Here is a 103,291-nt window from a genome sequence, read left to right on the forward strand (position 1 = left end):
CAAACCATAACAAACCCAAATAGGGAAAAACCCAAAATGACATAAAATAAAAATAAATAAATAAAATATTAAGAAAAACAAATAATGTAGAGATAAATAAATAAATAAATAAAGGGCTTACTTGTGTTTCTTGAAGCCTAGGACGAAAAGATCAAGTGACAGAGAGGTTGTAATGGGCAGTGAGTCACACTGGATTGGTGGAAGAGCTGACTGTGGTGCATCAGTGGCAATCACATTGTGAGGCTACATAGTGTGGATGACAAAAGGCGCTGTCATGGCTGTGCAGATGTGGGAAGGCAGCCAACAGAGGTGAGAAAAATAAGAAAATGGGAGAGAGAGAAAGCACCGTAGAGGGAGGTGGTATGGGTGTTGAGAGAGAGAAGGGTCCTATGGAAGGGGTACTGAAATGGAGAGAATAAGAAAGAAAAGGAAAAAAGTAAAATAGAAATGAAAAAACCAAGAAGGAGAAAAGGAAAATGAGAGATAAGATGGACGGGGGTGAGGGAAGGTCTGGTCGTTGGGTTTTTATTAGATGAATGGTGGGGATTGAAACAAAAAAAAAAAAAAAAAAAAAAAGGAAGGGCATGATTTAATCCCACACATGATATGAAAATTTTGACCAAAATTTAAAAAGGAATGAGATGAATTTGGAGTCTACAAAGAAATTAAATAAATGATATTTTTAATTTGATATAAAAATATTTTTATTAGTTTTATTAAAAATATTAGCATTATAAATTATTAAGGATTTACATAAAATAAAAATAATATAATAAATTCATGAAATTAAATTAATTTTGAAAAATAAACTAAAATATTTCAAATGAAACAATATGAACTTTACATGTATATAAAAAAAATTAAATTAAGTTCAAACCCGTAATCATTAACTATAGCTTTCAACTTAAATTTAAAATCGTAATTTGCTATTATGATTTTGACCATTTTAAAAATAAAATTCAAACTGTAATCACTAATTATGTTTTTATAATGGATACTTATATGAGAAAATGCATTACACCACGAATTATTTTTCAACAAAATTTAGTTTATAAATTATTTTTCTATCAAAAATCAAATTTTTCTAAGAAGAAAAAAAAAAGACATTGTCATGATTTATCAACATTTTTTTTAGTTTTTTCTATGTTTTGACTTTCAAATGAAACTCAAAATTATTTTAATATCTTAATAAATTTGATTTATATGCATGGAGTAAAATATCAACGTCCATCATTTGTTTTTTATTTGAAAATGTGAAAATATGATTGAAAAACTAACAAAATAATGGAATTAAAAATTTTGTCAAAAGAATAAATATATTTAGTTTTATAATTATGCAATTAAAACAAATACATACGACGAGCTTGTAACATTAAAGGAACAATATCATGGGTCATTAATTAAAAAAAAAAAAAACTATTTTTATATTTGCATTAAGAAGGGGGAGTTAGTAACTCAAAAAGGGGAAAGAAAATCCTCTTGAATTTGTATTAAGACGTGGGGTGTTGGCAACTGAAAAACATCACCCCTTGTACTTGTGTTTAAGATTTAAGAGGTGGGGTGTTGCTATCTCCAAAAAGGAAATGAAAACTTGTTGTACTTGTACGTAAGAGGTGGGGTGTTCATTACTAAAAAAATGACAAGGAAAACCTCTTGTATTTGTTTGTATGCATCGAGACGTGGGGTGTTGCCACCTCTGTTGCATGGTTTTTTTAAGTCTCATCTTATCTCAGTGAATGACTTCACAAGTGAGCATCACTCCCTACCATAATTATGTGTTCTTCTCCCGACAATGGTAAGGTATTGAATTGATATCCACCCAAAAAGAGATTTGAGTTGTTGAAATATATATTAAGAGATTTAAATAGTTATATATGATATCATCTTATTGATGATATATTATAAGGTTTAAATCTCTTAATATATATTTCAACTGCTAAATTATGGTATAAATAAATAAAGTCAAGGTAGACCAATACAAATAAATAGAATCGGGTATAAATAATGAGAACATAAAGTATATATATGATACCATCTGATTGATGGTGTCTTTTTTATAAGTATCAAAAAAACATTATTTGATATTGTAACCAGACTCTTTTCTTCATCAATGATTTATGACAGTATTTAAAATTTGGTTCTCTCGATATCATATTTAAAAAATATCCTTTTTAATTATAAAATATTACAAATATTCATTTTTAAGGAAATGTTTAGATTCCCTTTGAGATCCTGATCTTCATAATCAAATTATTAATTATTTAAAAAAAATTATTAAAGACATTATTCATACTTCCCATACATGAATCCAATTTTTTTTCTCAAAAGAAAAACCACATGTTTTATTACCATACATTAGAAAGTGCAAAATAATCTTCAAAAAATTTAGGTTATGTTTGATCTTTAGGAAACAAACAAAATATTAAGGAAAATGAATTATTTTATTTTATTTTATTGTGAAAAATAGGAAATAAAATGAGATATTTTTAATAAAGTTAAATAAATAAAATGAGTTTGATATAATATATAAAAATAATTTATTGATCTTAATTAAATTTACTTTTTACTTTTCTTCATTTTTTTCTCTTCTACTTTATCTCTCAATTTTTTTTTCTCGTACCAAACATAGCCTTATAGTACAAGTTTTATTTTTATTTTTTTTTAATTTCTCAATGATAGATTTCTTCATGAGATCAATTCAGATTCCCTCCAATTATTTACTAATTATTATTTTTTAAAATATGATTTAAGGAAATATATATGGTGCAATTAGTCCTCGTACTTTGATACCTTCAACTCTAGATGTAACTACTTATAATTTTATTTATTTATGTTTAAATATGATTGATAGAATTGTATGTGGTGCAATTCGACTGCTCACAATTTAATATCTTCATCTCTACATACAACTACTTTCAATATATTTTTTTGACATAAATTGATGACGATATCTTCAACCCTAGATATAACTAGCTATATATGTATATATTTGATTCATACAGATAATCTTAAACTTGGATCCACCTAATCCACGTTAGTATCCAGGTCATGGTGGTCATGGTATAAAATTGATCCATGATTAGAAGAAGACGATAATCCTAAGTTTTGATCCACCTAATCCATTTAGCTAAAATAGGTCACGGTGTTCATCGTACCAAATTGAGTATAGACAAGAACAATAAGAAATCAATCTCGACAATCTTAAGTAATTAAACATCTTTTCGGGGATATTTTTAAAATATTTGTTAAAAACTAAGTATTGAAAGCAGATTTTAAAAATCATTTTTTAAAATTTTTATTACTAAAATGTTTTTAGAAATTTGAAATGTTTTTAATTTATTTCATATTGTTAAATATTTCTTAAAAATAACTTGTATACATACTATTTTATTTTTAATTATTTTTTAAAATAAATAAAAATAATCAAAATATATCTTTAAAAAACATAAATTTTGATTATAAAAACTAATGATAATTGTGAAAAGAATTATAAAAGGAATAAAATTCTATTAAACACACGATAAAAATGATTTTGGAAAAATTATCTGTCTTAGTAATTGTCGCTTTAAATTATTTTCTCAACTTTTCAAAAACACATCATTTTTATGAGAAAACATTTTCAAATTTGGAAACACATTTTTCAAAATTATTTCTAAACAAGTTCTTATATTGGAAGAAAATTTGTAAAGATTTTATTAGATTTTCGATGAATCCAAATTTATTTATAAAATAATATAAATCAAAATTGAATATAAAATATAAATACGTAAACTTGTTTGAAATGGAAATGAGAAAAATATGTTTTTAGTTCAAATAAAAATTATATAATATTATAAGAAAATATTTTTTATTTTAAAATTAAAAATAATATTAGTGATATAAATATTATCTTTAATTCAAATAAAAATAAATTAAAAAACTGTTCCGTGTGAAAACCGCGTAAAACATAAGTATTCAAAATGAGTAGGTGACGTAGCATATATTTTAATTCCTTGTTTGGACGTTGGTACGTAAAATTATTATGGAAATGAATCATTAAATAACACAAGTTGTTTGGCTGCGATGGAAAGGAAAAGAAAATACATGGAAGCTTTAAGAATTTTCACCTTATCCTTCCACAAACAAACAACGACTTCAAACTTCTTTATTTTAAGATATTTTTAAGTATTTTTCTGTCTCGGTTCAACTTCCCAAATCATTTAATTTTTTCTTACTAATCAACCAATCATAATTAATAATTTAAAAATTAAATGTTTTATTTTATTTTATTTTATTTTTTAAAGTGGAAAAAAATTATTTTAATTTGGTTGTTTATTTTAATTTAAATGTGAGAAAATAACATTTATTTTGGAAAATATTTTTGAGAGTGAAGACGTACTCGCTGGTGACGTGGAGGATACTCTATCGACCCCACTGCCAGGTGTGACGAGGAGGGGGATCTGGTACACTTTGCCATGAGGAGGAGCGAGTGGAGGGTAGTTGTATACGCGAGGAGGTGAGGGAAGAACAAGAGAGTGTGTGTATATCTAAGTGGGTGTTCATAAATAGTGCGGTGCATATAGAGAATATTTGCAGTGACAAGCGTTTTATCTGGGACAGCTCTCTTCACGTTCGTCACCTTCGACTTTCTAGAGAGAGATAGAGAGAGAGGGACAGAGGTTTTTTTGGAGAGAGAAACGGCGGTTTTTATAGGGAGAAACTGCGATGTTTTAGGGACAGAAAAGTGTGGTGTTGGGGGAGAGATACGGGGTGTCTAGACAATGCTGGTTTTGTCCATTTCATCGGCGGGAATTCTCCGATATGGGTTCGAGTGCGGTGGTAGGCGGTACTAGTATCACCACCGGTGGCACCACTTCTTGCTGCCACATGGCTAGGTGGAGATGGGACCACCACTGCTTTCTCTCATCAACCTTTGTCTTCTTTATTGCTTCCTTCGTCGTTTACGGATTCATTGCGGGTGTCTATGCTTGGCTTTTCGTCAACCCTCATGCGCCTCTGGAACTGGCCTCGCTGGGCTGTCGCCCGGACAGTGAGGGCTCCTGGGCGATTGGTGTTTTCTATGGTGACTCCCCGTTTTCTCTCAGACCCATTGAGGCGGTATGCCTGGATTTTGCGTCTTCCTTTTTTTTTCCATTTTTTCTTTTTAAGGTTTCTTTGATATGGTTTTGGCTGATAAGTTGATTTTAGGATCTGGGTATTTGTGGGTGTTTGTTGGTCTTTTTTGGAATTTTGATTTTTCTGAAATGTGGATCCGAAATGGGCGCAGATGAATGTGTGGAGAAATGAAAGTGCAGCGTGGCCTGTGGCCAACCCTGTTGTCACATGTGCGTCGGCTTCGGATGCTGTTTTCCCTAGTAATTTTGTTGCTGACCCTTTTCTCTATGTTCAGGTGAATGAACTTTTCGTTTGATTTTGTGAACTCTCATCTTTTTTGTTCAACCAATTGTTTGGAATCCATACAGTTTTAGGGCTGTGTGGGGTTTTTGGTCTGGGTTTTTCATGAAGAGTGCTAATGCCATGAAGAAAATCAAATCATGATGAGCTTGTCGCTTTTTCTAAATTAAGTGCGCACACATCTGATATTTTATCAATGTACTGCCTTGGTGTGAAGGAGATTATGCTGTGTTTAATGGTGATTTTATGAAAAAAAATTTAGGTTTTTTTATACTTAAAATTTTTATATTTCAATTAGAAAGATTAAAGGGAATTCCTAGAATTACTACCAATAAACACTCTTTCTAGAATCGCCACCGATAAACACTCTAAGATGGTGTTTGTTTTTTTATTTAATTCTAAATAGAATCTTAATACTTAATAGTATTAAATATTAGGTTATTTGTTTTTATAGTATTTTATTTCTATTAAGTATTAAAAAGTAAAAAAAATCATTGTGTTATTTTTTCTATTTAGAAAAAGCCATATATTTTGATTTTTTCTATTTAGTAAAAAGTTTATAATAAGTCATGAAAAAGTAAAAAAACAAACAACCTAAATTCTAAAATTAAATGGTTTTCAGTAAAAAGCCAAAAAAATAAATACCACCTAAGTTAATTTAAAGATGTATTTCTATTTTTTATATATTTAGTTTAGTTTTTACTTAGAGTGCAAATGTTAAACTTTATTATAATTAGTTTAATAACTCATTTGATAGCAATTTTAGAAAACATTTTTAATATTTCTAATACTTAAAAATTTTTATCTTTTGAACGTTAAAAAAACTAAAAACGTTTCCTAGAATTAGTCTCAAACACATTTTAAGATTATGTTTACTACGTGATCTTTCTAATATTTTGAAAGATAATCATTTTTAAATATTAACAAAAAGGATAAAACACTCCTAAAATCATTATTAATGATTTTTAAATATTTATAAAAAATAAAAACACTTCCTAAAATTACTATTACCCGAAATTGATATGATAGGATGTGCGGGTTTGCTGAATCCGTAGGACAGAGAGGAGAACTCTCTGTGGAATGTTTCTTGTCCTAGACGTACACGATAAAAAATTTCAGACGTTTTTGCAACAGGGGACCACCCGATTCAACTCTAAAGAACCACTGGAAAGAGTTTTGGGAATAGACACAGTGCATTGGAGTGGACTTTCCTGGTTGAGGCCAAAGTTGATGGACTGTTAGTTCCGCTAAAAATGATCCTGTGATTTTGACAGAGAGCCAACACTATTCATAATCGTCATTCCACTAAAATGATACTCTTTTTACTCTCTACCAAATCCGAATAAACTAGTTATAAATCATATTGTACAAAATATAGTACTTGTGTACTCCAGTCTCAAACCTCTCTACGCATTTTATTTATTTATATTGATGATGTTTGCCTAAAATCATCTGATCATTGGTATTCCTTTCAGTTTCTTAAGGGTTCCACTGTCTCATGTCTTCTGCTTAAACTGGCATTTGAGGACAGCATAATTTCATAGTCATGAAGATAGGTTTTGCTTGGTTTTATGAACAGCATCTTCTAAGCTCATTTGTAGATGTTCTGTTGTGTTTTATAACTGTTGAATTGCCATTTTTTGGTTTGTTCAATGTGCTTTTCAGATGCTCTGAAGATGACTCAGTTTTAAACAAATGCATCTTTGGAATTCAAGAAGCTGTTAGCTTGGATTTGTTTGTTATAATTGTGTCCTTTTATGAGAAGTAGTTTAATATTATTTTAAGGTGTGGAGTGGTTATAATGATGTGTTCAAATATCAACTGCCCAGGCGAAGCTTCCTGTTGAATGGAAACAAATATTGTTCTTTTGGGTGTGTAAGGCCTGATCTCTATTTTGAAAGTCAATTTTCTTCAAAACCACCTTCAGCACATCAAGAGGGAACTGGCTTCTCATGCGATCAATCATTTTGGTGAGGGGAGGTGTTTATTTGTTTGTTATATTGGCTGATAATGGGGTGTCTTTAGGATTTCTTCTGGTCTTCCCTCTAAAAGAGATTCCCATGGTTTATATTGCATATGGGTTTGTGGATCCTAGCATTTTGGGTTTGGAGGTAGGAGGTCGGGTGGGTGGTTGCTTTGGGTTTCAAGGGTTGGATATCTTCTGCTTAGAGAGAATAGATTGTGGTGGGGGCTCTTTCATTGGGTTGTCCTTTTTTCTTTCTGGTCAAATGTTGAGAGAATTGAGCAACTTAGTGTAAGTGCCCCTGCAAAATATTGGGATACCGACAATTCGATGTTTTATCTTGATAATTATTTCTTGCTTTTGGGATGAACAGTCATCGTGTCATTTGTTTTCTTCAGTCATTCAACGATCCGAGAACTTGTAGATTTTTCTCTGTATTAGTTGATAATGTGTCTCAGGGTAAGTATAGGGCTTGTATTCCCTTGTTTTTGCCTGCAAGGTTTTGATTGTAAGTAGGAATAGTCATAATTTGGTTTGAAAAATGGATTTAGCGATTTATTTTCTTTTCTTGTATTTATTTTTTGTTCATTCCGATGGTGACTGTATGGAATTTTATTGATTTATTTTCTTTCATTGCATTTAGAGCCCGTTTGGTGAAGTGTTTTAACATTTCTAATATTTGAAAATTGTTATCATTTGAGTGTTAAAAGGATTAGAAACGTTTCCTAAATCATTACCAAATACACTCTTAACCATCCTCAAGTTATGTGATCCAAAGATTCTGCGCAAGTTGATGGATATGGTTAGTTCATGAGAGACTAGAAGCAAACGGGAGAGACTTGTTCTTTTCATTTGGGAATCATGGGGAACCTAGAAGAAAATGAAGGGACTGATGAAGTATCATTCTTTGAATCTTTTCATTTGGGAATTATACTATTGAACATATTCGATTGATTTTCTTAATTTCTCAAACAGTATAGAGGACATTGACAGAGAGAATAACTGGAAAAATAAATTTAGGACTTGCTTCCATTCTCTCACACCATAATACAAATGAAACATTTGTGCTGCTTGAGGCTTAGCTCAAGTGGTGAGGGGTGGGGTGGAGAGGTGGGAGGTTAGGTTGGTTCCCAGTGGGACTAAAACAAAAATGTTACCTTTCACAATACCTTTAGTTAAGAATTGATTAGTGTCTAGTCTTCACATAGGGAATAAAAAATAGACTCTGAGTTCAGCTTCTGGCTTATAATGTAAATTTAACTTTAATTTGTTCAATAATAGCAGTAATGGAAAACTGAAGTCTTGTCTGATTGGGATTGGGCTTTGGCTTGGGCTTGTAGTAATAGTAAAGAAAACCTATGCAAGCTCATCCATTGGCCCTTTAAAAAGAGCATGAAGATTCATGTTGAAGAAAGTAAAACTTAAAAGCATGAATAGAAGTATTCAAGCTCCTATGAAATGTTCTCTCTTATGTTCACTAGATAAAATAATTTTCTAGATTTTGGATTTTCATTTTCTAGTTCTTCTCAACATTTTTTGAAGATGGAATGCTGTTCTTGTCACCCTGTCTCATTTTGCTTACCATTGTCTTGAACCACGAAATAAGTTCTGTTGCTTTGATCTGCAAAGGTTGACACCAGATGGTTTATCATATTTGACTGATCTAGGATATAATTTTAGGAAGCATTCTAGTTATACTCTTTGATTTCTCTTTACTTGCAATATTACCAACCAGTAGAATTGTGCTTAGCATGTGGCCATTTATCATCAGATCGATCCTTTGCATGATTTTATTGGTCACTGGGTCACATGGGATAGGGATAGGGATGCAGTGCAGAGGAACCAATCCAAATATGAATATAAGGTTTGGGTTTAGATGGAGCGTGCCTTAGAGGAGTTTAATAAGGAGAATGTCAGTTCAGCAGTGGGTCTATGACATCTTTTAATATTTGCAGTTGGCTGTCTAGTTCAAATGCAACAGGAAGTCTTTTAATCCTAAATTAAATACTGAGTTTGCAGACACTTTTGACATAGAAGAAACTGCCCCTCTGAAGTAACAATTGGTAGTAATGATGCTGTAATTGTAATGTGGCTGTAAAGATGTGGCAAGGAGTTAGGGTCCATCAGTGATTGAAGATGCAGCCTAATGGTCCCAGGGTGATATTGACCTTTTTTTTGCTTAAGAACTTTTCAGATACCATAAATGAGACAGCTGGTTGTAGTTGTCAGGTCTGTAGATATATTCAACCTAAATGTAAAGAGTGCTATTATTAGTCACTGATAGAAATATGCATTGCACTTGAGCCCAACTTGCATTTACATCAGTATGTGACCTCCTATCATTCTTTTCAACAAGAGCATGAATTTCAACCCTTCTTTTCAACCTAGGAATGTTTCTCCATGTTGACTTGAGGAGTGCAGAGAGAATCTCTCTTCTTTTCAACCTTTGCATGAATTTTCTCCCTGTTGAGTCAAGTAGTGCTAAGAGAATCTCTCTCTCTCTCTCTCCCTCTCCCTCTCTCTGCTTTTTTCTCTCTGTATGTGCATCTGTTTTGTGTTATGTTACTTTCTCTTGTACATTAACTTTATCCTTGCATGTCATCCTACTTTCTCTTGTACATTAACCTAATTGTTGCATTCAACTTTATGGGCATCATGATACAGGGAGACACACTTTTCCTATTCTATGAAACAAAGAATTCGATCACAATGCAAGGAGATATTGGGGTCTCAAAAAGTGACGATAAGGGTGCAACATGGCAACATTTGGGTGTTGCCTTGGATGAGGAATGGCATCTTTCGTATCCATATGTCTTTGAGTACCTTGGCAAAGTAAGATTTCAATTTCATAGAAACACATTATGTTCTATAAACATCCGTTGAACCTAGCATTTGCATGTAAATGCAACTTACATGATATCAATGCGGCAAAAGTCAGGAATATCAGATGGTTTTGATCAACTGGATGTACCCCATAGCATTAGATGGTGGAAGTACTTTGAAAACTTTGTAAATCAATTGCTCAAAATTCTTCTGCTTTATTAATTTTTGGTCAGGAATCTTACATTTTGCCACACAGACGAGAGCTCAATATGAAATTTTCTGGTTAATCTCATTTCTTTTCATTACTTCACTTTCTATTGTTTCTTACAGATATACATGATGCCTGAGTGCAGTGGTAAAGGGGAGCTCCGCATCTATCGAGCACTTAACTTTCCCTTGCAATGGACACTCGAGAAAATTATTATTAAAAAACACCTAGTTGATTCTGTTATTATTAATCATGATGGGAAATATTGGATTTTTGGTTCTGATCACACTGGTTTTGGTGCCAAGAAGAACGGACAGATGGAAATCTGGTATAGTAGCTCGCCATTTGGTCCCTGGAAGCCACACAAGAAGAACCCTATTTTTAACACTGACAAGAGATTTGGTGCTCGGAATGGAGGCAGGCCATTTGTGTACAATGGAAACCTTTATCGCATGGGTCAAGACTCCGGTGAAACATATGGACGGCGAGTCCGTGCTTTCAAAGTGGAAGTCCTTACCCAGGATGAGTTCAAAGAAGTTGAAGTTTCCCTGGGCATAGACGAGTCAAATAAGGGTCGAAACGCTTGGAACGGTGCTCGCTACCATCACCTTGATGTGCAACAACTAAGTTATGGCAAGTGGATTGGTGTCATGGATGGAGATCGGGTACCTTCAGGAGACCCAGCTCATCGTTTTATTCTTGGCTGTGCTTCAGTTGTGGTTGTTGTCGCAGTTGTTATACTGTTGGGGTCGCTGGTTGGAGCCGTGAAATGTATTATCCCCCTCAACTGGTGCCCACACAATTCAGGAAAGAGAAGCGATGTTTTCCTGACATGGGAACGGTCCAATTTGATGTCTTCTAAGCTTCGACAGCTCTGCAGTCGCTTGAATAGAGCACCTTTATTCCTCCGAGGCATGATAAAACCCAACTCCATCATCGGAAGATTGGTAATCTCTTTCATATTTGCAGTTGGAGCTGTACTAGTCTGCATTGCCGTGAAGTACATCTATGGAGGCAATGGTGCTGAAGAAGCATATCCATTGAAAGGACACTACTCTCAGTTCACACTATTGACGATGACCTACGAAGCCCGGCTCTGGAATTTGAAAATGTACGTGAAGCATTACTCAAGATGCTCTTCAGTAGAGGAGATTGTAGTGGTGTGGAACAAAGGGGCGCCTCCAGAACCGAGTGAATTGGACTCGGCAGTGCCGGTGAGGATCAGAGTGGAGGAAAAGAACTCACTCAACAACCGCTTCAAGATCGATCCTCTGATAAAGAACCGAGCTGTTCTAGAGCTTGACGATGATATCATGATGAGCTGCGGTGATATAGAACGGGGATTCCGGGTATGGCGAGAGCACCCAGATAGGATTGTGGGATTCTACCCACGTCTTGTAGAAGGAAACGTGTTAAAGTACGACGGGGAGAAGTATGCCCGAAAGCTGAAAGGGTATAACATGATCCTGACAGGAGCAGCCTTCATTGATGCCCAACTCGCCTTTGAGAGGTATTGGAGCGAGGAAGCCAAGGCAGGAAGGAAGGTTGTGGACAAGTATTTCAACTGCGAAGACTTGCTTTTGAACTACCTCTATGCAAATGCCAGCTCTTCAAGGACGGTAGAGTATGTGAGACCCACTTGGGTCATCGACACATCCAAGTTCTCAGGCGTTGCCATCAGCCGAAACACTCAACTCCATTACAGAATACGAAGCGAGTGCCTCTTGAAATTTTCAGAGATGTATGGTGGTTTGGGGAAGCAGAAATGGGAATTCAACGGCCGGGAGAACAGACGGGATTTTTGAACAGGAATCCAATCGATTATTCACCATAGCCACAGGTAGATTGTAATAGAAGGTGACAAAAATTCTTGTAACTTCCAACTTTGTTGGTTCTTTCTCTTGTGAATTAATCACTCAAAATCTCTTAGAGATGGGAGTACTCTTTAGGATCCCCATAGGTTTACATGTACATTGGGTTTTCTCATTTCTGTTAAGTTATTAAACCTTGCTGAAAGGTGAGATTGGTTTTGAAAACTATGCTTCTTTTACCTTCTTCTGTTGGGAGTCTTCTACCCATCTTTTTCCTGGGGTTTTGGGGGAGAATGAAATGATATAGATTTGCAGATACATGGATGGGGGCGTAGAGGTGGGGAAGTTGGAAGAATGGGTATGTTCCCTGTCCACAGATATGAGCATGTGGAGAGATGGAGAGATGTGGATGTAGTTGGCTTTGGGAGTCCCCAAAACAATGGATGGGGACAGGATGTGGTACCATTCTTTTAAGGCCCCATTAACATACCATACTCATACTCTTTTAGTCAAAATGGGTCCCCATTTAAGGATAAGGATAAACAAATTAGAAGAGCAAGGTGGTTGGCTGATGCATTGGATAAGCTAGAAGCTTTTTTCTTTTTTCCTCTTGAAGGAGAATTCTTTGTTGTACCATAATTTCAGTTTTCTGATTACCAAGACAAAGTGACTATGTTGTTGTGGATGGTGGGTTGTTTGGATAAATAATTTTCTTCCATTACTGGTGAAGCCTACCAACTATCTAAGTGGGTGATGGGTTGCTTGGGATGCAATCCCACCAACAAAGGTAAACCAACCAAATATGCATAATTAGTACGAGGAAAAATAAAATTATTTGTAAGAAGTTAAATAAGAGTAAGAAATATTGGAAAAACCATGTTGAACTTCATATATGTTTTCACATGCTACTCTTATTTTTCTATCAATTTTCTTTTATGTATAGAATGAAAAAGATAATTTAGATTATTTTTTATATTATATTTTTATTTATAAGAAATAAATAATAACCTGAATTATTCATAGTATTATTTTACTTCATAAAGCCTCAAAAATAAAATTAATTAATTTACTGGACAACTAAAATTAGGTGAATTGTATATTTCTCTGAGAGAGTCGCCAAAGGCGGACACCCCATTGACTGGCCCTATTTTTAGAATAAAAATATTCAAAAACAACAAAGCCCTTGTCTGCTCACTCGCTCAAGTACGGACTTCAACCAACTCGCCTCATCAAGCCCGCACTTGTCCATCTCCGATGCATTTCCACAAAAGCTCTACCCCAGATCTGTCTTTGCTCGTCTAAGCCGCCAAGGCCGACACGTGTTGAACGGGAAAAGCGAAAATACAAGTTTGTGTAATCTCGAGAAGAGGGCACTCTCTCTCCCCTGGTTTGAAGGGCTGGCCAATCATGGGCAGCATCACCATGGCCTTTATAGAGAGAGAAAAGAAAAAGAAACGAAAGGAAAAGAAAAGAAAAAGAAAATTAAAAAAATAAAAGAGAGAATAGAGAGTGATGTTCATGATTCAATGTCATGTGCTGATCCCTTCTTATTCATCCCCATCTCCACATTGATCACACTCGGTTCCATTCGATTGTTCGTTCATTCATTTTTTTTTTCTAGGGTTTTGAAATGGAGGAAAGATAAAGCTGGTGGTAGCTTCAGATTCATGGAATCATTCACTTTTATCAGATTGAAAAAGGGGGAAAAGGGGGAGAATATTAAGAGAGAGTCGTCGTTGGGGGCCGTGACATTGCTCTTGCTTCAAGGGTTTTGTAGACAGAGAAAGTGGGCATTGAATTTGGGGAATTTTTAGACGGAAAGAAGGGGAGAGAGATGTTGGCAGTGGCTGGGGGAGAAGGAGCGCAGATGGAGAAAGATTTCGATTCCAAGCTTAGGATTCAGAGCAATTCCTCTAATGGTGGCACTGCTGGTGGCGGCGGCGGCGGTGGCGGTGGAGGTGGAGGGGGTGGGGGTGCGGGTGCGGTTCAGAGATCTAAGAGCTTTGCGTTTAGGGCTCCCCAGGAGAATTTTACTATTCAGGATTTCGAATTGGGGAAGATCTACGGCGTCGGGTCCTATTCCAAGGTCCAAACTTTGCGCCCCGTTTTAATTTTCTTCTTTTTCTCCTAATCTCTTTTTGGGCGTTTTGATTATGTGTTTTTTTCCCTTTTCATTTGTTACCCTAATCGATTAACGGGAAGTGATGGTTTAATGCTGATTATGATTGAGTACCTCCTTCAATCCTTGAATTTATTTGGGGTCTTTTTAGTCTCATTGTAAGATTATAAGATAGCTTATACATATTTATATATTTCCTTGTAGATCAACGGTTGATAATTGTACAGCAAGGATGATGATGATGGTATTGATAATTAATAATAATTCTGGTGTTTGCTTCAGTTTTTTTCGAATGATATGATCATATAAATATATTTATGTATTATTGACATGTAGATGTTTTTTTTTCATAAAAAAATTATAATTATTGTTGTTATTATTATTATTATTATTTAAATATTAAACTTGTTTGGTTCTGAATAATAATGAACTAGATTTTGGTTCCATCCGGGAATACAATTTGTTTTTGTTTTTGTTTTTGTTTTTGTTTTTTTAGTGTTAGATGGTTTTGGTAATTTTGAAAGCAACACTAGGCTAAGAAGAAATATGGGATTCCATTATAGTACTTTTAGGCCAAAATTTTAACCATCTAGGCATGGTGGTAAAAGGTATCTGGAGTGATAAGTTGAGCACAAGCAATCATATATACACTCATTGGAATCTGGGGGCCTTGTTAGAAGTATTAGTTTCAATTGTTATTACACCGTAATGTGTTCAGTTGTTAAGCCATTTGAGCTCTTGCATATCTGAAGTTTATGTCTGGTTTTATTGGCATGCGGGTTTAACTCTGTACTAAAATAAAGAAAATGAGACATTCTTCAGAATTTTGAGGCCATGTTAGAGGTATTAGTTTGGTTTGTTGATGTCCCATAAATAAGTCAGGTTGTTGTACTGTTTGGGCACTTACGCATCTGGAATTGATGTCTGGTTTTAATTGTTAGCATTTGGGTATGTGGTTATTTATTTGTTTCTTTATTTTATATCAATTGACTCCAGGTTGTGAGGGCAAGGAAGAAGGACACTGGAATTGTGTACGCTTTGAAAATCATGGACAAAAAGTTCATCACAAAAGAAAATAAAACAGCTTATGTGAAGTTAGAACGCATTGTGCTTGATCAATTGGATCACCCTGGCATTGTGCGATTATTTTTTACATTTCAAGATACCTTTTCTCTGTGTAGGTATTCTTGGTTAAAATCTGGTCAGAAGTTTAATATTCTCCATTCTTTCTGTCTCCAATTTTCCTCTTGCACCATGCTCTCTCCCATGCTTGTTTTCCTTTATCATATTTGGTTATTTTTTTACAATTTGCTTTATCATTTGACATGGGTCCCTTCTGTGGATTTTGAAGATATGGCACTTGAATCATGTGAAGGTGGAGAACTGTTTGATCAAATAACCAGGGTAAGTAGCAAGACTGTAGAGCACATATTCATCCTCTTTTTGGGGAAATGGAAACTTCCTCATCAAGTGTCTTCTTGTTTGTTCTCAAAAATTTAAAATATCTAAGCATTCTTAAAATGCCTAGCCCTTGAAAATGGACTTTTAGGGTCCATAGTGTTAAAATGATGTGATCTAGTGAAGGAAAGACAATGAAGGAAGAGGGGCATAGCAATTTAGTCATGTTCCTTTTTTGGTTATTCATGTTAAAAATTGCTTTTGAATTAAAGCAATTTCATTTGCAAAGACCATAATTCTTCTTATAAACAAGAGAAAGAATCCTGCATTATAACCAAAAAAACATGTAAAACTATGAAAATTATTTGTGAGAAAATGTAAAGTTGTTACTCCTGTTTCTCAAACCAAGACAATTCAAGATCTTCACTAGGAAAAATTGATTGATGACCATGCCACTGTGTATGAAAAATGCAGTTTATATGCTATAACCAGATCCTATGATTGTCCTGACTGATCCAGATTTTCCTGATTTGAGATTTAGGTTCATGTATATGAAGTTGACCCCAGATGCTAGCTATTGGGATGGGGATTGACTGACGGTTGTGGTTGTATTGGTGCATAGATATTGGCAGTAGCGACAAGTGCGGTGAGGTAGTAAAAAGAACCTGCAAAGCCGTCGGTTCTTTTTGGTTTATCTGCAGGCTGGTTCGAATCAGCTTGTTTTAGTATGCATCTTTATGAAATCTGGAAAAGAACTTTGTGGTTGATTCAACAATCACCATGCTTGTCACCATTGGCAATACTTGCCCTACCACTGCTATGACACCAGTACCATATTGTTGCTGTAACTGTTGCTGTTGTCAACAGTTATCATATACATGAGCCTAACTGCACTAAAAAATGTGGTTATCTGGTATAGTCTGCACACTGCTATTTCTCATTTTAGATAAGTTTATGTGGCTTAGGAGTCATGGTATTGTTTGTCAGTCAAGGTTTGTTATTGAGTATTTTAACTTGATCTGGTTTGAGAGGTGTGCGATGCTTTTACATTTTAAAAAAAAAAAATTAATTCATGGTTTTATACTTATTTTGTTGGTGATGAAATTGAATTTGTTCTCCTGTATAAAATGAATTGCAGTCATTGTAAAAGGAATTACTTGTCTTGCCATGAAATTACCAAAAAAACCATGTTTGTGTTTTACTGTCCCCATTTTGAACATTGGGATGGCAGATATCTTCCAACTGATACCTCAAAGAGAGCCTTACTGATCCTGAAGATATGTACCACACCATTATTTTCCCTTTCACTTGACCTCTATTTTGACCATAGTGGATGACCGAAAAATCATTTTTTGGGGGTTAGGTATTTTAGGGGCAACTAGAAAAACTTTTCCTACTCAATGAATTTTGAAAACTATGATTAATATTGCATGGTATCCCTGAATTATTCATGAAATTCTCAATTATTCAGAATAAGTCTAGAGTAGAAATAGCTTTCTTTACCTACCTGGCAACTCTACCTGAATCTGAATAATTTTTTGGGGTGTTCCAAATATTTTATGAATTAGACCAAAAAATTTTCTTGATCTTAAATTTGTCTCTGCTTCTTGTATGTGGTGCATCATGCCTACAACTGCAAGTTTGCTATTGTAACATCCAGTGAATTTGTGTGAGTGCAGAAAGGTCGTTTGTCAGAGAATGAAGCTCGCTTCTATGCAGCTGAAGTTGTAGATGCTCTTGAATATATTCATAGTCTAGGATTGATACACCGGGATATTAAGGTATTTTAATTGCCTATACAATATTTCCTTTGCATGTGAAAATTATTAACTTTTCATGAATTGCAGCCGGAGAACTTGCTACTTACTGCAGATGGACATATCAAAATTGCTGATTTTGGGAGTGTAAAGCCTATGCAGGATAGTCTAATTACCGTCCTTCCCAATGCAGCATCAGGTAAGACTATCATCCTGTCATTTTTTGATAGGTAAATTTTTCTCCCCATTGGGACTTGAACTTCCCTCCCACAAACCCTCCCCATCCCTTTACCACTTGAGGCAGGCCTCAAGAACGGCTATCATCCTGTCATGATGATGCTATTTTATCAATGACTAATTAACCAAAAACCATATATTTCCTGTCCAGATGATAAGGCTTGTACATTTGTGGGAACTGCTGCTTATGTCCCTCCAGAAGTTCTCAATTCTTCTCCTGCAACGTTTGGGTAAGTCATTTCTTCTGAAAGATTTGGGCATAAATTTTAGATCTCAAATTGCCTTTTAAAAAGAAAATCTTAAATTACTGCCAGTTTTTGTGGATTCATTTGAGGCATGCTTAGATAGCAAGGGATTGGGATGGTGACGTGAGAGGTTCTAGGTCCAAATACCAGTAGGGGCAAAAACTCTCAAAAGAGGAAAAAAGGGAAAAGAAAAAAAAAGAAGAAAAGTGTTGGTTTCAATGGTTCTGTCAGATCATGTACTTTCTTTGGTGGATAACATATTTACTGTTGTTAACTTCATACATACAGAAACGATCTTTGGGCACTTGGCTGCACTTTGTACCAGATGCTTTCTGGAACTTCTCCTTTTAAAGATGCAAGTGAATGGCTTATTTTCCAAAGAATTATAGCGAGAGATATCCGATTTCCAAATTACTTTTCCGATGAAGCTCGAGATCTCATTGACCGGCTATTGGTAAGCACAACTTAACTGCTGGTTAGCTTCAGTTAAGAAGTGGTATAACTTCAGCTGATTTTTTTTTTTCCATATTTCTTTTTTCTTACTTATTTTGAAACAATAGTTCATTTCATCTTTTTCTTTGGCTATAATACTGAAAAGGCTTAAAATAGAATTTAATTGATTGGGTCCTCTTAACTTCAATCTCTCAAGCAGTAAAGGGAGAAGAAGCTGGAAGTGTGGTCTGGATTTGGTTTCTTAGTGCCCAGGCTAGGGTTAAGGTGTGGGGACGGTAGGTGGAGGGGGATAGGTTGTTTACAGTCTCATCTATTTGTGTTAGTATCTCACAGTTGTTGGCTTCCTTGTTTTTTCCTGGGATAGGTTCTTGTTACTTGTTTTTGTTCTCTTAGCATTGTAGGGCTTGGTTATGTCACCCTCTGCTTCGCTGTTTCTTTGTTTCTTAGGCCGGTGTCTTTGGCTTGGGTAGTGGTTTGTTGTTTTCTCCTTTTGCCTACTTTACGGCGCTCTTTGTATACTCTGTGTGTACTTGGTGCACCTTTTCTTTGGGATTTTAATATATTTGCTTATTTACCTATAAAAAAAATGGATTTAATTGGTGGGTCCTGAGCTATGATTAACTTGTAAAAAATATTGCATTTGTATAGCCTTGCTCTGTCATCAAATTGAGAATGCATTTTTTTTCTTTGAAAAACCTTTGTCTTTCTATATGGTGTTCTTTTTTATCCCAAAAAGAATGTTACGATAGAGACAAGTTCAATGGTATACTTTTTCAAGTTCTTTTAGTAGAACCACTTCATGTATATATGCATATGTATATGTATATTTAAGTTTATATATTGCCTAATGTTCTTAAGATATAATATTATGGGTTTTGGGCATAAAAATTTATCAAATATACATAGGCACATCTGTATGTATGTATAAAAGACATGTTCAATGGATCACTAACTGGTGTGGCGAATAATAGAGGAGAAGCAAATGAATTTCCAGGACAATTAGGCCTACATTAATGATCCGCATTTTTTTTTTTGATAAGAGTATTGTATTACGAAAAAGCGCTAAAATAGCAGCTTAAGATGTACAAGAAAGAGACTCACCCCCTTGCAACTGAAACAAAAAACCTATTCAACAAGATGTACAAAAAACAACCTTCCCTCAATGGGAACCCATCCAATCAATGAAATCAATTAGCATTGAAGGACCATCTTTTATAAACAATTTAGACTCCGACCAAAGTAAATATACAAAAAACGCTTTCAGCTTTTAGGATCCACATTGAGCCACTATCTTTTGATATCTGTGTTGATGATTGTACTGTACTGGACTGGACGTGTGTAAGAAGTAGTCCCATGGTGGATATTACTTTTCTAATAATGTAGGTAGTTCTAGAAACTAGAGGATGGATTAATTTCCAGTTAGAACAATGTATGTTATAAAACCCCCCCTTTTCTTTAAAATAAAATGTTTTTGACCCCCTTGTTATCATTAACATACTGGGTTTTGTTCAAGGCATGAATCAATTCATCTCTTGGGGGATTGATTTTGAATTTTTTGGATATGTATGATATGTGTCTGGAACCTGTTTAGGCTTTTTCCCATTTGTATCCATGTCCAACAAGTGTGCATGTTTCCATGTCTACTTTTAAGGAGTGACTGCTTTAGGGGAACATATAACTTGCCTGGATGAGTTCACAAATCTTCATGCTTGATCCTGCTCAGTTGGTGGTTTTTGCTAAAGATTTCATATGGCATGTGAAAGTTTTTTAAAACTGCTGTTGTGTGATCATCTTGAAATGTATATGCTTGACCCTGTATTCAAGGGCCTGTTATTAGCATCCAATTCTGGCTGCCTGGTCTAATTGAGGGAATTTTGGTCTTTGGATTGGCATTCCAATCTTAGGCTACCAAATGCTATTTCTCTGGACTTTATTCAGTGATCCAGGAATACTTTAGAGGAGAGATTTGGTCTTTTTTCTTGTTCTTTTTCATTTTTTTTTTCACGATGTCTTCTGTTTAGTGGGTTTTTTTTAATACATTTTTTCTTCACCTTTTGTTGGGTGTTCCCTATATACCCATTGTGTACTAAGGCTTTGGCCCCTCTTTGTACTTCTACGTTTATTTGCTTATAAAGAATGCTATTTAAAAGGAAAAATGGCAGGATGTGATGTTTGCCCCTCATTTTGCACAAAACATAGTTGAAAATGGTAATGAAAAAAAATCAATGCATGTAGAATTTTTAAATGGCTCAAAGCATTTTGTTTATGAACTAAAATTTATGAAGCATCACATTCTTGATGTGAAGTAAAAACCTTCCTTTCATACTTCAAAATGTACATGCTCATAAAGGAAGGCTTGTAGTTAGAAAATTTAACAGAAAAAAAAAAGGGATGGAAATGAATGAATAATTAAGATTTCAAAATAAAATTTTATTCCTAGATTTAAAAAAAAAAAAAAAAAAAAACTCTAAAGCATTTTATTTACAATACTTAAAAATTGGACTTTTGAATAATTTTATCACGTGATTTGGACCTTTTTGTCTAATGTGTGATGTACATACTTTTGGAGAAAAGTAGTTGCATGTCACAAGGTTGTATCTTGTACAAGCCCTGCACCTTGAGACGCTAGCTTCAATGGATTTAAAGCCCTAAGGCCAAAACAGTAGTAGATGTTTTACCTTCATTTTTCACATGGAGCAGTCCTCAAGACATTGGTATCAAGTAACTTCTAAAACTGCAGATTTTATACTGAATTTCTGAATAGAATAATAAGTGATAATTTTGTTTCTGCTTCAACTCCCTCAATTAGATGTGATATAATTTTATAATCTGCAACTATGATGCAGGATACAGAACCCAGCAGAAGACCAGGTGCTGGACGTGATGGTTATGCTTCACTCAAGATGCATCCTTTCTTCAATGGAGTTGACTGGAAGAATTTACGCTCACAAACCCCTCCTAAACTTGCAATGGAAGCGATGGTGTGACTTCAATTGTGCTTTAACTCTCTGTCTCTGTCTCTGTCTTTCTTTGTCCCTCTTTTCTCGTCTAAATCCAACTTCTGTTGCAGTTTTGCAGAATTTGGTAAAAAAAGGACTCCTCCAAAGTAATTTATATTTGTCTTAACTTTTTCAGGCTCATTCAAGTGAAGGAGATGATGGTCAGGATTCATGGAACCCTGCACACATTGGGGATGGCTCGGCAAGACAAAATGATGGGAATAGTGGTGCCACGTCATCTTCTGAAGCACCTGGTTCTGTAACTAGGCTTGCTTCAATAGATTCCTTTGATTCAAAATGGTATTGGTTTGACATCTTTAACTTGGTGCCTGGCATTGACCTTCTTACTGTTTGAAAACAACAATATCTTTCTTCAACATTGAGTTCTCTCTGCTGTGAACTTAGGGAGAGATCAATATTATATTGTTGTTTTTTGTTGTTGGTTGGTGAAATAAGAGTCAGAAGGTGAAAAATTCCTGGAAGAGATGGATTGGCATCGATTCTAAGTAGGTCATGTTTTGAGAACCCATTTTTTGTGGGTTTAGGACAAATCCATATTTGTGCAAAGCAAAAATTTTGGCCTTGGAGACACTGTTTTGAATAATCTTCTGGTGTGGTTGTTTAATTTCTCTACTTGTATGGCTGTTGATTTAATTCTGATTTAGAACTCTGCAGCTCCAGCAAGCTGCATCAGCATTTGAGGAAATTCTAACACTGTGTTAGCATATTCACAGGCAACAATTTTTAGAGCAGGGGGAATCAGTTCTTATGATTTCCATGGTGAAGAAAATACAAAAACTAACAAACAAGAAGGTGCAGCTTATACTCACCAACAAGCCAAAACTGATCTATGTTGACCCTGCGAAGCTGATGGTAAAGGGAAATATAATCTGGTCTGACAACCCTAATGACCTCAGCATCCAAGTCACAAGTCCTTCACATTTCAAGATTTGCACGGTATGTCCCTTCTTTCCCAATCTTCTGTTTTGGGGCACATTTCCTTGGTCATTTTTTTACCTCTTCTAAAGACATTGCAATTGCTGACCACATGGACCTAATATTGGACCATTCAGCACTTTCTGAGATGTAGGGATATATTAGAACTAAAAGTTTACTCTGATTAAAATGAAGAAAGAAAGCAATAAGAAAAAACAAAACAAACGTTTAGTGCCAAGATGGAACTAAGAAGCTTGTTCTTCTACTTAGTTTGCTGGTTGCGTTGTGTGATTTGTTGCTTCAAAGCTTGTGGGAAAAAATAAAATAACGTGAAGTAATAATGGCAGATGATTTGTGCCCCCAACCTATCACCTTTACATCTCACATCTTTCAATTTTCTGTATTCTTGCAGCCAAAGAAGGTTATGTCATTTGAGGATTCAAAACAAAGAGCATGGCAGTGGAAAAAGGCAATAGAGGGGCTTCAAAATCGATGAAATCTGTTTCTGGTTTCAACAACAAATTCTTTGGATATTTGACATTCTAGAGGAACAAGGGGATCCTTAACAGTCGGATGCTCCTGAGAAATATTTATTTACTGAAAAAGAGAGATTCAAGTTGCAGAACCGGCTTTTCAAGGTGCAAACCATACCCCCTCCAACCACCCCTTCCCTTGTGGCTTTGGAACTCAGTTTGTTACAAGGGGATATTGTGCCCATTCTGCATTTGTATGGTATGACATGCACACAACGGCAAATGCAAAATGTGGGGTTTGTTGGGGATGTGTTCATTACTTGTTGATTGTAGAAAAGGTACAAGCCATTAATGAAAATTTATTATGTGAAATCAGTACTGTGGCAATAGAGATTCCAACCACTTAGGGTTTGTTTTAAAACAACCTGATACTTTTCAAGTATTCCATTTTGTTCTTGTAGAGATGGATGAATTTTGCTCTGAATGGTATCAGATGAGCTGAAGCTTTCCACACTGTTCAATTGTAGCATACAGTGCTTGTTTTGCAATTTGATGAACTTTCCCTTTTGGTTAGTCTACTTCACTTATTAATGGAATGATATCAAAATGAATGATTTTGTTGTCCAGCTTCCATTTGTCGGCTCATTTCATTTCACCCTTTAGTCTATTCCTTTAGGCTTATGTCAATTTCACTCTCTTGGATTGGCAATGGAAATACCCATGCTATAGCAAAATCTGGGTTCTCACAGAAGATTAAAAAATCTGAAGAAAAGAAAAAGGAATAGACTAAAGGGTGCTTTCTAAATGACCCTTAGGCATTGACTGCTTTCCTTTTAGGGCACGTGTGGCACTTGGAAATCTATTTTAATTTCCCTGTTTGGATTACTTGTTAAAAATGAAAAATGTAGGAATAAAAGTTCCATTTCGATAGAAATCAAGACTTGATTTTATCATGATTTTGATTCATGTTTTTTAGCACATGCCATGATTTAACTTAGGCCTTATTGGGTAATTATTTTTTAAAACAGTTATAAAAAAATAATTTTTAAAAACTATTCTTTGATGCTTTGTATAACCAAAGTTTATTTGAAAACTTAAAATTATTTTTAACATGTCTTTAATATTTTTAAATGTGTTTTAAAAATAATTTTTATGTCCATAACTTTATTTTTAATTATTATATATGTTTGTATAATTATTATTTAAAACAGTTCTCGAAAAACAATTAAAAACAACTAAAAGAAGTTTTCTGAAAGCAGTATATTTTCTATTTTATGATAATAATAATAAATAAAAAAAGTTTATGATTGTCAAACATATTTTTCAAATTTTTTGTTTTAAACAATAGAAAACTGTTCTTGAAAATAATTGTCAAATAAGCCCTTAATTGTTATTTCTATTTTCAAGTATGAGAAAAATTATAAATAAATAAAAAAATTTGTAAGTTTTTTCTCTTATTTGCGCATTAAAAAAATATTAAATAGAGGAAGAATGCACTTTCTCCAAATTTTACTCATTTTTATCTTATGAAATGAAGGAAAAAATGCAGGAGCATTTCTCTTTTCTTTCTTTCTTCTTCTCCTTCTTCTATAACATTTAAATACGAGAAAATGGTTTTCTTGAAGTTTTTTTTCCTCTACTCTCTATAACCAAACATGGTGTAAGCATATTCCATGTGATGTGCATTGAGTGAAAGAGAGGTTTTGTAGAAATCATACAATAAGACAAGCAATAATGCTGAACAACTTTAACAGATGGTTTTCTCTTCTTCTGCTGCTTTTTATATTCACGTGGGCCGCTTCATTTACAGCCAGAATAAACAAGGATAGAGATATGGTTAGAAGCATAAATAATTGCCCATACTGGCCGCCAGTTCTGACCAAGTTTGCTTTAAATATAGGATTTTCTTTAGCCCAATAGCCAGACCATGGCTTCAGAGCAAGCTGCAAAATGTTTAGTAATAATACTACTATCAATCACCTTACTGGTTATTTCTGTGTCAGCTACACCATCAAACAAGAGAAAATCCTTGAACACCATCAAGGAAGTGAACCGTAAGGGGCCATACATTGGTCTCATCACGGTCTTTCCACCTGAAGAGGATGCTTTTTTCACGACAGGGGCTTTTGAGATTAACCCACATCACCCTTTTGTGGATCTTTCAGGTGGGTACCCTCCATAGACTTCTGTTGATTCTAAAAGGTTTGATTGAGTCAGGTAAAATGACAGTTGGGTGTTACAGGGAGGCGATTCAGAATTGGAAAAGTCCATGGGAGGAAAGTCATCTATGTGAGATGTGGAGTTGGGATGGTATATACTAACTTGTATTCACTTTTTTAGTTCTTTGCGGGGAAGTTAGAAATCATTCCTCCTTGAAGTTCTTCTGTGAACAGGCTTTAAACTGATTTGAAATGTGTCATTGCCTCAATTAGGTGAATGCTGCTGCAGCAACACAACAAATGCTGGATCTGTTTGACATAAGGGGAATTGTCCATTTTGGTATTGCTGGGAATGCTAACAACTCCATGTCTATAGGAGATGTCACTATCCCCAAACAATTTGCTCATACTGGCATCTGGGATTGGCTGGTATGAGTAATTCTTTTCTATCTACAGTTGCTCTAGATCTTTTATGTTTTTACTTTGTCATGGCAGCTTACATGTATCATATTGCATCGCTGATAGAAACCCAATGGAATATTGCCCTCCGACGATGTTGCTCACTTAGACATTGGGAGTTATAATGTTCCTAAAGGAGGAGTGAATCTCTTGGGACGTATTGGATATAGTTATGAGCAGTTCTTTTCTGAGACGGGAAAGCCTGACGCTGCTCAACCGTTGGTTTGGGCCAAGATAAGCCAGCATTGGCTACGACTCGCTGCTAAATTGGAGGTCAGATAGTAGATACTTATTTCTTTTTATGTCAAGATTGTCATGGAAACAAGGGAAAGGTTGTCATAGAATTTGACCATTATCAAGCAAACCACTCAGCCATATCATGACAAACACTATAAGAGAAAGAAGCCACCCTTTTTGTGGAAAAAAGAAAGGAAAATGATTTTCAAACACTTCATTTTTTTATTACTTTTTGATCAATGTCTTCTCAGTGAACAGATGTAAAATGGGAACATATGTGGCATTAATAAATAGGACTTCGCCAAAGCCTTTTATGATTGTCAAAAATCAGTCAAATGTAGTTTCCCATTGATTTTGATCTTTTTGTCTTACAACTTCAGGGCATGGAACTGCAACAGTGTGTAAACTCAAGCAACTGCCTCCCACAAAAACCTAAACTAGTAGTTGGTCTTAGGGGGTCAACATCCAACATTTTTGTGGACAATGCAGCTTACAGAGACTTCCTGTTTCAAACTTTTCATGTTTCATCGGTGGATATGGAGAGTGCAGCTGTAGCAATGGCAAGTTTCCTCACTTCTCATTCTGGTTTTCCACAAAACTATTATAGCAGAGTTATAAATAGTTTCAGTTTACATTGGGCATGACTCTGTTGGCCTGGGTTTAGGCTAATAGCTTGTGTCACTATCACTCTTAGCTAAACCTTGAGAATGATTCAAGTCCCTTACTCCTAAGATCATACTTGGGCTGCAAAAGTTGTGGGAATTTGCATTCATCCCTCTTTGGCATTGAATTATGCATGCAGACATTTCATCATTCTTATCAGTGGGGATGCAGTATGATGCATTTTGCGTTTCTTATTGTTCTTCTGAGGAATTTATATATCAGCCAAGATACTAACTGGCATTGATGGTTTTTCAGACAACCTTGTCAAATGGCTTCCCTGTGATTGTGATCCGAGGACTATCAGACTTGGCTGGGGGACAAGCAGGGCAGAACTCAATCCGGATATTTGGGCCCCTTGCAGCTCTCAATGCAGCCAAAGTTGTCGTTCAATTTATTAGGACACTCTCAGATGATCCTTCTCAACACTAATTTTTCCTTCCAACATTGTGGTTCACCTATTAAAGCTAGCATTAGAATAATAAGAAGGAAAAATGGTTGGTAAATATATGATTACTTGTATTTCCTTATTATCACTGTCAATTCCTACTAGTGAAGGCACTTTGAGTGTAGTAGGAGCTAAGATAATGGGCATATAAACTAGCATGACATCTATAGTTCTTGTACCATGGACTGATCATTGAGAGGAAAGTGTTGTGAAGCCGGCCTCAAGGGCACTAGAAATATGACATCTCCATTAGCTTTATCTCCTCCTCTCAGAACCTCTGGGGTGGAATCTAATAAAAAATCTCAGTTGCCTCAGCCTGAGAATGAAAATACCAAGGAATGAATTTGGCTATCAATTGCAGTATTGGTACACATGAAATCCCGTTAAATTAAGAACTATCAAGCAGATCATGAATAAACAAAAAGGAAAATTAAAAGATATTTATATTCTTACAATCCCAATTTGTTTTACATCTCCCAGTACATATAAAAAGGCCCTTTTGCAAAGTCCATGTGATTCAATCAATAAATTCGTATGTCTACTTTGTGATATATGAGCATTTTTCCTTGAATTGTGCTGTTTTTTTATGATCACATATAGACGGTAACCATTGATTTGGGCCCAGATAAGCCAGCATTGTGTCACAAGATGCTTCAAATGACCCTCCCCATGGGCTTATATAGGAGGAGAGAAGCTTCTAGAGACCCTTGGAGACATCCACACTTAGCCACTAGTGGGAAGAGTGTGGAAGGTTCTAGAAATGCCTAGAGAAGTCCACACAACTCTACACTATGGAAGAAGGCATGAGAAGGGTCCAAAGCTTTCTAGAGAAATCTAGAAGTCTCTTGAATATTCTAGAATAGTGTAGGACATTCTAGAAGTCTCTTGAATATTCTAGAATAGTGTAGGACATTCTAGAATATTCATGAATTGTAAGGAACCCTCCAAGGTTCTAGATAGTTCCATTGGTGCCTATAAATAGGTGAGGGCCTCATTTGGCCAAGGCACCAAGCAAGTGAGCATCCAAGCACTTGTAAAGGCTTTCTTGAGATAATAAAGCTTCCATTCTTTAAGGAGTTGCCTACTAAGCTCTTAAGCTTTCGAGTCGCGAGTGTCTTAGCCGAGCAAGCTAAGCATTGGGGATCAAGGCTAACTTAGCAAGATCAAGCGTCTTGACTTGCCTAAGTGCCGCACGAGCTTAGTGAACGACTAAGTCCGTGACAAGTGGTATCAGAGCGCGGTTACGAGGTGGGCATAGCAAAGGAAGCATGTCGGGTTCCAACATGGAGGAGACTAGTGAGCAAACCCGTGGGAGGGAGACCGAGCCTACTGCACGGGGCAGGAGCAGGAATGATAAATCTCGTGATGCCGTTGCCAACATGGAGGCAAGGTTAGCCAAGGTGGAGCTAGCCATGGCGGACACTCGGGAGGGGTTGGACTTGATCGAGCAAGGCATGGAGAAGGGCTTAGAGGATCTAAGGGAGCAGATCCAAGACCTTCGTGAGAGGGTGCTAGTCTCACAAGTTCAGCCAGTGTCGCACGAGGAGTTTGTGTCCTTCCAAGGAAAGGTCTTGAGCATGCTTGCTAGCATGGAGTCAAGGATAGAGGCCTTGGCCACTCGAATGGAGTCCCGAGACCAGGAAGTTAGGCAGGAGTTGGCCATCTACAAGGCTGCTGTGTCGGCACAGGTCATGGCCACACAGGAGGCATCTAGGGTGGAGGTGCCGAAGCCACACAGGTTTAGTGGCAAGCGGGATGCCAAGGAGTTGGATAACTTCTTATGGCATATGGAGCGATACTTCGAAGCTATCGCATTGACGGATGAGGCGACTAAGGTAAGAACTGCGACCCTCTACCTTACTGACACAGCTACTCTATGGTGGCGTCGAAGGTTTGCCGATATGGAGAAAGGCATTTGCACCATAGAGACGTGGGAGGACTTCAGGAGGGAGATCAAGAGGCAGTTCTACCCGGAGGACGTGGCTTACCTGGCTAGGAAAAACATGCGGCGTCTTAAGCACACAGGCTCAATACGCGACTATGTCAAGGAATTCTCTTCGCTCATGCTTGAGATTCCTAACATGACTCAGGAGGAGTTGCTATTCAACTTCATGGATAACCTGCAAGGGTGGGCCGAGCAGGAATTAAGGCGTCTAGGTGTTCAAGACTTAGCCACTGCTATGGCAATAGCAGAATCCTTAGCGGATTATAAGAGGGGAGACTCCTCCAAGATTGAGTCTTTGGAGGATAGCCACGCCATGGGTGGGGGAGACGAGGTTCCAAGGGACCACAATGCTCCTAAAAAGGGATCAGGCAAGACGTCTAACGTCCGAGAAGGAAGGGATAAGGCGGAAAGGAAAGAGTTTACGCCTAAAATCAAATGCTTCCTGTGTGACGGTCCACATTGGGCACGGGATTGTCCAAAGAGGAAGGCGCTCAGTGCCATGATCGAGGAGAGGGAGCAGGAGGACGAAGCACATATGGGCTCAATGCAGCTACTAGGTGCCCTCCAATTCAACCCGAAGCCTAGTACGCCTGAGACCTCCTTACTAGCAGGGGTGCAAGTAAAGGAGGAAAAAGGGGAGCGAGCTGAGGTAGCCCGCACACACATGGAAGAGGTCACCAAGGGAAAGGTGAACTCAATGGGTAAGAGGAAGCAGCACTCTAAGCATTGGAAGCGCACGGGTCTGCATCCATCTGAAGCCTCACGGGAGAAGGAGGTGAAGAATATCCTGGCTGAACGGGTCACCAGGAGACAAGGGGTCCTTCCTGTGATAGAATATCTAGTCCAATGGAAAGGACTACCTAAGAGGCAGGCAAGCTGGGAACATGCGGATGCCTTGAGAAAATTCTGGAAACACATCGAGAGGTTTCAGAATGAGGCAACGACGAGGACGTCGACGGCATTGGTGGGGGAGAGTGTCACAAGATGCTTCAAATGACCCTCCCCATGGGCTTATATAGGAGGAGAGAAGCTTCTAGAGACCCTTGGAGACATCCACACTTAGCCACTAGTGGGAAGAGTGTGGAAGGTTCTAGAAATGCCTAGAGAAGTCCACACAACTCTATACTATGGAAGAAGGCATGAGAAGGGTCCAAAGCTTTCTAGAGAAATCTAGAAGTCTCTTGAATATTCTAGAATAGTGTAAGACATTCTAGAAGTCTCTTGAATATTCTAGAATAGTGTAGGACATTCTAGAAGTCTCTTGAATATTCTAGAATAGTGTAGGATATTCTAGAATATTCATGAATTGTAAGGAACCCTCCAAGGTTTTAGAGAGTTCCATTGGTGCCTATAAATAGGTGAGGGCCTCATTTGGCCAAGGCACCAAGCAAGTGAGCATCCAAGCACTTGTAAAGGCTTTCTTGAAATAATAAAGCTTCCATTCTTTAAGGAGTTGCCTACTAAGCTCTTAAGCTTTCGAGTCGCGAGTGTCTTAGCCGAGCAAGCTAAGCATTGGGGATCAAGGCTGACTTAGCAAGATCAAGCGTCTTGACTTGCCTAAGTGTCGCACGAGCTTAGTGAACGACTAAGTCCGTGACAATTGGCTACACCTCCTACCAAATTGGAGGTCAGACAGCAGAACTCTACTCATATGGATTCTATTTTAATTCAAGGCAAAATGGAAAAATATGATGAACTCTTGGTGACATTGGAATCCTGATAGTCTGGTTCTTTAGTCTTTACTTCCACTTCTGGATCCATCCTTAATTGGCTTGGCCCGTGGCTTGGCTTAGGGGCTTTAACTTGATGCAACTCCCACCTGTCCTGACTTGTTGACCAGTCCGATTTCTTCCCAGCCCGTTTGAGATGCTTCTAAGAGCTTTTCATAATTGCATGGACATCATTTTCCCATACTTCAGAAACAGTGCCCAAAGTCACCTAACTTCCCATGGCCATGCTCTTACCTTTTTTAACATTTTGGTGGCAGGGTGCGGCCCCCACCTGCACAAGAATCCAATGTGGTTGACCCTCAAATTCTTTCCCACTCTTACGTCTTCTCCCTCATCATCTACTTCCCTCTCTGATCTCTCTCTCTCCCTAGAGATTAATCATGGATGCAGTTGGAGGAGCTGTTCTTTCTGCTTTATTTGGGGTGTTGTTTGACAAGTTGACCTCGGCAGATCTCACGTTTGCACGTCGAGAGCAAATCCACTCAGAGCTCAAGAAATGGGAGAAGACACTGATGAAAATCAATGCAGTGCTGGATGATGCTGAGGAAAAGCAGATGTCAAACCGCTTCGTCAAGATCTGGCTAAGCGAGCTCCGAGATTTGGCTTATGATGCGGATGATATACTGGACGAGTTTGCCACCCAAGCAGCTTTGCGACCCAACTTGATTTCAGAATCTCAAGGCAGCCCAAGCAAGGTATGGAGCCTCATCCCTACCTGCTGTACTACTCTCATCTCTCCAACTGATTTTATGTTCAATGTCGAGATGGGGTCCAAGATTAAGGACATCACAGCCCGGTTAATGGATATTTCTACCCGAAGGATAGAGCTTGGTTTGGAGAAGGTTGGTGGACCAGTTTCTACTTGGCAAAGACCACCCACTACATGTTTGGTGAATGAGCCTTGTGTTTATGGGAGGGACAAAGATGAAAAAATGATTGTTGATTTGCTCTTAAGGGATGGGGGGAGTGAAAGTAAAGTTGGTGTAGTCCCCATTGTTGGCATGGGTGGAGTGGGCAAGACCACACTTGCTCGCCTTGTGTTCAATGATGAGACCATCAAACAATACTTCACCTTAAGATCATGGGTTTGTGTGTCTGATGAGTTTGATATAATCAGGATCACAAAGGCTATTCTTGATTCCATTACTTCCCAAACCACTGCCCTGAGCGACCTAAATCAACTTCAAGTTAAATTGAGCGATGCCTTAGCTGGAAAAAGGTTTTTGCTAGTTCTTGATGATGTGTGGAACAAGAACTATGGCGATTGGGTTCTTCTACGGTCTCCTTTTAGTACAGGGGCAGCAGGGAGCAAAATCATAGTCACGACCCGCGATGCAGAGGTTGCAAGAATGATGGCCGGATCTGATAACTATCACTATGTGAAGGCTCTGTCCTATGATGATTGTTGGTCAGTGTTTGTGCAGCATGCATTTGAAAATAGAAATATTTGTGCACATCCCAGTTTGGAGGTGATTGGAAAGAAGATTGTGCAGAAGTGTGGAGGCTTGCCATTGGCAGCAAAGACACTTGGTGGCCTGCTCCGCTCCAAATCAAAGGATGATGAGTGGGAAGATGTATTGTATAGCAAGATATGGAATTTCCCAGACAAGGAAAGTGACATTCTCCCAGCATTGAGATTGAGCTACCACTATCTTCCTTCACATTTGAAGAGATGTTTTGCATACTGTTCTATATTCCCAAAGGACTATGAATTTGATAAGAAAGAGCTGGTTTTATTATGGATGGCAGAAGGTCTAATTCAACAGTCGCCTAAAGGGAAAAAACAAATGGAGGACATGGGTAGTGACTATTTTTGTGAATTACTCTCAAGGTCATTTTTCCAGTTATCTAGCTGCAACGGATCGCGATTTGTGATGCATGACCTTATCAATGATCTAGCTCAATATGTTTCTGAAGAGATATGCTTTCACTTGGAGGATAGTTTGGATAGTAACCAAAAACATACTTTTTCTGGAAGCGTTCGGCATTCATCATTTGCTCGTTGCAAATATGAGGTGTTTAGAAAATTTGAAGACTTCTATAAAGCAAAGAATCTACGAACATTCCTAGCACTGCCAATTCATATGCAATATTATGACTTTTTCCACTTAACCGATAAGGTATCTCATGACTTGTTGCCAAAATTAAGATACTTAAGGGTGCTATCTTTAAGCCATTATGAGATAAGAGAATTACCAAACTCAATTGGTGATTTGAAACATCTGCGGTATCTTAATTTGTCATGCACTATAATTCAAGAGTTGCCTGATTCGCTGAGTGATCTTCACAATTTACAGACGTTGGTATTATTCAGGTGCAGGAGGCTTAATAGATTGCCCAGAGGCTTCAAGAACCTAATTAACCTTCGACATCTTGATATTGCTCATACACATCAGTTAGAAGTAATGCCTCCACAAATGGGGAAGTTGAAAAGCTTGCAGACACTGTCAAAGTTTATTGTGGGCAAAAGCAAAGAGCTGGGAATAAAGGAGTTGGGAGACCTATTACATCTTAGAGGGAAACTTTCCATTTTAGATTTGCAAAATGTGGTTGATATTCAAGATGCAAGAGATGCCAATCTAAAAGATAAGCACCATCTTGAAGAGTTACTAATGGAATGGAGCAGCAACATGTTCGATGATTCACAAAATGAAACAATTGAATTGAATGTTCTCCACTTTCTTCAACCTAATACAAATCTGAAGAAACTCACAATCCAATCCTATGGTGGTCTGACATTCCCATATTGGATAGGAGATCCCTCTTTCTCTAAAATGGTGTGCCTGGAACTCAATTATTGCAGGAAATGCACATTACTACCATCGCTTGGGCGACTTTCATCACTCAAGAAGTTGTGCGTTAAGGGCATGCAGGGAGTGAAAAGTGTGGGCATTGAGTTTTATGGTGAGCCTTCTCTATGTGTAAAGCCTTTTCCATCTTTAGAGTTTCTAAGATTTGAAGATATGCCAGAATGGGAGGAGTGGTGTTCATCAGAGTCATACCCTCGTCTCCGTGAACTTGAGATACACCACTGTCCTAAATTGATTCAGAAACTACCCAGTCACCTACCTTCCCTTGTAAAGCTTGATATCATTGACTGCCCAAAATTGGTGGCTCCACTTCCAAGTCTTCCCTTCCTTCGTGACCTGATTGTAGCAGAATGTAATGAGGCAATGCTGAGAAGTGGGGGTGATCTCACCTCACTCATCACCTTAAGACTGGAAAATATTTCAAATCTTACCTTTCTAAATGAAGGGCTTGTACGTTTCTTAGGAGCACTTGAGGTTCTGGAAATTTGCAATTGCAGTGAGCTGAAATTTCTGTTGCAGAGTGGGGTTGGATTTGAAAATCTTTCCTGTATTCGACATTTAGTAATTGTAATGTGTCCCAAACTAGTACTGTTGGCAGAAGATCAACCACTGCCTTGCAATCTTGAGTACTTGGAGATAAATAAGTGTGCTAGCCTGGAGAAGCTGCCAATTGGACTGCAAAGCCTCACATCTCTTAGAGAGTTGAGTATCCAGAAATGCCCGAAACTCTGTTCCTTGGCAGAGATGGACTTCCCTCCTATGCTAATAAGTCTTGAGCTTTATGATTGTGAGGGGCTTGAGTCACTACCTGATGGGATGATGATAAATGGCGAAAACAGAAACTTTTGTCTCCTTGAATGCTTGAAGATAGTGCATTGCCCATCTCTCATTTGCTTTCCAAGAGGGGAGCTACCCTCCAAGCTCAAGGAACTGGAGATTATAGATTGTGCAAAGTTACAGTCTCTTCCAGAGGGACTAATTCTTGGTGACCACACTTGTCATCTCGAGTTCTTAAGGATCCATAGATGTCCATTGCTCTCATCCTTCCCAAGAGGTTTGTTACCCTCCACCATGAAGAGATTAGAGATTCGGAATTGTAAACAGTTGGAGTCAATTTCATTGTTGTCCCACAGCACAACACTCGAATATCTGCGGATTGACAGATTGAAGATTAATTTTTCAGGGTGCCTCCACAGCCTTAAGCATCTCATTGAACTACACATATATAGTTGTTCAGGATTGGAGTCATTTCCAGAAAGGGGCTTCTCCTCCCCTAACCTGAAAATGCTTCATATTGATGATTGCAAGAATCTCAAATCCCTACCTCTTCAGATGCAAAGCTTCACATCTCTTCGAGACTTGAGGATATATGATTGTCCAAATTTAGTTTCCTTTGCAGAAGAGGGTTTGTCCCTGAACTTAACATCATTTTGGATTCGAAATTGCAAGAACCTGAAGATGCCCCTATATCAATGGGGCCTCCATGGACTCACTTCTCTTCAGACTTTTGTCATAAATAATGTGGCTCCATTTTGTGATCATGACTCTCTGCCTCTTCTGCCTAGAACTCTAACCTATCTTTCCATCAGCAAATTCCACAATTTGGAATCCTTGTCCTCCATGGGACTCCAAAATCTCACCTCTCTTGAAATACTAGAGATCTACAGCTGCCCAAAGCTCCAGACCTTTTTGCCAAAGGAAGGCCTGTCTGCCACACTTTCAAATCTTCGTATCAAATTCTGTCCCATTATTGAAGCAAGGTGCCGAAAGAACAAAGGAGAAGATTGGCCCATGATTTCTCACATCCCCCGCATAGATATGGATTGAACTGCATTCTAAGGTATCCCATACTTATGGTTCCATCAGTGCTCATTCACAACATACTGTTCTTGTATACCATTTTGTTTATACTAAGCAATCTTTTTACTAAAATGAAAAAAATTGCTAGGAGGTGGCTTTTGACAGCATTTACAGGGCTTGGGGCTTTCTCTCCATATTCTTCCTCTTATTGGCCCCTACATATCCATGTTCAGCCATTCATTTTGGTGAATCCCCTATGAAATGCATGGCACGAGATGGAATTGGATCATGCAGCAGACAACAACAAAAAAAAGGTAAGATCTATATATTGACAAACAGTGGCTTCTGAAGAAACTATTGGTTAACATTTTCTCTTAAATCTGTGTTCCTCGTATCGGTCTCTTCATCAGTTTCCTGTGAGCAACTTCAGCTATACAACAATGTGTAAAAGATGAAAAGGATCTCAAGCATACACATCTCTCATTTGTTATACCATTGTTTTGGTCCTCAATCACTCCTAGTCCACTCTGAAGTTCTCTTTTCCAGTTTTGTAGTAAACAACTTCCTCACTTATTTTGCCCATTAAATGAAATTATCGCTTTGGTTATTACAGTACAGCCTTTATGTTTGAAGTTGAAATATTACTTGTGCTAAGTGATGGCATACTGGATATGTTATCTTGAATACAGACTCTCTTATGTCTTACCATCTATGCTCACTAAATATTTCCTTTCTTCCATTCTACACTTTTCTTTCTTTCTTGCTCTACTTATTTTTTCTAAACGGCTTGGAAGAAGTATCAAAGCACTTTGTCCAAGACAAGATGTATCACTTCCCTCTATTAACTATTTATCTTCATAACTTGTGGTATATTTTTCAGGCATTTTCTGCATAGAGCCCCTTGACATCAAGAGTAGCATCTAGCGGTTCTCTGTTTCTTCCATGTAAATATGACCTCTCTTAGTCGTAATAACATGGAGAAGCAGCCAAAATGCTGTATTTCCCACCTCTATTGGAGAATGGAGAATCATAAGAGTGCCAAAACTTGTGTTCTTCTCAGGGACTGGTTTCCCGTCTATGCTTAGAAGCATTTTGCTTGGCAATTGGGGAAGTGTCCAAAGGTGGCACCCAACTGTAGGATGATGCTGAACAATGACAAACTAGTTACTACCAAAATTTCATATGAATGGACTTCAGCCAGTTGATGTGGATGTGGTCTCTTGGCTCATGATTTATTTTTCCTTCAGGCATTTTCTATGCGTGCATTGAAAGAAATTTAATGTTGTCTTGATGTAATGGAACTATCTAAAGGGGGATGAATTGGTAGTCCCTTAATTAATTCCCAAATTTTATTCTTACGATCATTTGTCTATATTCATTTTCCAAGTCATTTCCAAGTATGGTATTCCATTTGAACCAAATGTGGTACTCCATTTCCAGTCATTCCCAAATGTAGAATCCTATTCCAAGTGTAAGCTACAAGTGTTTGTTGTTTAATACGTTAATCTTAAAATAAGATAATAAAAAAACATGATGAATGATGGAAATTTAATCTTTTTCAACTTATGATTTATTGTAATGTGAATAGTAGAGGGGCAAATGTAGCCAGGTGGATCAAGGCAATAGATCGTGAATCCACCATACACAGGTCCAATTCTCGTCGTTCGCCCATAACTAAACTAAATCGTTTGCTATAAAAATGATTTTTTTTATTTCCTTATATTCAAAGCATCGAAGCTTTTATAGAGAGTACAAAACATAATTTATTTCATAATATCTTACGACTTGAAATGCTACTATCACAAATTGAGTATTGTGTTATAGGAGATGATTATTATTAAATCGTAAACATCTAGGTGGGGGTAAATTCGATTTAAGGACATAAAATCAAACTCTAATCTTAATCAACCTTATTTGTGACTTAAATTTTTATCTGATTTATTTATTTTACATATTTATTAGTCCATATGTTTTTAATAAATTGGACAAAAATCTTAAGACAAATTTCATTTTATTGTTTGATTATTAAGATTACCATAAAATAAAATGGTAATCCGAACCTACGGATTATATACATATCACTAGCATCATAAAACTATATTTTGAACCATATTTTATGACTCAATCCCCCATCTCGGATAAGAATACTATAAGGGTAAGAATTAATATTTGGTTCTTTTTAGACAAATATAATTTAAAAAGTCTTTTGAATCTTAGATAGTTGTCACCAGTCATTCATAAAAAAATTACTATTTTTAATTTAATATATAATCAAATGATTTATTTTATTTTAAAAATTTATTATATCATCATTGAGGTTTATTTATTAATCTATTTTTCAAAATTTTCTTGTAATTATAAAATCATTATTTTTTTGCCTTTTTAAAAATTTAATTTATTAATATTAAAAATATAAAAATCTATTTTTCAAAATTTTTTATAATTATAAAAATGATTAATTTTAGTTTTTTAAAAAAGTTAATTTATTAATATTAAAAATATAAAAATATATTTTTCAAAATTTTCTTGTAATTATAAAAATGATTATTTTTAGTTTTTAAAAAAAGTTAATTTATTAATATTAAAAGCATTTTTATATTTTTATATTTATGTGACATATGGGGAAAAACATTATTAGAACCACTTTTTCAAATTGTCGTAAAAATGTTTTATGGAGGCGCAACAAAGGAAAACACTTCCGCTAAAACCATTTCAACCAAAACCACGGGGGCTATTTTTGTAATTCAAATCGATAAAATTTCCATCAAAATTCTTTTTGGTCAACCCGCACAAAGCAATTGATACCCGATCACCCAGAGATTTGATCAAGCTAGGTGGCATTTGCGTAATTATAAAGAATACTAGGGCTGTTTCTTGCTAACCTTAGGACTATTTATGGTTTTACCTGTCTAGGGTTTTCAGCAGAACCAAAGGAGCAGAGCAACGATATCGGTCGTCGGAAGCCATGGTTCTCAAGTACGTTAGTTTCCTGTTTGTTTAGTGAGAAAGTGAGGGAAGACCAATGAAGATTAGGGTTTTGAATATTAGATTTTACATTATCTGAGGCTCTTACTTTTTCTCTTTTGTATTGGAACTGTATGAAACACGAGATTCAAAATTTTCGTTCGTTTTCTGATCTTTTCTTTTACGCAATTTTCTCAGTAACGAAATGGAGGGCAATGTGTGCCCGTTCGTTCATTATCTGCTTCTTTTTGCGTGCCTTTTTTTTTTCTTCCCTACTTTTGGAATGCGTCATAGTTTGCGATTGCTGTGAGCTGTTCTCTCCCATCAAACCCTAGTTCTAGTGATATATGCATTTTTTTTTTTAATTTGAGATCATCCTGGATTTGGTATTGGGATTTCTTATGTAGCCTGGGAGGCATTTTATATTTGATAAACTGCAAGCAAATCGTTGAAAGGAGGGTTTGTTAGATTTTTTGGGTGAAAGGGTGTTGGGGATGAAGCTTCTCAAGGGGATCAACGAGCACTGCGTATCCACCAATTTAGGTTTAAAAAAGATATAAAACTGACACCCTTTATCAGAGACATTTCTCCTGATATTCTCAGATTGATAATCATAAATTGTCTTTCCTACCCATAGTGGTTGGGTTTTTGGAATGTGCATTGTCATCAACACTTTGATCAATAAGATCTCTGGAGATTGTTTATTTAGCTTCTCTTCTTAACTTGTGCCATAGTCATTTATTTTCATTTAGCTAAACTGAATAGAGCTTCGACCTAATTTTGGTTCATTTATGCAAATCATATCTCCTGTGCCACTTCTGCAGCTGATCCTATTTCCTAGTAGTCAGTTACTCAAGGAACTTGCTAATGGGTATGACCTATCTGGCCAGTCTTAGATTCTAGAATGCCAACTTCTCTATGGATATTCATATTTTTTAAGTGTACTAATTTAAAGATGTAAAAGACTATTGCATACCATTTGTGCAAACTATAGTAAAATATTTTATATAAGTTCCACTTCATGATCAGTTTCTTTTTCTTAATTTTAAGAAGCCATATTGGTTCAATATTTTCTAAATCATCTGTGGAATATTATTACTACATGAAATATGTCGCTAATTATTCATGACTTGAGCAAATCGTTATGAACTCTTCTAGAATAGATGTATATGTTTCAATGCTTCCTCCTGGCTATAACTAGTATGCAGGCACCTCTACTACCCACCTTCCACCACATTTGCACACATGAACAAAGGAAACGAACAAAAAGAGCCTTTGACTTGGACAGCTAAAATCTGGCTGAAGGAGATGCATGTGCTTGGGTTAGGAGGTGGTGTTGAAAAACCATTTGTTAGATCTCTGTGAGCATGTGTCCTATAAGGCAAAAAGGTATTCATATTTTGATAGAGCTGATCCCAAGCATTTGGGTATAGGGCCTTGTTTTGTTGAGTTGGAATTGATTCTAGGAATTCTTGTGGAATCTCTCGGATGTATTCATAATTTGTTAATTAATTCTGAGATCCTGGGCAGTTCTTGCTGCAGAATGATGTACTGTATCACATCTTTGACATTATGGTTAAGGAACAGAATGACAAATGAAAAATAGAAGTTAGTTTATAGGATGTGCATGGGACTTTTCTATGGGCCTATAAATGTAATTATAATATATTTGAAATAACAAACATGTGATTGGTAGCCCTTGAGGCCTGGTTCAAGGAGGTTGGGATGGGCATGTGGGAGTTCTGGGTTTGAGTCTTAGCAGAGAAAATAATAATAAGAAGTTTTACTTTAAAAAAATCTGTATTTTCTTAATTACCAGTAGTCTGAATGAAAATGGTGTACTTTGGTTTCTTTTTGGATAGAATAAGTAATTAACTCATGCATTCTAATATGCATAGTTCTGCCACATATTCTATTATCCTTGATCTTTATGTCCCTTGTTGATACCGTTTTTTATTTGGCTCTGATTTTTGAGGGACTTTAATGATTGGGAGATGGAGATGATAGGGAACTTGTTGCATGTGTTGAGGGATTTCAAGCCTTCTATGGAGGAAGACTCAGTCCGTTGGAAGGGAGGAAGGAATGGTAAATTTAGGGTGAAAGAAGCCTATAGATTGGTGACCAGACCGAATGATATTGGTTTTCCTGCTAGATGCATTTGGGTGGATTCAGTTCCAACCAAGGTTGCATTCTACGCTTGGGAGGCTACTTGGGGGAGGGTGCTCACTCTTGATAGACTTCAGAAAAGAGGATGGCAGCTTCCTAACTGCTGTTTTCTATGTGGTTGTGAAGAAGAAACTGTAAATCACATTCTTATTCATTGTATAGTAGTCAGAGTTTTGTGGGATATTGTTCTTGGGTTATCAGGTGTGCAGTGGGTTTTTCCAGAAACTGTAAAGGAGGTTCTAACTAGCTGGAGGGGCCCTTTCGTGGGAAAGAAAAGGAAAAAGATATGGAAATCCATTCCGTTGTGTATTTTTTGGACGGTTTGGAAGGAAAGAAATAGGTTAGCTTTTAGGGGAGGAGAGCTTAATATCCAAAAGCTTAAGAATTCTTTTGTGTGTAGTTTGTGGAGTTGGGCTAGATTGTATATTGGTAAGGAGCGTATGTCCCTTATAGGGTTCCTAGAATGGTTGGCGTCCAACTAAGGGATGGTGAGGCTCGTTGTTTTTTTGGCTTTTTGAGGGGTTTGTTGCTTTGTATACCCCCTGTATACTTGTAACTCTTTGCCCTTCATTAATATATCTTGTTTTACTTATCAAAAAAAAAAATATATGTCTGCAATCTCATTACTTAATATTGGTCTTTCAGGACTGAACTCTGTCGCTTCAGTGGTGCAAAGATATACCCTGGTAAAGGTATCAGATTTGTTAGATCTGATTCACAGGTAAAAATGTGGATTTAATTACATATTTTCAAGTCTCATATGAATATTTAATTTGCTTGATTGCCTATCAAAAAATATTTAATTTCCTTGATTTATTTAGAGAGCAGTGTTGGGGTTGTTATTGTGCTTTTTATATTCTGAATGTCCATTAATATTTATATAATCTCGTAATTGATCAATTGTTAGGTATTTCTATTTGCCAATTCAAAATGCAAGAGATACTTTCACAACCGACTTAAGCCTTCAAAGCTTACCTGGACGGCTATGTATAGAAAGCAACATAAGAAGGTGGAATGTCTTTTAATGATACTTCATTCATTGAAAAGTTTGCTATATGCAGCTGTATCATGTGGTTGGACATTACAAATTTTCTTCTTTCATCTATATGCAACTCACAGGACATAGCTGCGGAGGCTGTGAAGAAGAGGCGTCGTGCCACCAAGAAGCCATTCTCCAGATCCATAGTTGGTACTACCTTGGAGGCGATACAGAAGAGGAGAACTGAAAAACCAGAAGTTCGAGATGCTGCTAGGGAGGCTGCTCTTCGGTATGATTTCTTTCTGCTTATTAGTTTCCCTTGCACCCACCCTTCACCAATTCATGCACTCTATACCATGCCCATTAGCACACTCTCACAGGGACATAATCAGAGCTCACATTCATATATAAGTGGCAATCTGCTGGATGGTAACTGACATTTTCTGGGACCAGATCCACCAGGACTCAGATCCATGTATAAGGAATCTGGATCTAGAAGCTCTGTTACTGCAACAAGAACCAACCGCTTAGCCCCCTGTTTGAGTGGTAATAGGTTTCTTTTAATTCTATCTTCTGAAGAGCCTTATAATGTGCAGTGAAATTAAGGAGAGGGTCAAGAAAACCAAGGATGAGAAGAAAGCAAAGAAAGCAGAAGTGATGGCCAAAACTCAGAAGTCTCAGAGCAAGGGTAATGCAGGCAGGGCTGCTGCACCAAAGGGCCCGAAACTAGGAGGTGGTGGTGGAAAACGCTGAGCTACCAGCTCTGGACAGGTAAAAGCTAGGAAGTTGTCCTTTTGGAAGATACTGTAGTGAATTTTAATCATTTTTTTTTTCCAAATTTTGTGTTGGATATAGTTCCATCTACTTAATTTTTGAAGTGAACTTGAGGAGTTTTAAACTTTTTACGTTTCATTTATGGTCTTTTTTCCTCCTAACCATTGGTTGAGTGATAGCATATTTCATTACCTAGTATTGGGCCCCTGTGAAAACCTAATTCATTATCGAAACATATGAATCCAAGATTTATGTGGTCTAATTTGACAGACTACATACATTCTAAGGTGAATGAAAGAGGTCAAACTCAAAATGTCATTCAGGTCTGGAATTATATGCATGATAAATGAATTATTTTTATGGAAAGTAAATGGCATTGAAGGCTCCAACACTGAGCATTTGATTCTGTCTTGACACTTCTGTATTTATTTAAAATGATGGGAAATGGTTCTCATATTATTGTTCTTGGGTAAGCACCGCTATGGGAGAAAAAAAAACCTCGACAGGATCTTGAGTATTTCACACTGCAAGAATTTCTGTGATTCCATTTGTCTCCTTGATATGGTTTTCCATGAGTCAGAACAGCCGAGTAGCTGGGTTTTCTGCTGTATGACAATATGCAGGAAATCTCCCTAGTCTGATTAGGATTTTGAGACTGACAATTTGATTGCAGTGTCTTATAGCTTATATGCCATCATGTCCACTCAATCTTTTTGGAAGTCCATACCCAAACATCTTATGAAGGAAACATTCGGATCCAAATTTGTGAAATGTCAACCCAACCCAACCCAACAAGACAACGAATTTACTCGAGTCTACCAACAACATTGTAGCTTCTCATAGGCTATTTATCAAATTCCGATTTTTCCTTTTTTTTATTCTCTTATTCCTTCCAAGTATAAAATAAAAAATGGAGACCTACCTAATCCCACACCCCATCCCATATTAGTTTTTAAGGCCAAAGAGCCATTTTTTAAGGTGGATGATACCCTCAAAAACTTCAGAAAGTTTAGAATAATGGTTGTCATGAGTGGTGTACCGTTTCTATATTCCATCATCTTTTCACGGTATTTGTTTTTTCCCATTCTTTCTAGCACTTTTTTCAGCTTTCTTATAATGTTAAAAACAAATGATGACAAATTTTCAGGAAACGTGTGGGGAGTGGTGGGAGGTAAAGCCTTACTACTACCACTTCAACGTGTGTTTGCAACTTTGAATAAGAAAGAGATAGGTTGAGCAATAATGAAGATTATGGAAAGAGAAATTATAAAGGTAATTAAGGTAAATGATGATAAAAATGTAAAATAAAGATGTAAGAAGTTAATTATTTTTACTTATTACTTGTTATTTTTTATTTTAAATCATATCATTCAATTATTTTACTAAATATGTTTAATTTATTTAATTATTTAAATTAATTATTAAGTCACTTTATCAAACATCCATTTTATTTTCTTCACATGTTTTTAACATTGTCTTTTTTTTTAATTAAAGTTCATAAAATTAGAATATCCTTTTCTGTTTGGGATGATAACAAAATTTACAAATAGATTGACATTTTAGCTCAAATCTAATAAGGAACCAAATCGAAAAGGGTTATTTGATTAAAAGGGTGAATGAAAACCCAATTTTCATTTGGATAAAAATACCCTTATTATTTTTTTATAAAAACAAAAAAAGTCTAAGTATAAATACTTAAAATGGTAAATAACATTTATGTCAAAAATATGTTACTTGTAAAAAATGGTTAAATTCACAATTTGTGATTATTTCATCTCTTTTAATCAAATATTTCAATCCAAAACCAATTACTCTTTTTCACATTTTTTGTTTTGAAAAATGTTCCTCTAAAAACAAGGGCAATTCAAAATACACCTCACTATTTCCTGTTTCTCATACACAAGCTCAATTCAAATCACACCTCACTTTCAAGCAACCGCTAAGTTTTCACATGGACAGATAGACTGATAGCCACAGCAACAAAAACATTGCCAAAATTCATCAACACACTAATACTTAAGTTGAATGACTCAAGTTACTACTTAATCACTTAATCTTAAATTAAGTTATATTTAAGTTCTTAATTTAAAACTTATTATTTATTATTACTTTTAAGTATTAAGATTGATAAAATTAATTTAAAATTTATTATAAATCATTAAATTGATATATTTATTCTTATAAATTATAATTATGATAAAAGAAATCCAGTAATAATAAAAATCATGAAATAATAAAAAAAACGCTGAAAATAATTAGGGGAAACGAGATAAAAAGATAAAATAAAAATAAAAATAAATTATTTTTATTTAAAATTATTTTAAACTTTAAATGGTATCATTAAGTTATTTTAAAAATATATTTAATTTATTTTAAAATTTAAATTAAATTATTAATTCATTTTAAGTGATTTAAGTGAGTTAATCGTACACCCCCTAGAACCAAAAACACAAAAAAAGGGAGTGGAATTGGGTGGGTGCCTCCCCTGATAACTTGACGAACCGTAGGGAAGTGAGCAGCTCGCCATTTGCATTCAGTTGAGTCAAAGGACGCATGCTTTTCCTCCTACTACAACAACCAAAAACTCTTCATTTCTCTCTCTGGACATTTTCTCTCTCTAAAATGGCGCTCTCTCGGCTCCGCCACCCTATAGTCTCTCGCGCCCCTTCCCTCTTCAGAGCTCGCATCCTCTCCTCCACCGCCTCCAGATCGCTCCCTCAGTACTCTCCCTCTCTTTCTATTTGTTTTCTGTTTTATTTGATTTGGCTGCATTTTTGGTTTCCTTGTAATCTAATGGACTGATTCATTTTAGTTTCTTGATTCATGTTGAAAATTTTTATTTGGTGGTTAACAGGTTTTTGTGATACCATGTAGAATATTGTAGTTTTGGGTGTTTATTTCGTTGTGTTTTTTCTTCTTTTTTTTTTTTTTTTTTTTTTTAATTCGGTGTGCAATTTTTCTTTTCTTTCCTTTTCTTTTCTTTTTTGGATGGATTTGGGGATCGTAGAATTGTGAATTGGTTTTGGTGTGTGAAGTAGATGGACCGTGGGATTGGAATTAGGATGGGATTTGTTGCGACTAAATGCAGAGCAATAATTGGGGTGTTCGGGATTGTTGGATTTGTGTCAAAATCGCTTGATATATTCTAAAGTTTGAAAATTTGACGTTGAAAGACAGCTTGAGAAATGATGTTGCAACTACCTCTCGAAGTTGTGATGTGATCATGTGGATCATCTGACATATTATATTGGTTGTGCAATTCTCTGAACACAAGGATAGTAGGTGTTGGTAATTCCACTATTTTTTGTGCTTAGAGACAGGTTATAACTTAGTTATGTGTGGCTTCTGAGAAATGTAGGAAAGAAGAGAGTTCGAACGTTGGGTCTTTTCTTATTTAGGAACAAAAAAAAGAACAAAAGCTTCTGATCGATTGATCCTAATGCAAAATTTTGTTTTATTTTTCTTTCCTTAGTTTTCTCAGCAATCAAATGGAAGGTTAGATAAAAACTTGAGGTAATACTGTTTTCTGCTTAATGCAAGTAATCATTGCCACTTGGGTTGTACTAATGGTTTATGATGCAGTTAAGGACTTTAAGTTATGAATTAGTTGCTGCATGGATTAAGGTATACTCAGATTAGTGTTAAGAATTGTTCAATTAGACATAAGTCATATGACTCATATATGCTTATGTATGGATGCATGTGTCATGCACATGTGCTCAAGGTTGGATATGTTTAATGTATTATGACAAACCCTTGTGGTAGGCTACCTTGATACTTGGATGGATTGGAATGACCCCCCAGCTTCAACAACTTCACAAATTTACCATTGGAGTTATTTTCTTTTTCCATTGGTCCTTGGCTTTTGACTTTTTTCTTTTCTTTTCTTTTCTTTTCTTTTCTTTTCTTTCAGTTGATTCATTTGCTCTGCCACTTTTCTACAGAGGAGAGTGGTTGGTGTTACAATTACAGTATGCATTGAAGATAATGATTGAAAATTTACGAGAAGATAAACGTCATGGTGCATATCATTTTTTCATATGCTACTAAAAATATGAAATAAGGGAAATAATAATGCCAAAAAATAAACTAAATTATGCGCTTTTACTTTAAATTTTGCATCTTTTTTCAATGAGAATTTGAAAAGTTAAAATATGTATTTAGTCATAGTATTATTTAATCCATATGGAAGGCTGGAGCCTTTATGTAGCTTGTGGCTAATAGGAGGGACAATGCCAATAATTTGCTTCAACAAAGCCTTCAGTCATGAGTGATTGATGTCTTATGTGTTCAGACAATGGGGAGATGGTAGATCTCCTTTTCCTTAATTGTTCAACAAGAAGGAAGCTTAGACTCTTCACATTTTCCATGGAATGGATACCCCATAAAACAGCAATTAGTCTGATGGTAATGACTTTTAATAGGTTTGGAGGCAACCATAAGAGTAGGATACTTAGGCGCATATCTACAAATGTTTTTTTAGGTGATCTAGTTGGAGAGGAATGCCAAGACTTTTTAGGATAAATGGAGACCTATTGAATCAATTTGGGATGTGGTGTTTTGCTTCTCTTCTGTTTGGTTTAGTTTCCCCAAATTTTTTGCACATCTTTGTTAAGTGACTCATCCTAGAGTGGAAAGTTGCTTGTTGTTTGAGGAGTAGGCCTACAATAGTGTTTTTTGACCAGATTTTTTCCTTTGGTGGGTCAATTCAAACTCAACTTTAATAGTAGTTTTGTATGTTATCTAGAATAATTAAGCATTTGCTGAGTTTTCCAAGATCATAAGAAAGGGGTGGTTAGAGATTTTTCCATTCTTGTTGGAGGGTTTGGTGATAGAGGCCCAGGTACTACCCTTGTGGGAATGCTTGATCCAAGTCAATACTTTAGGCTTCAGTAATTTCTTAGTGGAGAATGATTCATTGACAATTATATCTTGGATATCCTAAAGAAATAGGCCCTTGGATGTAGGGTTCTTTACTACCTAGGACTTTAGATTTGTCTTTGGAGTCAAGGTGTTTCTTCGATGCGTTTCTTGCTTAGTCAACCATTTGCTAGGTTCTTTGCATTAGCATGGTGCAATTAGCATGGAGGAGTTTTTTGTGGTGAATCACATGCCTCCATTATTTGTTATTTATTTGTGTCTTTGTTTTTCTTTTATCATGAATGACAATGAGTGAATAATAGAAATTTATTTATTGTATATTTTGGGGACCTAAGCTATTTCTTAAATTGCCAATAGATACAAAATATAAGGTACAAAGTTTAATGAAAGGTCTGTGTACCTCAACTAAATGCAAATTCAAAGCCCAAAATGTATCTTCAAGTGTTTATGGGATTGCCCTAGTTCTTCTCCTCAACTTTGGATACAATTAGGCATCTCCTACATCTTCAACCTTTTTTAGGTGGAGTTTGGTGAATAAGTGAAAAGAAAATTGAAATAAAAATTGGGAAATTGAATTTTGCTTGGATTGACATGCTTTGGTAGACTACTAGTGAAAGTCCTAACTAACAAGCTTAAAAAAGTGGTAGGTAAAGTGGTCTCAGCTTTCCAACCATTTGGAAAGGGAAAGCAGATTTTGGATGCGATCCTCATTGCTAATGAAGCCATTGGCCCTAGGATGAAAAGTGTCGAGAAGGGAGTCCTTTGTGAGCTGGATATTGAGAAGGCTTTTAATCATGTCACCTAGAACTTCCTAATAGTAGTTTTGGATAAAAAATGGGATTTGTTCTTGAGTGGACAAGTTGGATCAAGTGGTGCATCTCTGTGGCTTGTTTCTTCGGTTTGGTACATGGAACCCTTTGACTACTTTCAAAGTTCTAGAAGATTGAGGTAGAGAGAACTTCTACCGCCATATCTCTTTATCCTAGCTATAGGCTCTCTTGTCTATCCTATATAGGGCAAAGGAAGGGGGTTTTATCTTAGGCTTCTCAGTTAGTGGAAGAGGAGAGGGAATGGAAGTGTCCCATTCGCTTTTCACTGATGATACTCCTATCTTTTGTGATACCTCAAAAGAGAAAATAAAACACTAGAGTTGGACTTTCATGTGGTTTGAGGCAATCATAGTCCTTAAGATCAATATGGAGACAAGTGAATTAAGCCCTTGGGGAGGTTGCCTATGTGGAAGAGCTTGCTAGAGTCTTTGGTTGCAGTGTAGGGTATCTTGACCTTCCACTAGGAACTCATTTCAAATTAACTCGGATTTGGGCTGTGAAGGAGGAGAGATTTCAAGAATGACTTGTTATGTGGAAAAGATGGTACTTATTAAAGGTAGGAAAAATGACCCTATTTAAGAGTGTCCTTTCTAGTTTGTCAATTTACTTCATGTCCTTGTTCATTATTTCGAGAAAGGTGAGTTTAAGGTTGGAAAGAATCCAAAGAGACTTCGTTTGGGGGAAAGGGGCTCTTGAGAGCAAGCCGCACTTGGTGAGTTGGTCTTTAATTTGCTAGGACAAGAGAAGTGAGGGGAATACTACCCATCCTTAACAAGCCACTGCTTAGCAAGTCGTTGTGGAGAATTTCTTGTGAGAGTGGCTCCCTTTGGAAGCGGGTAATTTGGGGAGGTACTGGGAGGGGTGAGAGTGTGGAAGGCTATCAAAAGCGGATGGGAAGACTTTAAAAGTAGAATGGTCTTTAGGGTAGGAAATGGTCAAAGGGTTAAGCTCTGAACGGATAGATGTTGTGAGAATGAGCCCTTAGAGGAGTCCTTTCCCACATTTTTTTTTCCACCCTCCCTAATCTACTCCCATGTCTTGACTACCCATGCATCTTTAATGGATGCTATTGAGAATAATGTGGGAACCCTAAGTTCACGAGACAGATTCATGATTGGGAACTAGACGAGGTGGAGGCCTTTTTTAGGTAATTATAGGCATAATCAATTTGCAATGGTTTAAAAGGTAAGATGATTTGGCATAACACAAATTATGGCATTTTCTTTGTTAAGTCTCTTTATCCCTCCTTTTTCATTGATAGTTTAGATGTGTTCCCTTCACGATTTTAGAATCCTTGGGTCCCTATGAGGGTGGGTTTTTCATGTGAGAAGCTACATGGGGGAGGATTTTGGCTATGGATCAACTTAAAAGAAGGGGATGGAGAATACCAAACAGATGCTATTTGTGCAAAGGAGGCAAAGAAACAATTGCTCATATCCTCCTTCACTGTTCAAAAGCAGTCATGTTGAGGCATCTTGTTTAGGCTCTTTTTGGGATAGAATGGGTGATGCACTTTAGTATGAGAGAGGTCCTCTTTAGTTGGTATAGATCTTTTGTCATGAAGAAGAAAGAAAGTTTGGAGAGCTGCTCCCTTTGTGTGTTTTGGGCTATTTGGAAAGAAAGAAAGAAATAAGAGAGCTTTAGAAAACATTGAAAAGGGGGACTAAACAATCAAATAAGCTTTCATGCATATTTTTTAGGAGTGAGTTAGAATCTACATAAGTGATAGTTCTTTGACCATGTTAGACTTCATTGATTGGCTGAGCTCTAGTTGAGGTGAGGAAGTTGTTTTTTATGTTATCCCTTAGCTTTGTTTGGCCTTTTGGGGCCTTTGTATACAGTGTGTATACCTTGTGCACCCCTTTTATTAGGCATATTCTATCTTTGCCTATCAAAAGGAAAAAAAAAAAAAAGACATGCTCTGGTAAAATGCTGGATAGGTAGTATAGGAAAAAGAAAGAGTTAGAATTGGGTTGGAGAATAAATGGAAGTAAAATAAGAAGAAAAGTAGGAAATAATGTAAGAGGAAAAATAGGCAGCAATCAATGAATCTTCAAATCTGCTTTATTATTCACCAAGAGTGACCTTTATATATATTTTTTTTTTGATAAGTAAGCACATATATTAACAGAAGGCAAAAAAGCCGCAAAGCATACAGGGAGTATACGAGACAACTATGGCCTCCCAACCAAAAAGAACAAAACACCCCAACCCCTAATTGGAGGCTAACCACTCCAAGAAGCCTTTATATACACAGTCTACAACACATCTAGCAAAAACAAACAGCTAAAATTTTAAGTTGATACTAACAACATGGTAAATTTGAAACATGATAAACTAAAAAAAATAAATCCTCATAATTGTTAAATGAAAACATAAGTATAAAATCCTAATTAAAAGATACATCCCTTATACCTATGCTTGTGATAAGTTTGAAAAGGTGTAATTGGCATGTATGCTCTGCATCACCCCTCCTTTAGTTTTTGTGCAGCTACTCCACCAATTATGCGATCCCTTTTTCCTTCTCAAAAACTGACCATAAGAAGTCATTTTGAATTCTCTCACATCATGACAAGCTTAATAGGAATCTCGAAAATGGTGAAGGCAATGTGTGGGGATTTAAGCAATAGGTGATGAAATAGGAGACTGTCCCTCTTAAAGATAGAAAAGTCTTCTTTCATCTATCAAGTCTCCTCAAAATTTGTTCTATAATTGGGTCTCAGAAGTAAGGTGCCTTGGGGCTTCTAAGTAAGGTTAACCACTAAACCTACACTCAATGGAGGAGGTGAGCCTCCAAATATGCTTGTGTTATGACACCAGAAGGATGCTTTCTCAAGAATCTTCCAAGTAATGCTAGCATCTCATTTTGATAAAGATGGATGTGAATATGCATGTATAATTGGTGTGAAAGTGTACCTAATTGTAAACCTAAGGTAATCACCCAAGTGGAGGATGAATTGATTGAAAGATACTTTTTCAAATTTTATCAAAATTACAAGCCTATATGCAATAATAATGATATAAAGCAATAATCAATGATGTGAGCAAACAAATAATAAAGAGATTAGGGAAGAAGAAACAAACTTTGATGTACGTGATTTGACAGCACCTTAGCTACATCCACTGTCCTAAAGCTTTAATCCAAGCCTTTAGGTTGCTCCATTATGCAAGGATCCTTCAAACCAAGGGCTACAATATACAATTGGTTTCTAGGTACCAACAAGTCTTCACAATTTCTTTCAAATGATCTTCCCTCACTAAGAACCACTCTCTTAGGGGAAAAATAATCCTTTGATCAAAAGGAGTATAAAGAGCTAGCTAGGCAAGTGAGAATATAGTGTGGAAATTAGCTAGACTTAATTGTGCAATCAATGGGGTTGCAAGTTAGGAATAATTGTATTAAGGATGTATTGGAAGCTCAAATTCAATCTATAGAATGTTTTGCAAGTGGTAGGTTGTTTCTAAATGAAGTTTGGGGGCTTTAAATATGAGATTTTTGGAAAAATTGGTTTTTAGATGTAGTCTTCCCCTCTACTAGTTGACTATGCAGTCAATCACTTGACTACCCATTAGCATTTAACGCATATCAGGTGACCTTGCACAACCTATTAACCAGTTACTGAACCAGTTGCATGACCTATTGATTAGTTGCTTAGTCTGTAGACACTTCTAACATGCTACAAAACAAGGGTTCTACCCAAATGGAACCAGATGACAAGCTGGTCAACTGCCTGAGCTAGAGAACCATAGTTTTGTGCACTTTTGCAAGCTTCTGAGTTGATTTAAACTGCGGCTAAGTCATTCAAATTTGAAAAATCCTTCTTAACTTTTGAGAATACACTGGAAAAGTTTAGTCCTGAATGAGTGTAGCTCATTTTAAGAAAATATTTTTCCATTTTCGCACTTTTGAGCTTTATTTTGAAAACCTTAGAATGATCGATTTGTTTAAGCCCAGAAGTTTGATCTCAATAGGTCAAATTTTTATGGAGTGTGGTTCTCACGCAATTGCACCTTGATCTAACTTTAGATAAGATCCTAAGTACTAGAGTTCTTGAGGACTTCTCTTGATTGAATTTTGGACGTTCCATGCATGTCTTCTCCTTGAAGCTCCCAATTTATATTAGAAATTTATAACCTGGTCAAAAAACTTCAAGAAAAGATTAGGTGTTAATCCTTTGTTTTGTTATCATCAAAATCAGTCTTGAGAAATTCAATTTGGACTTGTGTTTCTTTTAAGTATCTTAAGATGAGATCATTAGCATCTTATGGCTTATGTTTCCTCTTTCCATATTTCTTTGGTTGTAGAAATGATGCTTTCACATTGCCCAATATCATTTTTAATGACTCTGTGATTCTGACCTATTAACTTATGTGAAGACATCATTGCTTATAATGCTTATTGAATTCAATCCCATTCCCATTTATGTAAGGATCACTGTAGTATCCTTGCTTACTTTTTACTCGCTGGTGCAGCACTTCCACTGTGCAAAAGTCTTCTGTGGATGGTGATGGCACTCTGTTAAGGTTTGCATCTATTGCCCTTCCATCTGTGGTCCCTTGTGAACCATGTTTTGATTTCTTATGTGGTTGCATTACTCCTATATTTCCAGCTTGTTTGAATTAGTTTTTTTATTTAGTGCCTGTTGTAAACTTCTTGTTCTCTAATTTCAGGACTAAAGAGAAGGTGTTTCTTTCTATTAGTTAGAAATGTTTTGGCTTTTTATTACCTTATTTTGGTCACTACAATGGTGAAAATGTGATTGGAGTTAATGCTGATGTTAAAACTAAACTGAGCCTGGTTATGGAGCATCAACTAACCTCAAGATTGAACCAATACATTCAACCCTAACCTAACCCGTTGTTGAATGTTTTGGATGCTTGTGGTGGGGTTTCATTAAACCAGGTCAAGCAGTTCTTATTCTGATTTTACCTTGATATGTACATGATGTATGAATTCACAAAAAACATGTATATATTTATAATTTATGGATATAAGATGACCTTAAACCAGTTATTTGACCTAAAACAAAACACGTCAGAAAACCAAATCTGAAAATCAAATCAAGGTCAAGCTAGGTAGTTGATCTAATTGAGCACCGGCATGAAGCCAGAAAACTGATCTAAATCCAATCAGGGTCTGCGCATCAGGTTGGGTTCATATTATTCAGTTATTATTTGGACCAACCCAGCTTGCAGCCCAAGTTACTTTAATTTCAAATTTTCTTTTCCTATGTAATTCACTGATGATGAAGCTTATCAGGCCTGCATCTTTACTGATGGTCCCCAGAGTTCAAGATGGTTCTTCTAAGCTCAAGGTCAGTTTTTGAAATATATTAGTAAATACCTCTTCATATCAAAGCTGTGTTTTGACTTTGATTGCCATTTTGCAGTTGCAAGTCGGTGTCCGTAATTTCTCATCTGCAGGTATAGATCTTAGCTAATCGGAGTTTATGTATCATGTCTTTGTATCTCTTAGATTCTTACAGTTTTGGTCATAAGAAGCCCTGTAGTGATCTCTTGTGTGGGTTATGCATTCAGTAGCTGTCTACTAAGCTGCAGGCTTGATGAACACAACCATACAACCTTCTATAAGAAAACAAGAGATTAACTTTCCAATTTTATTTGTATTTACCAGTACCCTACCTGACACTCTTCAGGGATCATTATCAGGTCAATTAATCATAACATATTAGGACCCTTGCCTGTTTCTAATAGACTGGCAGGGTAAAAGAATGTCAATAACTGAAATAAATTTATGAATTGCTAGTTATGTTATCTGTAAGTTGTTCCTTCCTTTTATGTATTAATAAGAGTGCACATTGGGCAAGGATCAACATAACCCAAATCCTACTCATGATAGGGCTTAGGTTCTAGGCAGTCACCAACCCAGAAGAAACTATAGAAGTTTAATTTCATTGTATACCTTCCTGTTGTGGTTGTGGTGGTGGTTCCTTGATTAGATAAAATGTACCCTCTTTAAAATCCTTAAGCTATATTTGTGCCATGCCAATTAAGAGACTGTTTCGGTGTGGGAAGAAATGTCCTTGGTGGTTTTTTCTAGAGAGTAATTATTAAAAATTTTATGTTAAAACTAGGAGAAAATAAAAGTTATTATAGCAAGTTATTGTAGCAGTTCTTTTCAGCCAACTCGAATGGGTTAGTATCACCACTACTGTAACAGTGAATGATTAGGGTTTCTTTTTAGTCTTTTTGAGTTCCTTTCTAAGGTTTAACTCAGTTAGGATTGGTTGTTATTTGTTTTTCTGGTCTATAGAAAGGGCTGCAGTCATCTGATTGAATTAATACTTACCGAAATGAGAATTTACAGTTCCTAAGGACTTGTTTTGAAGGCAAGAGATCCTGGATCTCTCTCTCTCTCTCTCTCTCTCACTAAATTCTTTTTTTTTCCTCCTTTTTTTTCTGGTTTTCTTTTAATTTCCTTCCTATTATATACATTATTGTTGTGTTTCTATGTGCTTTTCATGTTTTGAGTTTCAACTAGAGTTAGTGATAAATGCATTTTTCATGTATACTTTGTGATGCATGTCAGGGTATCCGTGTTCTGGCTCTTATCGTTGAACTTTTGTGTTACTGCAGAGCTTCCTTCGCATATGGTCCTTGGAATGCCAGCTTTATCACCTACAATGGTAAGATATATGGGGAAGGAATTAATTTTGAAACATTTGTTGTTTTTTTTGTGGTTGGATCTTCTCTTTTTTGCACAAAAGCTAGGTTGCATTCTTGTGTGCTCTCTTGTGCAGACTCAAGGTAACATTGCAAAATGGAGGAAGAAAGAAGGAGATAAGGTCAGTTATATTCAAAAAGTTGATATGATGTGAGAGTTTAAAGCTTCTTAAGTTCCAATTTGATATAATTATAAATAATGACAATAAGAAATTTTCACTTGATGAGACCATTTGTTGATTTCATCTATGAATTTGGTGATTTAATCTAACAGATTGAGCCAGGTGACGTTCTATGCGAAATAGAGACAGACAAAGCTACCCTTGAGTTTGAAAGTCTTGAAGAGGGGTAATTCTGTTTTCTTTTCCTAAAAACAAGCTGATTTTATATATTTTGTGTAGTAATAGAATGTAATATTGAGATTAGCTATTATAGTGATATATTGTCTTCTACTCTTCATTCCCACAAATCTTTTGATTGGCATAAAAAAGAATGTTTCCATAGGCATTCTCTTTCTCTCTATATTTTATTTTCAGCACGTGGAAATTAAAATGTTATGAACTTCATTTTTTTTGTTACATTTAGAATCTGATTTCTCTTTCTATCTTTTTGTTTTCACATGTCAGCACTTGTAGTTTCATGGCTTTCACATTGAATATGATATTCAGTTTTCTAAACAAAATCTGTATTTCATCACCTGCATCATGGCTGGATAGTGCATATAAATAGTTGAGTGAAAATTTAAACATGTGCTTCAATCCTTTGGCCCTGGTGTTTTGCAAACATTTTATGCAGGTTTCTGGCTAAGATACTAGTAGCTGAAGGTTCAAAGGATGTGCCTGTGGGACAACCTATTGCAATAACGGTAAATTGAGATAATCCTCAAACGTTTATTGATTTTTTGTACTTAAATAGAATACCATGTGCATCCAGCCAGACAAAGAAGGAATACAATAAGCATTTACTTTTGTTTCGGGTTTTCTAAGAACAAAAGCTATTCTATGATGTTCAGAGAATTCAGCATCTTGTTTAAGTATGCCCTTTTAGTGAAGTTCTTTGCCTTTTTTTCCCATTCCGTTATTAGTATATTAGGCTTTGTAAGTAATTTCTGTTAGAGTAATAGCTTGTCAATATATAGCTTTTGAACATTGACTTCAGTTGTGTCGTAAGCATAACTGTTGATATGTTATACAGTTTTTTTATGCTTGCTCGGTCTTTGCTATCAAGTATTAATCATTCTGAGTATCTATTGTTGTGAAAAATATATTCAACCATTCACAAGGTGGAGGATGAAGAGGATATCCAAAAAGTCCCTGCTAGTGTTGCTGGAGGATCAGGGGTTGAAGAGAAAAAATCAAAACATGAAAATGCTGGAAATGAAGACAAGCAACAGGAAATGAGTTCTACAATTAACACAGCAGAACTTCCTCCTCATATTGTTCTTGGAATGCCAGCATTGTCCCCAACTATGGTAAGAAAGTTTGAATACGGATTGTAATACTTCTGGCTGACCTTGTCATGCTAAATTTAGAAGCTTAAAGTTTTATTTATTTGTGTATTCATTTTCAGAACCAGGGTAACATTGCTAAGTGGAGGAAAAAGGAAGGAGATAAGGTTTGTTATGCTTAATTAAAGGTTATTGAATTTCAAGTAATATTTTTTTTCCTGTTTGGAAAATACTTGTTTATCTATTCAGCCTTTCCTGTTCTCTTGATCATTTACTTGATCTAACAGATAGAAGTGGGTGATGTGATATGTGAGATAGAGACAGACAAAGCCACCCTTGAATTTGAAAGTCTTGAAGAGGGGTAATGTTCTATGACAATGCCTTATAATACTCTATTGCTTTACACATAAATAAATAAATAAATAAATAAATAAATAATTCTTTGAAAATGCCATAGAACTCCTTTTCCTCTATATAATTTGTCTTGAACTTCAATTATGGAACTAATCATAAAATCTTGATGCAAGTTTGTTTAGGAACTTAAAAAAACATTTTAATCGTTATTTTGGAACATAAGTGAATAAAATTTTAACCAATGATGCATTTTTAAGCCCTTCTTGAGATACTTGTCTTTATTTTGTGTTGGAATGTTGGCTGCAGGTACTTGGCTAAGATAGTAGCACCTGAAGGTTCTAAGGATGTGGCTGTGGGACAACCCATTGCAATAACAGTGAGTTGGAATAATGCTAGTCACTTGTTTGTGTATGACTTATTTTCACCTTAGCTGCAACTTATTGCCAATCAATTTTACAGTAAGCACTAGATACTTGTTATCAGTTCTTCCAACACGATTTTGATTAATGCAAATCTTATGCATCATACTAGTCCGTAATTTCTAGTGCAGCTATAGCCACTCGAGGCAGCATATGGAGCACTAATATCTGCTTTTTTGCAAGGTTGAGGATCCAGATGACATTGAAATTGTAAAGGCCAGTGTTAGTAGTGGTTCAGATATCAAGAAGGAAAAGCCACAACAGCAAGAATCTAGAAATGAAGTTAGAGCAGAGAAATCCAGTTTTACTAGGATTAGTCCGTCTGCAAAGTTGCTAATTACAGAATTTGGATTGGATGCATCAACACTGAAGGCATCAGGTCCTCGAGGTACTCTGCTGAAAGGGGATGTTTTAGCTGCAATAAAGGCAGGAATAGGATCTTCAAGTTCTTCCTCAAAGGATAAGATGCCTCCACCTCCAGTTCACTCTCAAGCTTCTCCCTCAGCATCACCAGAAAGGTCTCATTTACAGCAATCAGAATCATTTGAAGATATGCCCAATAGCCAAATACGCAAGGTAAGTTTCATTTAACTTGGAAACAGCATTTGGCCAATATTTGTAATGTGCATGACTTCTGTCTATATTTGTTTTGTGGATTCTTAAATAGGTTATGACATCACTGACATGTTAATAGGATTTTAAGCCTTTTTAGATTATGCCCCTCATATCTACCTATTCAAATTAAGTCAAATAAGGCATTTGAGGAAGAATAGTAATTGCACCAGTAACAGTTATTTATATTATAGCCTCTACAAGGACAGGAAGGCTTTGAGGATGTGAGGGTGAATCTGGTGCTCTGCATTGACAAAAGTTATGACCCTGGATTTATAATAGAATTATGGGAGGTTTTATGTGTCCATTTCAAGTAACTGGGACAGCATTTTCTCCACGTGGGTGGAAGATCTAGATTAGATCCCTTTTTGTCTATTATATAAAATATTTGTCATGCCTCTCTTTTATAAATAAGGGCTTTAATATAGAGCTCCTTTTTACTGAAGTTGCATTTAAATTGAGCCATCAGATGTTGTTTTGCAGGTGATAGCAACAAGGTTGTTGGAATCAAAACAAAATACTCCACATTTATATTTATCCTCAGGTTTAAGAATACTATACACTTTTCTATATTTGTTACTATTAACTAAGCTATAGTCTGAAAGATTTGATTGTTTCTACAGATGTTATACTGGATCCCCTTCTTTCCTTTAGAAAGGAGCTTAAAGGTATAAAATATAATCTTTTATCTTGTTACTTTGGTTTCTTATGCATTCTTGTAATTTGAAGGATTATTCATCCTTCTGTCTTTTCTCAATTACAGAGAAGCATGATGTTAAAGTCTCAGTGAATGATATTGTTATCAAAGCTGTAGCAATGGCACTTAAAAATGTACCAGAAGCAAATGGTAATACATTTCTCAAGTATTTATGCACTGTTCCAATGGAGCTGTCTTGAATAGATAATTCAGAGGCATGAAATTGCATGTTTGTGGTTGGAGTTAATTATAATTAGAGATGAATTTGTTTTTATTTTTTTTTCCTAGTTCACAGTCTCTTTCAATTAGTTGATGTTTGATGCTGCATTAAGACATATTTTCATATTAAACACAAAAATGGATATTAGTTGAACTTGTTTACTGTTGTAGGTTTGTTGCACATACTCTGTTCTGCCAGAACCTACATAGACCTAAGTTTTGTTTAACTGTTGAGCATTGTGAGAACCCTAGGTTTTCTAACCAGCAAAGAATAGAGGTTGTCGAAACTTGCATGAATTTTTTTTTTTCCACTAATTCCCAATCTTCAACTGAAGAAATCAGGAAGACATACATTGTGTTTTAACTACTAATACTAGTTGTAATGCTATTGCACATGTTATTTCTAATTTGCTAGCTTGTTTGCTTGGTATTAACATCTTTTGTAACAACTTCTGACTTCCTAAGACCTTATTGAACTTTTCTAATCATTTAGTGAATAAATTTATCCTATTTTTTCTACATAGAAATAAATTTGATTTTATATATAAGAATTGATGTTAAACCCAGAAAGGGTTTTTGTAAACCAATAATTGAGATGATGTTCGTGATTGGTGCTGATGGTAATCACCAAATATTGATGTTTAACAGCAGAAGTCTAAAAGTCATCAATCAAGATTACATTGGTGGTTGCTGCTGATGATAACCACCAGGTATTGATGTTCAACAGAAAAAGTTTTTGAAATACATCAATATAGATTACATCAATAGTTGTTCTATTGATTGGCTTGTTTTTTCTACAAGTCCTCTTCTGAACAATGTTTGAATTCTTTCAATCTGAAGTACTTTGATTTGTCAACTTTTTCCTGCACTCAAGTTCTGTGATGGGCTTCATATGCATATTATTTGTGTTTCAATATTGTGTTGAACTGATGAAATGAAGGAAAGTGGTATTACTAACTGCTATATTGGAATACTTTATATTCTTACTGCCAACTGATTTTTGGAGTGTATGGATACTTGCATCAATCCTTCTACAACATGTCATTTTGATTTTTTACTCCAACTAAGTTCTGATATCTATATATCTGATGCCAAATTTTGTTGTGGCAATACATTGCAGCTTACTGGAATGCCGAGAAAGGAGAAGTCATTTTATCTGATTCTGTTGACATATCAATTGCAGTTGCTACAGAGAAGGTATTCTGCCACTAGCTTGTTCCTTAGCCTTCATTTGGATCTCAGGAAACAATAGGGAAAGGGGAAAAAAAAAAGGGAGAAATCTCAAATTCTCTTGTTTCCTAATATTATCTGAGTTACAGGGCTTGATGACTCCAATTGTGAGGAATGCTGATCAGAAGACCATATCATCAATCTCTATAGAGGTATTTCATAAGTTGATTAAAATTTAGTTCAGTGTTCTGAATCTCCTCCTATTCTATGGCCAGTGAAGATTTTGAGCTTACACTTTCACATTCTCTTTTTTTAGCTTGAAAAATAATGAATAAATCCTGGAAATTTGCTTGCAGTAGAAACCTGAATCTACAATTTTTTTTGCTTGAAGAGTGTTATTTTTTAAAAAAATATTCATTCATTAAATGGTAAATACAAAGAAGGATGAACAATGCTTCCAAGATGTACAGTTGTTGATAAAAAGTAAACATGTATGCTGCTCCATAAAAAGTAAAACCATCTACACGGGCGGAAGGCTGAAAAAGCAATATACACACACTGTCAAAGCTTAATACATGCAGGGGGAAAGTCTCAACAAAGGAAACCGAGTGCTTTGCTGCTTTGTTGGCTAACTGTTCTGCAACTTGATTTACTGAACAAGGCACCTGAGAGAAGGAGCAAATCCCACGTAACTAGCAACATCTAGAATTTTGTGGATTCAGTTGCCAAACCTCTATGAGACTATCTCCCTATTAGATGCCCAAGATATTACAATAATAGAATCTCCCTCTACTATTAGATTAAATAGGCACAAAAGTTTTACCCTGCGGCAAGCCCTCCAATAATGCTAGGAGTTCTGAAGTTACTCTTTTTAGACTAAACAACAGTACATTCATCAAAATCGTATCTATGTTAGAACATATGCAGTAGTGGTCAGCAGTATTAATCTCAAATCCTTAATTTTTGTGCATTCATTAATGCTATGAGTTTTGTTGAACTGAGTGAGAATGAAATCTGCAACAACCTAAATGAAAGTCCATCAATCTAGCTCCAATATCCTTTCAATTACTTATCAATTCTCAATTAATTCTTTGGGGAATAATTTCCCTTGTTTCATGGATTTCTAGTTAATTAATTTTTGTACCTCAGGTCAAAGAATTAGCTGAAAAGGCACGAGCAGGGAAGCTTAAGCCCAATGAATTTCAAGGAGGAACTTTCAGGTGAATGTGTCTTATAATTCCAGTATGATACTATTACTTGTGTCTTTTGTTAAAAGCAGCCATCATAATTTTTTTTTTTTTTAATCTTATACAGCATTTCAAACCTGGGAATGTTTCCTGTTGATCACTTCTGTGCAATTATAAACCCTCCACAGGTACTTTCTCTCTCTTTTCCTAATTAAGGACTCGAACGAAACTAAGATTACACTAAGTTGTCATTATTGAGCTTTTGTATCTCTCTGGTTTAATGCTGTTATCTTGCAGTCTGGTATTCTTGCTGTTGGTAGAGGCAACAAGGTTGTTGAACCAGTGGTTGGAGGCGATGGTTAGATATTGTTGCTTATATCCTATTCTACCATACACTTGATGCATTTTTAGTTAGTTGTATGATTTGGATTTACTTGCTTCTCAGGACTTGAGAAGCCTGCAGTTGTCACAAAAATGAACTTAACATTATCCGCTGATCATCGTGTTTTTGATGGCAAAGTTGGAGGTATGTAATGGTGTAAAATTTGTTTATTTTCTAAATGAGGAGGTTTCCTAGCTATGCTGGATACTGCATAACCATTTTCTATTCAAATCATGCTTCATGCTCTATAATTTAGTAGGATATTTATGCATGATCAGTGTGCCATTAATGTTGTACAAAATACAAACAATCATGGAGGGGTCCGACTCCTCCCAGGTTCAATCTTCCTTGGTTTTCGAAGGTCATGAGTGTAACCAACTCCAAAATCCCAAATCTTGCATGGGGGTTATGACTGAAAGGCAAAAGAGATGGGCACTAAAATGCCCACATCTTTGATGAAAAAGACAGATGTTGTCTCCCTGCATTAATTCTGTGTCAAAAGAGAGAGCATGAGCTAGGGTTCCTTTTTTCTGTTTCCTTTAGTACATGCACCTGCATCTACAGAGTCATCAGTTATCCAAGTTTCTGCTATTTAAGCAGCCCGGAGTCTTGGACTATAGCATTGAAGGATGTGAATAACAGAAGTTTTAACCTTACTCATACTTTTTTGGTTCCTTTCATTTTGATGTTAATCCTGTCTTATTTCACAGGTGCATTCCTTTCAGCTTTGCGCTCAAACTTCAGTGATATTCGAAGACTTCTGTTGTAAACATGAGCACTTAAATGTTGTTATTAAAGACTTGTTCTGTAATAACACGAGGAAAGCCCTCGGAATTAATAGATGGAGTTTCCTAGAGAGCAATCATAGCAGGTGATTGTCTTCCAAATTGTATTTGGAAATTTTCCTAGCATCCAGCAATTTTGTTCCTGGGATACATGGCTTTAACATATTGCATTTCTAGTACCATCTCAAGTTATTGATTCATTGGATTCAACTTGTTTGAAGAGAGTCAAATTGTCTGTTTAGGTATCAATTGATATGAGATTTGGTATGGTGTACTTAGGTTTATGTGTTCCAAAGTTGTGCTGCTGTTGTCCTTTATCATACTAATAATGTACAAGGAAAGCTTTGGGTAAATACCCATTAATTTACTAATAAATTGCTTCCTGGCTTAATGGTATTACAGTTTTAATTTGCTCCTTACCCTCTGCTTCTAATTAGCTGGTATAATTTAAATACAGATCAAACACCTTTTGGTTTTGTTTGGTTCCCGGAGATTACTAAGAAAAATATGGAGCAAAATTATCTTCTCATGTTTTGTTTTATTATTAAAAATATTTTTTTAAAATAATTAAAAGTAATATATCTATATATCTATATATATATAAATTATTATTTTTATATAAAATTAAATAAATTTGAAGTGATATATAAAAATAATTTATTAATTTTATTATTTTTTTAATATTTTAATTTTTTTTATCTTATATTTTGAATTTTCTTTCAAATTTTCTACAAATCAAATATAAACTATAAGATTATAATAAAAGGGTGTTGCTATCATGAAGAGACTAGGATGTCTCGACAACGGGTGTGACCTGTTCAACGATTTGCAGCTCGTGCTGGAAGTCCATGCCCACCTCGACTATAGGTGGAGGGAGAAGCGGTACTCCTTTTGGTGCTTGGACAAGCCATGGCTGTGAACTTGAGATAAGCTTTTCACATGTAAATGTAATATAATGTAAGAAATTAACAATGTCCATTGGAAAAGTCCATATTTCAAGCTCAAGAAGAATATGTGTTATGTTTTTCTTTCTTACTTATATTTAAATATATTTTAATTTAATTCTGAATACAACTTAATAATATTAAGTAGTTTGTTTTTTTATTATTTTATTTATGTTAAGCATTAACTATTAATAGGGTGAGATGGTGTTGAGATTTTTTTTTAATTGTTTCAAAAAGTTATTTTTAGCATTCAATAAAAAAACTAAATATTTTTATTTTTTCTATTTAATTAAAAAAAATAGGTAGAAAAAATAAATTAAAAACAAATCATCAAAATTTGAAAGCAAATTAGATTCAATATTAGGTTAAAAAAATAAAAATAAATAAACACCACCATGGTATAAGAATCAATGACACATTTTTAAGATATCAACTTAGTCGGAGTTTGGTAAATCAACCTAATAGCTTAATATTACTTAATGACAATTTAAGTTATTAAGTAGATTAAACATATTTGATAAAATAACTTAGTATTATAACTTAAAGTAAAATAACTTTAAGTGGAAGTCAAAATGGTTAACCTATATATTCTTAATTTCAAATCTATTTTACCCTATTTGATTGAAAAGTCAGTGGTACGAAACTATTGTACGTTAGAATATGAGTGAATGGTAGATCTTAATTTGATTAATAAAAGCATAACTAAAAATCCTAATCAAAAGATAAGATTTTGTCTTTGGGATACATGGTCTTCAACATTTTGCCTTTCTAGTACCATCTCAAGTTGCTTGAGTTATTTTTATTGATTCATTGGATTCAACTTATTTGAAGATGAAATTTTTATCCTGTTCTTAGGTTTATCTGTTGTTTTTATCGTACTAATGATATAAAAGGAAAGCTTTGGGGTAAATACTCACAAATTTATCAATAAATTGCTTCTTGGGGTAATGTTATTACATATTTTGATTTGTTTCTAGTTAGTTGCTAAACTTTGGTGTAGATCAAACACCCCATAGGAAGATTCTATAAACAAAAGAAACTCTCCTCAATATAGAGGTGACAATTCATGTTTGTAGCTCTAGTTCATGTCATATCAACATGACATGGAGCAGCCCAACGTAGTGATCCCCAATTAGTAGCCTTGATCGAGGTTGCCCATCATGGAGGTGGCACCGACTTTAGTATGAATGACAAGGGCATCTTTTGATATAGACCACACTTTTGTGTGCCTGATGTAGAGGATTTGAGAAAAGAGCTTCTTGAGGATGCTTACTATTCTTGATACATTGTTCACCAAAGAGGAGCAAAGATGTATCATGACTTGAGAAAACATTTTTGGTATATAAGAATGAAGCAGTCACCTCAAGAGATTAATTATCAAGTCTATTCTTGATAGATGCTATTTCTTAAGTTAAGGTGATCACACCTTACCCATAAAACTATCCTCAATTGGTCTCTTACTACTCTAATTATGTGTGTAGATGATATTATTGTGACATGTGATGACAATAAAGAGATTTTAGGATTGAAGGTCTATTTAGCAAAAAAATTTGAAATCAAAGACCTTGGAAGTCTAAGTTACTTTTTGGGAATTAAAGTGGCTAGATTTCGATAGGGAATTTTTATCTTTTAACAGAAATACACTCAAGATCTTCAAGAAATGGGTATAACATGCAGCAAACCCATTAACACTCCAATAGAGGTCAATCATCAGTTAGGAGAAAAACAAGAGAAGGAAGACCAAGTCGATTGAGGTATTTATTAGAGAATGATTGGAAAGCTTACCTACCATTACACACAAGACTAGATATAACTTATGTTATAAGTGTGGTAAGACATTTTATGCATGCTCCTCTTAAACCACATTTCAAAGTTACTTACAAAATTGTTAGATACTTGAAAGGAACTCTAAGCAAAGGCCCCTTGTTTCATGAAGGGTGGTGAACTTGAGTTAAAAGCTTATACAGATGTTGATTGAGCTACCTCCATGACAGCCAGAAGAGCAACTACCAAGTAATGCACCTTCTTGTGAGTGAATGTAGTTACTTGGAGAAGCAAGAAACAACTAGTGGTGGCTCGTTCCAGTGCAAAGATAGAGTTCAAGGCAATGGCATAGAAGATATGTGAACTACTTTAGTTGAAAATAATACTCTTAGATTTGCAAGTGAGTAAAAAGCCCAATGATATTTTATTGTGACAATAAAGCTGCTATAAACATAGGGCACAACCAGATTCAACATTTCCGACCAAGCACGTGCAAATTGATAAGACATTTTATAAAGGAAAAGCTTGACTCTCAACAAGTTTATACTCTATATGTTTCATCCTCCAACTAGCTTGTAGATGTGCTCACAAAAGAATCCCCAACGCAAACTTTCAACGGATAATTAGTAAGCTTGGGATGCAAATATCTTTGCATCAATTGGAGGGGGAGTGTCCAAATGGGCAATTATTTTCAATAAATTAGCTGTATATTTTTTACTGTATTATTACCCTTGATTGATATCTTCTATATTTTCCTAGTTTAATGCTCTATAGGTTAACTAGTGTATTCTATACATTTTATAATTTTTTTTCCCAAAAAATGTATCAATTTAGCATAATTCTTTCACAAATTTACAAGATTTATCTTACAATTGTTAGTACATGAAATTAAATTTGATTTCATTTACAAGCATGGATGCTTAACAAACAAAAGTTTCTGAAAACCACTAATAGAGATGACATTGGTGACTATTATGATGTTTAACAGCAAAAGTTTTTGAAAGACATCAATGGAGATAATATTGGTGGTTGATGGTGGTAACCACCAAGTATTGATGTTTAACAGCAGAAGTTTTTGAAAGACGTCAATGGAGATCGATTGCCTTTTATCTTCCACTAGCACCCTTCTGAGCAATGGTTGAATTCTTTAATTCTGAAAGAACTCTTATTTATCAAAATTTTACTGCATCGAAGTTCTGTAATGGTCCAACATCGTTTCAGTTATTGATCAATTATCAATTGATTCTTATGGGGATTAAATTTTTCATTTTCCATCCATTTGTAGTTAATTTATTTTTGTTCCTAAGGTTAAAGATTGTGCCATTAAATGCTGTACAAAATACAAACATTCCTGTCTCTGAGGTAGGTTGATGTAAAATAAGGTTTTCGGTTTACCTTATTTTAGGATTAGCATAATCTTTCTTTTAAGAAAAGTTCGAAACAATTGTCAATTTGTCATCGAGGACCCATGTGTTTCTGAAAACAAACAAAGCATCTCAAGAATTTTTCTCCATGAGAATATAACAACAGTTGAAGCAGACGTGCATAAGTAGTGCATGTACTTTGTGGTGGTCCTGCCACATTCTTTCAGGCAAACTGTTTGGGGAATGGAAGAACCTAAGAAACAATTTATTCTGCTCAAAAAAAAAAAAGGAAGATGGATGTTGCTATCAAAACTGAATTACTTTTGATCATTCTGGGTTGCTTCTTTGACAGCAAGAGGTTCATACCACTGAGGGCCAAACCCTGCAGCTTTCCTTGCCTCCTCATTGAAAGGAGGCTTCAATGGCCCCCTGAAGTGTGTCCTCACTGTTGCATGGAACTTCTGAATCACATATTTCTCGTCCTCTACAATTGTAGTTTCTCTTTCTGTGGCTTCATTTTCTAGAGATATCAAGCTGCATGGATCCGTGATTGGATTTCTAGACCTCAGACAAAGGTACTTAAACCATTTTACTCCTGCAGCACAATGGGTAATCTCTTCTGGGTAAACCACCCTCTCCAATAAATTTGCAGTCTTATTGTCACCTCCATTGCGAAAACGAGATATGGTTGTGGGTAGCACATCAAGTCCTCTGGCCTGTTTTATAACTCAATTGTGTTGTCAAAACAACATTTATAGATTGAAAAAAAAAAAAAAAACTAATGAATTGTTCAGACAATGCATGGGAATTGAATCATCAATTTCATTTTCCTAAGCCTATATAAGACAAAAAGAAAAATCCAGGATCTAGGGTGATTTTAAGGTCATTTTCAAAGATGTTTAAAAGTAAAAATGTCATTGTGTCATGAAATCTTAAAAAGCCCCTAAACTAATTTCTAGCTATTGCTCCTTTCTTTTTTTAAACAGCTCCATTCTAGATGATGAATGTATCATACACGGAGTGGAAACAATTCAGTTTCCATTTGACATTCAGAGTCACCCTATAGAGATCGTTCCATATTGTTTTGCATACAGCTTTTGTTGTTCATAACATTTTAAATGGGTTTACCTCCTGGCATTAATAGAATAGATGACAGAGCACTAGGCTCCCACACAACCTATTGCAGCTTAAGCTGCTAACAGGCCTTGAGGCATCAAATCCTATAACCCTGGGTATTTTTCCTAAGATTTGAATAATTATCACCATTCCATGAGATAGATTGTAGATCTTCCTGACTACTCAAAGTCATAATTTTATGCTTCAAACATCATTGGAAACAACATGGAATGATTTCTACTCCATATAATTTATCTAAGCAAAAACAAGAGATTTCTATAATTTATCTTACCTCATGGACACAGTGCTCAACTGCCAATCGTGCCAACAGATCCTTGGAAGTGGCAGTGGCTGAGTCCCAGAGTCCATCATGAGCCGGCAATGCTCCATAGAATGAACCCAGCTCCTCAAGTCGTGCTGCAAGGAGGGTGAAGTGCCTGCCTTCATCCTGAGCCACCTTCACAAAATCAGTGAAGAATTCTCTTGGCATGGCCTCTTGTTCACCAAAACGAGCAATTATATCCTATAAAAAATCAAGAAATGAAATGAAAAACATGAATTAATTCATGAGCAGTCAAAAATATCAGCAACAGAAAAGTGTTTTTATTTATTTAATTATTTGCTTATTTATTTTTTGAATAGACAAATAGGAATATTATTTTTTTATAGGAAACGACAAAGGGATATATTGATAAAAAGAAGTACAAGAAAAGGATGAGGAATTCTCCCACCAAAGAAAAACAAAACTACAAGGAAGCAAATACAAAGTAAAAACAAGCAAACTCTTTAGGTTAGACCAACCCAATGGAATTACACACCACTAACCAATCAAGTTGTAACACGTTAAGGGGAGTCCCCTTAAAAACCTTGGAACAAAAAGCCCAAAGAGAAGCAAGGAAATGAATAGAACCCCAAAGATTCTCTGAATTCCTTGCTTTATCCTAAAAAATCCTTGCATTTCTTTCCCGCCACACAACTCAAATTAAAGCGATGCACGCAGCTTGCCATAAAACAATCCCTCTCTTAGAAAAACCAAAACCGTTAAAATTGGTGGACAGCATGTCGGAGATGCTCCTCGGGGGGACCCAATCCGTCTTGGCTAACTGAAATAATCTGTGCCACAACCCCATCGTCAAAGAACAATGTAGAAAAAGATGATCTATTGATTCTCCATACTTCATGCACAGCTTACAAATATCAGGACTAAGGGCTTTGTAGGGTCTTCTCAACTGTAGCAAGTCATTAGTATTTACCTTCTTGTGTGCCACTAACCAAACAAAGGACTTGACTTTGAAAGGGACTTGAGAATTCCAAACGAACTTAGAAGGGAAAACTGGAGGAAAACCAGAAAATTGGGATAAGGCAAGAAAGAAATATTTAACTGTAAAAAGTCCTAAAGAAGATAAAGACCAGGATCTCATATCTGAAACCGAAGGTGATAAATGCAGACGATCAAGAGACCACATGAGGCCCTCTAAATCTCCTATCTCAGAATCGGAAAGGTTACGGTGAAAGTTAAAGTTCCAAGAGAAGGGACGAGTAGAGCCAAGAATTGAAGAAATAAGAATATTCTTATCCGTGACTACTCTAAATAGTCTTGGATGTTGGACTCCCAAAGGTTGGTCCCCCCACCACAAGTCTTCCTAGAACCGAATTCTTTCTCCATCTCCTACCACAAACCGAGTAAACTTGGAAAACTCCTGGGAGACTTGTGCAATAGCCTTCCAAGGACAACAATGTGACCATCTGACTATAGTGTTGGCATCCCAAACATTAGAGTGTGATCCATAAATGCTTAAAATAACCTGATGCCACAGAGTTGAACCCTTCCTAGGATACCTCCACAACCATTTCCCTAAGAGAGCTAAATTCCTTATAGAAATCTTCCCAAATCCCACTCCCCCTTTTGCCTTCGGATTATACACTATATCCCAGCTAACAAGATGATCTCTTTTGCCTTCCCCAACCCCTGACCATAAAAAATCTCTTTGCAATCTCTCAATTTTTGCTGCCACTAAGGCGGGAATCTTAAACAAGGAGAGGAAGTAGCAAGACATATGGGTGAGGCAAGATTGAATGAGAGTTATCTTGCCTCCAAAAGATAAATACACCTTTTGCCACCCATCTAATCTTCTCGAGATCCTCTCAAACACTGGATCCCAAAAGCCACAAGCCTTGGGATTCCCTCCCAGAGGAAAACCCAAGTAGAGTATAGGCCAACCAAAAGCCTTGCAATCTAGCAGCTCGGCCAACCTAGAAAGATGATTCTGTTCAAGATTAATGCCATAAATATTGCTTTTGTCAAGGTTAACCTTCAGCCCAAACACTAGCAATACACTCTTAAGGGTCTATAGATCCTCCTCTCGAGTGCTAGAAAAGAAAATGGTATCATCTACAAATTGCAAATGGGACACCCTTGTTCTGTTCCTACCCACCCTGAAACCCTCCAAGGCATTTCTTTCTTCTGCTCAATAACATCCTGCTCAGTACATCTGTGACTAAAGTGAACAAAAAATGGGATAAAGGGTCTCCTTGTCTTAAACTCTAGATGCCTTGACCCACCCTTTAGCATTTCCATTCACTAGGACTGCAAAAAATATTGTGGACAAACAACCTCTTATCCATTTCCTCCGTCTAGGACTAAACCCCTTCTTCTCCAACACATGATCCAAAAAATCCCAACTCACATGGTTGTAAGCCTTTTCAAAATCAATTTTGAAGACAACTCCTTCCCCCCCTGATCGTCTTTTCTCATCCACTATCTCATTGGCTATGAGAACTGCATCAAAAATTTGTCTCCCTTGAACAAAAGCGTCTTGAGTAGAATGGATAGTTTCATTTAGTACCCTTCTTAGACGCCCTGATAGCACTTTGGCTATTATCTTGTAAAGACTAGTGATCAAGCTAATAGGTCTAAAGTCTGAGATTTTCTTTGACATGCTTTTTTTGGGTACCAGAACTATGAAGGAGGCATTAGTGCTTTGATTGATAATCTCGCTTCTGTGAAACTCTGCAAACACTCTCACTAGATCCTCCTTGATCACATCCTAACAATCTTGAAACACTGCAATGGTAAAGCCATCAGGCCCTGGTGCCTTATCCCTATCCAACTGAAAAATAACCTTAAAAATCTCTTCTTCAGTAAAAGGGGAGTCCAACCTAAACGCACTCTCTCCAGATATAGAGGACCAATCTAAGCCTTCAACTCTCCAAGACTCTCTAAAAGGGCTCGAGTAAAGCTTTTCAAAATACAAGATCTCCTCTTTGATGCTCTCTGAATTATTCAACACTAGGCCTCTTTCATTCTCCAACACCTTGATATATTTCCTATTTCGCCTACCATTAGCCACTTTATGAAAAAACTTTGAGTTACAATCCCCTTCCTTAACCCATTTCACCCCAACTTTTTGTCTCCAATGAATTTCTTCCCTCAAAATCAATTCCTCTAACTCCCCTTTTCTTAAAGCTCTCTGAATTAAAAGTTCAGAGGTGAGACCCCCTTCTTGCTCAATGGAATCAAAGTTAGCTAATTCGAACCAGATGCGTTTTTTCCTTTCGTTTAGCTCTCCAAAAGAAGCCTTATTCCACTCTTTCAATTTGTCCTTAACAAATTGTAATTTCCTCATGAACTTGTGACCTTCCCACCCATTTCCTTGAAAATATCTCCACCAACTTCTAAACCTCTCCTTAAAATTAGGATGTTGCAACCACATATTCTCAAACCTAAAAGGTGTTGGGCCCCACTTGAAAGGATTGGTTTCCAAGACTATCAGCCAATGATCCGATGTCCATCTAGGAAGAGCTTCTTGAAGGCTTTGAGGAAATAATTGTTCCCACTCATTTGAGTAAAGAAATCAATCCAATCTCTTGCACACGGGAGACTCTTGCATGTTTGACCAAGTGAATGGTGCGCTCCGTAACGGTGGATTTAGCAATTCACATTCTCTTATAAAATCATCAAAGTCCCTCATGCTTGGGGTTAAACTAGAACCTCCCAATTTTTCTGAACTTCTCCTTATGACATTAAAATCGCTCCCACGCACCAACACGAGAAAGAAAGTCCAAAAATGTCTGAAAGCTCCACCCAAAAATCCTTCCTAAGTTCTGGGTTGTTTGGGCCATAAACTGCGGACAACCATAACGATCTGCATCCATCCAAAGCAAACTTGACTGAGACCGAAAAGGATCCTATTACCACCTCCTCACTGCGCAGTTTTTTGGAGTCCCAAATAATCAAAATCCCACCCGAAGCCCCGCACGCCGAAAGAGTTGCCCATTCCTTATTTATGACTGTCCAAACACTACCCACAAACCTTCTATCACACTCTACCTTTTTTGTTTCCTGAATCATCACAACATCCGGATTTTCTGACCTCAGAAAATATTTAACCACCGTTCACTTTTTCCTTAAACCCAAACCTCTGGTATTCCAACTAATTAACTTTATGGAAAAACCTCACAGACCCTAATCCTCCAATCCAGTTCCAACAGGTCTCACATACCTGTGGAGCATCTGCTCTTCCTCCTGGAATATACCTTAATATCCAGAAAACTTAAGACCTCATGCACTTTAGCCATTTTCACAGGGGACAGGCCTTCTATTTGGAACTCACCCGAAAGGGAGCCTGCAATCACACCCTGGTTAACTGTAACAAGGTTGGAGACCTTATTAGGCAAAATGGGTTTAGACATAATTGGGTTAAAACTCTCGATCATCTGGTATGGATAAGCAGGCTGAATCTCCTCCACAACAAGTTTAGGGATGCCAACAGAAATTTGACCTACAGAACCAACGTCGTCTTTTTTGGAAAAAAATTCAGTGTTTAATATTATTATTAGTGCCTAATAGAAAAAGGGGGTATGCTCCAAGTACAAGGGGGTGATACAAAGGTCGCCAAGTGGCAAAAAGGAAGCAAAAACAACCACACTCCGCTATCTACAGTCTAACCAATCAATGAAGTATAACAAGGTCAAAGGACAATCCTGTAGTTACCGACAAGACCAATGGAAGAGGAACCAATGAAGGAATCTTTGAGAGATTGATGCAATCACTCCACTCCATCAAAAATCAAAGATTATATTCCTGGCATACAGTCAAAAACAAGCACAAAGGAGCAATCATCCAAACTTTCCTCCTATTCCCCAAAAACTGTCATGACAGTCCAGAAGCGCTTCTCTCGCTACATAAGGGAGCACCCAGGGGAGACCAAATAGAAAGTACAACAGGTGCCACAGTCCCCTTGCCCATAATGGATGGTGATACCTTTAGCTGCTTTCTTACACAAGCAACAATAGTTTTTGGAAAAGATCATCCTCCAGTCTTGCAATTATATAAAGCCAAAATCCTATGCCAATCCCATGCAAAGAAGCACACCTCGGATGGGCCCAAGAACACAAACTTCCCTTAGGAGAAAACATCTCTAACTCCAACCTCCAAAGCAGAATAGAGAGATTTAATAGAGAATTTCCCAGTCTTAGCACCCTGCCAAACCAATCCTTGTCTTCTCTGAGTCCTCCCTTTTCCTGAAGCCTCCTAAGTAAACCTCCAACACTACACAATTCCCAATCATGGAATTGTTATGAGAAACTAGGATTCCAAGGCCCCTAATCACCTGAAACCTCCCAAGCATCATCCTTTGAAACTGCTAGAATAAAAGGAGGGGAAAAATCTCTCAAAAACATCCAGTCTACACTATTACCATTGCTCACCTCTAATTTGGTTTTAACCTGAAACATCCCTCACCCAACTTAATCTGATTGCTCACCTGTAATCTGGTTCTAGTGTGAAACATCCTCCACCATCTTCGTATTGCTTTCCACAAACCCACACCATACACCTCCCTTCACAAAAACACCAACCTCTTGGCTCTTTTTTTATTTTCTTACAATAACCAACCTCCAAAGAAAGTCTCTTTCCAAAGTAAATCTCTAACTCCATTTTCCAAACAAAACTTTGTTTGGGAAAGATATGGCTCTACGGGCTATAGCCCTTTTCTTTTCATCCATACAAATGGACAACCATATTACGAGGTAAGGTTTCTTCTCAAAGGCTCCACCTCCCTAAAGAAAATCTAGATGGATTTTCTGCAGTCTCAAACTCAGAACCTAGGGATGACTGAGAGAAACATAAAGTAACTAGGTAAGCTGGAAATGGTACTTCTGAGCAGAATGAGCCTCCCACCCTTTGAGAGGTAACAACATTTCCACAAGGAATACCTTCTATAAATTTCCTCTTCTATCATATCCCAAACTAAACCACTAAAGACTTAAATGGGGCTTCCAAAAGTAAACCTAAGCACATGGCAGGCAACTTTCCAACCGCTCAGCCTAGCAAAGACACTAGCTACTACACATTAGGGACCTCTCCCCTAGAAATTAATCACTTTTCTCCATTTGAACTTTTAGATCTAAAAAAGCCTCAAAACTAGAAAAGGATCCAACTCATTTAAGTCATTTGTTTCAGACAAGGCTCACAAAAGGGAAGGGTCTCATCTCCCTCTTCAATCCCCACCCAAAAAACACAATATAAAACTACCCCCCTTGCCTTCCTCAAATGAACAGCCTTCCTCACCGAGAGCAGTAGGAATGGAAAAAGGGGGTCGACCTAAAGCCCATTGAGCTTTGGAAAAAATCAGAAGGTATACAACTCAACATCACATAGAACCTCCTTGTTGAGATGCAAAACCAAATCAAATCAATCCATTTATACCCTAAGACCACCTTACCTAGCACTTCAATTAACATGAGCACAATTTTTTTCAGTGTCTTACTAATAACATCACCTTTGGAACTCTTCAACCTCAAGTCAATGATATAATTTTCGATTAGAGCCACATCCAGAATTTACGTACCCCTTACAAAAGCATTCTAAGAAAGTGGTAAGAAAAGTGGTTTTGAATTCTTAGAACTTCTTCAATAGCCCCAATTATGCCCTTCCCTCAACAAAGTCCCAGTAATGTTGTCAAAACACCAAAGAAAACCATTTGGCCCAAGGACTTTATCCTTCTCCTTTCCAACCTGAACAACACAGCATGAACTTGCTCCTCAGAAAAGGGCTCCTTCAAGCTTGAAGGACAAATCATCAATACTAGTTCTTCAATTTACCCCAGATCAGTTGGTAAGAAGTGGAAGTAACTCGCCACTTCTTAAGAACATCCTTCATCAACCATACGCCATTCACCCTTAGTCCAACAATGAGAATCTCTCCTTCAGCCACAATTCCTTTGACTAATTATCACCTAAAGAAAAAATCATGATAAAAGAAAGTCATTTTAGAATGTTCAGTCAAATGCAAAGAGCAAGACCGATACACTAAGCAAGGCAGTGATTTGCTTGATTTTTAAGTGAAATGTGGAGCAAGGACAACAAGAAAGCTACAAAGCACTCATATCAAGGGGGTGAGAAGACATGGTAACTGAAAAATAAACCAACAAACAAAAACCATGGCCAACCCAGAATCTTTAGAATATTACAGCATTGTTGAGTCATGCTGTAATCAAATAACATCCGTCGTCGCTTCCTTCTTCCATGAATTTAAGCTTTAAACGCCAGTGGATTTGAAGATTGTGTCAGAGCTTAAGAAATTACACACAAGATAATTATCATTGCCCCGTCTATGGTTTAGAAAGATGAGTAAAAAAGGGGTCATACCCAGGACAAGTCAATGGCCCAGCTTTCAGTGTGGACAAGACTATGCACAATGGCCTGCCGACTCTGTAAGCTGCCAGCTTTTCCCAGCTTGGGCATGAGACCGGGCGGAACCAGCTTCACCTGCGGCAGCAGGGTGATTGAGGCATTTCATCGAACAGGTAGAGTATAACATGAAATGACATTGAGGAAGGAGGTAGTGAGCGTACATTACTGAGCCTGGCGGGGCGGTCAGGCACGGGGAGATGGAGTGATGGGTGGTAGGGCAGAGTGATGGAGCCCTGGAGCCACTTGGTCGCGACTTCATCGCCCAGTCGGGCCTTGTCGAATGGGTCGGCGGTGTTTAGCACACGTAGCGCAGCTTCCACTAATGCCTCCGTCGGACGGCCCATCTCTTATACTCTCTCCCAGACCAGTTACTTTATTCAAAATAAATAAGTATTATTTATTTTTGCCTCACAATAAATAGACAGCAGTGTTTTCAATTATATCTAAAAAATGCAACATAAAAAAAATGGATAATTATGTTTTGGACCCAACTAAATCCAAAAATTAAAATTTGACCCATAAAAATTACATAATTGATGGAAATGATATAAAATATGAAAAGATCAATATACCCTTCAAAACTATTTTAAATATTTTCTATCACAATATTTAATAAACTCTTTTATCTTAATTTTTTTTAATAATTATTTTAAAATTTTATTATTTTTAGAAAACTAATTTTTTTTAAAAAATATATTCTAAAAATATATCATTTTAAAAAAATAATTTTGACATATTTTTAGTTATTTTTTACATACATAATTTTAAATATATATATTTTCCAAAATGTTTGATTTTTAAATAATAATAATAATTTATTTTTATTTTTTTGGAAAAGAGTGTATTTTTTTTCAAATCACTAAATTAAATTAAATTTTATTGAGGTTTACAAAAGGAATAAAATTTAAATAAATATTTTTCTACTATCTTTTTTTCATAGTCAATAAAGGTCATTTTTAGAAAGATAAAAAATTCATATATTTCTTCTTAATTTTAACATTTTCTTTATGTCTTGAGCTTAAATGATGAACTTATATAAAACAAAGTTTAATTTTTGGACCCAACTAGATCCAAAACACAATTGTCCCTAAAAAAAAAAATCCTACTTTCTGTTCTATGTCAGGTCACCCAAAAACTTAGTTGCACAGGGATCCAAGCAACTTAATTTATGGATTCCAACATCTATTTTTCGAAAACAGTTCTTAAAAAACAATTTTTTTTAAACAATATTGTTTTTTTAAACAATTTTCAAAAACAATTCTAGAATGTTTTTTTCAAAACAAAAGTTTGAGAACTTGGAATATTTTCAACCAATTTTTTATATTCCAAATAAATTTCATATGAAATATTTTATTTTCAATCATTCTCTGTATTTTTACAATTATTTTTTAAAACAGTGCCTAAAAAACAATTAAAATGTATTATCAAAAAACACCCTATTTTCAAAACAATTTTCAGAAATTATACCGCTTATGAATGTGACAAAAATATATAAAGATGTAGAAGAGGAATGGGAAGGAATAAAAGGTATAAAATTCTTCCTTAATATTTAGTCTGCACAGAGATCCATATGCATACAAAAATTCCTAACACTAAAAATAGAAACTTTCCTAACTTAATTACATCCCATCCCTTTAGTGACGGGATTGCCTAATTCTCTCCTCAATTACAAAACTATACAGCCATGGCTTTCCTAATGTTATTCTTCCACAAAAGACTCTCCACAACTCAAAGGGGAAAAATCCCCTAAAAAGGACATCTCATTTGACTAACTCCTCACTTGGCTAAGTGATCTATAATACCATTCACTAAGCAAGGAGTCCAAAAGAGAGAGCAATCCAAACCTCTAGCACACTTGCAATTTAGTAAAAGGCACATATCATTCCTCCATAAATCTCTCCCTTTCTTAGATACCCACAATATAACAATTTTTTTTACCCTCCTTCAATCAGATTGAAAAGACTTATAGCCATATCTACCAAAGATTAAAATTTCTACCTATGATCATCCATTCCAATTTTTTTACATCCTAGAAAAATTTAACCTTTCATTTACCAGAGAGAAGTCAATCCAATAAGACTTTATTAAGAACTTAGAAACAGAAAACATAAAGAAGGCATGAGCTTGGTAAGAGCATACATAAAGTAATGACTACAAAACTGTACTTCCATGACATAATGGATATCATTTCCTTTGGTCTAACACATATAAGCTCCATTTATTGAAGTTTTACATATACTTCCTGAAAGAAAAATCTTTCTTGTGCATGAAAAAAGAGTGTCATTCAAAAACCCAGGAATTATAATTTAGTAAATATTCTGCATGAGAAAGCATAATACCAAGCATCCAACCACCCAGCAGAGAACCATTTGTTCTACAGAGTGGGATGGATGTAGAAACAACTCAGGATTGAAACTTGAGGAGAAAAGGGGCACCTAAAATTTGAACCAACACCTAGCACAGAGAGTAACCAAGAAGAACAAACAAATAGCAAGAATAAAGACAGGCAAGATAAATAAAAGAAAGACACCAGAAATTACAGGCAACTTCTTTTTTAAGTGTAGCCTTGATTTGAATTTTCTTTTAGAATATGAGAATACAGAAAGCTAATTGAAAAGGAAAATGTGATCATAAGCTTTGTACCCATGGTTCTCATGAAATTGATATTTGCAAAGTAAGACATTTTGGAGTGTAGACCAAGTTTTAAGTGGACATAATTCTGTAGCACAATTGAAGCTCATCATCAGATATTTCATATATAGAAGTTTAACTAAATCTGGTGTCCAAGTGAAGATGCAAATAGAATACATCAAATATAAAATAACTAATAAGCACCAAAATTATAGCTCTGCAATAAACTCTGCATGGAGAAGATGTCAAATTGTGTTTCAGAATAAGATCTGAACTCAAAGCTAATATTTTTCATGATACTAATGATGTTCCTCATGTACTTACAATCAAAATTCCCAAGAGATTAGATATAACTGTCATTGCAAGAGCAAGTGCGGAATTCCCCCCAGCAAGCTGTGTTTTAGCAATACAAATCCTCAGTTAAATTTAAAACCTACTCCATGCAGAACCATGATTTTGGGAGAAAGATTCACATGCCTGAGTCAGTGCCACACCACTTGATAATGTTGTCAGCATACAGCTAAATATAGGCAGTCCTGTAGAAGTCAGAAAAGGTTTTAAACAGTTTGCAAATTGGCAAGAGAGAAATAATAGATGACTGCACCAGCACAAGATTGTGGATCCTGTGCTCACTTCAAAGGCAAAAGTTAGCATTTGCCCGATGTCCTCAGTGTCAATGAAAAACAAAAGAACACACACCATTATCTGCAACTGAGTAGTGTTTGCCCTATGTGCTTAGTGTCCATGAAAAGCAAAAGATGGTATATTCTATGAATGGAAAAAAAAAACCTATTGGGAACTAAAAGGTGGTATCCAAATGATACTAGTTTCAAATGAACCATCACTATAATGCTAATGTTGGTAGTAACAGGGGAGGAGAAATCTCTACAACTATCAGAGAAATCACAAGACTAAGAGCATTCAACACTTTTCACTTCAAAAACCTACCACTCTTTTCTTTAAACTGAGCTTGAAGATGAACTTTGATGCAAAATAGGATCCAAACGTTTCAGTTTTTTATAGGAAGCATATAACTTCTTAAAAGTTAGTCTATTACTGTTTTGAAATTATTTTGGGACAATAAACTTTTGCAAAATTATGATCCTTGCAGCTGACTCTTCGAGAAAAAAATGAAGTTCAGTGCCATACCAGTTATAAATTCTTGAGGTTGGAGCTGAAATTGCAAAATAAGCCTTGAAAAGAGGGGGGTAAATAATAGAATAGAATAGAACCCTGCACTGACAGGAATAATTGGTTAACAGCATAAATGCATTTTTACTGAAAAAATCAAATTTATTATTAGAAGAAAGATAAGAAGTACAAGGAAGGGCTATCCTTCTCAAAAAGAAAGCAGGAAATAGCCAAGGTAAAAATACAACCCAAAAGGCCACTCCATCAATAGGAAATATTGGTCCTACAACAAATCAAGTGGGGACATCATCCCATACAAACCCCTCCAAGGTCCTAGCTCTCCTCTTAGCCAACAGATTGGCTTCCTAGTAAGACCTGGACCTGCATAAAAGGGAAGAGCCCAGGTCCCTGGATCACGAATTCTCCTCATCCAATGGTCCAGCCTCAAGGACTCTCTTAGTTGTTCAAATTTGAGGTTTCCACAAGAGGTGCTTTCCAATACTATATTTGAAGTAGTTGTTTGAATTTCTTATGATACACAACTGAAATAAGTTCTTAATTGTAAAAGGACTCTAAATGTAAGGATTGTTCTTGGATTACCAAGCGGGTTTGAATTAACTTCATCTAATTGTGTTTCCCCCAACATGAAAGAAAACATAGGCAATCTTTAAGTGATAACAACCAAGGAATCTAGTTTTATCATGAGATTCCTATCTTTCAAGTCCATCACTACTTCTATTCCCAATCGGTTTGAGAAAAAACACATAGCATTTCCCCACCATTATCTTTATGAGTTCCCAAAAACCCATCAAGCCTAGAGGTTTCCTACTGAGCATCCGTTGAACATTCAGATGGAAACTTCCATATGGAAGACCAATCTCCTGGTTAATGAATTCCTCTTTGTGATGCATTCCATATAAGCAGCCTACAATATCCTAGCAATGAGACTCTGCAGAATACAAAAATTTCATAGCCACATACACTGAGAGAGAGATCAAGAATTGAAATGTGTCATATTTCTTCCACTGTTCCCCGCTTTTCCCAAAGATCCTACTGATTCTTCCAACCAAATCACTCAGTGGCTAAAAAAACACACCATTCCTCCCTCTTTCCGTAGCCCTCCGAGGAAATGGCCATCATACCCAAGAGAAACAATCAACAGATTCTTGCAAGGCAAAGGCATTCTACATTTTTCTAGACTAATGATAAGAAAAATTGAAGAGCAACACATAGTATAGATAAATCATTCACCCATCCCAAACACCTCCCCTCTCCCCTCCCAAAGAAAGAAAGAAAAATAAAAATAAAAATGTAACTTTAGTAAACCAAAAAATATTCAACCATCTAGATATAGTCTAACAGAGAGATCCTTTTTTTTTTTTTATCAGTATAGTCTAACAGAGAGATCTTACTTAACAGTAGCTTCCTTAGAGCCCAGCAAAATCAAAAGTTTCCTTCTTTCATGTTTTGAGGTCAATTTTGATGAATATTAACTCTAGATTTAGAGCTTTTGCATCCCTAAACTTGGAGCACCAACACTGGAAGGCTGGAAGGTTAATTTTAAAGACAAAGTAAAACATAAAGGGAGGTAATCAAGATCAACAGAAACAACATGAGAAATAGGACAACAAAGCCCAAGAAGATGATATTTTGCAGAATAATCTTCTCACTTTGAGTAGAAGAGAAATCATCCAATCTACAATATATTGCATTTTCTTGAAAGTTCAACAAGGTAAAGTATGAATGCATAAAGAAATATCCCTAAAAACCAATAACTCAATGAAGAAAGTTAAGCCTCTCTCACATTATATTTATTAGCAGGGTACAATTGAAACCCATTATAATGCCATTGTTCAATATCAGTAACTTCAATTGGATAGGACAGGAGTGAGGCAAACCTCCACCCATCAAAACAAATCTTTCTTGATTCTTTCCTAAGATTTTTGTTTTGCACAACAACAACAAAATAAATAAATAAATAAATAAATAAATAATAAAATAAATTATAATTAACAATAAAGACAAAGGTTCCAGGGGAAAAAAATTGCAGATAAAGGATAAACAACATGAACTTCATTTTTGTTTTTAAACAAGAAAAAAAATGTATTCTAAAATCAATTCAACAAAACCTTATCCCCAATAAATGAAGTGAGCTATACAAATCCAACTGCACCTTAAACTACATCAAGATTGATATCAACTGTTGAATCACATGCACAGACTCAACCATATTATTTTTACCCTCCTTTTCTCTTTTTAGCACCTTAAACCAGAACCATATCATTTCTTTTGGTGCAGGTAGGTCCATGCAGTATATGATGGAACCATCTCTCCTTAATTTCCCCATCTAGCCCTCAATTGGTATTTATCCATAACTCTCACAAATACACCATTTAATTATAGTCTCCATAAAACAGTAACTCTTGTCTATATAAATATATAGGAAGAATTTAAAATCCAGGGACAATGACTCTTGATTCACTTTCCATCATTCTTTTCTCAATGATGTTTAGTAGAATTAAAGATTAAGTACTTAAACTTTAGTGTTGAAACATAACCATTGAAGGTTTAAAGTATTTTAAACTGAAAAGCTTTGGCATCACTTCAAGACTAAGTAGTAAATTCAATTAAACTATTTAACAACTAAAAGAAATTGAACTCCAAAAATTGTTTAATTTATAACTTTAGATTCTTTGAATATTTTTTCGGGATATTATCTCAATAATAGTAAGGCCACAATGCAGGGCTATCAGGTTGGAGATCAACCAAATCACAACCCAACCTCACCTTAGGTTGAAAGTTTTTCCAAGACCTATGTTGGATAAGATGAACTCCTGATGAACCAACTTATCGGATTGCTCAGATTAGGTATGAATCAGGTAGCTTTTTAGTTATATTTTTTAACAGGTGCAAAAAAATATATTATTAAGTGTCAAAAAGGGCCCCTGATACAAGTTAACCATACAAGAAACACATGTAAAAAACAAATTAAAAATGGAAAAAAACCTAAAACAAGATCCTAAGCTAACAACAACCCATTAATGCAACCCATAAAGGACAGGCTTCTTTTTCCTAAGGAATTCCCTGACAATAGGAACAGACTTCATGCAAAAGTCATTTAATCTTAACTTAAAACTCTCCATTGGTTCAAAAATTGTCTCAATTTCACTTCATCTAAGTATGCTAGATATGCATAGGGTTTTGCATTCTTCCATTCCTTCCTTTTCCTTTAGGAAACAAAGGTGTCATGTCAATTCACCAAAAAGCATGGTTAAAAGTTGCAATATCAATTGTCGACTCAACAAGTTACGAGGCGAATTGGTCTTAACATTTTTTTTTTTACTAGAAACAAGAATTGTATTAATATCATATAGAGATTTCATGAGAGGGAGGAGGAATCCTTCCACAAATATACAAACCTGATCTAAACCACTAAAAAACTCCGCTATACAATTGAAAAGACAGCTTGGCTACTCTTAATGGTGGCCCAACCCTAGTGGTGTACGTACCGCAAGCCAACTAAGCTAAATGACATTTAAAGGACATCCTTTAAATTCGTTAGTACAAGAGGCCCACCAATCATGTGGACATCGTGTCTGCATTGGGGGGTAATTGTGATATCCCACATATAAGAGAAAAAGTTTCTGGTACTATATATGTAGGAAATTCTTTTAACCATGTAAATTCATTTTAAAGTCTTGAGAATCCATTGGTATAGAGTGGACACTATCTACATGAGAGAGAGCAGAGCATTACACAAAGCATTCCCATCAACTAGCAAGGAGAAAAGACCTAGAAATTAGTCCTTGAGCACGTACTCCTCGTACCAAACATCCAACCACAAACTAGTCGTCCACTAAATATTCACCAATTAGTAGTTGAGTCGGGGAAGATATTTTTCATTCTTTATGATTTCTAGAGCCTTTTGTCTGTAGGACCTCCACCCAACCCGGTACCAAACATCCAACCACAAACTAGTCGTCCACTAAATATTCACCAATTAGTAGTTGAGCTAGGGAAGATATTTTTCATTCTTTATGATTGCTAGAACCTTTTGTCCTTAGGACCTCCACCCAACTTGGAGCAAACCTTAACCTAACCCAACACCTTCCATGACACCAAACCTTCAATCATCACCTAACTTCATAGTGTTATAGGTAATTTGTTACAATTGAAATTTTTTTCAAGTTTTTAACCTCCCAAAAAAAAAAAAACAACAACAACAAATAGAAACATCTTATATTAAAAATATGGTCATATGTCATAAAAATATATACAGTGATACATGTTAAGCCAAGCAATAGTTAAATTTAAGTTGCCAAGGCTTCAACCAAATCCTAACCATGCCTAGGTGGGGTAAAAATTTTTAATGAAACCAGTATCTTTTGTTTTGGTTAAGCTCAAACCATCCAAGCATGATGCGACCCTAACCAATATTAGTTTGCACAAAATGTCACATGGACAAAACACTTAAACAGTTGGAAAAAAATTACCAACACATGGCATAAAAGCCTGGAGAACAGCAACACTTCTATCATATCCCTTGGGCCTGAGGCTTTTGAGGACTAGCTCAAGTGGCAAGGGGTTGGGGTGGAGATGAAGTAAATTCCATGCTGATTCCATGTGACAGAAAATGAAAGGGAAATAAAGCAACAACAACACAAACCTACAAAAAAGGCTGCTATCATAGTCTTTGTCCATGTCAAAGCTACTGTGTTAGACTGGCATCCACATGGCCTCATTTCATAGCATTTTAAGATTTTGCAATCTCATATAAAGCAGTAGAAACCATGTTACTGCCCTTGTTGCTTGGATTAATTAAACGTGACAAATGGAAAATGCATGCAAAAATATTAGCTAACATCATGAAGAGGTGAAATTTTTGAGTTAAAGATAAGAGTAGAACAAGGAACACAGAGGAAAACTTAGACCAACCCCATTACATGGAAAAATTAACGTGCAGATGAAGATGGTTCAGAAATTGTCAAAGAAGACCAATGATGGCACCAATAAGAGCATGTAAGATGGAACAACTTCAGGAGAAAGAAGAACCATTCATATTATCTGGCAGAGAATTATGGAACTAGAACCAAACAGGATCTATTTTATGAATGCTTTAAAAAATTTTATGGACTCATTCAATTTCCATGGGACTCCAAATACTAGAGCTTTGGTATAGTCATTAATGCCTTTATTTCATATTGGTGTCTTTAATCCATTTCTCTTTTTAACTTTCATTCATTGATGAAGTGCTAATTATTTCAAACCAAAACACGTGAACAAAAATAAATAAATAAACAATTCAAAAATATATTAGACATGTGACCACAATAAATGAATTTGGAGAAAAAAGGGTTTGCACATATAGTGAGCCTATCAATAAAAAGAAGTGGAAGAAGAAGTTAGAATATCCAATCACATACCTAGAATAATGCCATGGACACCTCTATAGTAAGTGTTTGTCAATGTTCCAGACCTCTCCTGTCCAGCTGCAACCCAAAAAATAAAAAATAAAAAATTGCTAACAAACAACTTGAATTGTCTTTAATTAAAAAAAACAAAAAAAAACACAAATGTCACCTCACTAGTTCCCAATTATGCTTTGATTCTACAGGTATTATAATTTAATGTACAACAAGATTTCAAACTTCCATTCCAAATCATATGCAGCAAAGAGGGGTGACATCCCTTTACGGAGTACAAAAGTTTCCCAAATCCTTCATTTTTTTTTTTACATTCAGAGTTAAGTTTCTTTTAAAAGAAAAGCATTAAAACTTTTTCCTTACCCAACAACATATAAAACTACCCCAATTTTTTATCCATAGTTCTGCTGCATGAGATAAACTGCCACTGAGCTAATAGTATTTCACAGAAACTCCTAAAGACAATCAAGAAGCATTCTTATTCTTTTCTAAACTTGAATAATGGAGCAAAGAAAATTTTCAACCATAAATGAGGCAATTATAACCACCAAAATGTGACAAAAAATATGGTCAGTAGAAGCATCTGGAGGAAAACCCCTTGGAATCCCATGAAGTTGGAAGTTGAAAGCCTAGTACAACTCCTTAGTGCTTATTACCCGATGTCCCAGATTGTAAGCTTCAATCTTTTCCCACCAATTGTGAGCAGCATAGTCTTGAAATCAACTCCTGCACATGGTTAAGACAATACCTAAAGCTCAACATATATCAGATAGAAAAAACTGAAATGGTGAAGCCTATGAGAAGAAAGTGAGGTTGGTATTGCTACTTTAATTTACAAGCCACTAATCATCTAGTGCATATAATTCTTCTAGCAGCGCCATGAAAATTAAAACTCAGACGGCTACAAGCCCAAAACCATGAAAGAAATTGTATCTTATGGTTTAAACATTTCCTTGAAGTTTAAGCATAAGCCAGGAAAACTTTCTAGTTGCTGACAGAACTAGGATTAAAACTAAGTTACCTACTCTAAGGGTGAAGAACTCCAACATATAATTTATGGAATCCTAGTCCTAAACTCCTGGGATCAGGGAAGCAAATGGGTGAGAGAGAGCGAGAGAGAGAGCGAGAGAGAGAGAGGGTACACGGCAGCAGGCGAGATCGCGAGGGAGGAAAATGGCGCGATCACGACGGCGAGGGGGATGATGATAAAGAGGGGAATCGAAGAAGGAGAAGGGGGTTCGCAGTCGAATCCAAGATGTTTGAACTGGAGCTGCTCGAGAGAAGAGGAAAATCCCAAATAGTTATAGAGGAAAGCAAAGGGGGAGTCTCGTCTTGGGTCAGAATGGGTTTGGCGAGCCTAGGGTTCCTAATGGAGGGACTAAATCACTGCTTAAGGGAGGAGAAGGAAGACCGGTGGGTGAAGGAGTGGAAGGAACAGGGGAGATCCTTCTCACTGGTGCGAAGTGTTAATAAAGCGGGATGTTTTATCAGACTAGGGGTAACGGATTTGGAACGAAAACAACATCGGATTTTCATCCCGAAAGGTAGAGGAGGAAAAATGGGATGGTCGGCAATGATGGAAAACCTTCAGGTCCTACGCATGTCAATCGGCAGAAAGAACCAAATGCAAGGGGAAAAGGTAGGGGAAAACATGGATCTGAAGAGATCTTTTGCGGAAGCTGTGAAGAAAACGATGTGCAGAGCTATAAGCCCGGTTCAAGTGAAGATAGAGAGAAAGGAAATACAAAATAATTTGGAAAGATTGAAGCATTGTGTTGTAGGGAGGTGGAACCCTAGTTTTGGGGATGAAGAAGACTTGGAAAAAGTGGGGCGATTTTTGGCAAGCTCTTGGGGGCTGAAAGGGAGTCTAGGGTTGGCAAAATTGGAAGATAGCAAAGTTCTATTGGAGTTTGAGCTCTTGGAAGAAGCTAAACGGGCCTCCCTATCAGGTGTAAAAAGGATGGGAGCGATAAGGCTGGGGTTCGAGGAATGGAGGCCATGGGATGGATGCAGAGAGGAGAAGGAAGATAGCGAAGAGATTTGGGTTAGAATTTTTGGGTTACCAGTGCTATTGTGGAATCCGACTGTGTTGAGAAGGGTGGGGGAGGAATGTGGAGGCTTCATCGACATCGATTCGAAGACGAAGAAGCTGGAAGAGCTTCAATGGGCTCGGATTCTGGTTAGGTCGGCCGGTGGTGACAAACCGAGCACGCTGGAGATCGGGATCGAGGAGGAAGTCTTCACTCTTGCCCTATGGTGGGAGAGCAGACCGACAGTCAGAAAGATAAGGGTTGATAGCCGAAGATGGGGGGAGGTCAGGGACGATAGTAAAGCACGCGCTGACTCGCGCGTGGAGATGGAACCGGTCGGTGAAAGAAACGAGGCACTGGTACCGTCAGAGGAGGGGACAGGGAGGCAGGTGAGGAAGATGGGCTGGGATGGGACAGAGGATTGGGCCCATGGGGTTTAGGGTATTTGGGCCGGATCTATCGGGCCTAAAATTAAAAGGTGTGATGGAAGAGGGAAAGGGTCTTCAGGCTGGGCCATCTAACACTTGGGCTGTGGAAGGGGTAGGCTGTGTGGTAAATGAAGGCACTTTAATTAAGCCCAAGGCCCGCGTTGAAAGGTCCACGGGTTTGTTAAATCCAGAGCAAAGGATGGGCTGGCAGGAGGATAATTTGGGCTGGCTTTCAAATGGAGATCAGGACCAGGAGACAAGAGCAAGAACAATAGTAAAGGGCTCAGGCGGGCCGAATGTAGAGAGAGGCCCGATATTAATTGAGAGGAGGCCCAGCTCTATTGGTTCAGATTTTAATCAGGCCAAAAGATGGGCTCAGGTTGGGAGTGGCCCAGAGGCTGTATTGGAAGAGGTCAATTTAAATCAACCTATAGCCCGAAACAAAGGTAATGAATCTCTGGAGAACAGAAGGCTTCTGGACTGCATATGGGAGTCAGAGGAAGCAAGATCGTCATGGGAGAAAGGCATACCTTCAGCAACAGACAAGGCATTGGCAGAGGAGGCCATGAGGTATGATTCTGGGCTAAGCTTAGAGAGGGAAAGGGGTTGCGGGTCTTCTCATATCATCTTGTATTCTTTTGATCGGACTCCAGTGGGGGAGTCTTTCTATCATTCTGGGGTCCTAGAGGAGAGCAATGATGTTGGTCCCGGAATGGATGATAAGGGATGCTGGGATATGGTAGAATTCAATAAGGACCCAAATTTGGTCAGGGGGGTGGAGTGGAATACAGAGAGGACAGAATCTCAAGAAGTCAGAAGAAAAAAAGAGAATAGATGGGAAGAAAGCAGCTTGGCCAAGTTCAGTCATTTTTTGGGCTTTTCGACAGAAGGGTTGGAAAAGGAAATTTTGAATTTCTTGGTCAAGATAAGGAAGAGACGGGAGAAAATTCATAGCAAAGAATTGATGGAGAAGTCAAAGTTTGAGAGAGAATTGAAGAGACTGGAGTGCTCAGTTAATTATGAGAAAGGGGGTAAGCAAAGAAGTCTTCTACAGGGCAAAGGGGATCAGCTTGTAGTAGATTAATGAAGCTGAAAATATTAAGTTGGAATGTGAGGGGGGCTAATGACAGGGCCAAGAGGAAAATCATCAAGACTTTTATAAGGAATCAAAAGGTTGATTTGCTGTGTATTCAAGAGACAAAAATTCAGCCAATGACGGAGGGGGTGGCGAGAAGTTTAGGTTCGGGAAGATTCTTAGATTGGAGGGTTGGATGCGGATGGGGCAGCGGGAGGTCTGTTGATTTGTTGGGATAAAAGATCGATGGAAGTTGTGGACTGGGAGGAAGGACAGTACTCACTGTCGTGTAGATTCAAGAATGTGGAGGATGGGGCAGTTTGGGTGTTTACGGGTGTCTATGGCCCTTTCACCAAAGAGGCAAGAGAGGGACTGTGGGAAGAGCTGGGGGCTGTAAGAGGAATTTGGGAAGAGCCTTGGTGCCTCGGAGGGGACTTTAACAGTACCCTTTATCAAAGAGAAAGAAGCCGCCAAGGAAGGATAACCTCGAACATGAGGCGGTTTGCTCATATCATTGAGGAGTTAGGGCTGGTAGACCTCCCCTTGCAAGGGGGAGTGTTTACTTGGAGTGGAGGCCTGAACAACCAGTCCTGGGCAAGGTTGGACAGGTTCTTGGTGACTCCTAGCTAGCTAGACAATTTTAGTGGGGTGATTCAAAGGAGGCTGCCTCGTCCTGTTTCGGACCATTTTCCTATTCTGCTAGAAGGAGGTGGGCTAAGGAGAGGCCCGTCTCCATTCAGGTTCGAAAATATGTGGTTAAAAGTTGAGGGCTTTCTTGACCTTATCCGGAGTTGGTGGAGGGAAATTGAGGTAAGGGGCACAGCTAGCTACAGATTGGCAGCAAAGACGAAGGAGCTCAAACAGAAACTGAAAGTTTGGAATAGAGAGGTCTTTGGTCATCTGGAAGATAACAAAAGAGCAGCCTTGCAGCAAGTGGACTATTGGGATGGTGTGGAAAGTGAACGAAGTTTGTCCTTGGAAGAGACAGAGTTAAAAAAAGAAGCAAAGGAAAGCTATCAAAAATGGGTCATGTTGGAAGAAAGTCATTGGAGACAACTCTCAAGGGAGGTGTGGCTTAAGGAAGGGGACAAGAATACGGGATTTTTTCATCGAATGGCGAATGCTCACCGGAACAACAATACGGTGGATAGAGTAAAAATTGATGGGGTTTGGTTGGAAGAGGATCAGGAAGTAAGGGAGGGGATTGCAAATGCTTTTCATCAGAGGCTCTCAGAAGACGGGGGGTGGAAGGCGGATATTGAGGGGATCCAATTAAACCGGATTAGTCAGCAAGAAGCAAAGAGCCTTGAGATTCCATTCTCTGAAAATGAGATCCATTCTGCTTTAATGGAGATGAGTGGGGATAAAGCCCCTGGGCCGGATGGTTTTACCATGGCGTTTTGGCAAAGATCTTGGGAGTTCGTGAAAGAGGAGATCTTGGAGATGTTTAAGGAGTTTCATGAGCAAGGATCCTTTCTCAAAAGCCTCAATAACACCTTCTTGGTTCTGATTCCTAAGAAAGGGGGAGCAGATGACTTGGGAGATTTTAGACCCATTAGCCTCCTGGGGGGGCTATACAAATTGATGGCTAAAGTGTTAGCTAATAGGCTCAAGAGAGTGTTAAACAAAGTAGTAGCCCCTACTCAGAATGCTTTTGTGATGGGACGGCAAATCCTTGATGCTTCTCTTATTGCAAATGAGGTGATAGACTCATGGCAGAAAAGAAAAGAGAAAGGGCTCATTTGCAAGTTGGATATTGAGAAAGCGTATGACAGCATTAATTGGAAGTTCTTGCTGAAGACTCTTCACAAAATGGGTTTTGGTCCAAGGTGGGTGGGGTGGATGAGGAGTTGTATCTCTACAGCCAAGTTCTCAGTTCTTGTTAATGGGGTTCCAGCTGGGTTCTTCCCGAGTTCTAAAGGGCTTCGTCAAGGAGATCCATTGTCTCCCTACCTCTTCGTCTTGGGAATGGAAGTGCTAGATGCCTTGATTAGGAGGGCGGTTGCGGGGGGATACCTTTCAGGGTGCAGCATCAAGGGTGATAGGAGGCACACTCTAAAAATCTCCCATCTTTTCTTTGCTGATGATACAATTGTGTTCTGTGAGGCTAACAAAGAGCATCTAACATACTTGAGTTGGATTCTCTTGTGGTTTGAAGCAGCCTCAGGCCTAAGGATCAATTTGGACAAAAGTGAAATCATCCCAGTTGGTGAAGTGGAGGAGATTGAGGCGATGGCAGTGGAATTAGGATGTAGGGTGGGATCTCTTCCGTCTCATTACTTGGGATTGCCATTAGGGGCTCCGCATAAAGCCTCCTCAGTTTGGGATGGGGTGGAGGAGAAAGTGAGAAGGAGACTAGCATGATGGAAACGTCAATATATTTCAAAAGGGGGGAGAATCACTCTTATTAGAAGCGTTTTGGCTAGCATGCCAATCTATCACATGTCTCTGTTCAGAATGCCTAAGGCAGTGGCCAGGAGATTAGATAAAGTCCAAAGAGATTTCCTATGGGGAGGGGGAAGTGAGGTAAAGAAAGCTCATCTAATCAAGTGGGAGGCGATTTGTGAGGCTAAAAGCAATGGAGGGTTAGGCTTAAGGAAGTTGGTGCTCCTGAACAAAGCTCTACTTGGCAAATGGGTATGGAGACTTGCTATTGATAGAGATGATCTATGGAAGCAAGTGATAATAGAGAAATATGGGCAAGAGGGACATGGATGGAGAGCAAAGAAGGCTATTGGGACTATCGGCGTGGGGGTTTGGAAGGAAATATGGAAGGAATCTGATTGGTGCTGGGATAACATGGGGTTCATAGTTGGGAAAGGAAACAAAATCAATTTTTGGACTGATGCTTGGTGTGAAGATACAAGGCTGTCCCAAAGATTCCCCCACCTATATGCTATGGCTGCGCATAGGGATGCGACTGTGGAGGAGACGTGGGATCAGAATTTCGGCCAAGGGGGGTGGAATCTAAGATTTTTGAGGGACTTTAATGATTGGGAGCTGGAGATGATAGGGAACTTATTGCATGTTCTGAGGAGTTACAAGCCTTCTATGGAGGAAGATTCAGTCCGTTGGAAGGGTGGAAGGAATGGTAAATTTAGGGTGAAAGAAGCCTATAGAGTGGTGACCAGACCAAATGATATTGGGTTTCCTTCTAGAAGTATTTGGGTGGATTCAGTTCCAACCAAGGTTGCATTCTACGCTTGGGAGGCTACTTAGGGGAGGGTGCTCACTCTTGATAGACTTCAGAAAAGAGGATGACAGTTTCCTAATTGTTGTTTTCTATGTGGGTGTGAAGAAGAAACTGTAAATCACATTCTTATTCATTGTATAGTTGTAAGAGTTTTGTGGGATATTGTTCTTGGGTTATCAGGTGTGCAGTGGGTTTTTCCAGAAACTGTAAAGGGGGTGTTAACTAGCTGGAGGGGCCCTTTTGTGGGAAAGAAAAGGAAAAAGATATGGAAATCCATCCCGTTGTGTATTTTTTGGACGGTTTGGAAAGAAAGAAATAGGTTAGCTTTTAGGGGAGGAGAGTTAAATATCCAAAAGCTTAAGAATTCTTTTGTGTGTAGTTTGTGGAGTTGGGCTAGATTGTATATTGGCAAGGAGCGTATGTCCCTTATAGGGTTCCTAGAATGGTTGGCGTCCAACTAAGGGATGGTGAGGCTTGCTGTTTTTTTGGCTTTTTGAGGGGTTTGTTGCTTTGTATACCCCCTGTATACTTGTAACTTTTTGCCCCTTTATCAATATATCTTGTTTTACTTATCAAAAAAAAAAACATATAATTTATGGAGTCTAGAGTGTTATATCCATTCTACCAACTTACATTTCCTGAAACTCTCTTCATATCAGTTTAATGCCAACTTTGACTATCTGAACACAATCTATCTTATTTGACTAGGCCCCTGTTTCTTTTCATCAAAAATTAAACTAGGCAACTTGCCCATCCAGAATAGGAGAACCCAAATCTAAAGTGATTTTGAAAGAAAGCATCAAGTGAAGCTAACACATATTGATGGCATTATGCCTATCAATTTGGTGCACTAAACAGCCTTGGTATATGCAGAGCTTATGTCATCCCTCAGTTAACCCAATTTGGCAACTAGGCTATGATTGAAGACATAAACACTTGGAGCTAAAATCAAGACTTGAACAAAAGATCAAGAGAATCACATTTCTTGGGGATAAATAACACGTCTTTGCATCTCTGGAGGCCTTTCTGCAACCTTCTCTTCCACAGTGGGGTTTGGCATATTGGGTTACCTCATAAGAGGATGAACCCTTCAAATAACATAAAACAACTTCATTGGATGCAACATCTTCGTTTTCCCCACATTTCCCCTATGCCCTTCTATTGGACCATAAATTTGAGTGTTTCACGCTAGTTCCAATGTTGGATAACCACATGAAAGAATTGCTAACAAATTAATAATCCAAAGCTTATGATACCAATGAGAAAAATACCTAATTACAAACACTTAAGTGTCATCATACAAACAACCACCCACCCACCATCCTATTTAGATCTTTCCTAAATCAAACCCACAAAAAATTGCAGATGGGTCTTCTACTAATAGACAAAATTTACAATCTAACAGAAAAGCTTCTGTTTCAAATTCAATTTACACACGCCCAAAAACAAGAACAAAAACAAATAAATAACTAGAAAAGAAAAGAAAAAGAAAATTATGCTAAACGTCTGGAAGGGCTTAGAACATGAAGAGCCAACCTAAAACTGGGTTTGATTTATAAGGACAGCAGGCATGAGGCTATAAGCAGATATAGAAAAGCTTGAGACAAGTAACAGATACCGCTGCTGGTGACTGAAATATCTTGGGGCGTGTAGAGTTTGTTGGCTTGGGATTCATAATGAATACCTGGAACATCTATATGGATCATCTGAAATTAGCATCTCTGTGTAGTCCAAAATGATCATATGAACAGAACCATTTAATCAAGGAAAACATCTATATGGATCAAATATACCATCTCATATACTCATTATTGATGCTGCTGATGCTAGAATACACTAATCATAAATAGGTCTTTCATTATAATCCTAAATATGTAAATGAAATCATTTAAGTGCAATATTAACAACTTCAAGTAAAGAATTTACGCAATATTAACAACTTCAATACAATACTGAAACTTTTCACTTTACATTTTTTTTCCACAATCAGATGACAATTGAACATGCACCCACAAGTCCAACCTCAATAATAATAATAATAATAAAGAGCATAAATTTAAGTTAACTATTTCCAAAAGGTATTACATCATTATTATACTTGCCATTGTAGCCACCAAGAATAAATTTTCCCATCATGAGGAATGCAATGCTTTCAGTGGTACCTGGCAGTGCGAGAGAATTCATATAAACATTAAGCCTACACCACATTCCCTTAATTTCTTCATTAAGGTGGAATTTGAACAACTAAAAAGAAAAAAAAAAAGCCCCCTCTCAAAAAAAACCATCTGGAGCATAATTAAAATTCAACTTTATTGAAAAAAAAAACCATACATCCCAACTAATTCAGGTTGGTTAAACAAAACCATTCTTGCCACTCCATTCTATCAAACAGTTGTAGCTTTTGTCACTAGGCTCACTACCTTAACTGAAGTTTTCTCCTTCCGTCCTCAACCTCTTTTAACTTAAATCAAGTTAATCCTCCTCACTAATGCAGTTAATGATCATAGTTGGATATGTTCAACTTAAATCAACTTATTTCAAGCATATAACCAACAGTTTTCAAGCATCTATTTTTCCGCTAATTAAGCACTCACTAGTCTATATGATCAATAGAAATCAAGAAAAGCAAAAATCTATCACGAGGAATTAAGAACAATATTCAAGTAAGAACTGAAGCAACATTAACAACTTCAACCTGGTAATGAAAATTTTACTTTACATTAACACATTAACATTTCACATTTTGACTTCAACATTCAGCACTACATGGAAAAAAGAAGTTTCACAGTCATTCTATTATATACAGTAGGGTTTATATTTGGACTTGAATGGTCAACCTAACTGAGAAAATAACCACAGATTAAAGACCTAAAACATAGCACCACTATCAAAGGACCCACAAACATTGTTACATTTCCGGGTTTTGTGATTGCCGGATTCTTTCCAAAACATTTTCTTTAAGCTTCAGCAATGACTCCTTGTATGCTTGGAGTTGATCCAGATCAGCAATGCGGTTCAAATCTGCTTCCCATCACATAGGTTGGGATGTGGATTCTGGGACTTGATCTCCGAGAAAAGAATCAAACGTCTCATCAAAGTTTCCACCAGAAGAGGAGGTGAAAGGGTTCCCGATGGGTTGGGAGCTCAAATCTGTTTCCCACCACAGAGGTTGGGATGTGGATTCTGGGACTTGACGTCCCTGAAAAAAAGCAATCGTCTCATCAAAGTTTCCACCAGAAGAGGAGGTGAAATGGTTCCCGGTGGGTTGGGAGCTCAAATCAGTTTCCCACCACAGAGGTTGGGATGTGGATTCTGAGACTTGACCTCCCTGAAAAGAAGCAACCATCTCATCAAAGTTTCCACCAGAAGAGGAGGTGAAAGGGTTCCCGATGGGTTGGGAGCTCAAATCTGTTTCCCACCACAGAGGTTGGGAAGTGAATTCTGGGACTTGATCTCCGAGAAAAGAATCAAACGTCTCATCAAAGTTTCCACCAGAAGAGGAGGTGAAAGGGTTCCCGGTGGGTTGGGAGCTCAAATCTGTTTCCCGCCACAGAGGTTGGTGTTGGTACCTCGCGTCTTTGACGATCCACGTAGTAGCCAGAGGGATGGACGCGTGATCTCAACTCATAAAGGTTCTTGATCCAGTCGTCATTCCTGCAAGAAGGCATCCGGACAGGGTGTCCGAACACACCCTCCGATGGTATTGTTAGCCATGGTAAGAGAGATATAAATCAGTTGGCCTTTTACTAGGTATCAAGAGGTTACCAGGGGATCCCCTTCTTCTTCGTGCGAAGGCATATATATACAGCTTCAGGGGTACTGTTCCTCTCATTAATGGCGAGGAGATATTTTATGTTTGTCATGATGACATTTGGAGGCAGCATGGTCATCGCCACCCTACTGGCGGCTGTCAGAAACAGTGGTAGGTGATGCTGCTGTCTAGATATCGTGGGAAGTGATCATGTAGAATGATCGTGGGAAGTGACTAGTTGTCACCTCGACCCGTCCTTTCACTCTGCAGATGATGGGACAGGGGTCATGGCTGGTTGTCGTGATAGCGTGTAAGACTCGCTTTACTTTAATTGATGATCCGGACGATTATGTCTGTGTGGCATATGCTAATTGCCCGGATGCATTGTGGAGCGGATGCATTATGAAGGTTGTCCGGATGTCTGTGCTCTGTCAGCGTCGTTTGCTCTTCCTTGGATAGGAGAAGCTAAAACGTCTTTTGCCTTTCCTTGAGGTGGTCCGGATAGGAGAACTGCCTTATGCACATCTTTAGGGGAATCCGGATGGTGGTGGTTCGGATGATGATGCGTGCCACGTGTCACTGTGAGGTGCGTGCCACGTGTTTCCCAGAGGGAGGGGTCCCTACATTGCCCCCCTTTTTAACTTGCCTATTTTGCCAAAAAATGGGCGGGTTAAAAAATAACTGGCTTTTTGAAATTTGAAGAGGTCTCTTCGTCTGACTGGGCCACGTGGCGAGTGGGGGTGCGGAAGCCAAAAAAGGCCTTTATGACGAGCCGCCGACTCTGGGTATTCCCAGGCAGCATGTCGTTTCAATGATAGTTTGTTTGGACGTTTGGCTTTCCGAGGGCCTGTCCCCCTATAAATAGCGTACTGTACCTTCTTTTTCATTTTTTCTACTGCATTTTCCTGAGAGCCTTTCTTCTTTTTGCTTTTGTTGCGTCCTTTGCTTTTTCTGAGAAAAGAAACTCGAAAACACTTTTGTACCGGTGATTTTGTGTCGCGACACTCGTTTACTGCTGGTGTTCTTGTATCGAAACTGCGATCTTTCTTCTTCAGAGCTTCATTTGGTACGTGTACTTTTGCTATTGCTGTTCCTTTTGTTGCGTTTTGTTGGTTCTTTGGTTTTGGTTTCTGATTTGTTTGGGTTAGGGTTTGTGTATTTTCTGGGTTACTTGTGTTTTACCCATTGCGCTTCTTGTGTGTAGGTTTGGGCTTGTGTTTGTGGTAAGAAATGGCTGCAAAAAAGACTGTTTCGTCTTCCCGGGCTAGCGAAGCTCGTGGAAAGGCGATAGATAAGCTGGATGCGAAGGAATTCCGGGAACGGTTCTGTATCCCGAATAATGTGGCTATCGAACTGCTGAATGGGAGGGTATTTGTGCCTTTTGAGAAAGCAGAAGAAAAAACTATCATCTTCTCGAAGGAACAATTCAACGCGGGGCTCCGGTTCCCTCTGCCGGCGTTGTTCAAGGAGTTCCTCCACTTCACCCAGATTCCACCTGTCTTCATTCATCCCAACATCGTCCGAGTGCTGATGGGATGCAGCATCATAAACATGCTGTACAACCTCGATCTCACGCTGCTGGAGGTGTTTTTTGTGTATTCTTTGAAGAAGGTAAAAAATGACATCTTCAGCATGTCCGCACACCTGCCCTCCCTCCAACTGGTGACAGAGCTGCCAGATTCGACAAAGGGAGGGGCGACGGGACACGTGGTGGTCCGGGGTGCGTGGGCGGGGCTTTTGGAGCATCCGGCGAGGCCTTTCACCCCAAACTACTCCTTGGAGGTTCCGAGTAGGTTTGCTTTTGTGACTATTGCCCGGCTTTTACTTTGTTGATTTTTTGTTGACTTTTCCGGATGGTATTCTCATCTTTTGTTGCTGTTTAATGTAGGTCCGGAATTGAGGGGCCACCTTGTGGACTGGGTGGAAAAGGCGTCCTTTGGCTGTCTCAGCAAATTGTTCGAGATAGACGCCAAGGAGAGGCAGTGCAAGACGCTGCTGACCGCGCGGAACCTGACGGCGGTCGTCCGGGAGCCCCGAGAATATGTCATCAACATTCTCCCCAGGAAGATGCCAAAGGAGGTTGTTCCTGGGGAACATTATACTGTGAAGGATTTCCCGATTTACGAGGCGTTAAAAGAGGCTGACGCTAAAAAACGCCGACTTCTCCTGGAGGATCGGGAGAAGAAGAAGAACGAAGGGACCCTTCGGAAGGCTCCCGGACAGAAACGTGACGCAGACTCTCCTCCAAAGGAAACTCCAGTGAAAAGGAGGAAGCTGGTGAAGAAAAATGGGAAGGACGTGAGGGAGCCCACTCCTCCCATGGAATTTGCTCCTCCGTCCATTATTCACGAGGCGGAGGTAATGATAGAGGAGCCAGTGAACGCTGCCCCTCATTCCATCTCAAGCGGATCCGGACACCTTGCGAGGCTGAACAACTCAAGCACCTCCTTGGCAGTGGTTGCGCCTCTAGCGAATTTGGCTGAGGAAGCTGCATCTGTCAACCATCCGGACTCCCGTAATCCGGATGCCGATGCAGCTGAGGCCGTTTGTGCAGCCCCCATGGAGGAAATGAGAGTAGAAAGTCAGAGTCAGCCTTCTGACGATCCGGACCGGCTGGCTTTTGTTCTGGTGACGGGGCCACCCTCAAAGAAGCCTCGCTCGGTGCGCAATCTAAGGTCCGGACTCCTCGGGCGGCTTCAAGAGCGGCAGCAAGAGATTGAAGTTAGTTGCTCATCTGCCCACGACACTCATCCGGAGGGGGGCGAAGTGGAGATGGTAACTGAGACACCAGCCGTCCCGGTGGTGGTCCCGGCTGAGGTTGCACCCGGGGAGGTGCATCCGACCGTAAATGTTGAGGTTGCACCCGGGGATGTCCATCCGGCCGGAAATGCGGAGGTCCCGAATCCGGAACAAGAGTCCTCTTCTCTTGCCTCATCGGAGGGGAATCCTGTTAATGATGCGTTTTGCACCTCTGCTAGCCCTTTTAGCTACGCGGAGTTGGAAGAGAAGCTAAAACAGATTCCACTCGGCTTGCCCCTTGTCAAGCCTTCAGCCCAGATGTTCGAGATGGTGGAAACGGTAAAACTATTTTTGTGCTTTTTGATTATCATTCTGATGTGTGATTTCTAACTTTGCTTTTCTTGCTTGGCTATTTGTTTGCAGCTGGTGAGTGGTCTCCGTGGCATGGCCAATCAATACGATCTTTTCACTGACTTGCTGCGGACTACTGATTATGTGAAGGCCTTCGCCACTCGGCGCAAAGATGCTGAAGATCAGTTGCGTCTGAGACTGGTGGAGGCTGAAGCCAGCATATCCACCGCCCGGAGGGAGAATGAGGCCCTCCGGGCAGATTTGGCTGACGCAAAGGCCCGGGAGGAATCAATGGATGCCCGTCTGCTTGAGGCAGCAGATGAGGTGGCTGGTCTGAAGGGGGAGGTGAGGCAACTCCGGACAGAAGTTTCTATCGAAAGGAAACAGAGGGAAGATTTGCAGCTGCGCTTGGTTGCACAAAAAGAGGAGCTAGAATGGGAGTTTGCTGCAGAGAGGGAGGAAATTGAAACAGAATATCAAAAACAAGTGGATGATACGTTCATCTTTGGGTATCGGTGCTGTATGAAGAAGAACAGTATCAGGCGGGACGTGCCTTCAATTCCTCCGGGTGAAGAAAAGAAACTTCATGACAAGCCTGCTCCCTGATAGTTTATCTCTTTTTGTAACTTCTTCTGTAATCTTCCTTCTGTATTTTTTGTGGTCCGGAGACCTCCTTGTACATATTTTTAGCTATATCAATAAAAATATTTCTTTTCTCATCTGAACTCGTCTTTGCTTTTTTATTGATAATACTGCTTTAAATTAGACACATTCCACGGTCTAAGTAACGGAGTTCCGTCCAACTTTTGTAAATGATAGGCTCCATTGCTACTTGCCTTAGACACTATATAGGGTCCTTCCCAGTTGGCTTGAAATTTCCTTGCACCCACTTCAGTAGTACTTTCAAAAACTTTTCTAAGGACCAGCGTACCATTTTTGAAGCTTCTTGGCCTCACTTTGCGATTGTAATGTGCTGATGCTCTTTGTTGATAATCTGCCATCCGGATGGCTGCGCTTTCCCTCACTTCATCCGTCCAATCCAAATTTCTTCCTAATTCCATGTTTGCATCACTTTGTTTTGCTGCGTCGGTCCGGATAGTAGGGAGACCTATTTCGGTAGGAATGACGACATCCATTCCATATGCAAGAGCGAAAGGAGTATTTCCTGTTGGCCGTCCGGGTGTAGTTCGGTAGGCCCATAGGACGCCGGGCAGCTCTTCGAACCATTTTCCTTTGGCTTGCTCAAGCCTTTTCTTTAAGGCAGTGATTAGGGTCTTGTTTGTGGCTTCTGCTTGCCCATTGCTTTGAGGATATCGTGGTGTGGAGTATGAGTTCCGGATGTTTAGCTCCGAACAGAAATTTCTGAATGCAATGCTATCAAATTGTGGACCATTGTCGGCTATGATGGTTTGGGGAATTCCAAAACGGCAGATAATATTTTTCCATACAAACTTGGTGACATCCTTGTCTTTGATGCTAGCATATGCTTCAGCTTCCACCCACTTACTGAAATAATCTGTGGCAACAAGCAAAAATTTCTTTTGGGCAGGTGCAGCTGGGAGAGGTCCCACTATGTCCATGCCCCACTGTGCGAAGGGCCATGGACCTGAGATTGATTTTAACGTTGTTGATGGCATATGTGGAATGGGAGCATACCTTTGACATTTATCACATCTTTTGACATATGCTGCCGCGTCTTTCTTCATTGTTGGCCAATAATATCCTTGTGAATGGGCTCTATGTGCCAGAGATCGTCCTCCCGAATGATTTCCGCATATTCCCTCATGTAACTCAGCCAACACATATTGAGCTTCTGAATGCCCTAGGCACCGAAGATATGGTCCTGTGAAGGATCGCTTATACAGGTGCCCCCCAATTAGGGTAAAATGGGCAGCCTGCACCCGAACTTTGTGTGCCTGTTTGGGATCTCCGGGTAGAGTTCCTGTCCGGATATATTCTGTGATATCATACATCCATTCTTGGTCGTCCGCTTGGGGTGCCTTAATGGTATTGCAGGTTGAAATTTCTGAGACAGAGGGGTTGGTTTGCACATGTATGGGAAGTAAAATAGCTTCTTTGATGGGGAGGGAGGCAGCTATGCCGGCCAAAGCGTCAGCGCGCCTATTGTCAGCTCGCTTGATTTTTTCGATTGTCCATTCGGTAAATTGCTGCAAGGTGTTTTTTACTTTAGCTAAGTATCTTGCCATGCGTGCGTCCTTAGCCTCATATTCTTCCTGGACATGTTTTACCACGAGTTGTGAGTCGCTGAAGATCCGGAGTTTGGAGACGGATAGAGCAAGGGCAAGGTCCAATCCGGACAAGATAGCCTCATATTCCGCTTCATTGTTAGAGGCAGAGAATCCCAGTCGGATGGCTTGCTCCAAATGTTCCTCAGTTGGGGACTGCAATAGGAGCCCAACTCCAGAGCCTGATGAGCGTGAGGCTCCGTCAACTCGCAGAGTCCACCATTCTTTTTTACTTGATTCTTCATGCTGGCCGGGTTTTCGGGAATATTCTAGCACAAAGTCAGTCATTACCTGGCCTTTCATGGACAGCCTTGGTTGGAACTCGATTCCAAACTCGCTTAATTCAATGGCCCATTGTAGCATTCTCCCGGTTAAATCTGGCTTGTGCAGAATATTGCAAAAGGGTTGATCAGTTAACACGATCACCGGGTGGGCTTGAAAATAGGGTCGGAGCTTTTGAGCAGCACTTCGAAGGGCTAAGGCTGTTAGCTCCATTTTTGAATATCTGGTTTCTACGTCTGCCAATGCCCTGCTGACATAGTAGATAGGTTTCTGCTCCTTGGGTGAGGGGCAGCGGAATAGAACGGCACTGATTGCCCATTCTGATACCGCTAGATACATGTACAATTTCTCCTTTGGGATGGGGTTGCTCAAGATGGGTGGTTGCACAAGACAATGTTTAATCCTTTCCAAAGCGCTTTGGCAACTGTCCGTCCACCCGTGCGCTCCAGCTTTTCGTATTGCCAAGAAGAAGGGTCGCAACTCATCAGTAAAGCGGGCTATGAAACGCCCTAACGCAACGAGCTTGCCTGTGAGGCGTTGCAACTCCTTCTTGCTCCTGGGAGGAGGTGTTTCCATGACTGCCTTGACTTGATCCGGGCTGACTTCTATGCCCCTTTGGCTGACCATAAATCCTAGAAATTTGCCGGCACTTACGCCAAAGGCGCATTTAGAAGGATTTAGCTTCATGCCATACTTTCGTAAGAGGTAAAAAACTTCTTGCAAATGAAGGATATGTTGCTCTCTAGTTTTGCTTTTAACCACGATAGCGTCAATATATACCTCCACCGAGTGGCCTATCAGTGGTTTGAAGATTTTAGTCATCAATCTTTGATAAGTGGCGCCAGCATTTTTGAGTCCGAATGGCATGACTTTATAGCAATAGAGGTCGTGTGGCGTTATGAATGCTGTATTTTCTTCGTCATCTGAGGACATGGGGATTTGATGATATCCGGAGAAGGCATCCAAGAAAGAGAGCATTCCTTGCCCGGAAGTGGAATCCACAATCTGATCTATTCGTGGCAAGGGAAAACTGTCTTTTGGACACGCATTGTTGAGGTTGGTGTAATCTACACAAACTCGCCATTTTCCTTCTTTTTTGGGTACCACTACTACGTTTGCCAACCAATCCGGATAAGAAACTTCTCTGATGAATCCGGCTTCGAGCAATTTGTCAATCTCGTTCCGGATGACTCTTTGTCTATCCGGGTGGAAGCGCCTAATCCTCTGTCGGATGGGTCTGGCAGTTGAAAAGACGTTAAGCCTGTGAGATGCAATGGAGGGATGAATTCCCTTCATGTCAGAATGTGCCCACGCGAAGATGTCATGGTTCTGTCTCAGGATATTTTGTATGCCCTGAGTCTCTTCTTGTGTCATGAGGGAACTGATGTTCGTGAGGTGATCGCTTTCCTCCGAAATTTGGATTGTTTGTAAGGGATCTGCTACCGGGGGATCTTTGTCCGCCGGACCCAATAATTGCTATTGGTCGTGTGCAATGCTGGGTTCAGGGGGAGATGCATCCTCCTGGTTGGCCCCTGCTTCACGTGCTATCTGATAGCACTGGCGAGCGGCTAATTGGCTGCCATATAGGTCGATTTGACCATCGTTGGTAAGAAAACTCACCATTTGATGGTATGTAGAGGGGATAGCTTTCATGTAGTGGAGCCATGTGCGCCCCAAAATGACATTGAAGGGTGATAGCTCCTGTACTACTAAAAACTGTACATTGAGAGTGACTGGGCCAGCTTGGACCGGCAGTATGATATCTCCCAAGGATGTGGTTGATGATCCGTTGAATCCGGATAAGATTCGTTCGGGGTTTTCAAGGCCCGCGAGACTATGTCCCATGTGGCCAACGACTGATGTTTGCACCAGGTCGGCCGAACTGCCTGGGTCAACTAAGATACGCCGCACATCGAAGTCCCCAATTTCCAGGGACAAGATGAGGGCGTCGCGATGTGGTTGTAGTGTCCGGGTGGGATCTACTGGTGGAAAAATTATTGTTCCATCTATGGGGCGAGGGCCCTCTCCAGTTAGACCCGGCCGGATGGAATTAATGCGTTCGCGTATTGATGCAGCCCGTAACAATTTCTGCCTTTTCCGCCTGGAGTCATACTCCTCGTCAGATGGTCCTCCGTTAATATAGTTGATAACGGCCTTGGGGGCAGCTGGGACCCTAGGGGCTCCAGGGTTGTTGTGCTGGGAAACGTCCCTACCCCCAGTATCCGTGCGGAGGTATTGCTTCAAATGCCCTGCTTTTATGAGCCTTTCGACCAGAAACTGGAAAGCTCGGCATGTTTCCGTTGTATGGCCATGATTCTTATGGAAGGCACATCTCCTACTACGATCCCTTGCGGATGGGTCCGTTCCAATGGGTCTAGGCCATCTGAAGTCGGACAAGCCCTGGATCATTGGGAGAATTTTCTCATACGATATGGAAAGAGGTGTGAGAGGCGGCATTTCCGGGCGACTTGGCCCTTCCTGCTTTCGGTCAGACGGCTTTGGCCGATCCGGAGGTTTATTACTTCCCTCCGTATTATTTCTAGCTGGCCGTCCGGCAACTAAAACTTGTTGGGTGGCCGCACGCACGTCATCTTCGAGCATTGAATATTTGTTCGCACGTCTGAACAAATCGTCCATTGTTGTAGGAGGTTTTTTGGCCAGTGATTCGAAAAATGGAGTGCCTGGATAGATGCTTCATTTGAAGATCTGTAGGACCGCGTCCATGCTGCAAGCCTCTATTTGAAGTACGGCCTGGCCAAATCGTTTCACAAATTCCCTCAAGGATTCGTTATCTCGTATTTTTATGTTCTGGAAGGTGCTGATATTCTGTTTGTGTCGAGCGGAGCACAAATACTGTCCCACGAAGGCTTCGGACAGGTCCTTGAAATTACCAACAGAGTTGGGCGGTAGGCGATGAAACCATGAGAGGGCCTGTCCTTGTAGGCTGGCAGGAAATACTTTGCATAGTAGTGCATCATTGCCAATATCGAGCGTCATGAGCTGTCGATAATGCATGATGTGATCGAAGGGATCGTTGGTCCCATCGTATGTGGAAAATTTTGGTACGAAGAATCCCCTTGGGGGCTCGTAATTAATGATATGAGAGCAGAAAGGCGTGGAGAGCATGTCATCCAGCCTTTTGCCGATGGAGCCAATAGGTGGCCTGTTTGGGATGTTTCTCCCAGTTGGTTGTTCCGCTGGGTGTGAATGAACGTTTCGCATCATGGGGGTGACTACGGGGTCACGATGCGGGTGAACGTTTTGCATCATGGGGTCAGGGCGTGGTGTCCAAGTTGTGGCCATTAGCGGCCTTGTTCTTCCAGGCTCTTGCGGGCCTAGTCTCGCGCGCATTGAATTTGACAACTGTGATTTTTTATCACATTGTCTTTTTGCTGAAAAGTGAGTAGAGTCTGAGCTTTCCTTACGGGGAGCTCAAGGCATAGGCGTGCGTGGCTCATGAGGTCTTACGTTGCATGCTCCTGGGATAACTCCTGTCGTCCCAGGATAAATTGAC

General features: G+C 37.8%; 7 protein-coding genes across 14 annotated transcripts; 6 read left to right on the forward strand and 1 right to left on the reverse strand.

Moving 5' to 3' along the window:
• Positions 1-4,573: 4,573 nt before the first annotated feature.
• On the forward strand, positions 4,574-12,446 carry LOC100242107 (glucosamine inositolphosphorylceramide transferase 1). The gene is made up of 4 exons (XM_002262610.4): positions 4,574-5,097; positions 5,267-5,389; positions 10,022-10,189; positions 10,511-12,446. The coding sequence occupies exons 1-4, from the start codon at positions 4,801-4,803 to the stop codon at positions 12,191-12,193; spliced, it is 2,271 nt and encodes a 756-aa protein (XP_002262646.1). The 5' UTR covers positions 4,574-4,800; the 3' UTR covers positions 12,194-12,446.
• A 1,126-nt stretch (positions 12,447-13,572) lies between these two features.
• LOC100264394 (3-phosphoinositide-dependent protein kinase 2) lies at positions 13,573-23,442 on the forward strand. 2 transcript variants are annotated; one of them, XM_019224491.2, is made up of 12 exons: positions 13,573-14,285; positions 14,523-14,562; positions 15,315-15,495; positions 15,670-15,722; positions 17,396-17,497; positions 17,564-17,672; positions 17,862-17,940; positions 18,244-18,409; positions 21,255-21,389; positions 21,544-21,707; positions 22,142-22,364; positions 22,756-23,442. In XM_019224491.2, the coding sequence occupies exons 1-12, from the start codon at positions 14,116-14,118 to the stop codon at positions 22,837-22,839; spliced, it is 1,506 nt and encodes a 501-aa protein (XP_019080036.1). In that variant the 5' UTR covers positions 13,573-14,115; the 3' UTR covers positions 22,840-23,442. The 2 variants fall into 2 exon arrangements, with proteins under 2 accessions (XP_019080036.1, XP_010658681.1); XM_010660379.3 differs by lacking the exon at positions 14,523-14,562.
• Positions 23,443-24,666: 1,224 nt separating this feature from the next.
• LOC100259215 (bark storage protein A) lies at positions 24,667-27,037 on the forward strand. The gene is made up of 6 exons (XM_002262663.4): positions 24,667-24,981; positions 25,059-25,126; positions 25,249-25,404; positions 25,501-25,707; positions 26,052-26,231; positions 26,590-27,037. Exons 1-6 carry the CDS (start codon positions 24,744-24,746, stop codon positions 26,761-26,763), a joined length of 1,023 nt encoding a protein of 340 aa, XP_002262699.1. The 5' UTR covers positions 24,667-24,743; the 3' UTR covers positions 26,764-27,037.
• Positions 27,038-30,132: 3,095 nt separating this feature from the next.
• Positions 30,133-36,422, forward strand: LOC100248993 (putative disease resistance RPP13-like protein 1). Its single transcript, XM_002262717.4, has 3 exons — positions 30,133-35,104; positions 35,213-35,378; positions 35,945-36,422. The coding sequence occupies exon 1, from the start codon at positions 30,835-30,837 to the stop codon at positions 35,089-35,091; it is 4,257 nt and encodes a 1,418-aa protein (XP_002262753.1). The 5' UTR covers positions 30,133-30,834; the 3' UTR covers positions 35,092-35,104; positions 35,213-35,378; positions 35,945-36,422.
• A 1,434-nt stretch (positions 36,423-37,856) lies between these two features.
• Positions 37,857-42,085, forward strand: LOC100252367 (large ribosomal subunit protein eL24). The gene is made up of 5 exons (XM_002262686.5): positions 37,857-38,040; positions 40,840-40,915; positions 41,102-41,203; positions 41,314-41,462; positions 41,770-42,085. The coding sequence occupies exons 1-5, from the start codon at positions 38,030-38,032 to the stop codon at positions 41,924-41,926; spliced, it is 495 nt and encodes a 164-aa protein (XP_002262722.1). The 5' UTR covers positions 37,857-38,029; the 3' UTR covers positions 41,927-42,085.
• A 2,312-nt stretch (positions 42,086-44,397) lies between these two features.
• On the forward strand, positions 44,398-61,814 carry LOC100243846 (dihydrolipoyllysine-residue acetyltransferase component 1 of pyruvate dehydrogenase complex, mitochondrial). Of its 2 annotated transcripts, XM_002262746.5 has the most exons (23): positions 44,398-44,667; positions 52,132-52,182; positions 52,919-52,973; positions 53,049-53,082; positions 54,256-54,305; positions 54,420-54,464; positions 54,617-54,690; positions 55,138-55,207; positions 55,625-55,813; positions 55,912-55,956; positions 56,077-56,150; positions 56,450-56,519; positions 56,746-57,138; positions 57,658-57,718; positions 57,798-57,842; positions 57,938-58,021; positions 59,211-59,287; positions 59,410-59,472; positions 60,410-60,480; positions 60,575-60,635; positions 60,745-60,805; positions 60,893-60,973; positions 61,540-61,814. In XM_002262746.5, exons 1-23 carry the CDS (start codon positions 44,501-44,503, stop codon positions 61,596-61,598), a joined length of 1,980 nt encoding a protein of 659 aa, XP_002262782.3. In that variant the 5' UTR covers positions 44,398-44,500; the 3' UTR covers positions 61,599-61,814. The 2 variants fall into 2 exon arrangements, with proteins under 2 accessions (XP_002262782.3, XP_059597801.1); XM_059741818.1 differs by lacking the exons at positions 55,138-55,207; positions 55,625-55,813; positions 55,912-55,956; positions 56,077-56,150 and having other exon boundaries at positions 44,414-44,667.
• A 3,875-nt stretch (positions 61,815-65,689) lies between these two features.
• On the reverse strand, positions 65,690-85,832 carry LOC100266166 (uncharacterized). 6 transcript variants are annotated; one of them, XM_019224456.2, is made up of 9 exons: positions 85,746-85,832; positions 84,339-84,408; positions 83,683-83,748; positions 78,278-78,361; positions 77,453-77,664; positions 74,659-74,868; positions 74,453-74,572; positions 67,095-67,325; positions 65,690-66,402 (listed from the first exon to the last, which is right to left on the reverse strand). In XM_019224456.2, the coding sequence occupies exons 6-9, from the start codon at positions 74,839-74,841 to the stop codon at positions 66,004-66,006; spliced, it is 933 nt and encodes a 310-aa protein (XP_019080001.1). In that variant the 5' UTR covers positions 74,842-74,868; positions 77,453-77,664; positions 78,278-78,361; positions 83,683-83,748; positions 84,339-84,408; positions 85,746-85,832; the 3' UTR covers positions 65,690-66,003. The 6 variants fall into 6 exon arrangements, with proteins under 6 accessions (XP_019080001.1, XP_010658684.1, XP_010658683.1 ...); XM_010660382.3 differs by lacking the exon at positions 85,746-85,832 and adding an exon at positions 84,704-84,792; XM_010660381.3 differs by lacking the exon at positions 85,746-85,832 and adding an exon at positions 84,509-84,630.
• Between the last annotated feature and the right edge of the window lie 17,459 nt (positions 85,833-103,291).

The sequence above is a fragment of the Vitis vinifera genome, chromosome 13 (genome assembly GCF_030704535.1).
Source record: "Vitis vinifera cultivar Pinot Noir 40024 chromosome 13, ASM3070453v1".
NCBI lineage: Eukaryota > Viridiplantae > Streptophyta > Magnoliopsida > Vitales > Vitaceae > Vitis > Vitis vinifera.

What these genes read in the sequence shown, in the direction of transcription:
- LOC100242107 (XM_002262610.4), top strand. Translation starts at nt 4,801, where the DNA reads ATGGGTTCGAGTGCGGTGGTAGGCGGTACTAGTATCACCACCGGTGGC. An exon ending in ACCCTTTTCTCTATGTTCAG is followed by an intron (nt 5,390 to 10,021) that starts GTGAATGAACTT and finishes ATCATGATACAG; the next exon opens with GGAGACACACTTTTCCTATT. An exon ending in TCTTTGAGTACCTTGGCAAA is followed by an intron (nt 10,190 to 10,510) that starts GTAAGATTTCAA and finishes TGTTTCTTACAG; the next exon opens with ATATACATGATGCCTGAGTG.
- LOC100264394 (XM_010660379.3), top strand. Translation starts at nt 14,034, where the DNA reads ATGTTGGCAGTGGCTGGGGGAGAAGGAGCGCAGATGGAGAAAGATTTC. An exon ending in TCAAGATACCTTTTCTCTGT is followed by an intron (nt 15,496 to 15,669) that starts GTAGGTATTCTT and finishes TGGATTTTGAAG; the next exon opens with ATATGGCACTTGAATCATGT. An exon ending in GATTCCTTTGATTCAAAATG is followed by an intron (nt 21,708 to 22,141) that starts GTATTGGTTTGA and finishes GCATATTCACAG; the next exon opens with GCAACAATTTTTAGAGCAGG.
- LOC100259215 (XM_002262663.4), top strand. Translation starts at nt 24,744, where the DNA reads ATGGCTTCAGAGCAAGCTGCAAAATGTTTAGTAATAATACTACTATCA. An exon ending in CCCTTTTGTGGATCTTTCAG is followed by an intron (nt 24,982 to 25,058) that starts GTGGGTACCCTC and finishes TGGGTGTTACAG; the next exon opens with GGAGGCGATTCAGAATTGGA. An exon ending in TGAGATGTGGAGTTGGGATG is followed by an intron (nt 25,127 to 25,248) that starts GTATATACTAAC and finishes TGCCTCAATTAG; the next exon opens with GTGAATGCTGCTGCAGCAAC.
- LOC100248993 (XM_002262717.4), top strand. Translation starts at nt 30,835, where the DNA reads ATGGATGCAGTTGGAGGAGCTGTTCTTTCTGCTTTATTTGGGGTGTTG.
- LOC100252367 (XM_002262686.5), top strand. An exon ending in TTGTTAGATCTGATTCACAG is followed by an intron (nt 40,916 to 41,101) that starts GTAAAAATGTGG and finishes ATCAATTGTTAG; the next exon opens with GTATTTCTATTTGCCAATTC. An exon ending in GCTAGGGAGGCTGCTCTTCG is followed by an intron (nt 41,463 to 41,769) that starts GTATGATTTCTT and finishes TATAATGTGCAG; the next exon opens with TGAAATTAAGGAGAGGGTCA.
- LOC100243846 (XM_002262746.5), top strand. Translation starts at nt 44,501, where the DNA reads ATGCTTTTCCTCCTACTACAACAACCAAAAACTCTTCATTTCTCTCTC. An exon ending in CTTTAGAAAGGAGCTTAAAG is followed by an intron (nt 57,843 to 57,937) that starts GTATAAAATATA and finishes TCTCAATTACAG; the next exon opens with AGAAGCATGATGTTAAAGTC. An exon ending in TATCATCAATCTCTATAGAG is followed by an intron (nt 59,473 to 60,409) that starts GTATTTCATAAG and finishes TTTGTACCTCAG; the next exon opens with GTCAAAGAATTAGCTGAAAA.
- LOC100266166 (XM_059742242.1), bottom strand. Translation starts at nt 74,841, where the DNA reads ATGGGCCGTCCGACGGAGGCATTAGTGGAAGCTGCGCTACGTGTGCTA. An exon ending in GCCCCGCCAGGCTCAGTAAT is followed by an intron (nt 74,573 to 74,658) that starts GTACGCTCACTA and finishes CTGCTGCCGCAG; the next exon opens with GTGAAGCTGGTTCCGCCCGG. An exon ending in GGGCCATTGACTTGTCCTGG is followed by an intron (nt 67,326 to 74,452) that starts GTATGACCCCTT and finishes GATTTTTTATAG; the next exon opens with GATATAATTGCTCGTTTTGG.